The sequence below is a fragment of the Vombatus ursinus genome, unplaced genomic scaffold (genome assembly GCF_900497805.2).
Source record: "Vombatus ursinus unplaced genomic scaffold, bare-nosed wombat genome assembly UNPS02014781.1, whole genome shotgun sequence".
In the NCBI taxonomy this organism is placed as follows: Eukaryota; Metazoa; Chordata; class Mammalia; order Diprotodontia; family Vombatidae; genus Vombatus; species Vombatus ursinus.
In genome coordinates this window covers 8,617,891-8,762,069 of record NW_020954559.1, presented here as the reverse complement: position 1 = coordinate 8,762,069, position 144,179 = coordinate 8,617,891, and the positions used below count along the sequence as shown (strand labels likewise).

The 144,179-nt window shown below is 35.7% G+C and overlaps 1 pseudogene; it reads left to right on the top strand.

Moving 5' to 3' along the window:
* The first annotated feature begins 12,136 nt into the window (after positions 1-12,136).
* On the top strand, positions 12,137-14,820 carry LOC114046148 (annotated as a pseudogene).
* The last annotated feature ends 129,359 nt before the right edge of the window (positions 14,821-144,179 follow it).

Sequence of the window (144,179 nt, the reverse complement as noted above, 5' to 3'; positions counted from 1 at the left end):
TAATACTACGGGATAGTGGGAAATACCCCAAAGCAATTGTAAAGAAGTAAGACTAATCAATGATGTATGCCAAATGAATTCTAGACAATTCCATCTGCCAAATACAGTGAAGTAAGACAAAGTAAATATTTGTATGTGTAAAATAATCATCTGACTTTTTGAGCATAAGGAGTAAGTATATGGTGAATAGGGGCCCATGTATATCAGCAGAAACTTTTAAAATATTTAGAAATGAGTCATGTTTTTAGCTTGTCATCCTCATTGTAGTACACTAATTACTCTAAAATGTCCTGAATAAATTGTCACATCTAAGAAAATAAAAAAATTATCGAAAACATATATATCTTTTTCTCCTTAGAGTGTCTATTTTTGCTTTTAGGTTTGGTATTTTGTTGTAAAAATACACACACACACACACACACACACACATATAAAATCACTGGCTGTCACATTTAAATGACAAGGTCAGTGGAGAGGAGAAATAGGTACAACAATAATCTTTTTTAGAAAGAAATTGCAGAATTCGTATTCATAATGGTGAGTTTTAATCAAATAGCACAAAAAGATACAGGAGTACAAAGGACAGATGATGGCTAATGGAGAATTCCTCACTTCATTCTTCTCTGAAAAAATAATGGTGGTATTCATCATTTTTTATGTCAGAAATGAAAGAAATGAAATAAATGTGAGGCCTAATCTTCAATTCAAATAAATGAAAAGGAATGGACTGAGATTCACTTAGTGCCTTAAGGAAAAGTAAGAATGGGAATGAGGTTAATTATGAGGCTCTTAGAGACTCATGCTCACAAGTCAACTTGCAGGGATGAATAGCTCTGAAAGCATATGGTTTGTCAAAACTTTTTATAAAAGCTCAACTTTGTGCTCAGAGTTCATGGTCTAAATTGCAGAAGCGTGAATGTGACTCACATTTCATAAACAGTGTATGTAGTTTAGGTTAACTATTTTTGATATTTTTCACCATCTGTTTTCAATGCAAACAGGACAGAAAGGGCAAGTCATCTAAATCTGCTTTGCCTCAGTTTCTTCATCTATAAAGTGGGGATAATAATAGGACCCATCTCCCAGAGTTGTTGTGAGGATTAAATAAAATATTAAGCACTTGTCACATATCTCCAGGCCCTGTCTCCTGAAATGCAGACCTGAATCTTCAATTACCTATAGACTATCTCTAGAGTATCTCAAACTCTACATGTTCAAAAGTAATGGTTCCACCAAAATAAAATTGTTCCTCCTTCTTAGTTCATTATTTTTTGTTGATGGTACCACTGTTAACCTAGATACCTATTTTTAAAATGTGAGGCCTACCTTTGACTCCTCATTCTTCTGTGCCTTTCATACCTAATCAATTAATAGGTATTTATTAAGTAACCTACTGTGTGCCATGTACTATGCTAAATAAGTATTAGGGAGACAGAGAATCAGTTACCCACTCCTGCTGTTCATATCTAGAGGCATCTAGGTAGCACAGAGAATAGAACATTAGACTTGGAGGCAGGAAGACCTAAATTCAAATTTTTCCTCACACATATACTAGCTTTGTGACCCTGTAAGTCATTTAGCCTCTGTTTGCCTCCATTTCCTCAACTGTAAAAATGGAGATGATAATATCACCTACCCCTAAAAGAAAACTCCTTCTACCCAAGAAAACCAGCCACTGCTCTACAGCTTATAGTCTGAAAAAAGTACCTGGAAAACTAAAACGTTAAATGATTTGTCCAGAGTGGCCACTATGTATTAGGGATAGGAATTGCTAAGACTGCTTACTATTCATTGTATGAGGCTGTGTTTAGGCATGATTATAACAATTCATTAAGAAAATACCTGGGTAGCAGTGAGAAGGGTGGATAAGAGAAAGAATAGACCAGAATCAGGGAGACCAGTTTGTTGAATGGAATAGAACTGGATTGCTTTACTTTTGTGTATGAAGAACAATATATTAAAATGTGGTATCAGATTTGAATTCAGGTTTTCTTGATTCCAGGTCCCGTGCTCTACCTACTGAGCTATCTGGTTGCCTCTAAACATATCGTGAAGATAAATAAATCACATTATACTCCTACTTATCCCATAGAATATACCCCATCATGGAAAAAACTAGAATGCCCTATGCAGTCAGCTCAACCAAAGCTTCCTCACCTATGTGGAGTTTGACAGGCTTCTTTGTTTACTATTAACATATTTCAGTATTTGCCTTCCTTCTAATAATGCCGCTTTGAATACAAAATAAAATCTTTGATTTAGATTTGGAGTTAGAGGACCCGGATTTGATTCCCAGATCTAAATTAAGTAGATGACTTTGGTATCAGTTTACTCATCTGTAAAACTGGAATCCTCTCAAAAATATTTGTAAAGTTTAAATGTGATCAAGTATGTAAAGTACTGTGCAAATGTTAAATAATTATGGAAATATAAATTATTATTGTATTAAGTAACTATTTTCATATCATTATGGGATCTGCAAATGGGAATACTGAAGATGCCCATCATCAGTAAAATGGACTTTTAAAATCCATAAGAAACCTCTCTTCTCTTATTGAATGAAGCATTTATTAAGTACTTGCTTCATGACCAGTGAAAAACCAGTGGACTAGTATGGCCCCAGTCCTCATTTTGGCCTCTTGCTGGAATGATGCTGTTAGGGGTAAATTTCTTCTTTCTCTGCTCCTCATTCTTTCTTTCCTGCTCTACGTTCTTCCCTTCTTATTAGGTAATTTAGATAATACTCTTATTTTGCTGGTCCCAAAGATAACAGCAATCTCCCATTGGTATCATACTGGCTCTTTCCCTCAAATGATACATAAAGTTGAGCCCTGGGAGGCTCTGTAACTACTCCTATAGCGCTCTCCTCTCTCACTATCCTCCCACCCTACTGCTGTGGAACCTATCTCTAGGTCTCTGTTAGTGGCTGTACTTCTTTTGTGAGTAGCTCTTAAAGCTACCACTGTGTAGCAGGTGATTTTCATTTCAATTCGTTTGCACTACCTACTTTACACCAGTCATTGTGCTAAGTGATAAGATACAAATATAAAAAGCAATGCATTCTCTGCCTTCAAGGAGCTTATATCCTAATAGGAGAAGAAAACATATATAGGAGTATTTGGGTCAGGAAACCACAGCAAAGTCAGGAAAGTCATAAGAATAGGTGGGAAAGGAGGCAAGGGACATGGCATAATGATGATCTTTGAATAGCATTGTGATTAGTCTGTTTTGCCTTAATTATGATGAATACTTAACAGTAGTAGCAAATGAAGAGCAGGATTTAGCCAGAGTGCTATACAGGATGAGAAGGCCAGAACCCAGAAATATGACCTAAAGATGGCTAGGGATTAGTAGCATGGTGGGTCTGGCTCAGGCTAGTTCTGGTGCCTCTCATCAATCAAAAGTTCAGGCTAGAGCTGGAGTGCTAGTTTGGAGGTAGAGGTCTGAGCACAGGAGCACGGCATCAAGATGGCTAGGAAAGGTACCTTGCTACGTAGGCTCTTCACTGACTATCCTCCATTGACGATGGCAAACACTTTTGAGGAGTATGCATCTTCCAGTTCTATGCATACTTGTGAATCAAAATGTAGTTTTTAAAAAGTTATTACCATTGCTGCATCTGCCAAAGAATCTTTTTGGATCTTATTATGTGCAAAAGATAACTCTAGGAAAAAATGTTTATGTATACATAAATTTGTATGTATAAATATATATGTATACATACATACATAAATACATACATATACAGTCATCCTTCTACGTTCACAGGGCTTAGGGTTTCAGGACCCTTGTGCATTCCCAAAGAGAGTACATAGCCTGTAGTTCTTCAGCACACTGAAACATTTAACACAATTTTACTGTTTATAATAAATTTATGTATGGATTCTGTGATAGTAAATGACAAAATAGATTAGTAATATACAGTACTTATGACAATCATTTTTTTAGACTTTTCTTTCCATATGCATATCATCTGCTATTTTCTGCAGTACACCACAAATTTCCAAAAATTCCCATTTAATAATTATCGATGGCCAACCTGTGAATAATCAAAACTGTCAATGTAAAACCCACAAATGTCAAGGGTGCATAAGATGCTTTTTAAATTAAATCTGCATTATTAACCTTTTTTCCCCATTACTTTCTTAAGAGTTTACAATCAACAAAACAATGAACCAAGCCTTGATTTTTAGACTTTATCAATTTCTGAAGTGTAAATGCTCAGAGTGAAAAGAGTTGGCTCTAGCATACTACTGTAACTAAGGAATAGGTTCACTGTTTAGGCTAAATTGGAAGACAGGAAGAAAGCAGAATTACTAAATTCACTTCACTTTTCTGGGACTGTCTCCCCATCTCTAAAATAAAGGGGTTATACTAGATGATCTCTAAAGGTCCATTCCAGCTTTAAATCTATCATCTGATGCCTCTTTGTTTCTGTTTTCTTTAAGAGAAGAATAAGCAGACTTAAAAGAAAAATGGTTAAGAGAGAATTAAAGCTCAAGATAAATCAGAAACTAGAAAGAAAGTCCCTAATCTGCCTATTGCACCTGGTTCAGTCAATTGCATCCAAGGTTACTAAAAGAACTTGCCAATGAATTTAGAGGAATGGGAATATAACACTACCAAAGATAAGAAAATATACTGATTTTCAAAAGCAGTAGGAAGATAGATACCGTAAACTCTAGACTGGTGTGTTTGATGTTCATCTTTGGCAAATTTTTAGAACAGATTATTGAACACATTGTGAGCTCTTAGAAAAGAAAGGAGTGATTACTACATGCCAACATGAGTTCATTAAGAATAAGTCATTAAAGATTAACCTAATTTTATTTTTAACATGATTTTTCAAACAAATAGATGCCATCATAGTATTTACCAATGTCTCTCCCACATCATTTTGGCTCAAATGCAAAGACATGAGCAGACTGTTAGTACAATTAGGTAAATTTGAAATGGTTTAATATCTTCAGATATTTGAATGGATATGCTGTGGAAGGAGGATTAGATGTATTCTAATGACTTTTAAAGGGAGAAACTAGAACCAATGGTTAGAAGTTACCAGGCAGTAGTTACCAGTGAATATAAAGGAGAATTTAGCTTCCTGCAGTTTCTTCAAGTCACAGCTAAAGATCTAACTTCTGTTGCAGGAAGTCTTTCCCAGACTTCCTTAATCTTAGCATTCTTTCTCTGAGCCTATACCCAGTTTATCCTGTGTGTGCCTTGTTTGTACACAGCTGTCAGCATGTTATCTCCCCTATTGGACTGAGAGCTCCTTGAAAGGTGGGACTATCGTTAATTTTTTTTTTTGTATTTTCAGCACTTAGCACAATGCCTGATTCATAACAGGCACTTAATAAAATGCTTTTTGACTGATGAGAGCTTAATAACTGGAGAGATTCTTAGTGTATAAGAATTTCATCTGTCGATCATCAAATATTTGAGTACTTACTATGTGTCTGGGTTTGTGTTTCTGCTGAATGTGCAATGTCCATAGTGGATACTTATCAAATGTTTTTTGAATGAATGGGTATTAACTAGATTAAGTGGGATCAATGAAATAATGTAGATAAAAGTCATTGTAAGTATAAATGGGAGTCAGTGTTTTTATTTGTAAAAAGAGTAATATTAATTTTCTAAGGCATGCTGTGAATCAGTGCTTCCTTTTGGAAACATCTTAGCCAAGGCTGCAGAATAAAACTAGTTCAGGGTAGCATTATTATTTTTAAGGAGAAAGAATTTCCATAAGGAAAAGGTGACTATCTACCTTGAAAAGGGAAAAGAAAATAGAACTTCTAAAATAATTGGGATAAATAGAAAATGCCCATTGTATTTCCCCACCCCACCCCTTGAAACAACAAAATATACAATGGATACAGACCACATTTATATAAATTTACATAGCCTTGAAATTAATCCTGGGATTATTTTCCCATATGTATAAGGTTTAAAGAAAAATCAGATAAAAAACCTAATAGGTTCCAGGTAACAGACCTAAAATCAATTTAATAAATGTTTTCTCTATTGTTTGTTTAAGTATTTTTGTTTCATTTTGTTTTCATGGCAGAGAGAAGTAGGGTGAGGGGAGGATTCATCAAAATTCTAGTAAATAGGAAGGGTAAGTGTGTTTGCCTCAGGCAAATGCTTTTATTTCCTTAGTCTACTGATGCAGACAATTATTGGAAGGGAAGGCACAGAGGAGGGGATCATTGGTAAATATGGATGAGACTGATACCAAATTCTGTGGAAGAACTACTTTATTCATTGGATAAAAGAAACTCTTATAGTAAGCAACATATAGTTAACAGTACAAAACCTGAGAACTGTGAGGGACCAAAATGTCCTCAGGAAAAGAGATGCGTATCTGAAATACAGATTACATATTATGTACACACTTTATAGGCCCTAAAGTAATAACGAGCAGGTCTATAAATTCCATATTGTGGGGCTGAATTAAATAATAGGACAAAATTCTAGAAGGAATCTAGAAAGGTTCTAGAAAGAAATCTTTTCCCCAATTGTATCCTATTGCACTCATTAAGGAAGTATTACATTTGGATTTCCATTGTCATTGACACATTTCCTAGAATAAGGTCTGGGAAAGATGGATCATTATATTGCATATAGAAGGACTTTAGTTCCACAATCATGGTGCCTGTTTTATGAAAATTTCCCTTTTTATGAAATATTTAATCATTTAGATTACTTTTTCTAAATTCTTTCAGTATGCCCCCTCCAAAATCTGGTTCACCAAGTATCTCAAACAGTTTAGAGCTGTGTTAGAGCAGGAGATATTAGTTCTTTTAAATAGGGTTCTTTTTTGCAAAACAAGCCATAACTCTCCTTCCATATTGTATTGCTAAGGGGACTTTCTCAGCTAACTACATTACCCTGTTTTTCGTTCCCAAGGTATCATTAAAGCTAATGCTGACAAATGGTTATGGTAACTTGTTTTAACAATGAAATCAGTAATCCAGAAAAGACTTTCTTTGAAACTCCAAGCTCAAGACAATGTTATATTTCCTTAATTTTAAATGAGTCATATTGATCTATTTGCACAATCACATAGTCATAGAGAGAGCCAGTATAATGTAGTGGTTGGACAACAGGGCTTCAAGTCCCACTTTGGACACATACTTGTTGTATGATCCTAGCAATTCACTTAACCCTCTCATTGTTCTGGGCCAGCAGTTTCCAAACTTTTTGGTCTCAGGATTGCTTTATATTCTTAAAAATTATTGAGGATTCTGAAGGGTTTTTGCTTATGTGGGTAACATCTATCAATATTTACCCTATTTGAAATTAAAATATCTTAGTGCAATTATAAAAATATGTATGACCTTGCAGAAAAAAGACCATGAAAGGGTCTCCAGGACCTCTAGATGTCCTGTGGTCACACTTTAAGAACCAGCAATCTAGGCAGCTCTCTGAGACTGTAAATTATTGTCAGTCTTCAATGGCAGACTGAATTTCCTTAGCAGGAGATCCAATGAAATAATAACAATGAAATTATAATCATGCTTCCTGTCCTTATGCTGTGTAGATGTACTACTTTAAATCATATAGGGGAATTATGAAGCCAGAAACATTCCTTTCTAGAAGAAAAAAAGACAACTTATTTTCTTTTGTTATCTTTCAATTTCTAAAAATAGGTTGGAATTAAATGTCATGTACCTTAGGAATTCATTTTATAAATATAGTTGGTAACTAGGAAACTTACATTGTCATTATTTATGATCTAGGAATTTTTTCCATGGAAACTATGCTAAGGTCACAATTATCAAGCAGTAATAGGAGCTAAAAGATTATTTAGGAAGTCACCAGGAATAGTCTATTCACAGAAAGTGGCAAGATCTGATGTCTAAATCCAAATTAATGAGGTGAGATTTTAAGCACTCGAGTGCACACCTTCTGCACAGCTCCTGTTCTGTGCCATGGGCCCAGTCTTAAAATAAGGCAGGGAAACACGCTAGTGTGACAAATTCTTCCCTCTAAGGAACTTGGTGGCTCAGCATTCCTGAAGACGGAGGTACCATTTATAGTCCTTGTTCTTTCTCATGATATCATTTCACGGTTGGTTATGTTGGCACACAATCATCTAGTTCTCAAAGCACAAGATTCAGTTGTGAAACTGAAGGTAGATTCCTGAAACACACAAGTCAGCTCTAAGCTGCCCTGGATTGTCTCCCTAACTGATGCTTACCAGAGATTGGGATAGGACAAGAGGGTGGGGAAAGGCATCCCTGGAATTTGGGGATGGGGTGGGGGTGGGGCGTAGTGCTACCTTCACAAGGATGAACAACTTTTCATTTGTCTCCTAAGCATGAAAACCTTGAGTTTCTAGCCAGGTTATGCACAGGATGCCAGAACATTCAGGAAGCAAATATTAGTGTGGGCTTTGGAATAAACTGGGCCAACCATCTCCCTTAGCAAACTGCCTCAGAGAATTCTGAGAGGCAGTATAACACATGGAAAGATACTGGAAGATCTGAGTTCAAATCTGGCTTCCGAAACATATTGGATGTGTGACTTTGGGCAAGTTACCCCCTCCAAGCCTCGCCTTCCTTACCTGTCATATAGGAATAATAATACTTATAGATTTCCATTATAAGGTGATTGTGAGGATAAAAATACAAAATGTTTTTGAAAACACTTTGTAAGCTTTAATATGTTTTATAAATAATAATTATAGTGATTACTGATCTTTTCCAATCATTACTTGAGGAATTAAGGGGGAATCTTCTCAATCGCTATATTTCACTCAATAAATTCCTGAGATCACTTAAAAGAATAATAAGAAGGAATAGGACCATCTCCATGGTCCATAATTCTGACTCTATAGTCACAACACACATAAACTCTGTCAGTATCTGGAGCAAGAGAGTGACAGTATCAATTACAATAACCAGAGGCCAAATATTCAGAAAAGAGGAAATCATTTTGCCTTACTTAGTCCTCACTAAAGGGTTCCAGACTCCCTTTTCTTTTTTCTTTTTTTTTTTAGTCATTAAGGAATTTCCTTTTGTCACATATTATGAATAACAGGGAAAGTTTTAGGTGAAGATTTTTTTTTAAAAATAAAATATGTATTTTTAATTATAAAACATCAGAAATATAGATTTGGGAAAAAATTTAATTGTTCATAAATAACTTCTTTCAACTACTAAATTATATTCAAAGCAAATATTGTTCTGTAGTGACTGTCAAAACAGTTGGAGTCAAAGAAAAAGAATTCTATTTCTATTCAACTTTGGAAGAATTAGAATTCTATTCTAATTTGGAACTGAATTCAGATTGTCTTACCCCTCCCCCATCAATGATCTGGCAATGAAGACACATCCTTAGAGAATGTTTGAAATCCTGAAAAACCTCCTTAATTTTAATTAAAAATGGAGTAGAGAGAAAAATACACTCATGTCTGCCAAATTATGTGCCACAAAAAGTTAACAGGTACAGCAAAGGAACATGAACAATAGCAGAAAGATGCAATCATTTATAAAAGACTAATATTTAAGAATCATAAAAGTAATGAAACACATGGCCTTTAATGCACAAAGTATGTTTAACAACAAAATGAACTAGATATCTTATTCAAGGAAGTAAATGCAACCTAACCTCATCATTATCACTGAGATTTGGGAAAATGTGCCTCAAGAATACAGTTGGATGTAGTACCAAGATGGTACTATAGCTCTATCCCACCACTGAACTCCAAATAACCCACCCCTTTTACAGATTGTAAATATGATCCACATCACCTAGGAGATGAAATGAAAAAGCTTTGGGAAATAGGAATAAAAAGCCTCTAGTGTAAGACATCCCCTAAGAGGTGAAAGTGAAAGACTTTTAAATCTCTTGGAACTCCTCTAAGGGAGTAAAGTAAAACTGAAAGATTTCAGCATATAATTAAAAAATAACTGCAGGACGGGGAAACCAAACACTTTAGTATGAAGAAAAAGAAAGCCTACATGAAGTTGTCTATTGTTTTTAGAAAAAAAAGGGGGGTGGCAGTGGATTTTAGCTGGTTGTGGAAGAAAAAAACCTCAACTTAGTTAATGCAAATAAAAATTAAAATTCCCTCTTTTCTCCTACTCCCCTTCACTGAAGAGGTCTGAATTGGGTCTATGATACCAAAGAAGGCTAACCTTGAACTTTATTGAGGGATAATGAAAAGACCTCTTCTTCCTTTTTCTCCTCATCCAAAGGAAATGGCTTCAGCTAAGCCTAGTCACAAGAGAAGAGAACATTGGTGTCCATGGTGGAGTAAAAGTCATGGGTCAAAGCCTTAACCTGAAGAAAGAAAGAATCTGGCCTATAGAAAGACCCTCTAGGCAAGTGAAATTGAGGCAAATAAATTGATGTGATCATAAAAATAGTAAAGACATAGTTTAATTCCCAGGATCTAGCAATAAAAATGAGCAAAAAAAAAGAGGATTTTGTGATGCCAGGAATAACTAAGACAAATCCAAAAAAAAAAGAGTAACTTGAAAATGTCTATAATCCAAATCCAAATACACACACACACACACACACACACACACACACACACACACACACACACATCTTGCCTAGAAGAACAATTAGAATTCTTGGAAGAAATTATGCAAGAATTTTTAAAATTATGAAAGAAAAGTTAACTGTGGAAAAGACACTTAGAAAAAGAATCAGCATCTTAACAGAATAGGTATCAACCTTTACCCTAGTATGAAATCCCTAAAAAGCAAATAGAAATAATGACCCCAAGAGACACCAAGAATTCTTAAAATAAAGTTCAAAAAGTGAGAAAATAAAAAAGAGATTTAAGATATTTCATATCAGGGGCAGCTAGGTGGCACAGTGGATACAGCACCGGCCCTGAAGTCAGGAGGACCTGAGTTCAAATCCGACCTCAGACCAAACACTTGACATGTACTAGCTGTGAGACCTTGAGCAAGTCACTTAACCCCGATTGCCTCACCAAAAAACAAAAAACAAAAACAAAACAAACAAACAAAAAAGATATTTCATATCAAAAACAACTGACTTAGAAAACAGATCAAGGAATGATAACTTAAGAATCAATGAATAACTTAAATTCCATGGCCAAAAAAAAAAAAGAAACTGGATATAATATTCCAAGAAATCATTAAATTGCAAAGAAACTTGAGCATCCTCATTATAGCAAGAGATAAATATGAAAAAAGAAAGAATTCACTGATCACCTCCTAAAAAACACCTGCTGAAAACTACCAGACATGTCATTGCTAAAATTAAGAGCTTCCAGAATGAAACAGTGCCCCACCCCCCACTAAAAATTTGCAAGAAGCTGCAAATAATTCAAATATCAAGAAGCCATAATCAGGATTACACAAGATTTAGAATTTATCAATATAAAGGAACAGAGAACATGGAATAAGATATTCCAAAAAGCAAAAGATAAAGTTCTACAACAAAGTATAAGTTGCCCAGCAAAATTGAATATGATACTACAAGGGGGGAAATATATTTTCAATAGAGGAATTTCAAACGTTCCTGATAGAAAAGAACTTTGAAATACAAATCTGGGAGTCAAGAGCAAAATAACAAGGTAAATGCAAGTAAACAACCAAAATGTCTTTATAAAGATCAAATGTTTACATTCTACTTGGGCATAAAAGAGATGTTATTAAGGTTCTTCCAGTATCCTAAAGTTACAAAGACCATAAAATTAATCAATTAAAACAGAAGACTTATAAAAGTTTTGCTATGTATTGAAAAACGCTACAAGAAAAGTGAGAAGAGAAGAAAGTGAGGCTATAATATGGGCAGATGAGAGGAAAGATGGGGGACTTAGGTACACACATAATTGGATTGTTCAAGGATAACCAAATACAAACGTAGATAGTGTGGAAGGCAGCACTTGAACATAATTTTCATCTTACATGTACACTCATACACATACACACTACATTTGGTATAGTTATACATTCAACCCAACAGGGATATAGATGGTAGAGGAAGAGGAGAAAAGGATTAGATTTGGAGAGGGATTAGTCATAAACAGAACAAAATTTCATCTTTGAAAGAGCTTAAATAAAGAGGTTAGCAAGAAAAAAAAGAAAATGTAATAACTTGAAATAAATTGGCAATAAGAGATAAAGAAGAAAAGGTATGAGATAGCATGAAGGTAAATAAACAATTATGCATCATGACTGTGAATGTAAATAGGATGAACTAACCCATAAAACAGAAGAGGTTAGCAGAATGTATTATCAAGCAAAATTCAACGATATGCTGTTTCTCCCTAAAAAAGTACTTGAAGCGTAAAGACACATACAACTGAACATAAAAAAGTAGGAGTATAAATTATGATTTTAGACAAGACAATAGCAAAAATAGGCTTAATTAAAATAAAGAGGGAAACTACATTTTGCTGAAAAGTAACAGAAAATTAATTTATTTAAATACTTAACATATATGTAACCAAGGTATGCCTTCTAATACATATAAAGGAAGTATTGGATTCTAGAGAAAACACCAAGTTAATTACAAGAAGAAATAACAAATAAAACTGTAATAGTTATTTAGTAATTTAAAAAGTTTCTAAAGGAAAAAAATAAATTAATTTCAAGGTGAAATAGTAAATTGTATAAGTGGGAGGGCTCAACTTACCACTGTCAATTTTCAATAAATCTAAAAAAAAAGAAAGAAATTAAATACCTGATAGAATTTTTGAAACATTAGATATGATAGATCACTGATGACTTTTTAGCAGAAATAGTAAGGAGCATGTATATTTCTCAGCTGTGTGTGGCACCTTAATAAAAAAACTGATCATGTTTTAAGACATAAAAATCTCACAAATAAGCCTTCTCCAGCCACAAACCAGAGTAGTGACCTTAGTCCCTCCAGGGGCCATCGCAGCCATATTCCCCACACTGTTCAAGATCCTGTTCTTTTCCCCAAAATAGAGACCATAGTTCAATGCTACCCGTTCTTGTAGAGAGTACCCCAAATCTTTCTCCAGAAGGCTGGCAAATCTCCTCTTTCTACACCCAGAATTGCCCCCAAAATGATGGAAATTGGATCCAAACCTGCTTCTCTGGCTATGACCACTTCATCAACTCATTTCCAGCATATAAAAGAAACACCTCCAGCCAATGAGAAAGACAAAACTTTCAAAACTGGTCCAGCATGCTGATGCTTCTCAGCAGATCACTGGTGGATGCCAGCTTCCCTCTGGCCATCCAACCTCTGCCACAGGCTAGGTAACTGCTAGTAAATGCCCCTTCCTAGCATCTCAGATGAACCAAGGAACCAGCAACATCTTCTGGAAGGCCAGTTTAGGGCTTCAAGAGGATGTGCTGGAAATGCGGGCTGTAAGGAAAGAAGTTGCTCGAACTCCAATTAATCCCACTGTGATTAATCTCCAGACCGGTAGAGAAGACCCGAATGATTTGCTAAAGAATTTTCAGGATCTCATGCAAAAGCGAAGACTGGAAAGGGTATCCCATCTCCTTCAGTACAACTTGCCAAAATCTGTTTCCACTTTTCAGTATGATCGTTTCTTTGAGGAAAAAAAATTGATGAGGAAAAAAGTGATCATACTTATCAAAGTGTTTACAACCGTGAACCGGAAGGCACACATATTCCCAATGGCAGATGACTACATGGATTCTCTTGTTATTAAAAAGCAGGTGTCTGCCTGGGATAGCAACGACTACCTAGGGATGAGTCATCATCCGCAATGTGTCGGGCAGTCATGGAAACATTAAAACAACATGGTGCTGGAGCAAGTGGTACTAGAAATATTTCTGGAAATAGTAAGTTTAATGTTGATCTGGAACGAGAATTCTCTGACCTCCCCTGAAAAGATGCAGCATTACTGTTTTCATCCTGCTTTGTTGCTAATGACTCCACCTTCTTCACTTTGGCCAAGATGATGTCAGGCTGTGAAATTTATTCTGATTCTAGGAATCATGCCTCCATGATACAAGGAATTGTAATAGCAGAGTGCCAAAGTATATATTTCACCATAATTACATAAGCCACCCATCAGTCCCTAAAATTGTTGCATATGAAACTGTTCATTCAAGGGATGGAGCAGTATGTCCAGGGGAAGAACTGTGTGATGTGGCCCATGAATATGGACCAATTGCTTTTGTGGATGAAGTCCATGACCTGGAATTATATGGTGTTCGAAGAGGTGGGATAGGTGATCGAGATGGAATCATGCACAAAACTGCCATCATTTCTGGAACCCTTGGCAAAGCCTTTCGTTGTGTCGGGGGCTGCATCGCCAATGCACGTTCTTTAATAAACACCGTACGATCCTAAGTAGACTGGCTTATTTTCACAACCTCTCTCCTCTGCCCTCCTCCCCCACCACCATGCTTCTGGCTGTTGCCCTTGAATCAGTCTGCATCTTAAAGAGCTCTGAAGGTCGAGCCCTTCGCTGGCAGCCCCAGCTCAATGTCAAACTTATGAGACAGATGCTAATGGACGCCGGGCTCCCTGTGGTTCACTGCCCCAGTCACATCATTACAGTCCAGGTGGCAGATGCTGCTAAAAATACAGAGGTCTGTGATGAACTCATGAGCAAACATAATATCTACGTCCAAGCCATCAACTACCCCACGGTCCCCCGCGGAAAAGAGCTTCCACCATTGCGCTGACCCCTCACCACACTCCACAGATGATGAACTATTTCCTGGAGAACCTGCAGGATGCTTGGAATTTTTTCGGCCTGGATCTGAATCCTCACCCCTCGGCAGAGTGGAACAACACCTACAGTTTGAAGTCATGATTGCGAGAGAGAAGACTTAATTCCAGGGCATGAGCAAACTGGTTTCTGACAGTGCTTGAATCTGACCTCCATACCTCTACCTGATGTCACCCAGTCTCCTATCCATGTCATCTCTGTAGTCTTTATATATGAATTACCTTATTTTAATTTTAATCCATAGTAGAAATATAGTTCTGAAAATAAATTCCTATTAAAGCAAAAAAAATCTCACAATGCATAAAAGAAGTATGCTATACACTCATTGCTAACCGTAACATAATAAAATATATCAAAAAGTTGTTGAAAAATAATAAAATAAACTGAAAACTAAACTTAATCCTAAAGAATCAGTGGGTCAAAAAGTGAAATTAATTAATTTTTTAAAATATAAAATACTCAAATTAACAGAACAAGTAATACAGAATTTAAACAACCGTATTTCAGAAGAAGAAGCTGAACAAGTTATAATGAAATTCCAAAGGAAAAAAATACTCCAGAACAATATGGATTAACAAGTGCATTTTATTAAACATTCAAATAACAATTCCAATGTTATATAAACTGAAAAAAAATCACAAAAGAAAGCATCCTACCACATTCTTTCTAAGTCACAAATATGGTCTTGATGTCATTGCTGTCTTTTGTTTTCAAAGAGGACCAATGATATCACAGGGTGATGTCTTGACTCATGTATGAACTGATTTGAGTGAAGCAGAGTTGCAGAAAGTCTCACTCTCTCTTCCAGAGTAGTCAAAGTCCAGTGGCCAGACCAAAGTCAATGTGACTGGCAATGGTCCAGGATGCAGTAGATGACCTTGGTGTCTTAGATGTCCGACAAAGCTCTAAGTGTTCTGGAGCACCCTTTTCAACCACCTTCATGGATATTTGAACAAATTGTTCTCATCTGCCCATTCCACCATGGAAGTCTTCATATGCTTGGAATAGATGCTCCCCTAACTCACTGACAGATCCCATTGGTTACCCTCAACCTGGTTTAGCTCTTCTGCAAGATGGTTTACTGGGGTGTGGCTGCTATGCATGCTACAGCTTCTCAAAGCCACAGGTGGGAGTTGAGTGGCAGGTAGACAGCAAAGGTGGATAAGCAGTCCTGAAAAGGGCCCAGCAAGCTTTATACTAGAGGTGCTAGTCCTTCTTGACCATTCCATGTACTCCACGATATGTGGTACATGAACCAGGGAGAGTCAAAACAGAAAAAAAAACCCATAAACAAATATCTTTAATGAACATGGATGTAAATTTTTTAAATAAAATGTTAGCAAAGATAAAATAGAATTACAAATATTATACAATATGATCAGTTTGGATTTGTATCAATAATGTTGGGTTGCTTTAATATTAAGATGATGATATACTTAATTATTTATATTAGTAAAAATCAACAAAAGCACATGATTATATCAATAGATACAGAAAGTTTTTTGACAACATATAACATTTCTGTAAAATGTTACACATTATAGAAATAAATAGACCTTTCCTTAAAATCACAAATATATATCTAAATCTTAGATCTTAAAATCACAAATATATCTAAAATCAAGAGCTACCATTATGTGTAACATAAATAAACTACAATCCTTTCTGATAAAATCAGAAGTAAAACAAGAATATCCACTTCTATTTGACACAGTACTAGAAACGCTGATTATAACATAATGACAGGAAAAGGAAACTGAGGGAAAATCATAGATAAATAAGAAACAATTATCAATTTTTACAGATGATAAGATGATGTACTTAAAGAATCCTAGTTAACTAAAAACTAATTGAACAATATTGTCAGTAAACTTGCAGAATATAAAACAATTCCACACAAATCATCAGTATTTCTACAAAGTATTAATAAATACCAGAAGAAAGAGATAAAAAAGAGAAATTCTATTTAAAATTCCTATAGCATGTATAAAATATTTGGTAATCTTTGTGCCGAGAAACACATAAGAACTATATAAATACATCTACAAACCACTGTTTACAGAAATAAAGATAGATCTAAATAATTGTGAAATGTTAATTTGTTATAAAAGTTATGAGTTAATGTAAAAATGATAGTTTATATAAATTAATTTGCTAATTCAATGCCATACCAATCAAACTACCAAAGGAGTATTTTGTAATAACTAGAAAAAATAATGAAATAGAGAAGGAGGCAAAAAAGGTCAAGAATCTCAAGAGAAATAATGAAAAGAACTAGGGATAAAGGGAGACTAGCAGAGCCAGATTTCAAGCTATACTACAAAGCAGTAATTCTCAAAACAATTTGGTACTGGTTAAAAAAATAAAGAGATCAATTAATGGAACTGATTAGGTACAAAACATACAAAAGCAAATATATTTGGTGCCCAAATATTAGATAAGCACAAAGACTCCAGCTCCTGGGATAAGGATTCACTATTTGACAAAAACTTCTGGGAAAACTGAACAACAATGTAAAAGAAATTAGATTTAGAACAATACTACATACCTTATACCATAATAAGCTCCAAATGGATATGTAGCCTAGAGGGAAAAGGTCATCTCATAAACAAATTATAGAAACATGGAAAAAATATTTATCAGATCTATGAATAGAAGAAAAGTTCTTGATCAAATAAGGAATGGTAAAGAGCTAAGAAGATAAAATGGATAATTTTGATTATATAAAATTTAGAAAGTTTTTGAAAATTAAATCCAATAAAGCTGTTAGTAAAAGAGACACAATTAACTGTGGGAAAGTCTTTGCAGCAAATTTCTCTAATAAAGATCTCATTTCCAAGAGATGTAAAGAAACTGATTCAAATTTATAAGAATAAAAGATTTTCTCAAATTTATAAATGATCTAAGGATTTGAACAGGCAGTTCTGAAGAAACCCAGGCTATGTATAGCCATATATATTTGTAAATCATCCCAATTACTACTAATTAGAGAAATGCAAATTAGAGCATTTTGAAGATTCCACCTCACTGCCATCAAAATGACAAAGATGATAGATAGATAGATAGATAGATAGATAGATAGATAGATAGATAGATAGATAGATAGATAGATAGATAGATAGATAGATGGGAAGTAGACATTTAAAAAGGAGGGGCTTGGGAAAACAAGCAAATTGATGCAATACTGGTGGAACTGTGAGTGGGTACAAGCATTATGGATAGCAATTTGGAACTGCTTCTATATAGTTGGAATTACTGCTACTAAAAAGCTCCTACACTATTTAACAAACCCTTTGACCCAGCTAAATCACTATTGGCCTATATTCAAAAGTTATCAAACATATATATAAATATATATATATATATATATATATATACACACATACATGCACACATACACATGTGTGTGTTTAAAAAAATTCTTTTTGAGCTGGCAAATAAACTAGAATCAGAGGTATCTGGGCATTGTCTTATGTATACCCTAGATTTTTAGAAAGGAAATTTCATACAGTTCAGAGAAAAGATGGGTAGGATCCCATTGATTAAAATTCTACACATTGAAGTTGGCTAGAAGAAAGGCATGATGATTTCAAGAATGAATTTATGACCACAGGAACACAAACAATTACAATAAAGGAAAAAGAAACATCTACGTAAAGCAGGCAATTGTAAGACCAACTTAAATGGTAAAATATCTTGTACAAAAAGTAGAAACAAGGAAAAGAAATTGAAGATAAAAGAATCTATGGTCCTACAAGAAAACATGATCATAGGTAAGGATAGAAGACACTGAAGCAGTAGCAAGAAGATGGGAGGTAAATGACATCTAAACACTGTAGAGGAAAAGGAAGAAATACAAAAAGAATTGGTTGAAAGTAGATTTCCGCTCAAGACTTTTTCACAGACAACAGCTGAAGGCACTTCAGTTTGCATTGTATCTTTGACATCAATCAACAAAGGAAGAAACTTAGAAAATTAAGCAGGCTAGTGTCCTCTTGTGGACAAGGACCCCTATAAATCAAATTATGGTCAGAAGTTTCCAGTTTAGTTAAGAATTATACTTGACAGTTATCCACAAGAATGAGAGGAATGAGAACATTGTTTCTAGCACATTTGATGAACAAGAGAAGTTCTCTAGTGATCCAAAGGGAGCATCCTATGTTTGTTTGCTGATTTTTAAGGCCATATAGTATATCGGGAACAAGAAAGATGGCTTCCTGAAACTTGTCAAACCTGATGACTATTACTCACTACTGATGATTCATGTGGGAACAAATGTTACTGCCAGAAGAACTAGAAAGGAGAACTAGGAATTGTGAAGTCTTGGGCAAGAAACCAAACACTTTAGGGGCAAAGGTCATGTTTTCATTACTGTTGTTGTTCAAGAATACTGTTGAGTTCAAGAATACTGTTGAGTTCAAGAAATAGAAAAGAACTCCAGAAGTGAGCACCTGGTTTTAAAGAAAAATAGAACTTGAAAAATGGGATTTAGAGAAATGTCTGGGCCATAGTTTAAAGTATAGAAATCATGGGCTTTTGACCCAGGGATACAGGGAACATAACAACGATGGATAAAGGGAGATACAAAAAAAAATTATCCAGATATGCATGCCTAGACAAATACGAGATAGCGTAGTGTGTTCAAAGTAGAAAGATTAACAACAAAAAGACCCAGTAACTTGCAAAAGTTCATACTAAAGGAGGAAGCAAGTGATAAAACTCAAGGTCGATATACCAAAACACAGAGTTGAAGATAATAAACCATGTGAACTAGGGATAGTAAAGCAACTAGGCAAATGTTACCTCAAAGTCACCACTGTGGGATGAGATTCACGCCTACAACATGGCTATGGAAGCTTATAAACTCTAAATAACAGAAAGAGTAGTGGAGTACCATTATCTTCTGAGATAATACTCTTAAGTCATAAGATGGAGGGATTTTGGGTGATGATCAGTAAAGTGAGAAACAGAATCACATTTTTCACAATAGTACACTATAGATCACCTGGCCAGAAGAAAGAAACAGGTAAGGAGTACAGATAGTAGATTATTTATCTGTAATGGAAGCATTGTTGTGATAGAGGATTTCAAACATCTAGATATGCACTCAAGTACACTCTGGTGAAAGCAAGGCCACTGATAATTCTTATTCTTCAAGAGATGCAGTAAGTGATAATAGAAAGCTATTTTGGACTCAATTTTGAATAATAAGGAAGAAAAAATTGTTGAATTCAAGATTCTGGGAACCTTGTTAGGAAATTACTGTTTCATCTTTCATTAGTTTATGATAGAAGAGAAAAAAGTTGAACATATTCTGACATTCATATGGAAAGGAGAAATTTCTAAAGGTCCACAGAAAAGAGAGGCAAGACCCATTGTCTAAAATTCTACTTAGAAAGTCAGCCCAAAGGAAAAGAGAAACAACTAAGAACTAAATTCTGAAGACCCAAATAATTGTAATGAGGAAGAATGGAAAATTTGGCTAAAGAGATTAATGTGGATAATTATGAACTCATCAACTAACGAGTTAGAAAAAATAATACATGTAAAGAAGCTAGAAATGAGCAGGTAAATGAAGATGAATGTAAAATAATGTTAAAATCCGGGAAGTATAGTATAGGGAATAATTAATCTCAGAAAGATCTGAAGCTAGAAATAAATATTCAAATGGATCAATGTGGGAATTCCTTAAAATAATGTAGATTGCAACACAGTCATGCCTGCCATATTTATGTGACTCTTGTACATGTCATTCCAAAAGTTCAGCACAGGGAGTTCATCTGGTAGTCTTGAGGTATCCTCTACTTTCTCCCAGTATCACTGGGGTACCAGTAGAATATTCTGCCAAACTAAGACCATTCATTCTTGCCACATAACTGATTTATCTTTTCCATTATACAATTTTTAGATGGAATTCTTTACTCCTGTTCTTCAGAGTTCTTCACTGGCTACATATTGTAGCCTGCTCACATCCACTATTTGGTGCCTACATTGTCCTCTGGATGATAATCATCTTTAATATTTTGGAAATTGGCAGTTTATCAAGTTTTTTGAAAACAAAAGTGATCAATTCTTACTGAAATGATTTCTGAACTCTGGGCCTTTTCATTGTAGTGACTGTTTTGCATTAGTTATTGTACATAAGAAATGTTGTTGGCCAAAGATGATGCCTTTACTTTTGTCAATTTAGATTTTTTTTTAATTAACAACTTATTTAAGCAGTTCAGGTCAGAACTGATTTAATTGCTTGTAATGTTTTTATCTCATACTTAGCTTTTTTTCTGATTTGGTATTGATTTTAACATTCTCCACTAACTTGTCAATAATCTTACTACACAAAGATAGCTGATTTGAAAATAACATTCATATCAGTAATTATCAGAAAACAATTACTTGTCTTTTAAGATATAATCAATTTCTTTCTTTTTCTGTGCTGTGTCCAACATTTTATGACTCCCTTCATGAAGAAAGTATTTGTAGTATATAGATATGAGTATTCAAGCATTTCATGAGTTTAATTCCTTGATCTCCACTCATGTGTTCAACATAGTTTTCACAGTATTCACCTATGTCTAGATATGCATTACAATTACTGAGGATCAAAATTTTTGTTTATGTAGCTTGGTCTGGGTCATGCTTCCTGATGACTTCAGCCTATGCTAATCTCTCCTCTTTCTAAATCATTTATTATCTATGCGAAGTAGTCAGGCAATTCATCATATGTTGCTGTGTGTTTTTCTATGATTTTAATGCAATTTAGTTAACCATGCATTTGTCAAGTCCTGACTACACAAAACATTGTTAAAGAAGGGAAAATTATACAAAGATAAATGTCTCTCTGCCTTCAAGGATCTTGTGCTCTAGTAATGGAAAGAAAAAATTAGTACAAAACTGTAATACAAGATAGAATATGTTCACAGAAATAAAAAAACAGACCTTTTTGATCTGGCAAGACCATTTTCGAGAGAGTAAGACTTATAAACAAAGGGGTAAGTATAAACTTTTAAGCTTTAGGTTAAAAAAGTCAACATAAAAGGTATAACAGGATAAAGTATGGTTAGACAAGAGTTTGTGGGAGTGTTAATGAACTGCTGAATATGAGTCATTAAAGTACAATAGCAGTCAAAACACTAATATGATCTCAGGCTGAATTAAGATAGGGGTGTATGTTATAAAGAAATAAGGAGCTGAGAGTCACAATGTGCTCTGACCTGAGCAAATCACATCAGAAGAATTATGGTCATTTCTGAGCACCATATTTCAGCAAGGCCATTGGTGGTGAGCTGGAGGGTTTCCAAAGAATGGCATCTAGTATATTAAAGAAACTGGAGATCATGTCATATAGAAAACAAGTGAAGGAACTGTGGTTTTGTTTTTTTATTTTTAGATTGGAGAACAGAAGACTTAGAGGTGACAAGATGATTATCTTCAAATATTTTAGTAGCTACTATTTGAAAGACTGATTAAATTTGTTCTACTTGTATCAAAAGGCCAAAATAAGGAAGTTGTAAAGAGACAAATTTAGGCTTGAAATAAGGGAAACATTCTAACAATTAGATATATCCAAAAGTGTAATAGACTATATTGGGAGATAGCAGGTTCTCTCCTATTTGAGGTCTTCATGCAGTGACTAGTTGACCATTTGTTAGGTATGCTATACTGTTTCAGTCAGATTGAGACATATACCTCCTTTGTACTTGGAGGAACTCATTCTAAAATTCTATTATTCTATTAAATTTTTTTCTGAGAACACATAGAAGGGAAAATCTAATTTAATTGTTTCAAGTATGAATATATTAGCTCAACATGTAAATTATAAGATCTTTGAGATCAGCACAATGTCTCCATGTCTTTTCTCTCTCTTTTGACACTAAATGCACTGTTAGACTAATCTCATCAATGTGAATACTCCCTCCTGAATTATGGGTGGCAAACTTACGTAGGCATTCTCATCCTATGAGGCCTTTGTCCATGTTCACCCATCCTTTACACTGGGCTCTCTCTACTTGCAGAGATCTTCCCTCCAAATCTCTTGGTATTTGGTTGGTACAAATGCAACATGTGAATTGTAGATGTTATCCATGACTCTCAGTACATTTTTCTTTCCATTTATCATGTAGTTATTACCAATTGATCAAATATTTTTCCCTTTCTATGTCCCTCTTGACTTTTACATTTGCATTTGAAAGTTTATATTTACTTCTTTTCATCAGGAATGCTTGGAAACCTTTTATTTCATTAAAGGTCCATTCCCCACTCCACCCCCCTGTGGAATTATGCACAATTTTGTCAAGTAGATTATTCTTGATTGAAAGCCTTTAATTTTTGTGTTCTGAAATATTTTATCCTAAAATCTTGTCTGTTTTCCAGTTGCAGCTTTTAAATCTCATGTGAATCTTATGGTGGCTCTTTGTTACTTGAACTCTTTTTTCTTGATGCTGGGGGGAGGGTGCTACTTGTAGCATTTTTTCTTTGACCTGGATGCTATGGATTTTATCTACAATACTCATAGGGGCTTTAGTTTCATTTTTTTCAGGAGGTTATTGATTTTTTAATTTCTATTTTTATCTGAGCCATTTTCTTTTCTCTGTTCTTGAAATATGCTATCTTGGCTTTTGGTCTGATATTTTCTATGTCATTGCCTTCTGTTTGTCCAATTATAATTTTCAGCTCTTGGTTAAGCTTGACCACCTTCTGTTATAAACAACTAATTCTCCTCGATACTCTTTCCTCCTATTGTTCCAGTTAACATTGCATTTTGTATATATTGTTTAATTACTCCCAGGTACTCTTACAGAACATGGCTAGAATATTTTTTTCTCTCCTACTTACTTAGACTTGTGGAGCTACCGCATCTTGGGCTTCTCTCCATCCATTGCATTTTTTCATTTTGTTCAGCATTTTTTTTCACATTCCATCTCCAGGCTTAGTTTCTGTATTGGGGTTTTGTGTTTGTGTCAGACTTCTCGCTTTCATAATTTTGGATGACAAGGACAACTCCTACTTGGTTCTTGATATATATAGGCTAAGATTATGCCCCACCTTCTACAACGATGGCTGGTTTTGACTTCATCTCATGGTGTCTTGTTTTAAATTTTGGTCTTGGCTCCTTTTCTGCCTGCATAGTGCCAAACCTGGCTCCATTCCCTGATTAGAGCCTGATATGCCCCAGCTATATGTCATTGACCATACTGGTTGTGGGGCAGCTAAGTAACACAGTGGATAGAGCGCCGGGCCTAGAGTCAGGAAGACTAATCTCCCTGAGTTCAAATCTAATTTCAGACACTTACTAGATGTGTGACCCCAATCATGTCATTTAACCCTGTTTGCCACAGTTTCCTCATCTGTAAAATGACCAAGAGAAGGAAATAGCAAACCACTCCAGTATCTTGCTGAGAGAACCCTGAATGGGGTTGTACATGACTAAAACAACTGAACAACAAAAATTCTGGTATCGAGCTTCCTGCAAAACCTCAGGTACTTTGCTCCACAGGTGTTACCCTGTTCCTTTCCATACTATGACTTCTACTTTGACTTAGGTTTTGGCTGCCTAGGCTAACCAAGCGTGCTTCAAGCAAAACTCTTCAGGTTCCGGGTTAGGCTTGTTAAATTGGACTGGATTGGAATTGCTGTTTAATTTCCAGAATACAATCCAACCTACTCTTTTTCTCTTCTTCAATTCTGAGCCAGTTCCTTGTCCGTCTCTTGTATCAATCTAATTCATAAGTACTGATGGAATAATTTGATAGGTTCATCAAAGTCATTATTTAAAAATACTTGTTAAATTGCATATATGGTATATGATGCTAGATTTCAAAAAGACTGTTGAATAATGGTATTTATAATGCCTTCTCATACACTGCCAGGGACTTTTCCTATCATATTGGTGATTTTGATCCTTTCCAGTAGAGGTCAAATTTTTAAAAGCAATTGTCAAACTCTTCAATTAATATGGTAGAGTAAGAGGTATACTTGCTTTGAAGTTGGAAGATTTGTGTTCAAATTCTATCTCTGTCACTTACTACCTGCATGATCATATTCATTTCCCTGCTCTGACTCTCAATTACCTCATCTGTAAAATGAGAGGCATAGAACTGTGACTTCTAACACCCCTTCAAGCTCTATGTCTATGATCCTATGTACTTGAAATAGTCAAAGTTTATCAAAATGGATAACAATTTTCTACATATGCATGTCTTTTAATTTCTTCCAAATTGTTAAAACTAAAAAATTGGATTAGCTGTTGATGAATATTGCACAAATTTTGTAGCTTTGTACTCTTTTCAAAAATAATGGCAGAAAAAGAATGGGAAGAAGGGTCACTCTTCACTTAAGTGTGATCTCAAAAACCTTGTCATTAAGCATTGGTTAAGCTTTGACTAGTATAGCAACACGTAATCTTTATTTTAAAAAGTCATTTTGTATACAATTATAGCAAATTCCTGATTACCTAGTTCAGGAATTACCTAAATCCTTTAATTATCCTCCTTTTACCACTCTTACATGAGGAGAAGGGCATTCTTCCCTTCCCTGGGAGGAAAAAGGCTCACAAGATCACTTGAGGAAAACATTGTTGTTCAGTCATTATTCAGTTATGTCTGACTCTTTGTGACCCCATTTGGGGTTTTCTTGACAAAGATACTGGAGTATTTTGCCATTTCCTTCTCTAGCTCATTTTACAAATGAGGAATTGAGGCAAACAGGGTTAAGTGACTTGTCCAGGATCACATAGCTAATAGGTGTCCGAGCCTGGATTTGAATTCAGGAAGATGAGCCTTCTTGACTTGAGGCCCAGCACTCTATCTACTATGCCACCTAGCCTTCCATATAACAGATATCACTACAATTTTAAAGAGGTGAAATTGGTGTGGGTTTTGCAACGTAAAGCCTACATTGGCCTAAAATGGTTCATGTGCAAAAAGAGGGAAGCATATTTATAAGTTCATATTCACACATAATTTTTAAAAAAATGAACTAGGGACAGAGACTCTTTGGTAGTTTTATCTTCTGGAGCCGTACAGGGCACTGTATAAGAGAGCCCTTCCAGGTATTTTCAGATCATTTAGATGTGCGTGTCTGTATGTTTCAGTGTGCACATGTGTGTGTTCCCATGCATACCTGTGTGCTGAACTGAATTCATTTGTTTTGCTGAGCTGTTTCCCTACCCCACCCCACCCCCATGAATATAGATATAGAAACAAGAATATGTGTAAGATATTCGTGGGAAGTAAAGAAAAAACAATCCTCTGAAAAGAAAGATATGAGAAGGTACACATCTCTCAGAAACACTCTCCAAGCAAAAGACTTTGCTCAAACCATAGAAAATGAAAGTAATCCAATAGGGATAGCATGAGTGCCAGAAAAAAAAAAGCATGCACTTCACAAATAAAACTCGTTCTCTAATTAAACACACTGACAACCTATAACAGGTAAAACTACTCTAGAAATTAAACTCAATGTGGAGCTACAGTTCAGAGGCGCCTGACTGCCTTTATTTAATCAACTTATCTAATGAAACTAAAGAACTAGTAGAATATCAAGGTAATAGATACCCTGGTGGACAGCCAAGTAAGAAGACCTTTCTCTATGCCTTTGGGCAGGAAGCCCAGCTCCCTCTAGCAATAACCCTATTGGCCTTGTTTTTGCAGCCACCTCTTGTTTTTTGGGAAGGATAAATTAGCCACAGAAGATGTATATTCAAGGTCAATAGGAAAATAAGGGACAGCCATATTTGAACTTCACCTGGAATGTCATTAGCAACATTGGGAAGCAGCATGTTGCAATAGAAAGTGAACTGGTTTTGCTAGTCAAATAACCTGGGTTTGAATTCTGGTTCTGCCACTTACTACTGGAGTGACTTTGGCAACTTACAACCCTTTTAGGTCTCAGTTTCATCATCTGTAAAATAAGAGGGTTGGGCATGATGTCAATAAATCTATAATTCTATGATACATTTTAGAGAGCTTGTCTCACTGACAAGAAGGTGACCTTCTTTGGCGCTAGAGAGGCATTTTTCAAAATAATTGGGGTGGGTCACTTTAGGGCTAGAAATATGTTGAAAAGGCATAGATTCTCTTCTGTGGGTTTTGAGAGTACAGAATATCTTTAGTATAAAGCAAGATTGGGTAAATTTTGGAGTGAACTAGAGGAAATTAAATCTATTTTCATACTGAAATATATTTCACATAAGGGAGAAGTGTGGTATAGTTGAAAGAATGTTCTATTTGAAATCAGAGGATCTTTGTTCAAATCTGACTCGTGCCACAGGGAATTTGGACAATATTCTTTACATCCTTGGACTACATTTCTAAAATAAGGTGTTTGGACTAGATGACCCCTAAAGACTCTTTCAGCTCTTAATCTATGTTCCTGAAGGTTTTTTGATACCTACATAATTTTACATTTAGTATTACAGAAAGGGAATTATTCCCAGAATTGATGTTTTCTCACAGAACTACAATTCGTATCACATGGAAGAACAGAGTTCTACAGAAAGCTGTTGGGAAATGCCAATCTAGAGAATTCATTTATATGAATGCTATTCCACTAAAAATAGCACCTGACAGTGAGTATGCACAAAATGAGTTTGGCTATATTGACAGAACCATGTTTTGATTTAACATTCTTGAATAGCCAAAAAAAATGTCTACACAAAGGATTTTTTTTAATACCCAGACTTTCTAGACTATCTTTCTCATAGGTCTCTCATTAAAGTGGGAGTCAGATAATTTTCTTCTCATATATAATGACATCATCCTCGCATAATATCACTGACACATTGATTTTCAGAATAATCAGCATAATTCTCCACCCAGAGAAAAAAAAATACATGAGAAAGAACCCATTTTCCAATAGGTGCATTAAGTACTGGTGTCCCAATTGAGTTGACATCCAACCTTGGGGTGGCATAAAGCCAGAACACTATAGCAAATACCACCCTCATTTGCCTGTGTGGATCTTCTGTGGCTTGGACATCCAAGCCTTAGGAAGGTTAAATTATATGTTTGAGAGAAGTCTGCCATGAAATTGTGGTTAAGGTGGGAAAAGAATGGTGGGATGTCAAACTTCTTTATTTTAATCACTGTATAGACTATTCTTTCTCTCTGTAACTGGTAATAGATTTTAATCAAGCAATCAATTATCACTGACTGCCTTTGAGTTCTCCTCCTATTGAAGTGCTTATCAAACCCATCACAACCAAGCAACCTAACTATTATTAGCTCTAACTCAACTATCATTCGATATCTCAATATATCTTTCAGTGAACTCCAATGGAATTATTCCCAGAAAAACTGATTTAAACTGACATGGAGTGCTGGAGCTCTCTCCTGAAGATATATTTTTTATTCCCAGGTCACTGAAAGTCGATTCCAGTTTGGCTTATTATTTTATTGAATGCAGACTGGAATAAGGCCTTGCATGGTTGTCCAGACTTATTTCCAGTGGACACACAACAAGTGTCTCCTTAAGTGACAACCTTCACTGCACAACAGTCCAGGCAAGAGATGATGAGGGACAAAACTAGGTCATTTGTTGTGTGAGTAGAAAATGGAGATAGGTGAGTAGGATGCGGTAGAGGTGGCATTAACCAACATTGGAAAATGATAGGGATGGGAGAGTAGTCATTGAAAGGGAAGAGTCAAGGATTACTGTGATTTTACATTTACAAATCTTGGTGACTGGAAGGATGGTGGCACCCTCTACAGAATTAGGGAAGTTGGGAATAGAGTATGGCTTGGGAGGAAATTAGGACGAGTTCTGTTTTCAATACATTGAATTTGAGATGCCTCTATGAAATCCAAGTACAAATGTCAAATAGACAGTGGATGACATGGAATTGGAATGCACAAGGAGACTATGACTGGATTTAGAGATCTCAGAGGTATCTACTTGGAAATGAGAGTTCAACCTATAGAAGCTGAGGATATGATAAGGAGAGATTAAAAGGGAAAAAAGAAGAAAGCCTGAAAGAGAACCCAGGAAGTAAACGCACATATAAGGAGAAGGACACAGATGATCCAGCAAAGGAAACTGAAGAGAAAATTAGTGAGAGGAAAACCAAGAGAGCAGTGATGTGAAAATCCAGGAAGGAGAAAGTGGTAAAAACTGTCAAAGCTTTCTTTTCTTTCCTCTTTATGACTCACTAAAATTTGAATTCCCATTATTTTCTCTTTTATTTTGCTCATCCAACTTTCGTGTCTGCTTGGCACTCAACTCTCATTCTAAGAAATTGTAGCATGTGCAGCAGCCACACCCTGGTAAACTGTCTTGGTAGACAGGCTACACCAGGTAACCAATGGGCCTCAAACTCATTGGTGAGTTAGGGGAATGTCTATCCCAAACATGTAAAGACTTCTCCTGGCAGAATGGATAGATGAGAACAATTTGTTTCAACGGTCATGAAGGTAGCTGAAGCAGGTGCTGTAGAGTGCTTAGAACTTGATCAGACATTGAAGGCACCGAGGTCATCCACTGCATTCTGAGCCATCGCCAGTCATCTTGATTTTTGTCTTGCCACTGGATTTTGATGACTCTGGAAGAAAGAATGAGGCTGACAGCTTTGTGCAACTCTGACTCATTTAAGTCCAATTCACAAGCAAGTGAAGACATCTCCCCATGATGTCATTGGTCCTCTTTGAAAACAAAAAAAAAACAACAATTCTCATGAAGAGATGACCTTTTTCCTCTCCAAAGCCAACCCTTCTGCATGTACCTTTGATTCCACATTTTCTCATACACTCTTCAGCAGATTGGTACTACAATCATCCCCTTTCTCCCTCTAATCTGAAATCTTTTTCTATATATTGGCTCCTTTCTTTCTGTCTATGAACACACTCATCCTACACCTTATACTTCTCACTAGACTCTAACTTTTCCCAAATTATCAGTCTATATCTTGACTTTCTTGATCAGTCAAACTCCTAATAAAAGCCCATTGCAGAAACTTTCTCTTCTCAATACTTTGCAATCTGGATTCTGATTTCATCACTCACCTGAAATGGCTATCTCCAAAATCATTATCTATCTCTTAATTGATAAATCTGATGGTCTTATCTCAGTTTTTGTCCTTCTTGACCTTTCTGTAGAATTTAATATTGTTTTCTCTCTCTCTCTCTCTCTCTCTCTGTCTCTGTCTCTGTCTCTGTCTCTGTCTCTGTCTCTGTCTCTCTCTCTCTCCTTCTTCTTCTCTCTCTTTGTTCTCCTCTCCTTTTTGGGTTCCTTTGATGCAGCTCACTCTTGGTTTTCTTTCCTTTCTGATTTTACCTTCTCAGTGTCATTTGGTGTATTATCAACATCAAATGCCTATAAGCCTGTGAGGATACCCCAAGGTTTTGTACCTTTCTGCTTTTCTTCTCTCTATACTCACATTCTTTCTCAATGACCTCATCAGTTTTCATGGACTTAAGATTCATCTTTTACTTATAACTTCCATATCTATTTCTATATCTATCTAGCCATAGTCTATCCTGAGCTTCAATCCTTTACCAATCCTTTACCTTTACTTAACCTAAATATAATATAGAGATACCAAATTGAACATGTTCAAAACAGAATCAATTGTCTTTTCCCCCAAACTCAGCCTGTTACCAAATTTTCCATTTCTGTTGAGGGTACCACCATAAGAACATTCATTGGTTCACAACCTCAATTCCTTCCTGGATTCCTTACTTTTATTCATCCCACAATCAGTTGTAAGATCTTTTTTCTATGTTCTCATCTCTGTAGTCATAAAGACATCACTCTAGTTAAGTCTGTCATCACTGCTCATATGGACTATAATTGCCTCCTAACTGGTCTCCATTCTTTAGACCTTCTTCTGCTTTAATCCATTTTCTACACAACTACTAAAAAGATTTTCCTGTAACACATATTTGATCATGTTATTCCCTTACTCGCTAAAGTCCTATGGTGCCCTATTACCTCTTGACTCAAATATAAAATCCTTGATTTGTCATTTAAAGACTTCATAACCTAGCTTCAGTGCATACCACAGTGATGGCACATAGTAGGTACTTAAAATGTTGGTTGATTAATTGACTGAAATGTAACAAAGAGGTCTAGATCAATGAGGATTGAAAAAAGAGCCATGAGGTCTACATCATTGATAGCCTTGGAAAGATGAGTTTTGGTTGGAATATTTATTACAAAAGGTTGAGAAATAATGAGGAAAGGAAATGGAAATAATGAGCATAGACATCTTTGCCTAGAACTTTGGGATGTGAAGGTGAGACATACAGGAAATATAGGCTTGAGGGGATGGTAGAGATTAGCAAGCCCTCTTAAGGATGGCATATTTGTAGGCCCAAAAAGGTGAGGATAATTGTTGAAGCAAGCTTCTGGAGAACATGGAGGGAAGGAGATTAAGGCCAGAAGAAGAGCTGCCACTGTTGAACAGGATGGAAACCTTTTCACCAGAGCCTGGAACAGAAGAGAGGATAATAGTTTCAAAATGTAGAATAAGAGAAATAAAGAAGCTCAAGGCATATGGTCTCTACTTTCTCAGTTAAGTATGACGTGAGGTCCTCTGCTGAAAGGGATGGAGAGAAAGACATTGTGGGAACATTGAAGAGAACAGAAAAGGTTTGGAATAAATGCTGTTTCAAATAGAATGCAAATAGTCAATTAAGGAAGAGTAAAAAGATTGGCTTCCTTCAGTGAAGACCCTACTGCAATTTGTTAACATAAATTTATAGTCTTCAAAAGACTACTATATACTACAATACTACTATATACTATAATAAGAGCAGATGAAGAGTATTATGGAGATAATTAGGGCTTAGTAAAACATGAATGACCATGGGGCAAGGCATCAAGGGATTCTAGTGTAGAGGACAATATATAATTGAACTACTTAACTTGCATGTAAAGATTAGAAAGAGAAGTAAAATTAAGGCAGGGGTGATAGTTTAGGAGGACATTGAGGGATTGAAGATTGGAAGTCATGGTGAAGATGATTAGTTTTAGAAGAACTGAGGCACCAGAAAAGATGGAAAGACAGCAATTGTACTCAGATGTAAGACTTGTGTTTTGGATCATTGAAGTGGAAAACTCATGGTTGATGATAACATTAAGTACATAACCAACCATCCTGATAGGTGACGAAGATGGAGTAAAGGTGCAGATCATAGGATTTGAGGGGGTTGGTGAACTGAGATATACTCTAAGAGATATCAGAATTTGTTTTCAAGGTCACGGATATAGGAGAAGGGATTGGGACAGAAAAGAAAACATTGGGAACAGATACTGACCTTCTTAAGAGAAGAGACATAATGATCTGAAGTCTAGTACATAAGTGCCACCAGGGTCTGATTAGGATGATATATCTGGATGAAGTGAACCTCAAATTAGGAGAATTTCCTGAGTGAAATTTTCCTGAGTAGAGTGAAAGTCTGGAAGGGGCATTGGAGTGCAAAAAATATGTATATACTTCATGCTGGTTCAGAACTTCAGTAGGGTATGAAAGAAAGTGCATCCAGTATTGGAGAGGGGTGTTCATATATCTTAAACTCCCAGTGCTTCATTTTCTTCTCTATGAAATATAAGTAGAGAGGAAAGGAGTAGGGATTGTACTACATGGTATCTGAGGTCTCTTCAAGCTCTATATCTGTGATTATATAATCCCATGAGTATTTAAACTCCCTTCCAATAATTAATCTTCGAACAAGAATATTATTTCTCTTTTATACATTTGTGTTGGAGAAGTACTTTAGTGTAGTAGAAAGAGAAGCAGATTTGGAGTCAGGAGTCCTAGGATTGAATTTAGTCTCCATTTCCTATCAGCATGACCTTAGGTAAATCACTTAGCTTCTCTCAGCCTCATATGTTATAAAGGGAATAATGATATTTCCACAATACGCCACACAGGATTGATGTGAAGAAAAGGCATGGTAAACCTTAAAATGATATATAGATGTGAAATATTATCTACCTTAAGACTCTTATGATTGAACATGCCCCTATTTTATTTGTTTAAAAATGATATGATGCAAATGGTACCAGTACCAGAAGGTCACTTGAAACAGGTGATCTACTTGCTGAAATCCTTAGGGAAAAAGGCTCAACCAGACCTCCAGATTTCAGCTTTCATTTCATTTCAGGAATCCTAAAATTAATAACACAAGGAAGCATATATATATATATATATATATATATATATGTGTGTGTGTGTGTGTGTGTGTGTGTGTGTAAGTATGTATGTATGCATGTATACATGAATATGTGTATATTTTCTTTTTTAATCACTCAACTAACATTTATTAAGTGCCTACTGTATTTCAGGTACTGTGCTAGGCATTTTATTTTTTTAATTGATTAATTTATTTATTTTTAGTTTTCAACATTCACTTTTATAAGATTTTGAGTTCTAAATTTCCCCCTCCCCGCCCCACTCCCTAAGACAGAATGTAATTTGATATAGGCTATACATGTACAATCATACTAAACTATTTCCATATTAGTCACATTGTAAATAAGAATCATAACTAAAGAGAAAAACCTCAAGAAGGAAAACAAAAAGAGAGAAAGAGAGAAAATAGTATTTGATCTGCATTTAGACTCCATAGTTCCTTCTCTGGATGTGCATAGCATTTTTCATCATGAGTCTTTTGGGATTGTCTTAGATCCTTTCATTGCTGAGAAGAGCTAAGTCTATCAAAGTTGATCACATAATGTTGCTATTATTGTGTACAATGTTCTCCTGGTTCTGCTCACTTCACTCAGCATCACTTCATATAAGTCTTTCTAGGTTTTTCTGAAATCTGCCTGCTCATCACTTCTTATGGAACAACACTATTCCATTACATTCATATACCACAACTTGCTCAGTTATTCCTCAATTGATGAGTACCCCTTCAATTTCCAATTCTTGGCCACCACAAAAAGAGCTGCTATAAATATTTTTGTACATATGAGTCCTTTTCTCATTTTTATGATCTCTTTGGGATACAGACTTACAAGTGGTATTGCAGAATCAAAGGGTATGCACAGTTTTATAGCCCTTTGGGCATAGTTCCAAATTGCTCTCCAGAATGGTTGGATCATTTCACAACTCCACTAAAAATACATTAGTGTTCCAATTTTCCTACATTTTCTCCAACATTTATCATTTTCCTGTTCTGTCATGTTAGCCAATCTGATAGGTGTTATGTGGTAACTCAGAGTTGTTTTAATTTGCATTTCTTTAATCAGTAGTGAGTTAGAGCACTTTTTCATATGCCTATAGATAGCTTTAATTTCTTCATCTGAAAACTGCCTATTCATTTCCTTTGACCATTTGTCAATTCGAGAATGACTTATATTGTTATAAATTTGACTCAATTCACTATACATTTTAGAAAAGAAGCCTTTATCAGAGACACTGGTTGTAAAAATTCTTTCCCAATTTTCTGCTTCCCTTCTAATCTTTTTTGCATTGGCTTTGTTTGTGCAAAACCTTTTTAATTTAATGTAATCAAAATTATCCATTTTGCATTTCATAATGTTCTCTATCTCTTGTTTGGTCATAAAGTCTTCTCTTCTCCATAGATTTGCCAGGTAAACTATTCCTTGCTCTCTTAATTTGCTTATGCTATCACCCTTTATGTCTAAATCATGTACACATTTTGACCTTGTATTGCTATACAGTATGAAATGCTGGTCTATGCTTAATTTCTTTCATACTATTTTTCAGTTTTCCCAGCAGTTATTGTCAAATAGTGAGTTCTTATCCCATGCATACTTTCATAGCAAGAAGGTGTTATGTGAGGGAAGGGACCTCCGGGTTGTAGGTTGAAAAGTCTATTTACCTTGGACCTTGCTGCTATGAATACAAGTTGGCAAGAATAACTCCACTCGTCCATTTTCGGTGCTTAAACACCAAGGATCAAAGGGTCCTTACTAGTTAATCACAATAAATCTCCTGCCCATCTAGATAATGAAAGCAACATCATTGGATAAGCCTTTTAAAACTCAAATGGATAAAGTATTCAACAGCGTTCTGCAGGGAACAATCTTTACTGGTCTCTTTGGGGATGCATCAGAGGAGCTAATACATCTCTTCCATTTCTAATTTATATGATTCTAATTATGGAGTCATTTTCATCCCTCTGGTTATTCTCAGCTGCCAATGTGGACATGTTAGACTAGTGACCCAGGCATCACTTCATCCTCCCTGACAACTTCCTCCAGTGCCCTTTCTGGAACTTCAAGATCAATCTTTCTAGAATATTCATTGCAAATTACTAAAGCAGCATTGGACATTTACTAAAAATGCAAGGAATTCAAGGAAACTTTCCCCAGCACCCATACCCAGGGAATGTGTATAAAGCAACTTAATAAGGTTAAGCAGAACATACTCTTTGTCAAAATTAATAGAGGAGCAGTGTATAGATATTCACAAGAAAATTGCGAGATTGAATCTACTACCTTCGTTGGTTTTGATCAGATATGACATATTATATCCACATTAAATATTTATACAAAATATCCTTTATTATTGAAAGGAAAGATGGAGTGTTTCAGATGTGATAAAAATTTCAATAATCTTTCACCACACACTGGAATTCCGAAGAGTTCAAAATTCTCAAATAATAGTTTTAAAATGAACAATACTATACCTATTGAATGTTCTGTTTTGCCAACATGGACGCAGTGCTGAATGATAAGTCAAAAAGACCTAGGATTTCATTCCTCAGTTGCATACTATCTGTGAGACTCAGGATAAGTCACTTTGCCTCTCTGAGTCTCAGTTTCCTCTTCTGTAAAATAGAAATAATAACAGTACCTATCTCAATTTTGTTGTGAGGACAAAATTATATAATGTATATAAGGCTCTTTGCAAAGCCTAAAGCAACATATTAATGTCAGTTATTATCATCATAATTGTATCATTCTCATTAAAAAAAAATTGGAACAGATAGAAATGATCCTGGGATGAGCCACTGTACTGATTTTTTTTTAATACTTCATGTTCTATAGACTGTTTCACAGGTGGAAAAAATAATTGCTTTTTGTAACTGAATATAAATATTAGGATGCAACTTTATGCCCCAGAGGCTCATTGAAAACATCCTTGGTTTGGTTCCAGCAGTAGACAGAACAAAAAGTATGATATGCTTATCATCTGGTTCCAACATGATTTTTCCCTCTTCTTCTGGGTCTCTATATTTTGAAAGCATTTTTCTTTCATGTAGATTGGAGAATATGGATTTTGGATTTGACAACATGTATTAAATATTTTCTTCAAATTTTTGTGTATTGATATTATGTCTAGGTAGTTGGGGCAATAGTTCTACCTGTCTGATAATGGTCCAGTTACAGTACAGATTATTAGTTGAATTCTCAGTAATATGTTAAGATCTATATTTGTAGCATGGGGATTTGTCCTCTGTTAATTTATAATTGCTTCTTATGTGTAATCCTAACCACCAGGTCATATCTTGTTAGGTACTCAGTAAGTGCCAAATATTTTTTAGCCTATTGTGACATTATTTGCATCATTGTTTTTAACCATTCCCATGCATAATTCACATTGATAAATACATCCAGGCTCTTTAAGGTTACCCTATCTGTAATTTACGATAATGATGACCTAGTCCTGAATTACTATAATTAACTTCTTTGTTTCTCTCAACAATTATGCGTAACAGTGCATTTTTTCAATGTTTCTTTATTGAAATATTTCTGGTTGAGCTCATGTGGACCTCATCCATGGAAAGCCTTTTGGTTATATTCTTGGATTTCAACAATATAATAGGTTTGGTCAGAGGGCAAATCACTTTCACTTACATTTGAAAATCCAATAGCTTGTACATATTTTTAGTCATTATGATTGTTTGGTAAAGTAATTTCTGCTTATTCTAAAAATATTTCTGTAACTTTTATCCAGTTTATGATATTTTCTAAAAACATCTCTCTTTTCTTTTTGAAGCATTAACCTTTCCATAGCTGCCCTAGAAGGAGATATCAAGTGTTTCATTAATATTATACTGACTTTTGTTAAGATCCTTTTCGAATCTGTTATGGACCATTTTACAATTCCAAAAATGTATATTAAGACTGATGTTTCATATGTGTTAATTGCTTTAAATATTTTCTTCAAATTGAGCTTTGATTTCAAAAAGGGGAGAATTAATCAAGAAAATGACCAATATGGAAAACATAGTAAAATACTTTAAAACATTCTTCAAAGCAAAATAGCTGACTCACTTCAGTGGAAAATAGAATTAGACAGAAAGCAGACCAGCTGGAACTACAAGCTCAAAAAAATAATCACAGAATTACCCAAACTATTGGAAAACACCTATTTTTGCCCAAGGATCCCATCGATGCAGTCATTGAGTTTCACAATCGAGGAATCATACTTGAATGTTCCCTCTCTCACCCTTCATGACTTGCCAAGTCTTGCTGATTCTAACTCAATATCTTTCAGTCTGTCACCTCTCAGCTCACATTACAACCACCTCTATCCAGACCCTAATCTTTCTCACCATTTGCCATTGCAATGTCCCCTATCCTGCTTACATTCAGATGGTCCCTTCTTCAATTCATCTTCCACATATCTACCAAACCGATATTTTTAAATACAGAAATGGTCACCTAAATCTTCTATTTAAGAAACTTCAGTTGCTCCCCGTTTTCCCCAGGATAAAATACAAACTCCTCTATTTGACATTTGAAATCCTTCATAATCCGGCTCTAGCCTATTTTTCCAGTCAGATAACACATTATACCTATTTTATGTGCACCCTACAAATGAATAAATGAATGAATGAGGCATTTATTAAGCGATCATTATGTATAAAACACTGTGATAAATACTTGGATTACAAACAGAAAAATAAGATAGTTTGTGCTCTAAAAGAGTTTACATGCTAATGTGGGAGACAACATATAGGGAAGTTTTCGGCTGCAAGTAAGATGGAAAGATCCCATGGTCCTTAAGGTGCGGAGGCAAAGCAGATGCAAATGTTTCATAATTAATATCATTTTGACTAATTAAATATCAGTTTTGTTGTTGAATTACTTGATAGTGCCAAGGACATTGGTGGAAAGAACTTGCCTTTCTGGAATTTCAGTAGATTTGGTTACAGCACCTATAGGAAACACTGCCAGGCTTCATCTCCACAGAAGGTGCTTCCCAGGATGATTTTTGAGAGCCCTAGACTGAAAACATTACTATCCCCAAGTCTCTTGGGTTCAGAGTCCTGGACTGTTTCCATCAGTGTCTCAGGGAAGATTGTGGGCCAGGTGGTGGTATTGATTTCACTTGACTGGCACATACTACCTCCTGCCTCTCCCCCAAGGTCCCTTGTTGCTTCAGCAAAGCTGGCTTACCTGCTTTGTGGTTGGTAGCTGTTGGCAGTTGGTAGGGATGCCTGGCTCCTTCTCTATAGGACTTCTGCCCTGAACTACGGTTGTGGGGCTGGGGTGGAAACAAGACCAGTGGGTGAGAGGGTGGAGGATGCTGTCACAATTAGGATTCCTGTGCGGACCTACTCTAGATCCAAATTGTACTACTTGCTATTCCCCATAAACTACCTTCCAACTTATATCACCATGCTTTTCCCCAGGCTTCTCACATTCCTGGAATGCTATCCACTTTTTAGGATCCCAAGTTTGTTTGTTTTTTTTTTTCAAAAATCACATTAAATGTCAACTCCTCCAAGAGATCTTTCCAGATTTTCCCAAATTTTTATTACTTCCTCCAATCATTGTGAATTCATTGTGTGTGTGTGTGTGTGTGTGTGTGTGTGTGTGTACACATGCACATACTTATTTATGAACATGCCACACCATCCACAGTGAAATGTGAGTTTTTTAGGGAAGGTATTATTTCACTTTTAGATTTTATGTGTATTCCCAGAATAGAATTCAGCATGTGGCATAAAGCAGGTGTTTAATAAATGCTTATTGCTTCTTAAACTGATTGATTGAATTGACTGACCTAGAAGATATATCTTGGTGCAACAACCTTAGGATTACTTACATTTTAGTGAATGTGGAAAAATAAAATAAATTCAGGTAACTCAAAGCATTTTAAAGAAAATTATACAAAATTGGTAAATTATAACTGGAAATAATCCATAGAATTTACCCAAAAAGAAAACCTCAAAATTTTAGCATATATAGGCATATCACAGTCCATCTCCAGGCTTACAAAGATAAGGAAAAAAATACTTCAAGCTATCAGAAAAAGAAGTATAAAATCACTGACCTAAGAAATTTCACTTAGGCCACAGTATATTTTTCACAGAACACAAAGAAGATGAATAAGATGTTTACAAATGTAAGAATCACATGATATGAAATCAGAAATATCTACCTAACAAAAAAAAATCAATTATCTAGACAGGAGAGGGACTGGGGAGGGGGGGAGAGGGTGTTACAGAAATACAATACCACTTTAAAAAGTCTTCAAACAGCAAACAAATCTTCCCAGCCAAAAAGGTAACTATTTAAAACAACCAAGGTATAACAATTATTTAAATATTGGGAGCATTGTATTAGTTAAATAATTAAAGGTATACAAAGAGCATTTCAGAGAAAGAGAAGGAATTAATCTAGGGGAAAGCAAAAACAGCATCCCAAAGCAAAGTTTCTGTTATGCATAAAAGTTTAAGAAACACTCTGGACAAGGCATTTCTGGTTCTGTGATGAATCAGTGGGAAATACGTCCATGTGGGAAACTTCTGGCATGGAAACTGTCTCCATGCATGCAGATTAATAGCTTATCTGTATTTCATCTGATAGTCTTTAAAAAAAAATTACCTCTGGCACCTGAATGTTTTTTTTTGTTTTGTTTTGTTTTGTTATGTGTGTGTGTGTGTGTGTGTGTGTATGCATACACACATATATATGACAGGAGAACTTTGTTTAAAGTGGTTTTGTTCAGTTTGGAGTAATAGGAATAATGCAAAAGTAATTATTCTCTTCTAAGGCAATGATTAACGGACTTTTCTCTGTCCATACTCTTTGACCTTTCTGAAGCCTTTGCTACTTCAATGAGCTGCAGTGCTTGCTTATTACCTCAAGGATCACATATAATATCCTCTCTTTGCTGTTTAAAACTCTTACCTGGCTCCTTCCTACCTTTCCTAAATATCTTACAACTTGGGCACTTTGTATGCCTCCATTCGCTCTGCATCAGTGGTGTCAACCTCAAATAGAAATGTGGCCACTAAACCATACATTAAGATTCCTGTGGGCTACATATTGACCTAAGAAAACTACATATTAACATTATCTATGTTCTATTGTATTTGTGGCCCAGGTGTGTTTAACACCTGTCCATCTCTATGCCTTTGAACAGATTATACCCATGCTTGGAATATTCTGGATCCACTCTTTCACTTAGTTTCTCTGTTTTCCTTCAAAACTCAATTCAAGGAGCAGCTAGGTGGCACAGTGGGTAGAGCACTGGCCCTGAAGTCAGGAGGACTGAGTTCAAATCCAGCCTCAGACACACAACACTCACTAGCTGTGTGACTCTGGGCAAGTCACTTAATCCCAATTGCCTCACTTAAAAAAAAAAAGACTCAACTCAAACCCCATCCTCTGAAAGAGATCTTTCCCAACTCCCACCCCCCAACTACTAATTCCTTGCCCTCTCATTGTCTTCATCTACTCCATATATATCTTGTATGTACCTAGTTGTTTATATATTATCTCTTCTGTTCAAATGTATATCCTCCGTGAGGGTAACAATTGTGTTTTTGCCTTTCTTTGTATCCCTAGCACTTAGCACAGTCCCTATCACATATTAAGTACTTTTAAAATAATTGTTTACTGATTTATTAACAACAAATACTTGATAACAGCTATCATATTCCCCCTTTGTCTTTTCTCCAAATTATATAGTTCCCATTTCTTCAACTAGTATTTATACAGCAAGAACTGAGGCCCTTCACCATTCTAGTGGTCTAGCTCTGAATGTTCTACATGTAAACCTCTTTCCTAAAATGTAGTAACCCCAACATCCAAAACTGGCCTGACCAAGGCTGAGTTCAGTCAGACAATCACATTTCTCTAGCTCTGGAGCCTTACGAAGTCCAATATTGCATTAACCTTTCTGACTGTTGTATCATACTGTTCACTCCTATTGAACTTGCAGTCTGCTAAATCTCTAGACATTATTTTCAATGTCTCCCTAGCCATACTTTTCCTTAAATTTAAGAAGCTGATTTTTTTTGTAGCTCAAATGTTAGGTTCTATATTTGTTTTTATTACATTTAGCCATTACATTTATCCTAGTGTTCTAGTCAAGAAATTTTTGGATTATGACTGTCATCTATTGTGTTAACTGTGCCTACCAACTTTTTATCACCTGCAAATTTGATAAGCATGACATCAATGTTGCCATCTATGCCTTTAAGTCAAAATCACAGGCTTGCTGTGTTTAGCCAAAGATAGAAGGACCAGAAACAGTGGGTAAAGTTTTCAAAGAGGAAAATTTCAGCCTGATGTAAAGGAAAACTTCCTAGTAATTAGAGTTATTGCAAAGTAGGATGGGTTAACTTGAAAATTTGGGGATTCACTTTCATCAGAGGTCTTCATTTAGAGGCCATATAACTACTTAGCAGATATGATGCAGAAAGATTATTTGAAGAGCATAGGTTAGATTATTTTGGCTACTAAGATCTAATGTGAAAATTTTGTGATTGTGTGATTATCCAAGTCATTGATAAAAATGTTAAAGAGATCCCTAGGGCACTCCACCATAGACCTCTCTTTAATTGATAATGGATTATAGGTAACTACTTTATGACCAGCCATTAAAACAGCTCTTAATTCACTACTTTCTAGCACATTTCTCTTTTTTTTTTCTCCACAAGAATAGCTAACATCTCAAAAAAAAAATGAGGCTACATTGTATAACCTCTTTTTTATATTTCCAAGTTAGGAAAGCTCTTTATATTTATATTTATTTCTTATTTATATTTATTTTTTAAATAATATTTTATTTTTTCCTTAATTACATGTAAAGACAATTTTTAACATTAGCTTTTTAAAAAAATTTTGAATTCCAAATTTTCTTCCTCTGACCCTCAGGTCCCCCCTTCCTGAGACAGCAAGCAATTTGGTACAGGTTATACATGTTCAATCATGCAAAACATCATATCAGTCATGTTGTGAAAGAAGACACAGACTCAAAGGAAAAAAAAACATGAAAAAAATAAAGTGAAAAATAGTATACTTCAATCTGCTTTCAGACTCTATCAATTCCTTCTTTGGAGGCACATAGCATGTTTCATTATGAGTCCTTTGGAATTGTCTTAGTTTACTATATTGCTGAGAATAGTTAAGTCATTCATAGCTAATCATGTATTGCTGTTAGTGTTCTACTGGTTCTGCTCACTTCACTTTGCATCAGTTCATGTAAGTCTCTCCAGGTTTTTCTGAAATCAGCCTGCTCATCATTTCTTATAGCACAGTAGTATTCCATTACAATCATATACCACAACTTGTCCATCCATTCCCTAATTGATAGGCATCCCATCAATTTACATTTCTTTGCCACTACACAAAATGCCGCTATAAATATATTTTTCATACAAATAGGTCCTTTTCCTTTAAAAAAAATCTCTTTGGCCTACAGACCTAGTAGGGGGATTGCTGGATCAAAGGATATGCACAGTTTGCACATAGGGCATAACCTCTTTTTAATGAAGCCATGCTGGCTATCTGTAATCACCACATCTTCTTTCTAGATGTTTACTAACCATTTTTAATGGCAAAAGCATTCCTTCCAAAAACCAAGGAGGATCAAAAATCTGCCAGCTAGATAGACTGTAGCCATTTTCATCTGGGACATCTTCTGGGCAGGACCAATGTCCAGAATTGAAATTCTCCTTGCTTTCAGGAAAGAAAAGAAGCTTCCAGCTGTTGGCCCACTGCCCTCCTGAGAATAATGCTATAATATATTCCAGAATTTGACTGGCCTATAGATTATAAACTCTGTTTTCTTTGCCTTTTAGAAAATCAGGACATCTGCCTTTCTCCCATCTTATTGTTCTATTCCTTTTCTCCATGATTTTCAAAGGTCACTGAATAGCTCAGCAGTCATACCTTCCAATTCTGTCAGTATCCTAAGATGCAGTTTCATCACCTGGATCGGGTGGTAAACTTTTCAAGAGCAACTAGGTGTTCTCTGACTATATCCTCTGGGGTTCAAAAGACTTATCTTCGTCTTAACCCCTTATAGAAAATACAATATGATATATTTACAGACTGTAATAAAATAATTATTAAGTGATGGCACAATTGTTAAAAAAAGTGCAGAGGCAGTAAAGGAAATCCTTAAATAAACTATTAAATATGGCTGATTGAAAGAAATTATAAAAATGATAACTTTCCATCAAAGATAATAAAAGCACTGACGTTGCTGTTGTTCAGTTGTGTCTGACTCTTCATGACTCCATAAATCAACTGTCCATGGGGTTTTCTTAGCAAAGATACTGGAGTAATTTGCCATTTCCTTCTCCAGTTTTATGTAGGCAGGGGTTAAGTGACTTGCCTAGGCTCATACAATTATTAAGTGTCTTAGGTCAGATTTGAACTCTTGTCTTTATGACTCCAGTGTTCTATCGACTGTGCCACCTAGCTGCTCTGTAAAGCACTGATACCACATCTCACAATCTACAGAACGAAATCAAAGCTTTTCTCAGAAATAAAAACATAATCCTCTATGCCTATATAAATTAGAAAGAGAGAAATACGATTAATGAATTAAATCTGCCCTCAAAAAAACTTTAGGAAATCAACAAAACAGCCAGAAGAAAGCAGCAGAAAAGAAATAACCAAGATAAGAATAGAGATCAATATATTTGAAAATAAGAAAACAATTGAACCAATTAACAAATAAAAGTGCTAGTTTTTTCACCAAATGATTATCAAAATTGATAATTAACAAGATTAATTTTCAAAAAACTAAAAGAAACTCAAATCACCAAAATTCAAATTGGAAAGGAAAGATCACAATAAGGGCACAATCAATCAAGAAAATATCTGAGATTATTACACAAGATTCTAGCCAAATAAACATCTAAAGTTAAAAGAAGTAATTATTAATGAAAACATGAAATAGCAAAACTAATGATAACCCAAATAGTCTTTTTCAGAGAGAAAAATCATTAAATAGCTACTCTAAAAAGGCATGTGTTCCAGACAAAATCAAAAGAATTCTAAAAATATTTTAAATAACTAGTAATTCTTATATTACTTAGGCCATTACAAAATGTAAAAAAAAAAAAAAAAAAAAAAAGGACTGGCAACCTAACTCTTTCTACAATGTAAATATAGTATTAATCTCCAAACAAATCAAGGCAAACATGACAGAGAAAATTCTAGTCCAATATCACTAATGTGTGCTGACAGAAAATACTAAATAAAATACTGACAATGAGAATAACTAAATATATGAAAAACAATTACTTGTTATTACCTCCATAGGATTTACAAATAGAATGTAAAAGTGGTTTGAATGATGAAAACAAACAATATAATGCATTTTATTAATAAGAGTGAAAATGAAAACTATTTGATCATATTATTCAATGGAGAGAAAAACTCTGACAAAATATAACAATCATTTTTGAGTAGAAGAACCATGACTTAATTGGTGTGGGTGGGTATGGATGTCAATGTGGAACCACAAACTAAAGTTCTATAAATTAGAAAAACAATGGAGTCAGTCTTATTAAAAAGAGATGTTAAACAGTGATGTCCATTTTCTCAATTCTTATTTAACACTGGGAATGTTAGCAATATTAATGGGGCATACAAAAGAAAACAAAATAATAAGCTTGAGATCAAGGAAGTTCCGATAGCACTCTTTTATAGGAAAAAAATTCATATCTTGAAAAGACAAAAGTCACCAAATAATTAATGGGGATGAAGAATTTAATAAAAGAAGCTGGATATTTCAGTAAATTGCCTTCCTTGAGTGCAGAAATTGTGTCTTTTGATTGTGTATCTTGATCATATTTGGGAGATATGTTCTTCAATTGAATTGATATAAGCTAAAACCACAAACGTCATCTGTGGTTTTATATGTCACCTTAAAAAAAAACAAGAAACTAACAGAAAGTTAAATAATCTTTATAAAATAATAATGTTTCAAATATTTGAACATTAAATCTATCAAGATATAGGAAAGACCTATACAAAGAAAATTTCAAGATTATTTTGACAGAAATCAAGAAATGACTAAATTAAGTAGTATTTTCCTCAGGGCAAGATTGATCATATGTTAACATTTCCCAAACTGATGTATCAAATAAACACAATGCCAAAAAAAAATAACTCTAGCTTATTCATAGAATTAGATGTTGATCAGTGTTCACGGATAGACTCCATGTGCCCATAATACTTAGAGTCATGAAAGAGACTTGCTCAATGGGAAAATTTGATGAACTACATTTCCCAAAGCTTGTGCATGAAATCCATGGTGGCATCCTCAAGTATGTGGAGATTTCAAAAAGCTGGTGAATTTCAAAAGACAAAATGGTACAGGGCAGCTACAGTGATGAGAAACCAATATATCTCAGCTTATAGTACTGAGTTGTTCAGTGACCTCTACACTAAAACTAACAAAAAAAAAGTCAGCTGTGATCTTGCCAACCCACTCTAACCGCAGTGCTAACAAACCAGAGCTTCTACGTGTACCTCTGAGGTACATTTTTCTATCTCATTTCTGTGGATGAGCCGATGTGTCCTCTTCTCAGTGTACTAAAGAGACCTAGGTTCTGGTTGAAAGCAAAAGGTAGCACTCCCAGAAGGCATATTAGGGATGGAGCCAATTGAGAATGAGTGATTTGAGAATTTATTTATTCAATTACTTCTTATACCTTATTATTCTGTTTTATTAATTTTTTTTTTTGTTCATTGAATTCTTAGTTTATTTTCTCTGGCATTGTTTAAGGAGATATAATAATGCAAGCTCAGAATTAGAAATTAATAAAACAATTATCTTCTCTATTATAAACCTTGGTAGAGCTAAAGAGGGGAACACTTCAAGGGAGCCCAGGATTATATAAATTAATAACAAAATTCACATGGAAAAATAAACAGACAAAAATATCAAGAAGAATTATTAAAAAGACAATTAGCAAACAGTTATTAACATCAGCAGGTATCAAAAATAATTTATTATAAAATAATCATTATAAGAATTTCTTAGTATTGTAAAATGTTATTTGTCCTTCATTTTCAAAGATGATCAATGACATCATGGGGTGATGTTTTCACTAGTGCATGAATTGATTTAAATGAGTCAGAGTTGCACAAAGTCTTCAACCTCATTCTCTCTTCCAGTCATCAAAGTTCAGTGATAAGAAAAAAAATCAAGATGACTGGTGATGGCCCAGGAAGCAGTGGATGACCTTGGCCTCTTCAATGTCTGACCAAATTCTAAACACTCCACAGTGCCTGCTTCAGCTGCCTTCGTGGCCATTAGAACAAATTGGTCTTATCTGCCTACTCTTCTGGGGGAAGTCTTAATGTGCTTTGGGTAGACATAACCCTAATTCACAGATTCCCATCCATTAGATTCACCGTAATTTAGCCTGTCTGTCAAAAAGTTTACTGGGGTGTGGCTGCTGCACATGCTACAGCCTCTTGATGTCACAGGTGAGAGTCTAGTGCCAAGTACCAAAGGTGGATGAGTAGTTCTGAAAAGGGCTCAGCAAACCCTCACACCAGAGGTGATAGTTTTCCTTGAGCACCACACAGACCCCATTCAGCTCAATGCAATCTGATAAATAGAAGAACAAATAGTATTTGAAAAACTAATATCCAAAAAATGTCAGGAGGGGGAATAAAATCAATACTCAATAAAAAAAGATAGGAAAATTGGATGACTCCAAGGTCAAAAAAGAGTTTGGGTAAATAGCTCACACTATATACCACAATAAATTTAATTGTATCAGCAATAGTTTTTTTAATCTTTTTAAAACTGAGGTAGAACAAAATAATACATTTGTCTCTGCTCTGGAAAGGAACAACATAGTTCACCAATCAAGCACATGAAATAAATTTTTGGAGGAAAAAGTAATGATTTTAATGATAAAAAAATCATCATAAAAAGATTTTCCCAGCAAAAGCAATATCTTTACAATTAAAATAAAAGGAATAGTATGGCAAATATTTGAAGTAAATATACCAGATCTGATATCCAAAATCTTTTTTGAACTGATGCATAAATATTAATCTATTAATGCACAGTCTTTATAGGAAAAGAAGTCATAATTGTATCAGCAATTTACAAGAGGAAATATAAATGTTAATAACCACATAAAAATGTATACTCCCCAATAATGAAAAATGCAAATCAAGATAACTTTAAGATATGATTTTATATCCATTTTCCAAGAAAAATATGAAAAATAAGAATGCCCAATGTTGATAGGATTGAAGGAAAATAGACACTAAATTGTTGTTGAGATTGAAGACTAGGGCAAATACTTTAATGCACAATGAGTTATGAATCTGATAATATCTTTTGACTAAGTGATTCCATGGGACTTTATCTCAATTTATTCCATAGGGCATGATACATCAAAAGTAAAAAACAACAAAAAACAACACTACAACTTTTATTTGTAATAGCAAAAATTGGGAAGAAATAACATATTTGCCCAATAACTTGTTAATGTCTGAACATATATGAATGTGTATATACATACATACATACATATGTGTGTATATACATATATACACACATACATATAAAATCATGGGGATCTCCTTCCACTGAGAAGACCACAACTTAATAGATAGGGCTTGGGAATTACTTGAAGCTTAGTGATCTTAAGTAATCTGCCCAGAGTCAGAAATCAGATTTAAAGGGGGAATGTAAGACAAGGAGTTTGGGTCACTTAATATTCCAAATCTAGCATTCTATCCATCTTATTACACTGCCTCTTTGTTATATTAATGAATGGTAATATTATAGTTCCACAAAAGTTATAAATACGAAGCAGACAATGATCATACCTACATAAAGTCAGTAGAACAAGAAACGTCTGTTACTGACTGCAATTATCTACAAAATAAATATCTAAATATCTACAAAGAAAGAAAGAAGGAAAAGGAGACCAAAGTGGCAGTGTCAGACAGATACAGAAAGACACATAAAATATAAACATTTACTCACTTGTTTGTTATTTATTAATTATTTTACTTCTGCATTGCTGAAAGCTATGGGGTTTGGGTAAGATTTCACCCTTTCTTTTATATGATTTGCTGTTGTTGTTGCTACTGTTTTGTTGATGATGGTTGTTATTCAGTTTATTATATATAATATATAAAAATGTGTGTGCATATAAATATATGTATGTGTATATGTATGTGTATCTTTGGGTGGTATAGTGGATAGAGCACTGGGTTCAGACCTGAGTTAAAATCTGGCCTCAGATACTTACTAACTGTGTCACCCTGGGCAAGTCACTTACCCAGTTTGCCTCAGTTCCTAATCTGTAAAATGAGCTAGAGAAGGAAACAGCAAACCATTCCAGTATCTTTGCCAAGAAAACCCCAAATGGGATCATGAAGAGTCAGACATGATTGAAAATAACTGAACAACATAAGTATCTATGAATAAATGATTTAAGAGCTCATGGTCATATCATAGTGATCTATTAGTGGTATCAGACTTGCTGACCCCAAAGCTCCCAAGTGGAGCTGGAACCAGATTAAACTGTAATTGGGAAATGTTTAACACAATAAATAAGAATACAATACAGCACAGATAATGCTAATTTGTGATATTCTAAGTCAATATGCTGCCAACAAAGATCTGTTTCTATTTGAATTTGACTGCATTGCAGGGCTACTACATAAGTGAACTTTTATTACTAGGCTTTTTTTTTCATTATTCTTGAGGTCTCCAACTGGAAAGGAAAGGGAAAACGGAAGAAAGATGATCCTAGAGCATGGGTAATAATATTTAGGTTGTTAGAGACTTGTGTATCATGTAGATGAAGTGTTTTGAACTCAATGGTGTTTTGGATTTCAGAGGACCATAGGATTTGAAGTTGGAAGATAAGCCAGACCCACACACACTCACCCTCAGATGCTAAAGGATCCTATTGGCTTTTCCCTGAGCACTCTTTTCCTTTGAAGTGATCATTAGTTGCTCTGAATTGCAACAATATGACATTTACAGGACTCTCAAAATGCTAATATCTTTCTGTGGATAGTGGCACAGGACCCAGGGATGGAAACTTCTATATTCAGGTTATAGAAGCAGAGGTTCCTCCAGTCCAGTAGTAAAACCCATTCCTCATGTACCCAATACAAAATACACTTGGAAATTTCACACTCAGATGTCTTTTTTCTTGCACTCCACTCCCCAATTCTTCTTCTCGCTTTCCATGTGCTCAAACCAGTCCATGCTATGCTTTCCCCAACCCTGCTTTCTTATACTCTACCCTACCTCATTCATTTAAAGCATTCTAGGAACTCTCACAAATACACCTAGGTTCTAATTCACTAATTCTGTAACCATTTACAAGTATTCCAACATTCAATCACAAGGGTCAAAGGAAAGTATTGACATTTAAAAAAATAGCGTGGGAAGAAAATTGACAATGGCAGACAGCTGCTCCCACAATGCATCTTTCTCCACACAGCCGAACACTTTCTCCAGGGAGCCTCAAACTTACAAAATGGATCTAAGAGATCCTGTCATCCAACCACCTCAACAAATGAGGTAACTGAGGATCAGAGCAGAAGCAACAAGCTCAAGGTCATACAATGTGTGAAAGAGGCCAGATTTGAACCCAAGCCCTCTGGCTCTAAATCCAATGTCCATCCTGCTTCAGTCCAATGCCCACTTAGGAGTTTACAATCCCAAAAGGAAGTTTTTAATCCCAATTTACTTTTGTTTCTCATTATCCCATTTTACTATTTTTCTTCCTCTCTCTCCAGGGCTAGATCCCAGATTTCCTCATTTGTTTTTCTGCGTAAATTTAAAAGCGCAAGAGAGGAGGGAAAAAAAAGGCAGCCTTGGAAACCAAAACTAATCATACACTAATTTTTCAACTAATTTTTATTGTTTCCTTTTGCCCATTTTGATTTGGCTCTGATAAATCAGGGGAATAGCACATGAAATAATCTCATAGGATTCCCTTTGTATTCTTGCTTTTACCATTAAGGATTTAAAAAGTATGTGTCCTGAATAATCTAGCTGTGTTATGCAGCAATACATTTGAATCGGCATTTTCTGTGTAAAGTCTACATCAAATCAATGAAACAAACAAACAAGCAAAAAAGTCTTACAAAATATTTTAAATGTATTTTGAGTGTTCCTTGGCTAGTCAGTCCACAGAAAAGACTGTCTTGACAACAAAGGGCTGAATCAACATAGAACATGATTGGAATTATGCATGTCAATTATAATGAACCTCATTATACAAGGAAGCCTAATTCTATTATAAAGCACTGCAGTTTAAAATCTTATTGCTATTCAGCCCTGAACAATAACAAAAGGGGAAAAAACCCTCACCCTATGTCACAGGCAAACCTTTCTTTATTTTTAAATGCCCACAATTTTGATATTGTTTGTATATTCTCTCCAAAAGGAATTTTTTCCTTTCATTATCACTTCACTGAGCAGCATGTCTCCTGCTTTATCCATGTTTAGCTTGTCACTTTCACTTTCCTTAAGAAAAGCTAAAGCAAGAATATTATAACTCTTTTTGCTACTGAAAGAAAGACCAGAACAGAGCCACTCCCACATCATGGTATGGTATTATGCATATACACAATAAAGTGAATTTAACTTTCCATATAAGGCTCTAATTTTCACGAAGGGTGTTTATGTGGCCTTTGACAGAATTATAGTTGAGGGAACATTACTATATACAAGGCTATAGCTTGTGTGTCTGCATGGCTCCCATATTTAATAAGAGAATGTCAGTATCTAAACCTTTCTTTACAGGATTTTATTGCTCAACCATAAATATAGAGGTAAAATTCTGTTTTGTGCATCTACATTTTGAGGACTATTGGGACTGTTATTTTTAAGTACCAACCCATAAATTTCATTGTGTTGTATTAAATGTTTCATCATTTCTTCTGGGCTCAGGCTTTTGATAGGACCAATATCCAATAAATGCCCCTGAGACAAACCTTAGTAAGTGAGGTTGGCTTGCTGGAGGCATGTTAAGCCACAATATTTATTCATATGCATTAAAGTTCTTTTCCAAAGTCTCCTTATGGTTCAGGAGAAGACCTTGTATTTCCAAATGATATTCCAGTAGAGTATAAGTCCTGGCCAATTGTACCAACCTGGAAAAGCCCAGTAACTGATAAGCCTGGTATATCTTCCATCTGAGGACCAGCACCCATAAACTTAAAGAGGCCAGGCTCAAGGTTGACTGGATGGTGATCAGTCTTTCAGTCTTTACAACACATAAATATCATTTACTGAGACAGAGAGGGAGTAGAGATTTGTGATGGGTGTTTTGGAAGTGGAGTATTCACACCTATAAAACTGCAGATTCTTAAATTATCAGAGGTATGCAAAAAATTGTGGGAAGGGAATTTTTTAAAATTATTATATAATCCCTACCCCCAGAGACTTTAAGTCTAGTTAGGGAGGTAGAAAATAAACACATAAGAACAATATTGGGAATATGTACGTAACACAGGTTTTTAGCTAAACCTGGTTCATTTTGTGTGTTGCTACTTAGGATTTCTCGGGACTGCCAGAAAGAATGCTTGGAGAATGTTACCTGAGGACAGAGTTTGTGCTTGAGTTTTGGAGAGGAGAGACATTCTTTGTTTGAGGTGACATACTTGACAATAGATGCCCTTTTGGACCAAATACAGACACATGGTATGATGAAAAAGACTTTGGAAGCTTCAGACATGAAGGAGAAACTCAATATGGCTCCAATCTCCAAAACAATTTTCTCCTTTCCAAAACTCTCGTATCAACTCTGTCACTTATACAGGTCTACAGCCTTCGGCCAACTTTCTCTCCATCAATGCATAGACATATCTAAGAAGCAGCACAAAAAAATGTCCCAGGCTTGGTTGGAAATCCATGTTTATATCTACAAAACACCATACAAATAGCTGCAGAATAATATGAATGAATAAATAAATGCTATTGGAAAATAAAGCAAAGGAATGATCAAGATTTTGATCATCTTTCTAGTGGACATGAAGTTTTACCTGAGTTTAATGGAGGTAAGGACCATGAATTGGTGCTCAAATACAACTCAATATTCAAAGACTTTTTTTAAAGAGAAAAGTAAACTCTTATTTGGGTAAAGGTTAATATAAGCAAAGCAGAAAAGTTCTTAAAAATCTTAAAAATCACAAGTTCATAGCCTAGTGTTGAGTCTCTCTTTATCTAACAAGGCTTAACATAGGGATTTTGACCTAGAATTTCAGTTCCATTAAAAGAATAGAATGGGCCGCTAGATGGCGCTGTGGCTAAGCGCCAGCCTTGGAATCAGGAGCACCTGAGTTCAAATCTAATTTCAGACACATGACACTTACTAGCTGTGTGACCCTGGGCAAGTCAGTTAACCCTGATTGCCTTACCAAAAAGGAAAAAAAAAAAGCTTGGGGGGCAGCTAGGTGGCGCAATGGATAGAGCACCAACCCTGGAGTCAGGAGGACCTGAGTTCAAATGCGTCCTCAGACACATAATATTTCCTAGCTGTGTGACTATGGGCAAGTCATTCCAAATGCCCCACCAAAAAAAGAAGAAGAAGAAGGACAGAAAAGGAATTTCACTTTTCCAAGGGGAAAAAAATACCAGAGGGGGAGAGAGGTGAAGGTCTAAAGTGAGAGAGTATCACAGTTAAGTGAACATATATTTTGAAAAAAGTCCCATGAATGTCATAGCCAAAATCCAGAACCCATGCATCATAGAAAACATATTACCATCATCTAGAAGAAGCAGGGCCAAGTACCAAGAAATGACTCAAAATCACACAAGACCTGGGAGTTCCCATCATAAATGTAAAGAGAGTTTAGAATACAAAATGCTAAAAGGCAAATGTTATAGTCTTATAAGCAAGAATAATTTACCCTGAAAAGCCCAGTATTATCTTTCAAGGGAAAAAAAATGGATTTTTAAAGGAGTAGAGAAGTGGTGTCAAAACTCAAGTAGAAACAGAGATTACTAATCTGCATATAAAAATCCAAATAGAACACATAATGACTTAGTTTTTAAAATGTATTGTTATCTATGTCTTTCTGCATTTTTATTTATTTTATTAAATATTTCCCAATTAAATTTCAATGTGATTTGGCTGGACCTCAAGCAGTCTATGGGCCTCCCACTGGATACCTCTGGAATAGAGGAGATTTCAAGCATTTTTACTAAAAAGATCACAGCTGAGTAAGAATTTTGAAAGGCAATACATCAATAAAAAGTTAAAAAGATAAATGTATTTGAGCTACCACAGTGGATTTTATGACAACACAATGCTAAATTTCCAAGGGGGATGGGAAGAGAGAACAATCAAGTGCACCTTCAGAACTTTAGTATCTTCAAACTTTATTGTGATAATTAAATAAAAAAATATTGTGGGAAATTTATGCTGTTGTGAGAGTTTTTTAAAAGGTAAAGGAGAAGAGTAAAACACATGGAAAGGAGGATGAAGGGTATGGAGCTTGCCATTTCACCTAACTGAGGTATTTAAAACATGATGCAAACATGAAGGAAGGTGAATAAGCACCAGATGAATCTCATTCTTATCTGAAAAAGACAAAGGAATGCATACAAAACAAGAATTTGGTGTAGAAATACATCAAACTCAACTGGAAAGCAGTATGTGGGGGAGGGTTGAGGATGAGGACACGAGTTACAGTTAAAAAAGGCAGATAAAAGGGGTAGTTAGGTGGTGCAGTGGATAGAGCACCAGTCCTGAAATCAGGAGGACCTGAGTTCAAATCCAGCCTCAGACCAAAGGCTTAACACTAGCTATGTGACCCTGGGCAAGTCACTTAACCCCAATTGCCTAAAATATATTATATTTATATATATATGTATGTAAAAGGCAGATAAAAATGGAGAAGGAATAGTCGCCAAATAAACAAATTTATTTGTCTTGAAGTGGAGAAAGCATATAATCCAAGGGGTACCTATCAATTGGGGAATCATTGAAAAAAAGTGTATTTAATGTAAAGAAATATTATTTCTTAAGGAAGAATGAAAGACACAACCTCAGAAAAATAACATGGTAATGACCAACAACCTGAAGATATTTAAGAGCACCCATCAATGCAATAACCAAACATAACTCCAGTCAACCCTATGATGATGTACCTTTGGGATCTTATTGTTATTGTATAAATTGTTCTGCTCACTTCATGATGCACTAGTTAATATTACAAGGCTTTCTCTGAAATAATTTCTTTTATAATTTCAAATGAAATATATCAGTCATATTTAAATACAAGATTTGTTGACAGAGATAGAATGGATTCAAGGTGCAGAAAGACACACATTTTTTGCCATGGATGTTTTATTTTTTTTGACTCACTAGGTTTATGTGCTATAAGGTTCTCCCTCTCTTGGTTTTTAATTGAGGGGATTGAGGAGAAGGGAGGGATTAGTAATATGTATGCCCCCCACATTATTGAAATATCTCAAAAAATTAACAGAAAAAAATAGTAGTAGAAGACAAGCAGTATAGTTCTCAAAGTATACATGTAATTTAATAAAATGTAATGTGACATGATATAATGTAATGTAATATAATACTATGGTATCATAATTTAATATATTTTAAATGTTTTAAAGTAAGTGGCATGAAATGGAGATTCATAGTTTCACATATAATCCTCTTTTTGCTTTATATTGCATATGTGAAAAGGTTCTTTTGGTATGTTTAAGTTTAGAATACACACAGTCCCAAAAGAATTAGTGCACTTTTAAGCTTTAATAGCTTAAATAGCTAATTAATAATTCAATATTAAAAGTTGATAACATTAATTTGATAAATTAATATTAATTAAAATAATTATTATATTTTAGTAGTTACTTGAGCTATTAAAGCTTAAGAGTGCACTGACATTTGTAACACTCTGTATGTGAATATGTGTCTATATTGTATAAGTATATCTTGCGTGCATACATACATACATGTTTGTATATAAAATATGGATACATATATGCATATACACATTCCTACACCTATACATAAGCTTTAATAACTTAAGACTACAATAAGACTTCTAAGATACCTTATGTAATTGACTGGTTGTGATATATATATATCTATATATATATACATATATAAACACACATCCACACAGAAGAGCCATTCCCCAATATATAAGTGATGAATGCCTATTAGCAGAAAATTCTCAAAGGAAAAAATAAAAGCTATCAAAAATTTGAAAAATGCTTTAAATAATTAATAATAAGGGAAATTCAAATTTAAAAAACTACTCTGAGGGTCCACTTTATACCCAACAGAGTGGCAAAAATGGTAAAAAAATGAAAAATGACAATTGTTGTGAGTACTGAGGGAAAAGTGATATAATAATATGCTGATGTTGGAGCTATGGATAAGTATACAATTCTGGATAATTTTGAACTTATCCAAAAAGTCATTAAACAGCCCATCCACTTTGACCCAGTGATGCTAACATTAGGTCTACACACAAAGAAGACCAAAGAAAGAAAAAAAGAATTCATAGGTACAAAAATATTTATGGCAGCTCTTTTCGTGGTGCTAAAGAACTAGAAACTAAGAAGTGCTCATCAATTGGGAAATGGATGAAGAAATTGTGGTATATAAGTTTCATGGAATATTGTTGTGCTATAAATCAGTAATAGATAGAACCTGCATGTAAGGAGAAATCATTTGTGCCAAGGACAGCTGTCATTATGTGTGGGGCAAAGGGAGGCAGAATAAACATTTCTAGCCTCTTCAGCTCCTACCTTTCTGCAAAGGATACTTTTATTTCTTCCAGGAGGAGAAGCAAGACGTTGGGGCCAGAGGTCACCACTCTGCTCCCCTCAGAGAGATGACATACTGAGGTAGAACAGTATCTATCTGCACCCTTAAATATTGCTCATCCAGAGGATATGATCATGTTTGAGCTAACTCTTGATCACTTTGTTGTTTGGGGAGAAAGGAGGACCCCAAGCTCTATATCTAAGGCTTGATCCCTTTCCCACCTAATTCCTGTTCCACAATGAATACACACAGCAAATAGCAAGAAGCCATTTATCTGAATCATAGCAAAACTGAAATCAGAGAAGGTATACAAAGAAGAATATATACCAGACAATACATAGTGAAGAAGATCTCCCACTGAGTGTAAAATAATTCAGCTCAACCAAGAGAGAATGTCCTTGATCTCACCCAAAAGGGAAATTCTCCAAAGTCTTTAGAGTGGCAAGCTGGGAATAGGGACAAGATGGAAACCATCTTCTCTTTTCATGTCTTCCTAGAGTCTTTTCCTTCAGCAGCTTCAAATAGGGTTGACCTCTTCTATCTTCTCTCATGAAGATAGAAACTGATTTGAGGCTCATATTTGAAGAAGATTTCTGCTTGGAGAGTCCTGAAGGGGGTCTCTTACTTGAAGGGGCCCCAAAGGACAACCAGCTAAGAGCAAATGAAGCCCTTACCTGTCACTTATATTCTGCTCCACTCCTCACACAGGGGAGGGCCTTCATCTCCACCAAGAAGAGAGTCCCATACCAAAAGGCTTTAGAACAGGCATTACATAAGAAATGACAGAGACATTTTCTGAGAAAACTGGCAGAATCCATATGTATTGATGCAGAGTAAAGGAAGTAGAACCTGGAGAATAACATATCTAATAACAATAGCCTTGTAAAGAAAAGCAACTTTGAAAGACTTAAGAACTCTGATTCATGCAATAACCAGCCACAATTCCAAAATACCAATGATAAAACACATTACCTACCATCTAACAAAGAAATTATGAAGTCAGGGTGCAGAATAAGATACCAGTTTTCAGAAACGGTCAATGAAAGGAATTGTTCTACTTGAATATGCACATCTTGTACAAGAGATTTGTTTTTCTTTCTTTGAAACTTTTTTGGGGGGACAGAAAAAAGAGGGAAAAATAATAAAGTTAGCTAGCAAGCTATCAGAATGAAAAAAAGGAAGAAATGAGGGAAATTCAAGAATTTTTTTAATGCATAAAAGAAGACAGGATGGAGATCAGTTAAGAAACATAGACAAGCAAGATAGCATTGGAGATAACATTGAATTTATCTTATGCTTAAAGATAAAAACAAACTTTTCATAATACATATTATTTGCTTCATATAAGGTTTTCTTTTGTTCTTTCTATATGGAAATGTTCATCCTATTTGGTGTTAGTCAAGTTCACAGTTCAAAAAATAAAAGAAGTACAGTCTACCTTCTAAAAGTAAGGGTTTTCTGATCTGTCTACTTTTTAGTGCTTTCTCTTTCAAACTTCATGTAATGTTGCATATATTTGATTTTTTTCTTCTCACCACCAAAATGAAAAAAGTCTACTCACCCCAGTAAGCACCATGAGGGCAAGGATTGCTTAATTTTTGTCTTTATATAACCAGCTCTGAGCATGCTTCTTTACACATAGTAGGTGCTAATAAATTTGAATTCAATGGAAATTGAATATATCCAGATAATTTACCTAAGATTCACATTTTATCCAAAAATTTGGCATTGTAGATATGCTGTAAAAATCTACTAATCTATCAGTGGAATAAAAAATCAGCTCCCGCTGGAACATGATGCAGTGGAAAGAAACCTGGGATTTTGAAGAAGATTTGGACTTGAATCTCAGCTTTGTCAGTTACTTTGCAATTACATAATAAGACTTCAGACAACTCATATAATCTCTCAACTCCATAATTTTTATTGGTCTCTAAGACCTCTTCCATTTCTATGATCCTATAATCTATTTTGAGCAACCATCCATGCAATTATATGATATTTCAGCACTTCATCTTAATATTTTCCTTGACTCTTTATATATAGGAGTAAAAGCATCACAATACTCATCTGTTGAGTAGGATATCTTAATTCCAGTTTGCTTCCTACATTGATTTGGATATTATTTTGGGGAAGCAGCTGAACCATTTGTGGTACATACATGGGGGAAGGAGGGAAGGAAAAAAACAGAAAAAAAAGAAACTTACATGATAACTTTATTATATATTTAAAAGGATAACAAGATGTACATAACATTTGCAGTTTCATGGGCAATTATCTTTTTTATTATACTATGCTATGGGAATGCTTGTTTTATTCCATAAATTAAAAATAAAATAAATTTTAAAAAATAGCTTATCACTTAAATTTAAATTCTTGTCACTTAAAATAACTAGAAACTTTCCCAATCAAAATTAAAATAAAGTCCATTATGTAGAAAGTGTCCAAAAAGGCGAGATCATGTTAAGTTGATTCAGTTCAAGAAACTTTATATACATCAAATGCCTAGGCATCTAGGTAACACAGTGTATAATACTCTGGGCCCAGAGTTAGGAAGACAAGTTCAAATTTGGTCTCAGAAACTAACTGTGTGACCTTGGGCAAGTCATTTAATCTGTCTGCCTCAATTTCCTCAACTATTTCCTGGAATCGCTATGAAGATCAAATGATATAATATTTGTAGAGCGCATTACAAACGTTAAAGTATTATGTAAATACTAGCAATCATTAGTTACTTCTCAATTTTATGAAAAACAAACAAGAATAAATTTCAATATGCTTCACTAGATGAATTATCTCAATGATGCAGACATTTTCTCTACTGCTATGGATCATACCCAATTCTCAGCTTCTCATCCATTGTTCTTTTTGTCTTCATCTTTCCAAAAGTCCTCTATAGCTTAGCCACATAACATACATACTCAGGGCCTTCCTCTGGTTATACGGGGGCGGAGAGGAACTGAGAAGAAGAGAATATATTAAGTTACATATCCACTAGGGAAACAGTTTCCAAAATGAAATAGATCTGGCATTTGGGAATACATGAGTATATTAAAGCGGCGTCAATATACACAACCATTTCAAATGTTGTTGTTGTTTTTTTTTTTTCTTTAACTATACTGAATTAACAGATTGCTTGACTTGACTGGCAAATGTACCGAAAATGGTTAAACCAGTTCTTCATAGAGACCCAGACTGACTTTAAACTGATCCCAGAATCCAGGGAGGGGAAGAGAAAAACAAATAAGGAATTATATGCCTACAACAAAATCAGTTCCACCCACTCTTCTCATATTTTCATAACGTGTAGCACATGTGGTAAGGCATTTCCATTACAAATCAAAACACAACATTTCTTCAAGACCTACCTCTTGCAAAATGAGTTTTTTGTAGTAGATTTACAATTAGTTAAAAAAAAAACTAGACAAGAGTTTCCTTTGCCTAAAAACTTTTTAGAAAATCTAGAAAAAGGAGCTATAGAATTTATTCCATACACATATGTAAAGAAACTCCAATACCAAACCCTACCTCCTATAGTATAGAAACTGTTTGAGTTGAAAAGCTTTGTGCATTAATGAGAATGTCCAAGATTTCAACTTTCACTGAAATAATTAATTTTGTGAAATAGGTGATAGCTTTTATCTCTTGAGTTGACCCCTGAAGAGAAATACACTTGATTTGAACAAGAGTACTTCTCGTGCTATAACATTTCTTTCTTGGACTCCCAATGCACATCAACAGTATTTAACTGCGTAGTTACAGTGAGTGCATTTATATCTAGTACTAATTAGGGACTGTGGACTGCTGAGCTACAAATAACTTCTAAAGCTCTTTTAAATCAACAGTGCCTTTAAACTGGGCTTGCACTTCAAATGGATTGGCCTCACCGGCGTTCACTTCCCAACAAAGAATTTAGTTCATCACTTGCAAGCAAACTGTGCTTCACATACCGACAACTGCTTTAGCTGGAAGAGCATTTGCTGTCAGGCTGCAGCACTCTCTAGGAGGGGGACACAATAATGCTTTGCTCCTGGAATAATTGTTGCCAGAAGGCCCTTTGGAGTATGCAGCTGGAATGTGAATGTTCAAGAGGAATCCTCATGAAGGGCTGTAGGATGGTTAATTTCTTTTTTTCCTGGAGAATAATAATATCATCAAGAAAAACAAAAACAGTCTCTCCCTGTCTGGACAAAATGGTACTGTCCCAGACAGAAAGGTCCCCATAGGCCAGACTATTGTAGCATGTAGCACTACACTGCTGAGAGTTCCAAGATATGACCGTGACAGGAAGCAAAACAAGGAAATAACTGCAGTGTCCACATGACAATTAGCACAACATGGCTTTGGTTTGGCTTGGCTTGGCTTGACTAGCAGCTCCCAATGTGTATGCATGTCCTTGTGTGTTGGGGTGTATGTGTGTGTGTATGTCTTCCTATAGAGTGAGTATAGGAGAAAAAGAAAGTGATACTTCAGTCCCTACAGATTTTAAAGTGGCAAATGAAAAGAATAAATATGTACCAATCAAGGTTTCAAATAAGAAAGAAAATTCCAATTCTAATTTTTCTGTAGGATAATTTTTTTTAATCTCCTTATCCTAACTACACAGAAAACACATAAGGGTTTCTAAACTATTGTTTTCTACTGGGAAGAAAGGTTATTTGCAGATACATTTTCCCCCTTGTCAAATTTCACACTTTCCTCCTCATTTTTGAAGCCTATTATTTTCCTATGTAAATTGGTGTTTACTTGTTCCTTTTGTATTTTCCTGAATATTTAAGTACCTTTATGCATATTGCAATAACCAGTACTTCATGAACAGGTGGTATTTCTGTGGGAGCTAGGAGAATGGTTGTGTACATTTTATGGTGACCTCTTAGCCTTTAACTATTATATCCTTTTTTTTTTCCAAAAAAATCTGGGAAAAAAAAAGCCTGGTCTTTCTCTATTATTACTTCAAACAGTGAACTAAAATGTACCAGCTTTTGGACAAGTTGTGCCTTTACATAACTTTGTAGTAGCCATTACTTGGAATGATTAACAAGAGATACGAACAAAAGAAAACAAACACAACTTCTCCATTTTTTTTGGAATAAACTAATTAGAATAAGTAATTTAGGATTGATAGAAAATTTTTCTTTATACTATTGGTGGAAGTGACTAGGGCAAATACTTATGTCTGTACACAAGATTATTCTATTTATCTGTGACTCTCCATGAGATATTTTTTGAGATAATAGTGCTTTCTTAAGCCATTTAAAATTAATTTCATCTGCTTTAGTTTTTCAATAATAGAGCTTGGGGAGAATCCTAAAAATAATAGGTATTTAAAGAGCAATTGATATTTATGCATTTCTGTCATTGCATAGTTATTGTGAATGGCCCTGGAGGCAAATTTTCTTTGAGTCACTTAAGTTTTTATATAACTTTATTTCAAGGATAAAGAATAATCATATTGTTAAAAAAGGAGCAATTAAGTTATCAAAGCACAATCAGGGTACGGTTATACCAGGTTACAACTGGATGTGACCACAGTTCTACAGACTGCATTCTAGCTGGATTTCTGTAGGTCACTAGAAAAGCGATTCGCTATATCTTGTTCTTGACAGACAGGACTTCCTGTGTCCTAGGAATCATAAATCCAGGAGGGAATATACTGTCCTGGAGCTATAATTCAAAAGGGGTAGAATTCGTCTCAATTAAATATGAGTGACAGGATAAAGAAGCCCAATTCCTCCTCCCCTCGTGGAGAGTTGGGGAAGTTACATGTGGAGACGTAGTAGGGATTCTCTATCAGTTCAGAGTTACAATAATGTCCTAAAACCTTTCAGACACCTTTTTTCCAAAGCTGTCAAGTTTAGTCAGTGTCTACATACTAAAGGGAGTGTTTCTGGCCACAGGCTCCCCAACAACTTCATGTTCGTGGCCTACACTGCTGGTTCATCGGCTGGTCAGTTTGGTCCAATTCTCTAACCACATAATAGTCCTACAGAGGGAATGGGGAAGGTGACTACTCTGGCCCCTTTTCAATCACAAAGGCACCATGCTAGTCTAAGCCTGCATCACTCTTTGTCCTCACTACTCCAGTAGTCTTCTAATTAACATCCCTGCTAAAAGTCTCTCTGCTTTGTAATAAATTCTCCATATTCCACAGAGCTGCAAAGTAATTTTTCTGAGATATAGAGTCTGACCATTTTGCACCCTGTCCTCCTCCATACTATTGGCTTCTTGTTGATTCTAGGATACAATATAAACTCCTCTGTTTGGCATTTAAAGATCTTCACAACTTGGCCCCAAGTGACCTTTCAGTTTTGTTACACATTACTCACTTTCATGCATTATGGTAAAGACAGACTTGCTTTCTTGATTGTTTGTCCCACAGTACCTTCTATCTCCCGTTTCCATACCTTTTTGACTGTCCACCATATCTGGAATACCCTCCCTATCCACCTTTGCCTATTGAGATTCCCAAGGGTTACCTTTTACATAAGGCCTTTCCTGATCCCTTCAGCTCCTAACCTTGTTTCATCAAATTGAGCTATCTATTTTTGGTTTGTTTTTGTATCTATATATATTGGGCAGCTAAGTGGCACAGTGGATAGAATGCAGGGCCTGAAATTAGGAAGACACATCTTCCTGAATTCAAATCTGAGCTCAGACACTTATTAGCTGTATGACCCTGGGCAAGTCTCTTATCCCTAGTTGCCTCAGTTTCCTCATCTGTAAAATGAACAGGAGAAGGAAATGACAAGCCATTACAGTATCTTTGGCAGGAAAACCCCAAATGGAGTCACAAAGAGTTGGACATGACTGAAAAGACTGAACAATTATGAAAATGTACATGTTAGAATGTGAAGTCCTCACAAGCAGGGACTGTTTGGCTTTTGTCTTTGTGTGGCTAGCATCACAACGTATGGCAGTAGTAGGTGCATAATAAATGTTTGTTGATTGACCAATTGATTGATTCATCAGTGAAGGTTCCAAGTATCAACATAGTTTATGAGATGACTTCCTCTTGCTTTCTTAGTTGCTGCCCTGTGGTTCAGACTTCCTAGAAAACATACATAAAAATCCTCCTTTAAGTAAAACTTCCAAGGAGACCAAGATTCTGTAGCCAAGCCCTTTCAAAGCCCAAGGAAGTCTGACCTTCACTTTGCAGACAGGCAAATGCTTCTAAATGCCTCTTGTAGGCAGAATGATTACCTAGCACTGATAATTGCTGCTCTTCCTTTTCCTGAAATATTCCAGGTAATGCCACTTCTACCTGGTGGTAATTGTAGCACAGTTACTCACTGTACTGTTCTATTGCTTCCATGTTCTTTTCCATCCTGATTATGTTAACATAATGTTTTCTCACTTTGTTTTCTCCTATTCGTTTGTCACTGGGGAGCTCAATCCAAGGAGAAGCATCTGAGTAAACAGACTCGTACAGTTTTACCTGAAAATGATGTGACAAACAAGTGAAAGGAGAGGTAGCTTATATTTTGTTTCTTTTATGCCCACTGCCAGATTTCCCAATCTCTTATTTCTTGTTGATCCTGGATGCATGGACCCATGCTTATTTTCATGGTTGATATATGATCTAAAATATTCAGGGGAAAAAAAGGTTGAGGAATAAATCTTGGGAGTTGGGAGAAAGTAAAACCAAAATAAAACTATAAAAATAATGAAAACCCCCAAATAGTAGGTTTTCACTCCTCACAAATCATTGAAAGAGGTAATTGTGCTGAAATTGGTTTGCCCAAATGCTGGTTTGGAGGAGATGAAGCTTCCAAGTTTGAGAGGCTAAAAAAATCTATTTCTATGAATTTTGACATAAAAGAGTATAACATCTACATTTTTATGGAGCTTACAGAGTTAAAAGTAAGCTCTTTATCCAATTATCAATAGGACAAAAATATTCACAATAAAAATAATTTCCCATAGGCCACATGCCTATCTTTCTATATAATATCAGGCTTTCATTCATTCATGGTGCATCTAATGTTAGTTACAAACATGATTTAGTTTTTTTTATTTTCCTAATAACTCTAATAACCCATGAAAATGGAAATAAGATCTAAAAGCCTATACCAAAAAATGCTATTTTCTTCAAAATGTATGATAGTTTAAACAGAGGCTGATATTGACAGATAAAGGCAGTAATATTTCTAAAAGATGGCCATAACTTGGAGGTATGACAAAAAGGGGATAATTATGAAGATCTCAAATAAAGTACATTTTGGTTACCTTTTCCTTTAATTTGCAAAAAAGCATCATATTGTTCACCTCAGAAAGGCAGTATGACATAATGAGTACAATGCTGAACAAAGAGATGGATCTCAGTTTTTCCTAGTTGTTTAAAAGCTATGTGAATACTGGGCAAGTCACTTAACCTTTTCTGAGATCCAATAAGACAGGCATTCCTCACAGGATTGTGGTAAGCATCAAATAAACAAATTTATGTAATGTGCTCTATCAAGGTCAGCTATGATTATCACTAATACCCATCCCAATATTTGGGTATGTAATAACATGGCATTTAAATGAATAAGACAATCCATAATTTTTAATGAGCATTTATGAAGCACTAATTTTGTGCCAAGCACTAGGCACTTTAAAATATTATTTCATTTGAACCTCACAAAAACACTGGTAATTAGGTATTATTCTTTTACAGATTAGGAAACTCAGGAAGACAGAAATCAAATGACTTGCCCAGGTTCACACAGATAGTAAGTGTCTCTGGTCAAATTTGAACTTGGATCGTCTTGATTCCAAATCCAGGATTCCATCTAGCTGCCTAGTGTGGGTATTTCTTGTGCTAAGACATATGAACTTTCTAAGTCTCAGTAAATAGTTTTTTTTTTTTATTTTTGGCTTGGCAACCCAGGTTAAGTGAGATGCTCACAGTAACGCAGCTAGTAACGGTCAAGTGTCTGAGGCTGGATTTGAACTCAGGTCCTCCTGACTCCAAGGCAGGAGCTCTATCCACTGCACCACCTAGCTGCCCTGTTAGTACATGGTCTTTTATGAGATTCCATTCTTCCCAAAATTGATCACCTGATGGACAATCTTCTTGTGATGAAATAGAGTGTCCAAAACAGGAGTTTATCACCATATTATAATTTAGCATTGACTCAAAATTGATTATAGTCAGACTCAGATATTGAAGAAAGGAATAAGATAGCCTCTAAGGTTTCTTCTAGCTGAGATTTCTGAAACTTAAATCTTTTTTAGATATTAAAGAGACACACTATGGATAAATGTAAGTTATAGAAACAAGGAGGTGCTTTAGAAATGTCAGTAGCTTCATGTGAGAAATGAGAACTGCTATGAAGGATTGGTCTTTACCTAATGATATAAATTTAGTCACAGAGGTCTTTGATTCTAGAGCAGAATCAGCATATGGGGAAGGGAGGGAGAAAGAAAAGGTATGTCACACTGCACAAAATCGTCGAAGTGGAAGATTCCAAGAGAGGTCAGCTAGTGAGGCCACTCTAGCGATTCAGGTAGGATCACACCTAAACTCCAATAAACAAGTAAGATTCCTTCCTGTTTTAAAGCCTGTTCCTCCCTAATCCAAAATCTTTGGTCACTCACGTGGCTCACAACCCCAAGCCCCTCTTCTCTTTCAGTATTTAAAAGTATAAGACAATGGTTCATCACCAATTTCTATGTGTAAATTCCTCACATACTTAAAGGTTTGGATTTAATAAGCTTTTAACTTTTTCTTCATCAGGTTGGAGATCAATTCAGTTGGGATCTTCTGAATGTTTTCCAACCTTTTTTTTATGATTAATTTATTTGTTTTTAGTTTTCAACATTTACTTTCATAAGATTTTTAGTTTTAAATTTTCTACTCTTCCTACACCTCCCCCTCCCTCCCCCTACCCAATCAAGATGGCATGCAATCTGCTGTAGGCTCTATTTATACATTTATATTAAGCATATTTTCCCATTCGTCATGATGTAAAGAACAATTAGAACTAATGGGAGGAACTATGAGAATGAAGCAATAAAACAAAACAAAAAGGAAAAGGAGAGCAAATAGTATGCTTCCGTCTGCATTCATATTCCATAGTTCTTTCTCTGAATGTGGATAGCAATTTCCATCGTGAGTCTTTTGGACACTTGAATCATTTCACAACTCCACCAACAATGCATTAGTGTTCCAATTTTCCCACATCTTCTCCAACATTTATTATTGTCTTGTTTTGTCATATTGGCCAATCTGATAAATGTGATGCGGTACCTCAGAGTAATTTTGATTTGTGTTTCTCTAATCAATAGTGATTTAGAACTTTTTTCCTATGACTATAGATAGCTTTAGTTTCTTCCTCTGAAAACTGCTTCTTCATATCCTTTGACCATTTATCAATTGGGGAATGACTTGTATTCTTATAAATTTGACTCAATTCTCTATATATTTCAGAAATGAGGGCTTAATCAGAGACACTGGTTGTAAAAATTCTTTCCCCATTTTCTGCTTCCCTCCTAATCTTGGATGCATTGGCTTTGTTAGTGATTTCTTATCTCAGAAGTTGGAGTCTTTGGATTTATCAAATAGTAGATTAGTATAGTCATTAACTGTTGTGTCTTGCATACCTAACATATTCCATTGATCCACTACTTTGTTTCTTAGCCAGTACCAAGTAGTTTTGATGATTGCTGTTTTGTAATGCAATTTAAGATCTGGTACAGCTAAGCCACCTTCCTTTGCATTTCTTTTCATTAGTTCCCATGATATTCTGGACTTTTATCTTCTTCCAGATGAATTTTATTGTTTTTTTCTAGCTCTATAAAATAAAATATAAATTAATTTAGGAAGAATTGTCATTTTTATTATATGATCAACTAGTATTTTTCCAATTATTTTGATCTGACTTTATTTGTGTGAAAAGTGTTTTGTAATTGTGTTCATATAGTTCCTGGGTTTGTTTTAGCAGGTAGACACCCAAATATCTTATAACGTCTACAGTAATTTTAAATGGAATTTCTCTTTCTATCTCTTGCTGCTGGGCTTTGTTAGTAATATATAGAAATACCTATGATTTGTGTGGATTTATTTTATATCCTGCAACTTTGCTAAATTTGTTTATTATTTCAAGTAATTTTTACTTGATTCTCTAGGATCCTCTTAAATATACCATTATATCATCTGCAAAGGGTGATAGTTTTGTTATTTTTTAATCATCTTTTTGTTGTTGTTATTTAGTCATTTTTCACTCATGTCTGAGTCTTCGTGACACTATTTGGTTTTTTCTTGGCAAAGATACTGGAGTGGTTTCCCATTTCTTTCTCCAGGTCATTTTACAGATGGGGAAACTGAGGCAAACAGTGTTACATGACTTGCTTAGCTCCACAGAGCACTAAGTATCTGAGGCCAGGAAAATGAACCTTCCTCATTCTAGACCTGGCACTTTATGCACTATACCACATAGCTGCCCAGCATCTTTTAATCATCTTTATAGCTCTCTAAGTACTATCTAGGCTATCCAAATCTTGTTATTAATTATTGTTGGTTGCATACACTATTAATAATTGGCAAATAGGTGATACAGTAGCTAGATCCCTGTACCTGGAGTCAGAAAGATCTGAGTTCAAATTCAGCTTGAGAGCCTTAGTAGCTGTGTGACCCTGCTCAAGTCACTTAATCTCTGATCAGTAAACTGAGGAGAATAGCATCTATCTCCCAGGATTGTTGTGAATGTGAAATGAGATAATATTTAAAAAGTGATTTGCAAACCTTAAAGTACTATGTTAAATGTTAGCTATCATCATTAGCACATTTCCTACTTATTAATATTAAATTAACTCAAAAAGAAATATAGACAGCAAAATTGAACCCATTTCTCATCTTCTTGTTAAATATTCAACTCCAGATTTATAGACATGCCTGAGTGTACCTATGGTGGATGCTTGCATCCACATGAGGTTTAATATTATCTTTTCCTCAGAGACTGATCCACCATGCATTTAATTATCAGTAATTGTCTATCAGGTATCATGTTTTTGAAAAGTAAACATCAATAATTAGTAATTATGTAAGGGAATTTAAATTTTTTCTTTGTAGGGATATATTTGCATTAGTTTCTCCTGTGCCCAGGAGTAGAAATATTAGATAATGGATTTTTATTGATTTTAGCTGAATGTTGAAGATGTACGATATATATATTTCCATAACTGTGATGGTCATGAGCTTCAGAATATATTGATTGGATTGATGTAATGTGTTTGTGTGTTTAGAATATTAAGGTCCTATGAAGAAGTAATATAACCCAGCAGATGTGGCACATGCTGAATTGGAAAAACAAAGTGGTTTGGCTTTTATACCAGAGCTAACCCAGATTTATAATGTGGTCTAAAAGACCCCTGTTACATAAACCACTCATCTCACACACTGCAGCATCTCTCCATGCATCAGCACTATATAATGCAATTCCATGCAATAGTCTTAGCCTGCTTCCCTCCCCCCTTCTTCCATGAGTTATACTTGCTTTCTGAGTGTGTAGCGGGAGAAAGCTCTCTTTTTCCAGCAGTTAGTGAGGTGATACATTCTCATCAGTGTCACTTTCAGGAAAATTATACTTAAAGGTGAAGTGCCATGGAGATTCAGAAGGCTGAGTTGTATATGGGAATTTTTCCTGAGAAAGGTCTGAAAAGTTCATTGAAATGCAAATGGTGCTCCCTACAAATACAATGTGAATTTATTCATCAATGAGACAATTCTAGGTAGATAATTCAAGCCCAGAGGCTATCTTTATGGCTGAAATAACCAGACTACAGCATACTCAATTCAGTTATTGTCATTTTAATAAGTGAACCAGTGAATCATAGAGCAACATGGTGTATAGGGAATAAAGTTGGATTTGAGATCAGAGGACCTGGGTTCTAATTGTGTTGCTGAAACTTAATAGAAAATTCATTCAACCTCTCTTGATCTCCATTTTCTCATCCATAAAATGATGGAATTGGGCTAGATGAACAAAGGTCCAATGCAGCTCTTTTCTATGACATTACGGTCTTATAATCTGGGAGTTGAAAAGGAACTTAGAAGCTGCCTCCTCCAATTCCTACCTGAAGCAGGAATAACCTCTACCAAAGCTTAACAAATGGTCATTGTACACTTTGAAGGATAGAGAATTCCCTTCTGCAAGAGGAAATCCATTCCATTTTCATTCTTATCAGGTAAGTCTTCCTGGAGATTGAATCCAAGAAAGTACCAGACAAGGGAGGCCTTCATCTTTCCAGGGTAGCAAAAACTGATCAGCTCACATTTGTATGGTTGTGGAGGGGAAGACTCATAGCTAGCCTGAAGCCATTCTGATGGGGCTTCACCCAGAAGGCAGGATCTAATTGCCCTTGGGACTGACTAGGCAGAGGGTGCAGCAGGCCTTGCTGAAGTTGAAAAAACAATCCATTCTATCAAACTCATTCCCTTTAAGAATTTCCCCCTCTTCCTTGAAGATTGGTATCTATGAGCTGGCTACAGAGAGGATTCATCTTTAGGAGGTCAAATAAGAATAACTCCCTATCTCAGCCACCTAAAAAGAAATGGTGAGCATATCCCTTGGTGGAGTGGGGTGGGGTGTAGACAATATCTCAACAAATTTAACTGGTTCAGAATATGAACGTCTAAAGCATAAAGCCTTTCAAATCTGACTTTATCAGACCACACCCTCAGGTGAGATTGTCCCAGGGACTTCTCAGGTTTTTCTTTTTTTTTCTTCTTTTTTTTTTGATGAATAATTATATATTTAATCAAACTGAGACAGTCACCACAAGGGAAAAAAATAATTAATTTACCTCAACAATGGCCCCAGTAATGGACCTGAGGCAAGGCTCATCAACGTGGATAACAAAGTGCAGGAAGAAATTAATGTGTGAGAAAGAACAAGTGAAATGATAACACACTTCTATAATAAGATGTCTAAGCAAAATCCTAAAGGCTTTCTGCATTTTCTTTTTTTTTCTGCTCCAAATTTCTTTTTTTTATGACTTTGTTCTTTTATTAAGTCCAGGTGAGCTAGATTGCACAGTACTCAGGGAACTACCAGATGTGTGACTGTAGATTTCTTTTCTTTTCTTTTTAATAATTAATTAATTAATTTTTAGTTTTCAACATTCACTTCCAAAAGATTTTGATTTTTAGATTTTGCCCTCCTTTCTCTCCTTGCCCCTCCCCAAGATGGCAACCTGATATAGGCTCTACTTATACACTCATATTAAGCATATTTTCACATTAGTCATGATGTAAAGAAGAACTGGAACTGATAGGAGGAACCACAAAAAAGAAGAAACAAAAGAAAACAAAAGAAAAAGGAAGCAAATAGTACGCTTCCATCTGCATTCAGACTCCATAGTTCTTTCTCTGGATTTGGATAGCATCCTCAGGTTTTTCTTTGAAATTCTATTACAATCTCCTCAGTGGAGAGGATCTGCCCACAGGACAAGAAGTCACTGTCCTTCTTCTGTGAGTAGGAATAGGATAAGACTGGAGATAAGATAGAGAGCCTCAGTCTTTCTAACAACCAGTGGGAATTCCCCGCCTTTCCCCAACAACAACAACAACAACAACAACAACAAAAACAAAAACAAAAAAAATCCATTGGTCCTACCACATGGGGCCAGCCCATAGGCTTGTTGCTCACACCCAAACTTTGGTCAGGAACTTGTGCAGCTCAGACCTGAGGGTAGCAATCAGACTTTTCCCTAAATCAGCTTTCCTGTCCCTAGCATGACCAGTCCCTTAGATCCTAGAACAACACTTAAACCTCCAAGAAAATTGCAGAAGGATCCCTGATGACACAAACTCTTCCCAGACATTCCCAACAGAACTGTGCAGATCCCAGTCTAAAATGAGGTTTTAAATCAGGAAGTGTACTGGAAAGGAGGAGCAAACAAGCAATGACAAAAGAATCCTACCATAGATGACAGGGACACTCAAGACACAAACCCAGAAAAGGAAAATGACTCCAAAATATCAACAAACAAAGCATCAAAGAAAAATAGACCTTATATACAAATTCAGCTAGAATTCCTGGAAACATAAGAACAAGTGTTTCAAAAAGCTAAAATATTTTGAAAAATCAAATGATTATAGTGGGGAGAAATGAAAAGGAAATGAGCTATGAAAGAAAGCATTGGAATGAAAACGAAGACCTTGGCACAAGAGGTACAACACCTTATCCCAAACCCCAAACTGAAAATGAACCAAATGGAAGCTAACACTTCATGAGATAAGAACTATTAAATGAAAATCAAAACAAATTGTAAGGTATGTCATGGCAAAAAGAACTAACCTAAAAAAATATTGAAGAGAAATTATTTAAGAATCATTAAACCACCTGAAATTATGACTAAAATAGATTTTAAACATCATATTTCAAGAAATCCTGAAAGTTTCCAGATAGATCTCTTAGCACCAGAGGAAAACTATGTATATGTGTGTGTGTGTATATGAAAATACATTTGTATGTGCTACAAGCAGCCAGAGAGAAAGAATTCAAGTACTGAAGAGTAACAATTAGAATAATTTATAACTTAGCAATCAATTCCATGAAGAAGTATAGAGTTTGGAATGCAATATTCCAGAAAACAAAGAATATATGTTTATAACTAAGAAACCTTGACAAAACTGAAAATAATACTTTGGAGGAAAAAAAAAGATCTTTAATGAAATAGAGGCTTACCAAGAATTATTAATGAAAAAAATCAGAATTTCATAGAACCTTTCAAGTGCAAACACAAGAGAGAAACATAAAAAGGTAAACACAAGTAGGCAATCATAGGGGACTAAAAAAGAGATGAATTGTTTACATTCTAATTTGGTATGATGCATATGTCCCTTTAGAACTCTATCATCATCAGGGCTCATAGAAGGATTCTAATTAGACAGAAGGCTTGGGAGTAGTTCTGTTACGTGTGATATTCTTTTAAAAAAGAATGGAAAGAGAGGGAAAGACAAATATGCTGGGGAGGAAGAAGGAGAAGGATGGAGGAAATTATCTTAGGGGCAGCTAGGTGGCTCAGTGGATAGAGCACCAGCCCTGAAGTCAGGAGGACCTGAGTTCAAATCCAGCCTCAGATCAAACACTTGACATGTACTAGCCGTGTGACCCTAGGCAAGTCACTTAACCCCAATTGCCTAAAAAACAAAACAAAACAAAACAAAGAAATTATCTCACACCTGGGGTCTGCAAGTAGAACTCTGCACAACAAGGAGGAAGAGATGGGAACAGTGTACATTACCTAAATCTCACTCTCATGTGAACCTGTCAGAAGAGGGAAGAATACAAACACACACACACACACACACACACACAATATTTGCTACATCAGTACATTTTACTCCACAAGGTAACAGGAGGGAAAGGGGAGAAAGGAAGAAAAGAATAAGAGGGAGGGTAGATTAAAGGAGGAATTAGTCCTAAGTAAAACAAACTCCAATTCAGCATATACAAAACTATTTGTAGCAGTTTTATTTTTCCCCCATGGCAAAGAATTCGAATCTGAAACTGCTATTCATCAATAGGGAAGAACAAATTATGGTATAAAATTATGATATAGTACTCTTGTACTATAAGAAATGATGAAGGGATTGGTTTCAAAGAAACCTAGGAAGACTTTTATGATCTGACAGAAAGTAAAGTGAGCAATTCCAGGACAATTAAAATAATAATAACAAATTGTAAAAAAAAAATTTTTTGAGCGACTTAGGAGCTCTCTGATAAATGAAATGACCAAACATGATTCCAGAATGTCCATGATAAGATTTCCCTTGATAGAGAAGTGATGGACTCAGAGTATAGACTCAGACTTTTTTTGAGTGGGTGGGGTAGAGGAGGCATGGCCAATACAGCAATTTTTTTGTCTGACTACACATATTTGTAATGGGTTCAGATTTTCATTCCCCGGGGAGGAAGGGGGCAGAGGGGAAAGAGACAAGGTGGGTTTGTGTTGATTGAAAAAAATAAAATTGCTTTGCTCTTTCTGTCATAGGTTTAGATATGTTCTTATCTAGGTGTATGGGAATAAAATCAGGTATATTCTATTGCCTGCATGTTTTAGTCCATATTGTTTCCAAATGGTTATTTATGCTTTCTAAGAAAAGATAAAATGCTTTTCAAATACATTTCCTTCCTTCAACTACTTGGTCTCTATCCCGAACCTGTCATAGACATGGATCTTGAAAAGCTCTGTACTTATTTATAATGAAGAAAAGGATCACTAGATTAGAAACAATTCAACAAATTCAACTCAATCAATATTCTCTGCACTCTGCTAGCCACTGAAGGGGATCAAAAGATTAGATAAGTTATAGGCTTTGGCTTAGGGCACCTGGGTGACACAGTGAATAGAGTGCCAGGCCTGGAGTCAGGAAGACTCATCTTCGTGAGTTCAAATCCAGCCTCAGACACTTACTAGCTGTGTGACCCTGGACAAGTCACTTAACCGAGTTGCCTCATTTCCAAGTTTGCCTCATTTCCTCATCTGTAAAATGAGCTGGAGAAGGACATGACATGACCACTCCAGTATCTCTGCCAAGAAAAACCTGAATGGGGTCACAAAGAGGAGTACATGGCTGAAAATGACTGAACAACAAAAACAAAAACTTGGCCTCCTGGAGTTTATAGTCCAGTAAAGGACATAATTCATATAGAAAGAGCTATAATATAGAATAATATGGGATGATTGTATAAGATCTATGCTTAAAGAAGTTCCAAATGAGGGTCCTTGTTTCCACTGTGGCCTCCATATTAACACAGTGAAAAACATGAGAAGACACAGGACTGTTGTCAATGCCTATTGTCAACGGTGTGGGCAAGTCAGAATTTTGGATTTAGAGTCATTTAGTCCAAATCATTTATTTTACTGATGAATCAACCAAAACCCAAAGAGGCTGTTAGTTGCCCCATGTCATATAGTCAGCCAGTGACATAGTCAGGACTTGAGTCCACTACCCCTGGGTACTAGTCACATACTTTTTCACTAAATGATGCTCCTACGCACTAGAAAACATTTACTCCCCCTCTCTGCAGAGGACTCATTCCTGAGTCCATTACATACAGTTAATGGACAGCCAGGGGAAAAAAGTGTTGATTAGTCAAGCAAGGTCTTCTTTTAGATAAGGTTTTTTTTTTAGGAGTATCAGAAATATATAATAGCCAATTAATTTTCCCTTCAAAGCAACAATTTTTTGACTGATTATACTGTTTGACTAGATAAATCAGTTTCTTTTCTGTTTTCCAGCTTATTAAATCAAAAGACAATTATGATAATTCTGATAGTATTTAACAAGAATGAAATTTCAGTCAAGTTGTGTAAATAATGAAAGCATTTCTATTAAATTAAAATTTATGGTCATTAATTATAGAATCTAGAGGAAAACTTTCTAAGACATACCACCAAGGGTATGCTGGAGTTACCTTAAGCTAGTGATGGCTAAATTTTCAGTGTGAACACTTACATGTTGGCAATCAGCAAATGCTAAAAATCAGGGTGGGATTTATTGTTTTATTGATAGTCTAGACTTAAGAAAGTGATAGCAAAAATGTTAATAATGGTGATTAAACTTAAAAGTATCTTGTGGGTACATTTTTTTCTGGAAAACCAAATGTTAAATATTTAACAGTACAACCCTGAATAAAACTCAGACTAATGTTTTGAAATTAAACATATTCTCACATGACTTATGGACATGTGTTTTCTTTTATAATTTACATTTAGTATAATATACATTTAAAATATAAAGATAATAAGACAGCTAGGTGGCACAGTGGATAGAGTGCCAATCCTAGAGTCATGAGTATGCATCTTTCTGAGTTCAAATATGACCTCAGACACTTAGTAGCTGTGTGACTCTGGGCAAGTCGCTTAACCTTCTTTGCCTCAGTTTCTTTATTTGTAAAATGACCTGGGATAGGAAATGGTGAACCACTCCATCATCTTTGCCAAGAAAACCTCAAATGGGATCTTTAAGAAACAGACACAAATGAAAATAACAACAACAAATAATGATCACAGGAAAAGTCATATGCATGTATAGATGTGGTCATGTCTTCCCTCTACTCAGAATCTTTTAATGGCTCCCTATTGTTAACTGAATCAAAATAAAATTATTTAGTCTGATTTTCAAGGTCTTATAGGTTTTTTTTAATATTTCCGGTCAGCTTGCAAAAATCTGAAATTCACATTGAAAAGGGGGAATAGCTTCTCTCTGTTCCATTTCTCATTGTCTGATTATCAGTATGAAGCATTTTTTGCATGACTATTATCCTTTTTAATGATGGGGAAAAAAGTAAAGATCAGATCACTTTTATAGTTTGAAGTTCAGAATTTCAGATGTTTTGGGACAGTATTTTTGGTAGGATATTGTCAATTTCTTTAAGAAAACTTGGAAAGGGGCTTCTATCCCATTAGCTGGCATAACATTATAGATCTAGGCCAAAGATCAAGAGTTCTCCCTGGAGTTCTCTCTTCAGTGTACGTGCTCAATGTGCCATTCAAATAGGCCCATTGTTGTTCTTCCCTTTTTCTTTCTCAGAGAAAATGGTTTTGATCAGTTCAAATGACCACTCTTTCCTAAGTCACAAAGCTAGCAATATAGGTATAACTTTACCTTTGTTAATGCCATGAAAGTACCATACGCTCACCTAGACTTCAAGAAGAATTGGTCCTTGTGGATTTAGTTCAGACCAAAGATTAAAAAGAAAAATACCAGTTGGAGTCTTTCCCTCTCTCTTCCTTCCTTTTTAACATATTAGGACAAGAAAAATCAATAGTGTGGAGGGCAGGCAGTATGGAATTATAACTCTTCAGCCTCCTTTTACTGTATGCAAGATGAAATTTGACCTCTATACATCTACTCTGCAATTTCCCATGGTTAATCATTGATTCATTGTGTTGGGCACCTTCCCTACCCTGCTCACTGTGATCTCTATCTTTGGAACGGCTGTTGTTTTTTAACTAAGTTGGTTTAAGTGAATAATCGGAAAACGAATTGCTGGCTAATATTTTCTGAAGATGAACTGAAGATTAACTTCAGCATTCTAGGGCTGTGGTATGTAGGCATGATATACACAACATTTGTGCACATGTGGGTGTGAGTGGATATGCAGATGAACTCTAGTCCAGGATGCTTCAGGTGTATTAGGACCAATGTGAACCTGTCATCCTTTTAATAACAAGTGCACAGATCCTCTGTTCTTTGGCTGCAGCACTATTCTCTTGTATTGTTTATGTGCAATGTTAAAGTTGTTCTTTCTCAGAGATGAAGAACTATACCCACCCTTTCAGGTTTGGTTTTAGTATATCATTTATCTTTTTCCTCTACTTGTCACAGTTCTTTAGAGTGGTCACTTCTGTCTGTTATTTTTATCCACCTATCTCACATACTTAAACCCCGTGAAAGGCTTTGATGCTGGCAAACAATCTACTCCAGGCAACTTAACTTTGTGATGGAATGGATGGAAGCAGGGATCAGTCAGCTCTTATGGATAAAGCCCATGTGCTAACTACACTAGCCCAGTCATTTGGTCAGGTTTGTAGTTGATTCTGGTCACTGTAATTTATTCATAGAGTCTATTCTCTATTTAACAACTCTTTCTTCCCAATGATTCCATTCCAACTGATTAAATTCAAGAAAGAAATTTAGCAATGGTGAAGGCACTATGCTAGGTGAATAGCATACTAGGATGAGAAGTGACAAAGTCTGTGTCCTAAAAGAACTTACATTCTAATAAGGCACTTGCATGGATTCTGCTACAAGACAGATTGTGGCAAGAACAAAAAGAAGAACCAAAGTTACATCAACATTTTATATAATACTTTAAGATGAATAAAATGTTTTATATACATTAATAATAATGCAATATCTCATTTGGTCAACTCAGCAGCCTTGTCATTATTATTTCCTATTATCCAAGTGAAGATATTAAGGCTCAGAGAGATTTACTAATTTGCCAGTTTTCTGTAACTAGCAAAATTCTAAGACAAGATTTAAACCTAGTCTTTCTATGTACAAATCCAACACTCTGACCAAGAAGTTTGAAGATAGAGAAATCACTTTGACCTATACAGTCTGGGAGAAGTGTCAAAGAAGGTTTCCTGAGCAAAGTACTGAGCTTAGCTTTGACAGGATGAAAGAATTTTAACAAGCAGTGATGTGGAAGAAGTTTATAAGGAATGTCTGCACATTTCCCGACTAAATAAAGGTGGAGATTCAGTTGGACTGGAAGGTGGAGTGCACACTAGGGAGTAATGTGAAATAGGTCTTGAAAGGAAGACTGGAATCTGATTATAGAAAGTCTTAATTGACCGGTTTATATTTGTCCTATAGACATCGGGGAGCCATAGAAGGCTTTTGAGCAGGACAGTAATGTGGCCACATTCATCCAAAATGTTATTTTGATCAGGTGGATTATAGAGAGCACAGACTCAAAATGAGGAGAGTGGTTCATAAACTATTACAACAGTCCAGATGAGAAGAGATATGAGTCTGAATTAGGATAATAGCGGTGTGAGTGGAGGGGAGGGGATAGATGGGGTTAAAAATGCCTGACTCTAGAGTCTATTACCTCTAGAATCTAATATAAACTCCATTAGTCTGTGAGCACCTTGAGGTCAGGGATGGTTTCTTGCCCCTCTTTGTATCCCCAGGGCTTAGCACAGTGCCTGGCACATAATAGGTGCTTAATAAATGTTTATTGACTGACTGGCTTTGCTTGGTACTTAAAGACCTTCATAATGTGGCTGCAACATACTGAACATTAATTCCCTTCACATGTTTTATTGTTCATTCATCGTAGATTTCTTCTTCTTCCTCATACACAAGGCACTCTACTTTTTACCTCAGTGCCTTTGGACATTGCCCGTGCCTGGAACACACTCCTCTTCACCTCCTTTTAGAATCCCTAGCTTCCCTTAAGACTCAGTTCAAATAACACCTGCTAGAGAAGCCTGTCTTAGATCCCAGATGCTACTGTCTTTCTCCTCAAAATCACCTGTGATTTATTTTTCATATGTTCAGATATATCTAGAATACAAACTCCTTGTGGACAGGGTCTGCTTCACTTTTGTCTGTGTGCTACTTGACATCTAACACAGTACCTGGTATAGAATAGACACTTAATAAATGCTCACTAAATAGAAGCTAGGTGGACAGTGGATAGAGTGCCAGGCCTGGAATCAGGAGGACCTAAGTTCAAATCTGGACTCAGACACTTACTAGCTACGTGACCCCGGGCAAGTCACTTACCCTTGTTTGCCTCAGATTCCTGTAAAATGAGCTGGCAATGGAAATGGCAAATCCCACCCGTATCTTTGCCAAGAAAACCCCAAATGGGGTCACAGAGACTTGGATATGACTGAAATGTCTTAATAACAAAAATGATCATATATGTCTTTGAATAGTGAGAAGGGGAATTGTTAAATATGACCATGAGGATTCATAGAAATAGGAAAAGTAGGAGAACGGACAGGTTTATGTAGTATGATGATGAACACAGTCTTGGACATGTTGAGTTGGAGCTACCAAGGTGACATCTGGGTGAATATATTTAGCAGACAGTGGGGAACGTGGTATTGAATCCCAAAGGAGAGACTGGAGTTGCATATATAGTCTTGAGAGCCATCTGAACATATGGGATAGTTGAAGCCATGGAGTTAAGAGGCTGCCAAGGAGAGAAGGAAGATGAGGGCAGAGCCTTGGAGGATATCTACGCTTAGGGAACGGAGGAAGAAAATGAACTAGAGAAGGCTACCAAGAAACAGAGTGACAAGGCACAAGAACCAGAAGAGGAGAGTTTCATGGAGAGCAGAGAGGTCATTAAGAAAGAGGAGTATATTAAGAGTGCCAAATGCCAGAGAAAAATCCCAAGATGGCGATGATTCAGAAAGGATAATCATATTTCTCAACGAACATTTCATGGCTGACCTTGGTGAAGTGAAGAGGGCAAATGATAAGCTTGGTCACAGGGTTGTGTGTAATTAGGAAGTGGGAACAGCAAGTGTAGATTACCATTTCTAGAAATTCAGCAGTAAAGGGAAAGGAGAAACAAATATGGATGTTAGCTGCAATGGCTTATAGGTCCCGGGACAGATTTGTTTTTAGGACCGGACAAACCTGAGCATGTTTCCAGCTTTGGGAGAGAAAATATCAGCAGAAAGATGTGAAGATGAAGAGCACCAAACTACTGGAGACATTGTGCCAATGAATATAGTTCTGAGGAGGTGATCCAAAGTGGACAATCAGAATGTGAAAGGGATTTTATAAAATGCTAGATTTTTAATTTTTTATTTTCTAGGATTGGAATTTTTTGAATGCATGTCCTCAGAGATAAACACATAGTAGGTATTTAATAACGTTTGTTGAATTTATTTTGTTGGTTGAGAAGCATGTTATAAGTTTAATGTATATACCCTGTCATGTCAAATTGTCATTGAGAAGGATGAAACATGGAGACTTATTTAAACTTAAGAATTCTCTCTCTCTCTTTCCATATATATAATGCACGTATGTATGTATGTATACATACACATACATAAACATTTTGTTGTTGTTGTTGAGTCATTTCAATCATGTCCTACCCTTTGTGATCCTTTTTGGGGTTTTCTTGGTAAAGATACTGGAGTGGTTTGCCATTTCCCTCTCCCAGCTCATTTTACAGATGAGGAAACAGAGGTAAGTAGTGTCTTGCCCAGGGTCACACAGCTAGTAAGTGTCTGAGGCCACATTTGAACTCAGGAAGATAAGGCTTCCTGACACCATGCCCAGTATTCTATCCACTGTGCTACTTAACTGCCCCCATGGGATAATACAGTAAAGCACTTAGCACAGTTAATAAACATTAATTAAGTGGCTACTATTTGTCATACCCTATATTAAGCACTATGGAGACAAAACAAGGTAAAAGAGTCCCCATCTTGAAGGAGTTCAAAATCTAATGGGGCAGACAGCAAACAAATAAATACAAAACAAAACAAAACAAAACAAAACAAAACAAAACAAAAAAGCTCTATTTAGGAAATACATGAAATAATTTTTAAGAGAAGGCACTAGGGGGCAGCTAGGTGGTGCAGTGGATAGAGCACTGGTCCTGGATTCAGGAGGACCTGAGTTCAAATGTGACCTCAGACACATAACACTTACTAGCTGTGTGACCCTGGACAAATCACTTAACCCCATTGCCTAAATGCCCGCCCCCCCCTTCCAAAAAAAGAGAAGACACTAAAATTAAAAGGGATAAGGAAATGCTTCCTATGACATATAGTATTTAACTGGCACATAGTAGATGTTTAATAAATGCCTGTCCTTTCCCCCTTCACTAGGTCAGTGCTACTTCCACTTTGCCATCCTGTATTTCATTTCTATATACCACACATATACATAAACATTCATCAAAAGCATTCACTCATTTAGCAAACATTTAATGAAGGCTTCCCATGTGAAAAAAACAAAACAAAACAAAAGCCTGTGCCAGGTGTGTTAAGTGCACACCATGCTAAGTGCTGAGGAAGATAAAAAGATTAGATGTGACCTGGTACAAGTCCTGCTGAAACTTCCAATATAGCAGAAGATAAAGACAAAAACACACCCAACTATAATGGATAATATCACATGCAAGTGCCTTAGAGAATGGCAACAACAAGCACAACAAAACTGCTACGTTCGATCAGTATGGAGGACTTTGAATGCTGAGCATATTTTAATCCATTAATAATATTCTGGGAGTAGCTGCAGGCCTGCATCATTCGAGGCTGGTTGGAGGTGCCTGATGAAAAGTTTCTTGAAGAGTTGTTTACTTGTTTCCTTTGTTGCTGCTTGTAACATAGTTAGAAAGGGCAGTTTTGATGTTGCAAATTTCCTTGCTAAGAAAAACAACTCCTGATGAGGGAGGTATCAATATGAGCAACCGAAAGGTGCAATCTGTGTTCTCCGGAAAATATACTTTAGGGAAGAAGAGTAACATTTAGCCCACATTGCACTTTTGCAATCATGTAGAAATAACTGTAGGAGGCTAGTGGCTTTTTTTTTTTGCCTTTGCAATAATGTAGGTTTGAGAAATAAGCTTTGAGTAACAAATGATTTCACTTTGTCTGGTTAATTATTATTGGCGGTTTATTGATTGATATTGTGCCCCTCTGACTATCAGGAAGCTGAATAGAGAGAAAAAAAACAAAAAAACAAAAACAACTCCCTTACATTTTCTGGGAATTGATAGTGACCTGTACAATGAAATGTTTTAAGCTTAACCTTGGACTTACTAAGGAGTGAATGCATGCAGGTGATGTTCAGGTGTGTAGGCAGGCAGGCATTCCATGCATCAGGAGGTAAATGGGAGTTTGTTCTATATTTGGAAATAATACAAGATTCCAAAGGCAGCAGGCCCCATATGAGAAATAAACAGAAATTAAATTAGATAAATATGATGAAACTATTGAATGAATTATTTTACATTAAATGAATAGCTTACATCAAATCTTTGGGGTTCCAGGTTACCTTTCTATTTTGACGGTGATTGTATAATAAGGAATACTAGTCAGCTGGGTGCAAAGAACAGAGAAGAGAGGAGCCTGCTAGACAGTTACTAGAAAATGTTTCCAAATTGTATTTCTTTATTAAAGATATGTCATGGCCTTCCCCCCTCCAGGCTGTGGAGAGGTAACATTCTACTTTAGTTGTCACATCATTCACCATTTACTGTAGCTCAATGATAATTGATCCCAAAGCTGGAGAATTTTCCTCAACAGGATACAATCCATGGTTTGATTTTTTTTTAAAGTCAGATGAAATAAGTCTGGGAAAAAAATTTCTAGAAAGTGTTTCAGATGATAAGGCACCTTCCTAAAATATACCTGGATCAGAATTAAAGGTAACAGTGATCCAGAGTTCACTAGACAAGAGATGTGCAGTGTTCTAAGTAGACCTTCACATAACAGACATGATGCCTTGTGCAGGAGAGCAAGGACACCTACACCTTAAAAAGAGATGGACTAGTTATCTGGCAAAAGTCAGGGAAAAATGAGGGGTGAGATCTCTTGTATTACATTAATATCCACTAAATATTTTCAACTTCAGAAGATAGGCTTCAGGGCATTGAATGTCTTCTCTACAGACAATTTACCAAAAGAAATGGACAATGATAGCATTGAACAAAGAGTGTGGATGAGATGCAATTTGCATCCACTAAAGCGAAGACCCATACTAACAAAGCCATGAATCCAAAGAAGCGTTGAAGCTTAAATGATAGCATCCCTTAGAGATTATTCTAGTCTACTCCCTTGAGTGCATAGATAGGGAAACTGAGGCCCAGAGAGTTGAAATGCCTTGTCCACAGACACATAAGTAGTAAGAGTCAGAGCCAAGATTCCAACCAAGTCCTCCCATCCTAAATCCAGCATCTTTTCCACTGAAGCAGGCTTGCTCCTTAATGTAGCGTTTGTCAACATGTGCAAAGTGAAATGGAAATCTAAGGAAAATATCTAGATAACTAAGGCTTAAAATAAATCCCATAACATTTTTACTTAGAACAATTGGAACCTGTGGGGAGGAGGGAAACAGAGAGAGTAGACTGGGGTGAACCTTTCTTTTGCAGATTGTCATCTTAGATATCTGCTTCACTTTTTATAAGTTGACATCACTTAAGAAACTAATAATCTTTGTACAGTGATTGATTCCTTTCTAAATTGTGGTTTGTCCATCAGGTTGATATGCAATCCTTCCCTCCCCCCCAACATTTCCCCTCCAAAAAAGGAACATACTTTGTCATGTTAAAAAATTTAACCAAAAAAAAACAAATAAAAACAAAATTTAAAATAGTCGAGTTATGGAACAGGTAGGTAGAGCAGTGGATAGAGGGCCTGAAGTCAGGAATGCTCATCTTCCTGAGTTCAAACCTGGCCTTAGATACTTACTAACTATGGGCAAGTCACTTTGCCTCAGTTTCCTCATCTGTAAAATGAGCTGTAGAAGGAAATTACAAACCACTCCAGTATTTTTCCCAAGAAAACCCAAAATAGGGTCATGAACAGTTGGACATGACTGAAAAATGACTAAAACAATGTTCACTAGATTATAATTCATAGAATCTGAAATTTAGAATTGGGAGGGAACTTAGAAGTCATCTATCTAATTTTATAGATGAGGCATGTCAGGTACAGATATTTTAACCTTGGGGTTAAATCTGGGGGAATAGAGAAACATTTCATTCCACTCCTTTTTTTTTTTCTTAATCTGAGATAAATGAGACTTTAAGAATCCAATGTTGGATGCTACCTTACGTCTGGTATATAAGATGAAGACTAAATGTATGAGGACATGAGAAACAATATGGGGTAATGAATAGGGAACTGGTCTTAGAGTCAGAAAGACAAAGTTCAAGTCCTAATGTTTACACCTATGGGCTGTGTAACCTTGGGCAAGTCAATGGCCCATGCAACTCCTGAGCAAAAGATTATCTGGAATGATAGAGGGATTTTCCTCACAGGGAGTTTCCTGCAAGAGTGATACAGAATGCTATCTTTGCAGAAAGCACTGGTGATACATAGTGATCTGTAGAGCCAAGGACTTCCATTTAATAGAAACTTTGTTATAGGCAAATTCAATGGACCTGGGCTCTAGTTGTAGCAAATTAGCTCTGAAACCTTAGGCAAATCGTCTCATATTTCTAGGATCTAGCTCCTTCCTCGTGTGTAAAATGGAACATGCTATCTAGATACTATTTTAAACTCTTCTCAATTTATAAAATTTTTCAATTGAATCTATTTATTATCTCCATCAGTGAAGTGAAAAGCGTATGAGGGCAAGTGTGAGATCATAACCTCCAGAACATAATTTGGTCTAAGGCCAGCAACAGCAATAGCTAGCATTTATAGATCTGTTTAAGATTTGCCACGTATACTACTTGTATTACCTCACAACAACCTGGGGAAGAAGGAGATATTATTAGCCCCATTTTTCCATTGATGAAAGTAAGACAAGCTAAATGACTTGTGCAGGGTCACATAGCCAGTAAGCATCTGAGGAAGGATTTGAATTTAGTTTCCAAATTTAGTTCTCCAAATCTAGTATTCTATTCATTGTGCAATCTGCCAAGTAAGAGATGAGGTGATCTCTCTACAAACAATGCTCCCATTTCTGGCTGAGTCTTTAAGATGAAGGAGTCTCAGTAGGTAACCACTGACTATACCTGAGTGAAGTCACAGGGAAATCTTTGAGTGTTCCACGGTACTTTGAAGTGGGAAACCCTGTTTGGAGTAGATATGGTTGATTCATAGGCTATATGTGCTAACAGTAAGTTTTGGCTACTTTCTAAGATTTGCTCCTACCTCATTGATTTGACCAGAGGCTTTGGTATCCAACCATGTCAGAAGCAACTTTTCCCACTCAATCCGATCAGGATCCCAAAGAGACCTGAGTGAAAGAAAATTCAATTCATCATTGACCCTGTAAATAGGAAGGTTGGTGTTTCTTCATGGGGCCGTGGTCAACACAAATAAACCCCATCTCATCACTCTCATTAAAATAATTTTAAAAAAAAAGACCAAAGTAAGAAAGTCAGGAAAGTTACCAACCTTGAATGATAATGTTAAAAACATATCAACATTATGCAAAAATAATTTTCAGAGAGACAAGGAAGAAAAATAAAAGTTAAAGAGATTTTTGTAGATGGTTTTAAGTGCTTAAGGGTAATTGTTGGAGGCTTAACTCTGATCTGATAATTATATGGTAGGGGAAACCCTGGCAAAATTTTTGATTTGGTGAAACATTTTGAAACATTATTTAAAAGGAGGATATAAAGACCCAGCTCACACTATGAAAAGATACCTTTTCTGCCTAATTGCAGAAACACCTTCCAGCTCTGCACTTTTAATTTAGGTATATCTCAAATAGGAAAATGATATGATGTATTCTTATATTGCTGGAAGTCATTTTTTTCCTTTTAAATTCCAGAATTTCTCTACATTATCATAGTCTTCTGTATTCAGAGGAATGTAATGGAGCTTACCATGTGTAAAAAGCCTTGTAGCTCAAAAGACCAATACATAATCACTATTCTTATCCACACTTGTCTTGATTTACAGTTACTGCCTCTGTTTGCAAAACTTGCTTTAGCTTGAGATATTCCTCTATCTCACTATTCCAAAGGGACATGGAGAAGTGGTATGGATGAGACCATTCTAACTATCCTTTGGTAATGCAGATGTGAATCCCACACTGGCAATGGTAAACAAATGCCCTCAGCTGCTATACCTTCAGGTGAGACCATTAATACACGAAGCCTACATCACAGAGGCAACATTTATACCTAGGAAAGATAAATTGACTGGATGCACCTTTTTAAGCGGTCCCTTGTAATTTATCTTATGGTTCCTATTGCAATATTTTTAAATATTTTTTTTCATGATGCAAAGAATATTAGGCCAAGTCAAGGGACCTGAATTCTAGATCTGGACGTTCCAATAACTAGCTTTGTGCTTGAGCAAATTACTTCACCTCTCCGGACCTCAGTTTACTCACCAGTAAAATAAGGGGGTTTGGATTAGATGATATTTATGGTCTCTCCAAATAGAGATAACATGGCTATGCGGCACGGTGGATTGAGTGTACTGATCTTAGAGTTGGGCAGATCTACGTTTGAATCATTTCTGATACTTGACTGTGTAACCATTGAAAAGTAATTTAATATCTCTGATCTTTGATTTCCTTATCTGCAAAAATGGAGATTATATCTGATGTATCTACTTCACAGGTTCCTTGCAGCTCAAAAGAAATTACATATATATACAAAGTTCTTATAAGCCCTACCACATTATATAAATGACAGTTATTATTATCATGCATGAGTTTGTTTTAAAGTTATCTGCTCATGTGTTATACAACCCTACGAGACTCTAGCTCTCTGAGAACATGGACCATGTTTTATTTAAGTTATATCTTTCTCCTTACACTACGCACAATAGTCTCTTGAATTAGGTTTATGACAGGTATTATGCCCTAGAGTAGTTAATCTGCTATTGTTAGTAATAGTATTATTATTCTAGCACTAGCATTTCATAACTCTATGAAAAATAATATAGACTGAAAACTGAAATAGATATTAGGATTTATTGACTCCAAGGTAAAAAGGGATGGGGCATAATCAAAGTTTGACAGCATAAGAAATTAGATGGATAAACAGATCGATCAGTCTATGCCTATAGACGTCTATCTATTTATCTATCTATCTATCTATCTATCTAATCTGTTTATCATTATTAATTAAAGGACAATGGGGTGGTTAGTTTAGATAACAGCAAGGAAAACTCATATAAAACTCTGGAAGAGTAACCAAACTATGAATAAAGGTTTAGAGTACTATTGCAGAAGATAACTATTTTCCCAGCGGCTTTTGGCTCAAACTTGAAATTTTGAATTTTACTTCAGGGCTAAAGAAGTAAAGACACTCCCAGGGTGGTCAGCCACTCTTGAAACTAAGCATGTTCCTATAGCATCATGGGAAGTTACATAACCTGTTTATGTAGAAGTAGTTTAAGTATAAAGTTGGTAAATATAGGCTTCATTTTCCTCATCAGCAAAATATGAGGACTGAGCTACATGAACTCTATGGTCTAATCTATTCCCAAGATTCTAGGATTCCATAGCATTATTTTATCATGCTTTCCTAGTTGCTTCATTTATTTACTTTTTGTTTCCTTTTTTCTTCTGGTTTAGATTGATGCTACATGATGTGTATCAGACTGATATAAGGAAAGTCTTTGAGAGATGTATAACCAGGAAGGAAATGTCTATTCTGTCTGCCCTTAGTTCATGGTGGCACAATGTAGCCTCTGTGGAAAATTTCCCTATGGTAAATGGTAACTTTTCTTGGGAGTGCCTATTTTAACAGATCAACTCTTAAGTTTAACCGAAGAAGCAGGGATTTCTCCTCTGAAGATGACATCCTGTACATTCCCAGCCTTTCCATCATTCTCTTCTCCAATTGTATCCCTCCCCCATTGTACTTACTGCATTACAGTGTTGTAATGTATTCAAATGCATGGCTATTTTGACTACACTGTGAGGAAATACAAACTATAAACAAATAAAGCATATTATAGGTACACAGCATCTTACTCAATTAGCTTGGACAGGTTAAAAGCACTCCCTTTTCAGCTCCCTAGATACCAGGGAAATTCTGGTCAAAGATGCTACATTAATAGAATCATAGATTAGGATTGGAAGTGGTCTTAGAAATTGTCACCCAACCCCTTCATCTTACAAATGAGAAAACTGAGGCCCAGAAACATAAAGTCACAGGCAGTAAGCTCAGGCCCTTTTGTGTCTGAACCTCAGGTCCATTTATACATCTGCAGGTCAAAGTTGGTTTTCCTTGATGCCATCTCACCCTTCAATAGTCTTTGTCCCTTGCATTTTGCCCACAGAAATTTCTTGATGAATCTTTTCTTAAACACACCAGACATTGTTCAGCTCCTCTGAGCTGAGACTCTTATCATTATCATCTATGATATCCTAGGTTGCCTCTAGGCTTGTCTCTCATCTTTCTTCCTTTCTTCTGACCTAGTCTTTTTCTGGTGGGCTGATTCCCTAGTCCCTTCACTTTCAGCTATGTAATTCCACCCTGTTTTCTTATCCTTTCTTCTGTCTTTTTTTTAAGCCAAAAGACCTCCAAAAGCTCTATTTTTTTTTATCATCTTGATGCCCTTTTTACCCCCATTTGAATGGCACATAGTAATAATCTGCAAAGCAGCATTAGCTCTACTAAACACTCCAACACACACTCAGTCCTGGGATGTCCCAAAATTGTTCTTTTCCATAAAGCATATGAATACTTAACATGGGTGTTAAGATTTTATTATTTAGACGATTTTATTTTTTAAGGTGAACATTTATTGAGTACTCAATCATATTAGATATGATTTTACTTATCAAATTAAACTGAAACTATATTTAATTTTAAGAATTAACAACTATATTTAACTTTTAAAATACAAACAAAAATGAAAAGTGAAATATCATTTTAAAAGATATTAGGACATACCCAGGCACAGAGGGCTATGAATACTTAAACCTTCACAGTAGTTTCATCAGTTTGAGGTCCCTCCCCCCTTAAAAAATGAACCCCAGTAGTAAGCCTTTGCTAAGATTTTCAGTGCCAGTATATACTCTATGAAAGCAAGAAAACACACAAAAACAACCAACCAAAATGTATTCTGAAGCCTAAATTCCACACTGGATTTGAGATGTTCTCAAATAATCAGAAATATTCCTTGTGTTAATCCCTAACATAACTTGGAATCCTCTTTAGATCAAAAACAAAAACAAAAAATCTTTCTCATTAGAAATGAAATTCTGGTTTCATTAAACAAGAGAACCAAAATAAAGTGAGAAAACCTCTGTTCCTAAGATCTTCAAGAGGATCATAGCAAAACAAACAAAAAAACAAAAAAACAGGGATACAAATAATCATTGAGTAAACATAACCGGCATCCTGGAGAGAGCATATTATCTCCCCTAGTTTTTTGCTCACTCACATGTTTTCCTTCATTCCCAGAAGAATTGCTAAAACCAGTAATTAAGAACAATAAATACCACTGCTTTGCCTAGAGGGGAATCTGGGATTCAAGTTAAAATAATCTAAAATTTGAAATCTCTAATTAAAGGATACTATAATCTTACATTTCCCCAACCCTTTCTGTCATTGACTTTCTCTGATAGCCTGCATGTTGATTTCTCCATCTCAGTTAACCCATCTTGCACAAGTTTTCACAGGCCACAGTTGTGTCTCCATACTTAGTGTCTGAGACAATTATTTTGTTTTGTTTTGATTTTCAGGCCAGTTCTCTTCTTTTCTGCAAGTGTAATCAGGATAATAGGTCTTCCTGATGTCCAGTGATCTAAATTATTCCTAGACACAATCAAAAACACTTGAGAGTTTTGTGGTCCTGTGAACACCACAAATTGGCATGATTTCCCCCACTCATTACCTTATCGAATATGAAAGTTTCACAAGGATGTAAAACTCGATACAAATGAATAAAGCATTTTTACTATGTTTCCTCAAAACAAAACAAACAAAAGCAAGTGCATTTTAGAGAAATTAATCTTTAATAATATTTTTCAAAAGTTTAACATTTCCTTTAAAAGATTGTTTTTGTTAACATTAGGCAAGTGTAATCATTATTTTTTCTGACTGTGTTGTCCAAACAGGACTATCAAAATAGTCTAGTGGACTGAGCAATGATTTGGATTCACTTCCCAGGTCTGCCACTTACGTCCCTGGGACTAAGGTTTCTTGTCTATAAATTGAAGGGGTTGGACCAGATGACCTCATTCTCTGAATGTATGTTCCCAGCACCTAATCTATGGTTAGGTTTCTCATATAAGGAAGACCCTTTGGAAATTTGCTCCTTCTTCCTTTGTCCCTCCATTCCAATGATTCTCCAGGGAATATGCCTCCTGATATTTATAAATCCAGTGACAGGAAAGAACATTTTTCTCTGGGAACTCTGACTATACAATTTTGCATTACTGTGTTTCTTGATATCTTAGTTATGAGAAGCAACAAGAGGTCATGAAAAAAAAAATCACTGAACTAGAAATCAGGGGTCCTGAGTTCTAGTCTCAGCTCTACCAATAATGGTCTGGGTAATTTTGGACAGACTACTTAGCCTCTTTCTCTATACCTAATTTGCTTCATCTATAAAGTGAGAAAACGGGACAAGATCATTTCTAAGGTCCCTTTTGATCCTGAAGTTCATACTTTAAATGTGGATGAGACTATTACTATATAGATCCTTACTCCTTGTCAAGATATCATATCTCCCTGCCCCATATAAATCCAATTATATTCTAACAAGAAATGCACTCATTATGCCAGAAGAAAAACATAGAAAAATTTTTTTAATCACTATATATATTAATAGGACTAAATGTTGTTATTTCTTAGCTGTGGACAAATTTTTCCTGCCTCCCCATTCCCCACCCCATTCCATTTGTGGCTTCATCCAGAGGGATTTTACTTTCAAAGTCATCTTGAAAAACTTATTAACATTTGCAAAATGTTTTGAAAACACTGGGTGAAAGTAATAATTATTAATGACATAGATGTCCCTGAGGGCAATTATCTAATAAAAGGCCTGTTACATGTGTAAAGTAAAGGGGAAAAAATTAATGTCAAAAATTAAATCTGCCCAACCAGATGTTGACTTGCAGAGCGCAGTGTATTTACCATCCAGTTTGGATTTCTCTGCCAGGAGAATGGATGCTAATGTAGTAAGATGTTTTGGAATAGGATTTTTTTTAAGCCATTTGTATTTGTTTTTCTCTAAGCTGAAACACATTCTGTACAACTACAGTACTACTGGCTGGAAATGAAAACAACAGGTATAAATAATCTCATCCATCCTGGCTGCCTTTGTTTAGGGTTGTTTTCTTCTTGACAGTGTCTAAGCTTTATTTCCCCCTCCCCCCTTTAAATGCTCTGTTTATGATACAGGAGCCAATGGAAACAGGGACAAATTATGCTGAGGAGGTAAACAAGTTGTTTACAACACAGCAGGGCTCCAGGTATATTAACTGAAAGGCAATAAAAGCCTTGAGTCCTGAACTCCTGATAGGAGCACAGCTCCTGAAGCTGCTGAGTCCTGGCTCCAGAAATGTCTGAAGGGCTTCAATAACAGGAAGTCACGTGTGGTGTCATTATCAGCTGCAGAGAGAGACAGATGCACCCAGATCAATATCAGTGTCCAGTATCAAAGACGTATTGTTATCGCACTGAGCATTTTTAACTAGGGAGAACAACAAAACTTCTCTGTATGACAGAGACAGGCAAAAGCCGCCAATGTTAACCCTCCTCTCTCCTGTTTTTGTTGTTGTTCTTAAAGGGTCAGATAAATCGGGAGAAGGGATCTAAATTTTATGTTTAGGACGTTGATTTTGATTATTTTATCTAATTAAATTGGTAGTACTTATTGCTTTCGAGCTGAGAGACCCAGTAAATCAGCTAATGACAGTACTAACCTTCCTGACCCTTTCAAATCCTAAAGGACAGTGACCTGATTTATCTTCTCTATTTACAACAAAAGATGTTTGTCACCGCCCTACCTGTGGCTATTTGTGTAATTACAAATGCTCATTAACATTTTTTCCCCGAAAATAGAAAAGCAACTATTCTTCCAAATGGCCCCCAACTTGTTGGAATAGATAAAAGCTCCCAGTGGAGGGGTGGGTGGAAAGCATTAGTTGCCCACATGGTTGAAGAGAAATAGCAAATTGAAGCAATTTACTTCAATTGCTGGAAAATAAATAAAAAATACATAAAAGCAGGTCGTGGGTCTCCCCCCCAAAACACACACTTTGAATTCTCTGATTAATTGCCTTAGTGCACTTTCCACAATGTGCATTGAAACAGCTTTTGAGTTCTCATACCCCAACATTCCAGTGTGTTCCTATCCAACACCATACTCCATGAGTAGGATTAGACTTGTGCGCCCAAGAGCAAGGATATCTTCTCAAAGCCAGATACTTCCTTCTCTCTTGCTTTTTTTATTTTTTATTTTTCTTAAACATCTGAAGGCTCTTGGGGAACGCAGGCCCGTTAATGCTCACAACAGCCCGGAAGTCCAGTTGCAGGTAAGTTTCTTTCTATCCATATTAAGAACTAGAAAGAAAAGGAGATCAAATAAATTGCCAAAGGCCATCCAGAAAAACCAGGGCTTGTGGTTTGCTGATTCCCATTTTACAGTTCTCTCCATCAGACCACAAGTTGCAGCAAAAGGCCCATGGTCACAGCTAAATTAAATTCGGACTGAGGGCAGTTCATGAGGTAGCTAGTCATATGAAAACAGGCATATTTTTTTTTCCAGTGCAATCAGAAAATTTTTAATCCTTTACTCTGTGTTGCCTAATATGTATCTTTTCATTACCCACCTACACTGTTGATTTGTTTTGGTGAGAAGAAATTCAAAAGAGGAGGGGGAAAAGCTGCAGGAAACATTATGAGAATGAATACTCTGTGTACTGTGATAATAGCTCTCAGTACTATTCACCCAGTATTATCATGGTACACAGAGTGCTCATTATCATAATGTGTCCAGTTTTTAAAAAATTTTTGGTAAGAAAAAAACAAGACAGCAGTTTATTTAGTAAGCAGTAAAAAAAAAAAAATACATTCTTACTGACTTACTCTGAGCAGTTCAAGGTTTCCAACCTGAACTGGAAAACAGGCTGGCATCCACTTCCTGCTAATAAAGTCCCCAGTGCCTAAAGCATTAAACAGATAGACTCGGGATATAAATTTGAATAACATTGAAACAGGTTAAATATCTAAAACCATAGGATTAATCATTTTATAAAATTTAATAGCACTTATTTGGTATATAACAATTTTACATTCAGGCTTTTGCCTGCTAAATATGTTTCTTTAAGTTCAATACACCCATATTATGGAGTCTGGCATATGATACCAAAGGTTTCTGTCCCATGATGCTACTAAAAAAATCCATAGAACTATACTGAAGTAGCGCTTCCCTAGCAGTTCTATCCTGAGCAGTGAATTAGCAGAAACACATAAAGGAAATGATGTCTGGAAACTAAAGATGCTAAAAGTGGATTTAGGCACAGAAGCAAGGATACCAAGGCAGAAAACATGTTTTTCATCTTTTACAATTGAGTCTTTGTCAATATGAGAAGTTACTTTGTTTCACCTGAAAAATGGACAAGCTGTTTGGCCTTCAATGAAGTGGCAAAAGACTGAATATAAATTATGGTAATAGGATAAATGTTTCTTTCTGGGCTTCACTTGTCTTTCCTCCATATTTAGAAAAAGCCAAGATACTGTGTTATCACCAAGAGGAATGTGTGGGTCTATCATAAGCTTGTGTGCCTGTGGATAAATGATGAGGCTATGACTGAGGCAGCCATCAACCTTGGCATGTAGGAATTTCTTTTGGCTTAAATCTGTGCTTTGAGGTTTTATGATGTTTTAGAGAAGAACGTCCGTGTCTGCTCGGTCTAAGGAATGCCATGCTTACTGCACAACCCAGAGGTGGCATTACTGAACATTGTATACACACCAAATCCCACTGACAAGAGCCACGTACAGATATGTATTAGTCCTTTGAGTTGGGGTAGGGGGGGAAGCTCTGCAAGCCAAAAAGAAAGCCCCCTTCTCTATTTGCGTGTTCACCAATTTTCACAGGGCTCTCTGTCTGCGTGTTTAGGTGCTAGGAGGAGATACGGCCTCTGGAGCACAGATCTCTTCAAGTCATTAATGTGATACTCACATCCCCATGGGGAGCACCAAAAACTCTGCAAAATAAACAAGTAGTGGAAATAATGAATGAGAACACTTCAGGAAGCCAACAAAGCATGGCAACGGCTGCTTCTGTAGTAAACAAGGGCATATGCCATCCATGGCCACGCCTCCTTTGCCTGCTACAGTCACAGATTAGCTGGGCAGTTTTCAAGAAGATCCCTGGAATAAAAGAGATTTCCTGTTGGTAGGGTGCCTCTTTTTTAACCTGCTCCAGCTTGGGATTTGGAAGCTGGTGACCCACATGTCTAGAAGGGATTTTTTTTTCTATATTTTGCCACTTAGTCTGTGCTGTGGCTTTTTCTGGAAACATGTACTCCTCACATTGCTGTGTAGATGACAAGGAAGGAAAATCACTGGGCTAAGGCTGTTGTAAGAGACAGGATGCAGGGAAATCTGAAAAAAAGCATCTTTTAGGCTGTGTGTGTATATATATATGTATGTACACCATCTCTCTGATGTTGACACAGAACTGTTGTCAGTTACATACCAGGCCATGTACTTTGACTACTAATTTGCATTCTGATGACTGATCATTATTGTGGTAGTTTGTTTTAATAGATGGTTAGCTTATCTCATCACCCTGCAATTTTCTTCTATGGGCAGAGATAAACACACAAAAACTCACAGACCCTTGCTCATCATTTTTTTTTCCCTAATAAAAACTTGTTGCATGCATTAAACTACAAGAATGCTTTTGAATTTTAATTCTTTACAAAATCATCTGAAGCTATATTGATACCAGCAAAGTGAAGTGGGCAGCTGAGAAAGTATTTGGTTAATTCAATTAAAGATCATAATTAAGAAAGTTTTTTTCCAAAGCAAAAATTTTATTTGCTTATTTTACCTGAATAAGAGCTATGTATGTGCATACATATCTCTATTATGTGTGTATATAAAATCTTTCTCCCTATATATATACATATAAAATGTGTGTGTGTGTGTGTGTGTGTGTACATATTGTGTGTATAGTGCAAGTGTAATTAGTTCTACAGGGGCAACTAGATGGCGCAGTGATAGAGCACTGGGCCTGGAATCAGGAAGACCTTAGTTCAAATCTAGCCTCAGACACATACTAAATGTGTGATCCTGGGCAAGTTGCTTAACCCTGTTTGCCTCAGTTTCCTCATTTGGAAAACCAACTGGAGAAGGAAATAGCAAACCACTCCAGTATCTTTGCCAAAAAAAAAAAACAAAACCCAAATGAAGAGTCAGACACGACTGAAATGACTGAACAACAGCAACAAAATTAGCCCTGCAGAGCTAGAATTTGATCCCAAAGCTTGTGACTGCAGTCACAATGCACACGTTATGGAGTCAAATTCACCTTCCTCCATTTCCCTTACTCTGTAGTAAGTGTGCAGCTATAGACAGCGTTGGCTTATTCCAAGGGAATGTTGATGTCTTGTTGGTGGCATGTAGAGTACTGCAATAATTTGTGCTTTTTTGATAAAGTGAGGAGAAGCAGAAATGGTCTTTTACTACTTATGATTCTATTTGGTAAGTAGGCCTCAGGAGAATCTGCCTGTTCTGCTCCATGGAGGTGTTAATATCCTCCTGGCCATTTGTGTAAGTCCTAACGATATGTCAAGTGCAAGCTCAAGTCTTTATTTCTTTTGCTTCTCTTCCTCTTCTTCCTCCTCCTGTAGTCAGAGAGCCAGGCTATGTAAGTATGATCATATACATATAAATATACACATATATGTATGTGTTTATATAGAGGGATATGGATATATGCTCACTCTCCAATTAAATTGAGCTCCTTAAGGCCATGGGTTCTTAACTTGCCCCTCCTCTTTTCTAGTGTTTAGCACCTTATACCTAGTAATTTCTGTTTATTATTATAATCATCTATCTTTCAAGGTAAGACCATTGCTACAGTCACAGATCAGCTGGGCACCAACCTGAACAATTTTGGTGAAAATCCATAAAGTGTTTTGTAAATTTCATATGTGCTATGAGCCAATACCCTTGACTCTGAGTTTACCTGGGTCAACCTCCCACAACAACTACTTTTTTTTTTCCCACTCATTTTATTCTTGCCTTTTCCTTGGGATAGTATCAGAATATGGCTTAAATGTAGATCATATATAGGTTCTTACAGCTATGAATAAAAGGTTTTCCAGTTCCTGTGTAAGCACTCAAAGCCACAACATATATTAGGATAGCCTTTATTTCACCTCAAGGATAATACAGAAAATACATAAAAGACTCCCAGAAGCCTGTAGTCAATATAATTTACCGTCTCTCCAGTGAGTCTCATCTTCCCCCCACAAGGGTATTAGTTAGTCCCCCAGATTCATAGCCCTCCTCTATGGCTGGTTCTCCTTTCTGAAGAGAAGTGACCTTGTTGCTCCTGAAGAGGTAACCCTCTAGTGAGTCCCATGTTCACTCCAAGAATTCACTCAGTCCTCCAGGCTTATGTTACTAACCTAAGAACTTGAACTCTTCCCCAAATGGAAAAATGGACTTGTGATTGCTAGGGGGGCACCTCTTCCCCCACTTTCCCCCTTCACATCAGACATTCACTGTCCAAATAATACAAAGTAGTATAGGAAAACAAAGTCCAGGTCTTTAGCTCCCCTACATGATAGCTAAGCCCTTTGCTGCTTCTCCAGTTCAGGGCCAATGAATGTCTCCCTTTTCTCTCACTAGAAAGTTAAGACTCTGAACTACTAAATTTAGCATTGTTCTAGAGGTAGCTCAAAGTCTGGCTCTCTTTAGTTATTCTTCTTTCTGTAAAAATTCAGGATACCAGAACTCCCACAACTTGACTATATGAAAACATGACTCTTGCCTCTCCACAACTGGGTTCAGATATTCAGAGCCTAGTCACCCAGGTTCAGGAGCTCTCTTTCCTCCACTTCCCTAGATGCCACCATTTTTGGAGCTGAGAAGTTGACTAATTCTTTGGTTTCAGGAAGGGGTGGTGGTACTGGTGATATTGTATCATTGCATAGGTACCCTCTTAGGGATCAAAGCTCAGTTTCAGCACACTGATTTTTTACAAGTACTCAGCTTTCATTCTCATTTGTGCTCTCTCTTTCACTTTTTCTCTCCTTTTGCCTGTCTGTCTGTTGGTCTGTCTAGGGGAAAACAGGGCCTAATCACCCCTTAGTCTTTAAGACTCCTCTTTTCTACATGTGGCACAAAGGAGAAGCCCTAATCCAAAACAGAAGCAAATCTGTTCAGTATTGAAAATAATCAGAAAATGTCTTTAATCCACTGAGTATGGTGGAACTTGTCATGTCCACACTGCCTAAAAGTGTAGACACTGTCTACACCTTCTTGTAAACCAATCAAGATGAGCAGGGAAATCCCAGATCAGCTCTTTTCACTCAGAGTCCTTGTTGTTGTTTGTCCTTCATTCTCAAAGAGGACCATGATGTCAGGAAGGTGATGCCATGACTTTTTCAAATAAATTGATTTCAAGTGAGGGAGAGCTGTGCAAAGTCACCAGCCTCACTTTCTTCCTTTCTTCTGGAGCCATCTGAGTCCAGTGGCAAAATATAGATCAGAATGACTGGAGATGGCCCTGTGTGAGACTTTGCCCTTTTTAAGTTAGGGTCTTTACCAGGTCTCAGTTTGATTGAGGCAACACTCATTCAGTGATTAAAGCTAAGTAAGAAATGAGGCAAAGAATGGCCTCTTTTACCTACTAAATTTTTTTTAAAAAATCAATCTGGGAGGGGAAGAACCTTAGGGTTTCTGGCCAAAACATAGACAATTGCTATTTACACTCACTCTGAACCATCAGGGCCCAAGCAATGACCAAGTGAGGCTTGGGCTGGGACCTATTGTTGGCCAATCAATGAGAGCCAGAGCCATCTGAGTTTAAGGCATGGTCATTAAAAAAGAAAGCTAGCCCTCAAACCCCAAGATATCTTTTGAGGTTTCAGTAATCAAAATTTACATCCTTTTGACAGAGTACCCATGGGTAAGGGTATGGCACCCTAGTAGGAAGAAGGAAGGAAAGAAGGAAGGAAGGAAGGAAGGAAGGAAGGAAGGAAGGAAGGAAAGAAAGACCTATGAAAGGAAAGAAAGTACCTATGAAAAGGGGTCCTACTAAAGTTTAAGCATTTTTTATCTGTTTAGATTCCTCCACTAGATTCTCAGTCTTACAGTCTTTAACTTTTCTGTCCCTACAGCTTTGTTACAGGGACAAGTCTTTCTACACATCTCGTTTATTTTCTTCCAGGAACAATCCATCCAGTTGCCATACCCTGAAGGACTTAAACCTTTCATCTTTGAAACTTCTGGCCTGGGGCTGCATTGTCCTGTTTGGTGAGTGTCTCATGTGGCCCATTATATCTAGGCTAGCTTTAACTATTTTTTCACTTTACTCCCCTGCCATCTTCCCAACAGCTGGCTTTCCATTGAATATGTACTCCCTATGACTCCCAACCATCTTTTATTCTACCCCCATTTTCTAGGTGTGGATACATAAACAAATCAATACTGTCATTGCAACTTGGAAAGGATGTGTCAATCTACCCTATTACATATCCACTCACCATCATCGTAACTTTTTAAATAACCTTCCCTTGCTAGCACTTTCATATATCGTCTCCCTCAATTAGAACATAAGCTACTTGAGTTCAGTGACTGTATTACTTCTCTATTTGTATCCTCAGCACTTATCACAGTACTCATCAGTTAGTAAGAGCTAAATGGACGCTCTTTAATTCATTCATACCTGGTGGGCTATGTGGAGAATGACAGTATAGCTGACGGAGAGGTAGGAAAGGATACTCTTTTGTTTATAGGCGCCATTTTTGGCTTTGTGAATGAGTACTTGTCCTCCAAATGAGTTAGTCAGTGAACATTTCATTCTTCTGTAGAGATAAGGCTCTTGCTACTGCTCCAAAGAATCATTTAATTTGTAGCCAAGATTCTTGGAGTATAAAACCCCACACTGTTACTTGTTTCAGAATATGGCTTCTCCAAGGAAACCTAGGTTGATAAGGACTGAATTTTCCCATGACCACCTTGTTCATCCCAACAACAATAACCAGTTAACCTGTTGATTGCTGTACCATCAAATTTGGGGGGGAGTGAGGATAATGACAATCATGGTGATGGTAATCATAATGCTCATAATCATAGATCTAGAATTATAAGGGACCTGAGAGGCCATCTAATCTAATATCCTCATTTTATAGATGAATAAACTGAGACCCATGGGAGTTAAGTGACTTGTCTGTGATGATGGTTATAGTATGGGTTCACATGGATCCATTCAACCAAAGTGATCCCACATAATAGCATTGACTTAAGTCACAAAGGCTCATTGATATTGTGGTAAACTATAGCAGGAAAGTGGAATCACAGGTTTTGTCCTTAGCATAGCATTAAGACAACCCTTGGGAAATCAAACCTACTGAATTTTTCAGACACAGTTTAATTTGCCCAAAGCTGTTTAGATGTGGTATCAAAGAAGGACAAGTGTTGTCTGGTTTTAACTAGTTAACAAGGTTTGCTGTTTGGGGAATAGAGGAGTTATATATCATAATGTGTTTTAAGGTTTTATGTTTATCAATAATTGTTTCGTATCATCCCAGTTTTGTGTAGTCTTAGTCATTGTTCTAAAACAATGAGATAGCCCATAGTTATTTCAAGTGGACTGTGCTCATTAATAGGGAAAACAAATCAAAATAATCACTAAGACCAAAATTGCTTTACATGCTTAAGATTTTAGCAGCCCAGAGGTACGGTCTAGCATGTGAATCCTCCTCCCATCTCCAACTAAAATTATACCAAAAAGAAGAAATAAAAATTGGAAGGAACAAAATTAGAAGTTGCATTGCTTTTATGTTATTTCCTTATTTGGTTTTGTGAATCTTTTCTTCTATATTCATAAAGTATCTGAAGTGTGGGATACCATGTTGATTCCACCTTTATGATGCCAAACATCTGGATGAAAAATGAAAAAAAATTCCATATAATCCAGATGATTCCTACCATTCAAAGATTTGACACTGTGCAGAAAATATTTTGGTATGTTTTCACTTTCCATTTGATATTTTGTTCTTGTTTAGACACAGAAAAATTATGAATATGATCTTATGCAATCTCCCTGAAACAATGTATTTCAGTTCAATATCCCCAAAATCCAAAGAGGAGGGGAGAAGGAAGTATAACACTAATGAGTGTCACAATTAGAAGAGTATGTATTGGAAACCAACTCCCTGAGAGATTCACCTTCCTGAATACTGGCAGTGGAACAACATAATGAGATAGAATAAGAAATTAGGAATCAGCAGATGGGTACAGAAAATGCTTGAATATGGTAAGTGGGAAGGAAAAGAGCTAGAGATATTCTGTGGGTATGTCGTTATCCTTGAGGTCAAGCTATTTGAATGAGTGAGGAAAGATCCAAGGCTTTTTGCTGAGGCTGCCATATGTTGATCTGACATGACCAATGAAAGGTATGCTGCTTTCCTGGAGCATGTATCCAGGATGCTACAAAAAGCTTCCAAAGGCTCATCATATCTGATTACCACCATGAATTTCTACTGGTTCATAAGGTGATATACAACAGATATATAGGCAGAAGAAACCTAGAAAGGACCTCCATGGATTATTTCATCCCAGGTTAGGAAATTCAAAGACTTGGAGGCACAGGAGGTATTTTTATCACTGTTTCCAGCAGACAGTTACATTAGAAGATAAAACAGGCTCTCAAAACTGTCACCTAAAATGTAGGAGTAATGGATTCTTGGCCTGGGATGGAATGTATCTAATAATGAATATTTTCATATTATAAAAAAAGAGAAAATGTTTGCCTAGACACTTACTGATCAAATTAGGAGGGCTTCAAATTAAAAATGGAGGGAGCATGAAAAAGTCTAAATATTAACTTTTAAATCATATATCATGAAGCATGTTAATATTGAAAGAATGGCAATTAAGATATCTATTAATATATGGTAGAAAATAACTAAGAAGAAAAACAGATGTGATCATTATGGCCTTAGCTAATTATATACAAATGTATAGGTATATGGGTACTATACATAGCCACCTAACACAAGAATATAAGAATGTATTCATGAACAGCGCTGAGGCTTGGTAGGAGAGGATTCATGACCAGAGGACAACAATTATTCTAAAAGAACAAGTCAAATAAAGAGGACCATGAAGAAGTGCCATACATCAAGAAAACACGTACCTGTGTAGAAATTTATAAACCTTAAAAAGAGTAAGGGTAGTGAGAAATCTTTAGGTAAGGATATTAAAGAGAGAGAGAGAGAGAGAGAGAGAGAGAAAACAGTAGTGATATCATAGTCAGCATGTGACAGATGACCTAGTTGGTCCAGGAAAAAAAATAAAGATTATGATTTTCCTATGCATATCACTGAATTAACAGGGAAAGAGATTATTATTGCTGGAAATCTGATTGAGATTTCACTCTTTGTCTTCCAAGAAGTAAAGTAGTTCATTTGCCACATTGATAATTCCATCTTCCAAAAGAGAAATTGAGAAAGGGTTCTGACCAACATGAAGGACCTGATTGGTCAAATAGTAACACCAGAAACTTTTAGAAAAATTTAACACAGATTAACAATTCTGTGATAGAGTAGAAAGGAACTGGTGAGTAAAGTCTAGACTTTGGGGAAAAAACAAACAATTTTTTTTAACTGTAGAAAAAAGAGAGGAGGGATCTCATGGCCTTAGACTTTAAAAAAAGGAAATCAGTTCATTGATAATGGGAGTATCTCAAATAATTCTGATGAAATAGTCACAATATATACTAATAAGGAAGAAAAAACAAATGTCATTGTACGGGGAGTTCTATAATGGGATTTTTAAATTGTTATGCTCAAAAGGTCAGTCATATTCCATAGTGGATAAAGACTCATTCCCTTAGCCAGAAAGACCTGGTTTCAAGTCTAGTCTCAGACAAATATTGGATGTGTGATCCTGAAAATGTCATTCCAAACAGTTATTACTCTAGGCAATTGTTCAAGTTTATAAATTCCAAAGAAGGTACTACCCCACATTGATAGAATTCATTGAAAAAAAGCATGGTGTCCAGCCTGAGGAAGGTGCTAGCATTGTTTTGGTCAATCCATATCTGGGGGATGTCATTCTATTCTCTGCCCAAGAATTTAAGTACTATATTGACAAGCTGAAGCATATACAGAAGTGGGAGACAAGGATATTTGATACACTCTGATGTAGAAGAGGAATTAAATTTGAGTTCGGTGGTTAAGATTTCAGATCAATATAAAGAGGAATTTCATAACAATTAAAGCATCCAAAAATGGAATGGGCTGCTTAGGGCTGTCCTGAGTTCTCCAGTGGCTGAATGACAAGTTGGAAGGATGTTTTAGGTAGGATTTGTGTAGATAAGGGTTTCACTAGAGGATCTCTGATCAAACTTCCAAATCTGGGATTTTGTGAGTCTGCATTCTGTTGAAAAATCTTTAATGTACTCTAGTATAGTGGCAAGTTTTGGCGTATTCTGAATCCTGGACCCCGTTAGATAAAGCTTAATATATAGTACTAGAATATTTAACTACAGAATTAGAATTAAATATTTATTCTACCCCTTCTTAATCCCACTTGTATGTAAGGTAGTGTTTGTGATGTTTATTCATTTACCAACATCTGTTTCTTGGCATTAAAAGATCCTGTCTTTTTTTTTCTCCCAGGAAAATAACCTAGCCAAAGCAATATTTTAAAGATATGGATACTCAGAGTAGCTGCATCTCTCTCTTGATGCTAGAATAATATGGTTCTGGGCACAGAACCATAAATTTTTTTAGAATTATTTTTTAAATTATTTTAAAAGCTAAACATGTGTCTGTCACTTTAAATTTTACCTGTAGAAAGCAGACTTCAGGTCCTTTAAATTTCCGCTCATGGATAGACTCCAGTGAATCACTTAATCACTCTAAGTGGCTACTCTGTAATAGCTTCCTTACAGGCATCTGCTCACACTGTGTTCACAATGAAAAAGAAATCCAGGAACAAACTACTTCCAGTTTCAACTGGGTGACAGGTGTGAGTAGTGCTTTTATAAACTTTGTCATGGCTTTCAATTTCACTCAAGGCCTAAAAGATTCAGGAAATGTGTAGAGCCAAAAGGACCCTTTTCTTAATTGAGAGATGTAGCTCTTCATGGCTACATACTGGGTCTTGGGCTTATCCTTTGTTCTCACTAGTGAGTGGCCATTCTTCAAAGATCACTCACAAATGGAGAAAAGTGAGCAGTGCTTATGATTGCAGATGATAATCTCCTCTAAACTGAATTATTTAGGGTTGGAAAGAACCTTAGACTTCATGTAGTCCCACCTTTTCTTCCTTGAAATCTTCCTTAATGCCCCCATTTATAATGAACTACTCTTTCCAAACTTCCCACAGAATTTTATTTTTTAATTGAATTTAACTGATTTTTTTGGTAACATTTTAAGTTCCTGTCTCCCTTCTTCCCTCCCTCCCCACCCCACACTAGAAAAGGCTAGCATTTCACACACACTCACACACTCACACACACACACACACACACACGTATATATGTAAAACCATACTATACATACTTCCATTTATCAGTTCTTTTTCTGAAAGTGGATAGCATCTTCCTTTATGGGTCCTTTGAATTTGATTTGAGTAGTTGTAATACTAAAAAAAAAAAAAAAACCCTAGTCACAAATTTTTTTTCTAAAATCAACCTGCTCGTGATTTCTTATAGCACAGTAGAATCACAATCATATGGCACATCGTGTTTAGCCATTTCCTAAATGATAGGCATCCCCTCAATTTCCAAGTCTTCGCCACCAGAAGGAAAGCTGCTATAGTTTAGAACACATAGGTTCTTTTCCTTTTTTCCCTTATCACGTTGGGAAACAGGCCTAATAGTGGTACTGCTAGGTCAAAGGGTATACACAGTTTTATAATTCTTTAGGCATAATTCTAGATTGTTCTCCAAAATGGTTAGATCAGTTTACAGTTCCACCAACTGCAGTCCTTTATTTTGTAACTCTTCAATGGATTTATCATACCATGCTATGTATTATCCTTAACTGCATTTGTGTGTCTCCTGACTATAAGCTTCTTGAGAGCAGACACCTTGATGTAACTTTGTATCTTTCTCAGGACCTAGCATATGAGTCTGAATTCACACAATCCATGTTTAATAATATTGTTTTTGTTCTCTAACCCTAGTTAGTATCCCAAGACAAATGCCAAACACACCTCCAAGCATACCTCCCACGTAATGGGAGACAACACTTAGGGAACCCAAGTTCGGGAGTCGAGGTCTTGCTTTGTGACCTCACCCAACTCTCTTGATCTTCCTGCATTTCAGATCCCCATATGTATGCTGCAAATGTGAAAATCTGCCCTGTTTATTTCTTAGCTTTGTTGGGGGACTCAAAGGAGCTTGTGAATTGAAAAGTACTTCAGTGCCATGGAAATATAAAGCAACATTATTTTTATAATTTCTTTTTACACACAAAGCAATAGTTCACTAAGGACCAGCCTCAAAGCAAACCGTATTGGGTGGGGGAAGGGGGAAGAATCCAACATAACCAGTAAACACAGTTGCATAGACATACAAATAGATCCCTTTCCATTTGAAGGAAATTGAATAGAGAAAATGTGCTCCAAAAGAGATATTTGTTACTCAGTGTATTAAAGCAGATCATGACAAAGCACCTATTTAATAGAGTTTGTCCTTTAGCACAATGATGATTTCTAACCCTTGCTCCATATTACCTGAGTGTTTACAACTCAACTTTATCTTGATATAAAAAAATGGTAATATTTATATTAAAAAAATAAACACTGAACATGACATATAGCACTTGTAGGTGTGGGGAGGAGAGGAAATCATGGATAGTAGTTTGCACTCGGGAATAAACCTGGGGATATTAGGAAGTAAACCCTCAAATATTTTTATAAGAACCCCTTACAACAAGAGACCTATATAGGCTTTCAATCTCACTACATTCCCCTGAGAGCTTAGACTCCCTACTAATGGAAATAACCTTGGGGCAACTGGAAAGGTAATGAATGCCATTTTGTAAAAAGGTCAAACTCCAGGCCTTTTGGTCCTCTGTATTGTGACTTAGACTTCTCTGATGATTCTTCAGCTTTAAGGTCATGCAGACAAACTCTCTCTCTCTCTCTCTCTCTCTCTCTCTCTCTCTCTCTCTTTCTCTCCAAGAGACTGGTGAATAAATGAATTAATAAATGAATAATTTAAAAACATTTACCACATGATTAGTATGAGCCAGGAACCAAAGTGCTAGGGTTACAAATTCTGACATGTAAGAAAGCCTTCAAGAAACTTATATTCTAGTACAGGAAGGCAACAGATTGAGAGGAGTGGTGGCCAAGAAGAAGCGTCAAATTATTGATGTATCATTTTTAAGAATGATAGTATTGATTTGATTGCTATCCTCAGAGCTACAGTGGAAGGTGTAAGGGGTGAAATGGCAAGGAGTTGGTCACTATAAAATGAAAATTCACTAGAAGTCAGGGTTCCATTCAGGCCAGGAAAAATAAATGGTCAGTAATCAGAATCCAGTGTCTGAAGGGTCAGAGTCAGATTTCTCTGTGGAAGATGAGGAGACTGGAGTTCTGCCCCAAAACTTAATATCCCTTTCTAGAACGCTGTATTCCCAAATTCTCTTCTCTCTCCAAAAGACTTATGCTGTCCAGGAACTCCTCTGTCCTCATCTTTAGAGAAAATGGGTCCTAGTATCTTCAAACTTGGGGTTGTTGGAGTGGCAATTCTGAGCTTACAGGGTCAGAGAAATCTCTTTTCTTTCTTCACACTCTAGAAGGTTAGTAAGCTCATCTAGTTAATGACTGATTGATCCCTCATCACCTTTGTTTTACTTCACAGAGAATGCTGAAAATACATAAAGGACTCTTAGTATAATGCTATTCTTCCTCCAGAGTGCATCCTTTCCCCACAGCCCTAGAGTCCCCCAGACATAGAGGCAAACTTTTTGGTTTGTACTCCCTGCAGAAGGAAATCAAACTTGGCAAAAATGATATATCAATAGGTACCCCTATTTAGGAGATTATAATTCAGAAAAGAAATTATTTTATTTTTGGAACATTATTAAAATAAATTTGACTGGTAGAATTCTATTGGTCATGGGTCTAACTGCTACTTGTGGTTATAAGACTTAGAATAATGATGATTACCCTTTTTCAGTTTATTCACTAATATGCAAAGTTATCTATTCATCTATTTAGCAGGTACAACTTCAATGACACTTATGTGCATTGCACTGTCCTATGCGTTGAATGGGATACAAAAGAATCGTATATCATGAATTCTGCCCTTCAGAGCATACAATCTAAATGGGAAGACAAGATATATACATACATACATACATACATACATACATATATATGTATACACACACACACACACACACACACACAAAGCCTTAAATAACTGGTGAAGTAGATGACTAAATACCAAATGGTCAGAAATCCACTAGGTGTTCAGAGACAAGGAGGGGCAATCATAGGGGCTGGTATAGTTGAAGAAAGGCTTGGGAAATAAGTAGAAGTTAAATATTTATCATGGTTATAGTGAGATTTAAGTTAGCAAATATAAATTCATTTCCTGTAATGGACCGGGGAAAAAAATCATTATCATTGTTCTAGAATTTCTGTTGTCTGTAAAGTGCCTTATTGAAGATGCTGTGGTTGACTGGTGCAAACCTTATGCCTGGAAGACATGAAAAGAAAACTAGGTAATTAATGTCTAGCATCTGATCTGGATTCCTGATAGTCCATGTACCCAAGATTGTCTTATGACTTGTTTTATTGTCTTTTGTATTTGTTTTTAAATTCAGAATGCATAAGCTACTATTGTTGAGCACCTCCCATTCCCAGAAAAATGCCTCTTCTCCAAAATAAGCTAGTATCTAGAAATTCTAGTCTCTATTATCAAACTTTACTTAGCTATTCCAGCTTCCAGTGACTTATCTAGCTCTGAATACATGCTCACTGGTCCTTTGCTGTCTCAAACAACTATTATTTTTGAGTTTGAACTTTCTCCCTTCTCCTTCCCCTCCCTCTGGCATTTGCTGTCCTCCAATTCCCCCAACCCACTCTTTCTCATCTCACTATCCAGATGTTTTATGAGAAGGCAGCACCTACATTCCTCCAATACAACATTTTAGTCTCACTGCTGGCAAAATAATTTAGAAGGCAGAGAAAAAAGTTGTGTTTGTTTGTCTTAGCTTACTTCATAAATGGATTGTGATATATAGAAGGGGTAGGGGGAGGACTAAACTAGACCGTAAGTTCCTGGAAACTATATATCATTTCAGTAGACACTAAAATATCTATATGTATCAAGCAATTTGCTTTTATTGTTTAGTTATTTTTCAGTCATGTGTCACTCTTTGTGACCCTTTTTAGGGTTTTCTTGACAGAAATACTGGAGTGGTTTGCCATTTCCTTCTCCAGCTCATTTTACAGATGAAGAAACTGAGGCAAACAGGGTGAAGTGACTTGCCCAAGGTCACACTGCTAGTAAGTGTCCAAGACTGAATTTGAACTCAGGTTTTGCTTTCTCTAGACCTTGCACTTTATCTACTGTGCTACTTACCTGAGTGCTAAGCAATAGTCTTTTATAAAAATCTATCTGGTTCTTCCTACTGGAGTAGCTAGAGGAAAGAGCATGATTTCAAAATAACTCTCCATGGGCAGACAAATCAATCAACACAAAATTATAAAGCACCTACTTTGTGAAAAGGCACTATACTTTTCACTCTTGAGGATAAAAAGACATATAACATTTCTCCCTCAAAGAGTTTGCAATTTAGTTAGGGACCTTGTACACACAAAAAAGTAATTGCTATATGCAAGACTGCATGTGATAAATTTCTAAAAAATAATGGAAAAAAAAACTATTAACTAACTCAGAGGAAAGAATGGGGGAATCAAAATGATGCCACAGGTTAAACAATAGAACGTGGGGTGTTTTATGTGTAGAGCTGTGACTTGATAATTTTGAACCTTAGGCAAAAATGTAAAATTGCACATTGCATGTACACACACACACACACACACACTCATCCCACCAAATAGTGAAATGGTATCATACATAAATATTTTTATACATATTTTTCTGTGTCTCTTTCAGCATTGTTTGCCTGAAGCAATAACCTCCCTTGTTTCATCCCTGTTATGGTTCTGGTCCACAGAGAGGTATTAAGAGGAGCAATATGTTTCTAGTCATAAGTACAAGTTGGTGGCTTTTTAGACATTTGGTGTATATACAATGCAAAGGATATCCATTAAGATCCTCTAAAATAAATGTCAAGATTGATAGCTTCTTACCCTCAACACATACAACCACATACACATACACTTACACATACATATACATACACACACAAGCAGTGACTTTTATATATTCCAAGCATGATAACATTAGGAAGACAAGACAGTAAAATACATGATAATATACTGTTATGTGGGTGTGCTGCATGTTGAAAGGGTGATAAATGTTTTTATTCCTGTATGAAGATATATCTATTTAATACTTTGTGATGCTTGGGTTATTTCATTTATTTATTTTTATCAATTTTCTTCTTTTTTTAGTTGTTTCTAAGAATGACAAACTGATCATGGTTTAATAGAAACAGGGAATCTTGTACTATCATAGGTGTGACTTACGGAGTAATGAAGGTGGAGGGAGATGTCACATTTTGAGGAAGCACTCTGTTTTAGCGACTGCAGGCAATGAGCCAGCTTGATTGATGGATTATAGGGCACACATCAATTGTTACTACAGAACTGCTGCAGACATACATAATTTTCTGAGCTATTTAGGATTGTTAGTTGGTAATAAGTACCAAGGTGAGTGAACAGCATACAAAGTGCTAACCCAAAGAGAGGCAACTGGATGCCTTCCTGGCTCTTCTTTTCCTCTCCAAATCTTAGTTGTCCTTCAAGGTCCGGGATAAATTCTACCTACTCCTAAGAGATTCCATGACCACTGTAGTTCTGAGTTCTGTCATATTCTTGAACTTGCAGCATTAATTGTGGTTACCATTCATTTGCATGTTTGAGTTACTTATGTATGGTTCGTATATTTTTAAATAACTATTGTATTGATACTTCACTTTTTCAGTATTTTTGCCTATTTTCCCAGTATAATTCAATTCAATAAATAATTATCAAGTGTCTTCAGAGTATGGAGAACTATTCTATGTGATAAGGATAAATGAGAAAAAAACAAAGTAGCTCCTGTCCTCAAGGAGTTTACATTCTACCATGGGAAAGGAACATGTACACAAATAAGTAAATACGAATACGTGTAAAGATAATACAAAGTAATTTACAAGGTAGGGGAGTACTAGCGAGTGAGTGAAATAGGAAAGATCTCTTGAAAGGGATCCAACTTGAGACAAATCTCAAAGGCAGGTAGGGATTCCAAGAGGCTAAAACAAGGAGGATTGGAGAATAATCTGTACAAAGACACAGAGTTAGGAAATAGAATGCTTAGTTTGGAAAATGGTAGGTAAGCCAGTTTTACTACAGTGTAGGGTGAGTGAGGGCAAATATAAAATCAGATAGATGGTGACCACGTTGTCAAGAGCTTGACCCTTCCTCACCAAACACAGGTTATATAAAAGACCATCATAAAGAGCAAATAGCAAACCCATTTAATTAAGCAAGATAGGCAACTAAGTGGCAAAGTAAATAGAGTGCTAGATTTATAAGTTGTTGTTAAGTTGTTTTTCAGTCATGTTCAACTCTCTGTGACTCCATTTATTTTTTTTTTGTTTGCTTGTTTTTGTTTTTTTTTTTTTTGCAGAGATACCAGAACAGTTTGCCATATTCTTCTCCAGATCATTTTACAGATGAGGAAACTGAGGCAAACAGGGTTAAGTGCTGTGCCCAGAGTGACGTAGCTAATAAGTGTCTGAGGCCATATTTGAACTCAGGAAGATGAGTTTTCTTGACTCGAGGCCCAGGACTCTATCCACTGTGCCACGTAGCTCCCCAGATTTGTAAGACTTCCTCAGACATTTACTTAGCTGTGTGACATTGGGCAAGTCACTTAACTTTTAATTTTTCCCATCTGTAAAGTGGGGATAAGAACAACTATTTTACATAGTCTCAAATGAAATAATACATATAAAATGCATTGTAAACCGTAAAGCAGTTATGTAAATGTTAGCTATTATCCTTAATAATGAAATTGCAAATAGAAATTAAAGTTATAAAGATTAGAATATAACAGAAATTACAGAACAAATGAAATCACTAAATTGTGCATACCCTCTGACCTAGCAATACCACTAAGTTTCTACACCAAAGAGATCAAAGAGGAAAGGAAGTAATATATACAAAAATATTCAGAGCAGCTCTTTTTTTTGTGGTGGTAAAGAACTGAAAACTGAGAAGCTGCCCCACAATTTGGGGAATGACAACATTTATTTTGTTAAGGTTACATCAATAGGAATTGGAAACTGATTGGGTAAGTACCAAGCTAAGTTATTTATCAAAACAGGAAAGTTAGAAAATTAAGTCAGGTTATTGGATAGATGGGGGAGAGGAAGGGAGTGATGAATTCACCTTTGGATAAATTGAGTTTGAGAAACAAAAGGGACGTCTAAGTAGCGTGTCTATCAGAGAGTTGGATACATAGGGCTAAAGCTTTGGAATGAGGAGGTGGTTGGGATAATGATATGTGAGTAATTTGTGATCATTCATTTAAGTATTTATTTAGCACCTAATATGTATTAGGTACTGATATACAAAAATAAAACACTTCTTGCTATTCATGAGTTTACTTTCTCCTGAGGGAATCATCACATACATGGAACAGTTATATAGAAAATATATTCCAGTAGATATGAAGTCATTTCAGGACATGATACTAGTAAACTGGCAGGGGCAGAGATGAGGATAGTTGAAGAAAGTGGACTTTGAGTTGAATACTGAAGAAGCCTAGGGATTTTACTGGAGACAGTTGAGGAGGGAGGGCATCTCTATTCAGGAAACAGCCTATGTATAGGCATGGAAAAAAGAAATGGGCAATAGAATGGTGTCTAGGGAACACAACAAGTAGACCAGTTTGACTGGAGTGTAGAGTATGTAAAGATATGTGATGTGAAATAAAAGAAAACCAGTAAGTAGGCCAGAGCAAGATTGTCAAGGGCTTTTAAAAGAACAGAGAAATTTGTATTTCGTAATGGTGGCAAGAGAGAGCCACTATAGTTTCTTGAATACACAAATAATATAGGTAGGCTTAAATTTGAGGAATATTAACCTGGCAGTTGTGTGAAGAATGGATTGGATAGGGGAAAGATTAGAGTCTGGGAGACCAATTAGGTGGGTATAGCAACAATACAGATGAGAATTAACTACAGCCTCAATTGAAATGGTGGCTGTGTGCCTGGAAAGTAGGAGAGCATTCATCAGATGAACTTTACTCCTGTCGGAACTCCCATAATATCATGGAATATGACGAAGGAAGATTGAACTGTCATACACAAAGAGTTTAGTGTAAGAATATGTCAAATTCAAAAGGAAAATAATGGCAATAATGAAGGGTGATAGTACAGAGGAGGAGATAGTTATGAGGAAAACAAACTTATTGATCCTGAAGGAGAGATAGGAAAGGAGAGGGGAAGGAAGGGAAGGAGAGGAGAGGAGAGAAAAGGGGCATCCAAGGGAGTGTCCATCAATTATGAAATGACTGAGAAAATTTTGTGATATGAATACAATGGCATATTATTATGGAATAAGAAATGATTAGATGACTGTAGAGAATCCTGAGAAGTATGAACTAACAGAATGAAGTAAGCAGAAGCAAGAGAACATGGACAACAGTGTGAAAACAACCACCACCACAAGAATAACAATCACACCTCTGAAAGGTTTAAGAACTCTGATTAATCTTTTCCAGAGGACCTACGATGACACCTATTACGTGCCTTCTTACAGAGAGATAATGGGTTAAAAAACAGAAAGAAACATATTTTAGGATGTGGTCACACTTTAGATTTATTCTGTTTGACTATGCTTATTTGTTCTAAGGATTTTTTTCCCCTCTTTCTTTAATGATTGGAGGGGGAGCGTAGCAAAAAAGTGATGCTAAAAGACATAGAAGAGGGGAAAAAATGTTCAAAAGGAAGTGAAGACAGGTAATACAGTCTTTTTCTGTCTTGTTTATATGGAAAAGCTCTTTTCGGTGTGTTAGCTCAGAATAAAAATGACACTTAAAAAGGATATTCATTACAACCTTTTATTTTTACAGATAATAATAGTAATAATAGTAGTAAACATTTATTTATATGGAGGCAGCTAGGTGGCTCAGTGGATAGAGCACTCTGCTAGAATCAGGAAGACCTGAGTTCAAATCTGGCCTCAGACACTCCCTGGGTGACCCCAGGCAACTCACTTAAGCTCTTTTTACTTTAATTGACTTGAGAAAGAAATGGCAAACCACTTTTATATCTATGCCAAGAAAATCCCAGTATGGGGTCATGAAGAGTTAGATAGGACTGAATAACAAAAACATTTATGCAGTGCTTTAATATTTACAAAATGCTTTCTATTTATTATATTATTTGACCCTCACAAGAACCCTAAGATGTAGCTATTGTTATTATCCCCATTCTATGTCTTTATAAAAATTATTTGACTTTCCTAATCACATAGCTAATATATGTCTGAAACAGTAGCTGAACTCAGTTCTTTCTAATTATAATTTCAATACTTCATTCACTGTACCACACCGACTCAGAACAATAATGCAACTTAGTGTTTATACTGGTGCTAAATGGCAAAGCCTAGATATAAGCCCAAGATCTCTGTCTTCAAATCTAGTGCTCTTTCCACAGTAGTATAATGTTTTGCTTGGTTTTTGTCTGCAGGATAGAAAAGATAAATACATTTACATGTTGATAGGCTGAGAGAAATGAGTCAAGGAGAGTCTGAAGATGTAGGAGGGGGAAAAAAGGATTATAAATGATGTAAGCACCTGGAGGAGATTAGAAGGGATAGAACAAGAATATAGTTGTCAAGGATAGCCTTGAGAAGGGGAATGGCTTACTTTGTGCTCTGAAAATGGAGGGAAAGAAGAACAGGATGGAAGAAAACATAAAAAGATCAGAGGGGAAATGAAGGAACTCGCAAAAGATAGCTTCAATCTTCTCAGAAGAGTAGTCATCTGAGGGCAACCAGGTGGCACACTGGATAGAGCACCGGCCCTTGAGTCAGGAGGACCTGAGTTCAAATCCAGCCTCCGACACATAACACTTAGTAGCTGTGTGACCCTGGGTAAGTCACTTAACCCCATTGCCTGCCCACTCCCCCAAAAAAATCAGTCATCTGCTGAGAAAAAGCAGTGTAGGGATACAGCAGAAGGTCTGAAGATAAAAGAGGATATTTGGAGTAGCCACAGTGGGAAATGTGACAAGGACTCTCTCAGAGATGAACATGTATGTAGCTGTAAGTGGTAAAAAGATAGATGGTGTACATGTATATATTTATATGAATATATCTGTATCTATACCCATCTATCTATCTGTAGAGAGATACAGATACAGAGAGACAAAGTATTTATTAAATGCTAAATTAGTGCCAAGCACTGTGCTAAGCTAAGTGCTGAGGATACAAATGAAAGCAAAAAGAAAGACAATCTCTGCCGTCAAGGGACTTCTAATTTTGTTGTTGTTGTTCAGTCCTGTCTGACTCTCTGTAATCTTATTTGGAGTATTCTTTTTTCTTTTTAAATTTTTAAATTTATTTATTTATTTTTCATTTTCAACATTCACTTCCATAAGCTTTTGAGTTTTAAATTTTCTCCACCTCCCTTCCCTCCACTCTCCCCAAGACAGCATGCGATCTGATATAGGATTTACATATTCATTCTTATTAAACATTTTCACATTAGTCATGTTGTAAAGAAGAATTAGAATGAATGGGAGGAACCACAAGAAAGAAGAAACAAAATGAGGGAGGGAGAGAGAGAGAGAGAGAGAGAGAGGTGCAAATAGTATGCTTCAATCTGCATTGAGACTCAATAGCTCTTTCTCAGGATGTGAATAGCATTTTCCATCATGACTTTTGGAGTTAAGAGCTAAATCTATCAAAGTCAGTCATCACACAATGTGGCTGTTACTGTGTGCAATGTTCTCCTGGTTCTGCTCACTTCACTCAGCATCAATCCATGTAAGTCCTTCCAGTTTTTCTGAAGTTCACCTGTTCATCATTTCTTATAGCACAATAATATTCCATTCATATATCACAACTTGTTCAGCCATTCTCCAATTGATGGGCATCCCCTCAATTTTCAATTCTTTGCCACCACAAAAGAGCTGCTATAAATATTTTTGTACAAGTGGATCTTTTCCCCATTTTTATGATCTCTTTGGGATACAGTCCTAGAAGTGGTATTGCTGGGTCAAAGGGTATGCACATTTTTTAATAGCCCTTTAGGCATAGTTCAACATTTGGAGTATTCTTGGCTGAGATACTGGAGTGGTTTGCCATTTCCTTCTTCAACTCATTTTACAGATGAGGAAACTGAGGCAAACAGGATTAAGTGACTTGCTCAGGGTTACATAGCGAGCAAGTGTCTGAGGCTAGATCCGAACTCATGAAGATAGTGCTCTATCTACTTCTCTACCTAGATGCCCCTTCTAATAGAGGAAGACAAAACTTAAAATGGAACCAGAAGTGAGCACATGGCAGGCCTTTGTAAATAGGGTCAAGGCTGTTGAAATAGTGGAGAAGTCTGGAAAGTGAAATGAGCTGGAAATGAAGTAAGCATGGAAAGAACTCCTCCAATAATGGCTAAGTTGCCCAGAGATTCACCAGTTAAGAGAATGGGTCCCAGTGTAGTCATTGGACAATACTCCTAGTAGCTGAATAGAAAGGATTTGTAATGGACTCAATTAATATGTACTTCTTCAAAATGTCTTTTTTCAATTTCCTTCTGGGGTTAGGGCTTGAATTATCAGGTTAGGTGTCCTATTTTACCGATCCTTTTTATTTTTCCTCTTGTAGAGTAGCATGGCCTTCATATGTGATTTCTCCTGCAGTTTTGGCAACCGCCAACAAAATCTTGAGGCATTCGCCATTTCCCATAAGGACCACCAACTGAAGGGAAGAGATTCTGATAAATCTGAAAGATGCAGATAATTTTGATTACCAGAATGTTTGAGGTTAAGAAAGCCCTACATTTTCACACTCGCCTTATAATATTTGCTGAAATAATCTGGCTAGTTGTGTCTTGAAGAGCATTCCATCTGTAGTAGCCCCAAGCAGGCATTAGCGAAAGTGTCTCTAATAAAAAGTAAATTTAAGAACCACAGAACTATTTTTAAAATGAGGAATTACATAAAGTAGAAATGTTAGAAGGACCATGGAAATAATTGAATTTCTCCCTCTTTAGTTTCTTGACACCTCTTACGTTACGTAGTTATTTTATGTTTCCTCATTTATCTACATCTGTGTAGATGGAGCGATCTGGATATACCTGGATGCTATATAGATATAGATATATTAACCACCTTCTCGTTGCCAGCTAGGAAGCCATATTTCATAGCTCTAATATAATCAGAGGCTACAAAATTTAATCAGGGGTTACAATATTTCATGCCTGTGAGGCCATTACTTTGAAATATGGCTTTTTTAAGTACAAGAAAAGACCAGAACTTTCATAGGATTTTAAACCAGTATCACTGAGATACTCAAAATAACTCAGGTTAATCATGTGATATCTGGCTGAGATGATCAGAAATCCTGACTCTAACACTAGAACATTAGTATCTGACCAACAAGAAAATATAACACAAATTAATTTCATTTCAGTTTTTTCTCCAATAGATTACCAATTGACAAGGTACAAATACAAAGATAAAGCATGAAACCTATTATCCTTCCTTTGAAAAACAATTCTGAATATTCTCTGTGGCCCAGATACAAGTCATTATTTCTAGACAGAGCTTTAATTTCTGATGAAACCAAAGCAATCCAACATTCTAGTCTGGCAGCAGTAGTAGTAGTGGTAGTAATAGTGGTAGGAGTAGCAGTAGTAGCAGCTGCTGCTGATATTTATATAGTACTTTAAGATTTTTGGAAGCACTTTACATATATTATTATGTTATTCTCATAATAAGAAAGTAGGTTTGATATTTTAATATGCACTTATTACACACCTATTCTGTGCCTGGCACTGGGAATACAAAGGGAAAAAAGAAACAGTTCTAATCCTCAACAAGCATATATTGTATTGGGGGAGAAACCACATTGATATAAAAATTACATACAAATATATAGAGAAAGTATTTTTTCAGCGGGAGAGCACTTGGATTTATTTTGGAGGAATGGTCCCCATTTTACAAATGAAAAAAAGCTTCAGAGAAGTTGAGTAATTTGCCCATGGTCACACAGCTAGCAAATTCATGACTCCAAAGCCAATGCTCTTCATATTCTACACCTTGCTGCTTCTGCTATCTGTGTACTTCTGGGGACAAAGTATATATGGAACAGCCACAAAAATAATACTTCAAGTTCCATGATTTTAGAAAGGAGAACAAAATTTAGAGTTTAATTTTACATTACAATTTTTGATATATTGTCAGTAGTAGGGGAAGAAAATGTTTATTCTTTTGTAAGATTCAATGGGTAGCTAGGTGGCACAGTGGATAGATTACCTGGCCTGGTGTCAGGAAGACCTGAGTTCAAATATGGCCTCAGACACTTACTAGCTGTGTGACTCTGGGCAAATCATTTAACCCTGCTTACTTCAGTTTCCTCATCTGCGAAATGAGCTGCAGAAGAAAACGGCAAATCACTCCAGAATCTCTGCAAAGAAAACTCTAAATAGGGTCATGAAGAGTCAGACAAAACTGAACAACAACAAGATTCAACTCCTGCCTACTTTGAATAATTATCAGAATGTGGAGGTATTAAAATGAGTATATTATTGCAAAAAAAAATCCCACATACAAGAGACTAGTAAAAACAAACAAACAAACAAACAAACAATACAATGGTTTACTTGGAAAAGGAATGATTAAATCCACCCTGGGTTGGTTACCTGAGGAATCATAGTCCCCGAAAATTCATAGCAATTTAAAGCTTTTTTAAAAAATCAAATGCTATATTTTTTTTCAGTTTGGGTTATGAGATTTTTCATGCTGAAAAATTTAAAAGACTGCATGATCCATGTGAAATGAAAATGAGGGTGGAAAAGTAATTATTGCAGCTAATTGTTATAAGTGTAATAAATAAAGACCAGAACATTGAGTGGGAGAATAAGTGATTATGATAGGGAAGAGAGGAAGAAAAGAAAGGAGCTAAATAGGAAGAAAATTAATTGTGGAAGAGGGGTTCTTAACTTTTTGTGTCACGGACCCCTTTCACATTCTCTTGAAGCCTGTGGAATCCTTATCAGAATAATGTTTTAGAATTCATAAAATATCAAGGAATACAAAAGAAATCAATTATTTTGAAATACAATTATTTAAATGTTGAGGGAAAATAGCTCACAAACCCCACATTAAGAAACCCTGTGTAGAGGAAATATCAATAATGGCTTTCACTCATTCATTCATTTCTGTTGTTGTTCAACTGAGGTTAATTTTTATTTGACTGTTTTTGTTAATATTTGTTTTGTATATCATGGGAAACTGTTGTCTTTGGATGTTTTTTTTTAGATAATAGTTACTTATTTCCCACCTATAAATTCTACAATCAAACTGTGTGACCTTAACTAAATCCTTTACCTTCTCTGGACTTCAGTTTCTTCATCTGTAACATAAGAGGTTGGACTAGATAATCTCTTAGGTCCCTTCCTAATCTAACATTCTTTAACTCTATGATTTTTATGTATATACTAAAATTAACTTTCAGAAATCAGGACTGATCACATAACCCATATCCACCTCACTTAAAGTGTTTTTCACATTATCCTCAGCTTTTTCAGTCTGTCTTTTACCTTTCCACAACTTGCCTGTCTTCTTGATTTGATAGATTTTCCCCATTAACATCTGATGTTAATACTAAAATTGGGAAATTAAGGTACTATTCCCAGCAGGATCCATTAAAGCACAATGATTTTTTCTCATTCTTCACAAACTTGGACTAAATGCTAGGTCATTAATAAAGTAGAAGCAGGTAAAACCATGCTGGTATGAACAAACAAATAAACAAACAAATGAATAAATTAGTATATTGAAAAGTATATATGTATATATGTGTATATGTGTTACAATAAGCTATACAATGTAATACAATGCATACAATACAATAATTTATTCATGTGTACATATACTGAACACATATACACATTCGTGTGTGTGTTGTTACTGTTTTTCAGTTGTTCAGTTATATCTGACTCTTCATGACCCCATGAACCATAACATGCCAGTCCCTTCTATCATCCACTATCTCTCAAAGTCTGTCCAAGCTCATATTCATTGTTTCCATGACACTATCTCTCTCTCTCTCTCTCATCCTCCACCATCTCCTTTTCCTTTTGCCTTCAATCTTTCCCAGTATCAGGGTCTTTTCCAATGAGACATGCCTATCTTCTCATTATGTGGCCAAAGTATTTAAGCTTCAACTTCAGTATACATATATACATATGTGTATGTATATATGTATATTGTATATATATTTATGTACACATACAACTTCAGTATACATATACATATGAGTATGTATATTGTATATATACTCATGCACACACATATATACACATATGTGTATATAGCCATATGCATATTTTAAATGTGTATATATGTGTGTATGTATACTGTCCACAAGGGTACATTATCAAAGAATTCTATTAAACTTAGAAAACATATGGAAGGACATACTATTGAAAGCTATGTGAGAAAAACTTTTGCTTTGCATCATATTTTATTGTGAAGGTTATATCTACATTTCCAAGTAAGCTCTTCCAAATTCCTGAAAGTCAAATGCTTGAGGGATGGCTTTAGGGAGGAATATTGAAGGCAGGCCCCCATGAGAGTAGTATTTTTTGTTCCCCTATTACCATCCTTCTGTAAGATCTACTTGTCTGACTTTGGAATCAGATACTGCCCCGACACTGAGTAGGTGCTTAATAAATGCTCTTTGACTTGATTTGTTCACAAAACTGTCCAGCCAAATTCCCATAATACCAGGCCATTCAGCAGTATTTTCCAAGCTGTCAGACCACTGCTGTTGCTTCTCATTGTCTCAAAGAGCAGAAGGCACCAGTCTGGTAGCCCATGAGACACAATTGTCCTCTTGTTTCTTAGAAGGAGTACAAAAAGGGAAACATTCTTAATGTTATACTGTTAGAGCTAAAGATCAAAGGCCAACAAATATCCCCAGCAGGGAAATAGAGCTGACAAAATTATCACTTGTGCTTTTTTATGTATATCTTGCATAGGATTCTATTGGCAAGGCTATTGAATTGTTTGTCTCTGCGTGAACAATTTTTTTCTTCCTTTTTGGTTGCTTAATTTTGCTTCTTGAAACATTTTTTTTGTTTTATCAAACTATGTTGTACTGATACCATCGAAAGAAATTTTCATGATCCTGGCTACGCAGTGGGAAATGGGACTTGTGAAATACAGTTTTCTTTTACCCAGGACTGAAAAAGGGAAAGAACCTCTTTAAACAGTCAATTCCAGGAACAGAAGTATAACCAAGATATAATTTGGTGAATTTACTAATTATTTTTCTCCATGGTAAACATCTCTTAGGGTTTATTAGGCAAAGACATTGTGGACATTGTTGTATGATAAATGGAGGCAATAATAACAATTTTATCTCAAAAATTCAGTATTTCCAGAGGAAAAGCTAACTTTTTGATACTGAGCAATTATTTAAATTCATTTTTTTTACATCTGTACAATGAGCAACTTGGAGGAGAATCAGATGTCTCTCCCAAATCTAAAATTATTTGGTTCTGTGATCCAAAAATAATCTAATTTTAAAAAGGCAATGTTTCTCCTTCTTATCTCATGGACTTTGCCAAATTCTCCCCTGCTATACTTGTCATTTAAGCTTTCTGGTAAATCCGTATACTTTAATCAAGTGAGATTATCAAATGAGATAATATTTGTGTACCACCTGGCACACAGTAGGAGTGTAATAAATGTTTGTTCCCTTCCTCCCTCCCCCTTAAGCAGATGTATTCCAAGGAATTCACATTTCTGTAGGGGTTTTCTTTGATAATGACATTGACCTGGGAACGAGAAATTTAAGCCTGAGGTTGAATCCAAAGCTCACCTTTTATAGACGTCTGTAAAGTATTAGGTCTCTATAAGTGCGAAGAATAACTGTCTTTAAATAGCTGCTGATCTTCATATCATTAATTTCCTGTTCTGAAAACTGAAATGCCCTTTAATTATCCAGCTGTAGGAACACAGAAGATGGTACTAAATTTTGCTTAAGTACAGCCTATTGCCAAAACGGAAGCCAAAATATATAATTATGTTGGCATTAACATTCTATAGCTGTGTGATATCAGAGCTACACAATGGCTAGAACATTCTGTGAAGGGCAACGCTGTCTGGGTAATGTAGCAGAAACACTTATCTAATAGCATGCCCTCCCATGCCCTCTGTCAGAGTGCCAGCATATTAGTCCTATTATCAGTCTGCAAATACAGTAGGCTTCCACGTTACAATCACTGCCAAAAGAAACAGTCTTCCATGTTTCAGGAGCAAATGTCTGCACACGTAGATGAAAGTGAAGAATAATTAGATTACAGTGTTCAGAGCTGACCCCTATTCAAGAAAATAGTCCATCTTGCTCATTTACATTAATAAACATCCCACTATTTTTACCAAATATTGTACTAAGGGTGTGGGTCATGCTTTTTCCATAATAAATTCTAAGAAGACTCTTTAGACAAGGAGAAAGGGGGAAAAAAAACTACCATGACCCATTGCCTGTAACTGTTTAAAAGTGAGTTCATTTTATGACATGCATGATTTTTCTCTTCTAGTTATTATTTGAAAAATCACTGTATGTCTATAATAGGCCAATTTGGACATGAGAGGTCAGGAAAAAAAAATAAACATTTTCTGTCAGGAAGCTACTTAATGCATGTGTCACATTCCTTGCAAAGGAATTGTTTTATGTAGTTAGTCCTCCTTGGCTTTTTTTTTTCTTTTTTTTTTTTTAACCTCCTTTAACCTATGAAAGAGAGTGCTGCAAGCCTGGCAGCTTATAAGAAAAAAAAAATCTGAAATTACTATTAATGAGATTCATTATAATATATGCTCTTCCAGTAATGAATTTATAATTTCCTCTGTCAGTATTCCTATCAACCTAGTACGGAAGAAAACATCTGCTCTATAGTGTCCATGGAACTGCATTCATATTAGCTGATATAAGCAATCTATTATAAGACTTATCTTTTGGAGAAAAAAAAATCAATCTTTCCAGAGCAAGATAAAAGCTGGGGTGTTGACATCTTATGCATGTTTTTCTCAGATCTGACATTAAAATAATTGCAAGGAATTAAACCCTGGATTTTTTTTTAATCTAACACAAATTGCCTTATAACCCTCATGATTTCTTGATGTCAGTTAGGGGAAAAACAACAGCACACAAATGCACAGGGTAATTCCAGAGGAGGAAATGAAGCTCATTTGTGCACTGTATAATTCTACCAATTTCTCAGAGGCTTAAGAATCCCCTTATTCAAAGACACTCACTGCGCAGAGGAAGCTGTCATTGCGCTGTTTAGTTCTTCTCTAAGAAACAGGAAGATGATGATAAAATGTTGTTAGAATTATGCTTCTCTGTAGTGGATTCAATTGCCTACTTCTTTCTCAAAGTAAAAAAAAAAATTCCCTGAAGTCTGATGATTTGTCATTATTAAAATATGAAGAATTTAAAGGACTAGACTTTTACTAAAAACTTTAAGGGTGATAAAATGTTCTCAGCTTCTTAGTAATATTAACTTAGGTCTAAGGTCTTAGGAAAATTAATATGAATATTATTTCATTTTTATTTTTTCCTACCACTGTAGAGTCAAACATTTTCACACCTTTTCTTTTAAAAAAATTATTGAATTTGAAATGAAAGTAACATAGAGTTCATTCATACCACCAGGAATTTGTAATTTGCAAAATTACTTTCATTTCAACAACATTTATTAAGCATCTATTGTATTTAACTTGTAGTAGATTTTCTATGTATATGGATATAGATGTACATACACATACATACATGTACATATGGAAGCAGGATACCAATGGACTACCCAGGGTTTGTTGTACCATCCCAAAGTGGCAAGTTCTTCAGCACTGAGAAATGTGTCCCCCAAAATGACTGAAATTAAGACTTAGAACCCATTAGAAATCCTTCCAGAGCTATATCACCAGAAATGACAGAGTCTGGAATTATCCCTATGGATGCTTCATGGGATAGCCACTGTGACTAGTCTTTTTTCCATGAAAAGGAGAGCAAAATCATTCTCATCTGACCTGCCTTCACTGAGATTAAGACTTCATTAACTGCACTCTTTCTTTCCTCCAAACTTCTCACTATCATCACCTACTCTTTCTTTCCTTCTTTTCACTGAGGAAGAGACAGCCTTACTTTTCTCTAAGGACAATTTTTCTACAGTCCTTCCACTTGTGCCCTTGATCCTGTCCCCTTTTTCCTTTTCCAAGGCCTTGTTCCAGTCATTATCCCTTCCATCTCTTTCTTTTCCCTCCGATCCACAAATTCCTTTAAATCTATTTTTCCTCACAAAGATTGTAGAAAGAGTAGTTTGCATTGCCACCTCTACTTCTACCCTACTTATTCACTCTTTGATCTATTACAATATGGCTTCTCAAAATATTGTACTAAAATGCTCTCTCCCAGGTAATCAGTGACCTCTAACTGTCAAATCCAATAACCACTTCTTAATTTCATACTTCTTGTTGTTTCTTCAGCATTTGCCACAATTGACCACTCCCTCCTTTTGGGTACTCTATACCTTGTGATTCATCCTCATGCTGTCTCACTACTTCTAGTTAATATTCTTCACTGCTTTATTGTCGTCCCAGCTTCTAAATTATTCCATAACGCTCTACCCTGGGCATTCTTCCCTTTTCTTTCCATATTCTGTTCTTTGGCAATTTTATCCACTGTCATGCCTCCAAATATCAGCTCTTTGCTTTGTTTTCTATACTCTCATTTGTTGTTTTTACTTACTGCCATATCTTCAATGATCATATCTTTGCAATGAAGTCAAATCTGAATATACAGCCCAAATCTCATGCATAAATTCAAATCCCACTTCTTCAACTGCTTCATGTATTTTTTTTTGCCTTGACCTGTAATTTCACTTTTTTAAGCTAATTCCTAGGGAACCTATTACTCCCATCCTAGGTGTGGATAAAGTAGGAGAATGTTTACCTTTGAAATATTGGGGTAAATATTTGTATTTTTGTTTTTGCACTATCTTTGAACTAAATGTACCTTTATAAAAAGTTAAATGATGTTAAATGATTAAGCAGAACTGGGTTGCTGGGCACTAGGGTGCAAGGCCCTGACTAGTCACCCTGGCCAGTGTCTAACACTAGGAGAAATGTAGCTAGTGGAAGCTTGAATAGATGGCATTAGAGAAGAGAATCCAAACCCTGCTCGGCAGAATTAGGCAGCCTGGCTCTCAAAGAGGTGAGCCAAGGCAGACTGGCTAAAATAAAAACCTTGGGGCAGGGAAAGTTAAGGACTCTCAAAGCTTTTTTCTTTGAAAAGTTATTTTGTGAGATGACATCATTACAGACATTAAAGTTCATCTCAGTTGAAAAGCATTGGCAGGAAAGATGCCCATTGTTGATAGAGTTGCCACCTATGCCAAATTGACCTGGACTGACCAGATACTAAAGCAATGACAAGAGAGGAAATTAAAAGGAATTCTAGGAAAGGTAGCTATAACTCTTATCTTTTTTAATCTATCTTGTGACCTTAGAGGCTGATTGAGACAATGAAGAGTCCATAATGTCCTTTCTCTTTTCTCTTCTCTTCTTTTCTTTGTTTTCCTTCCTTATCTTACCTTTTCTTTCTTTTCTTTTTTTGGCTCTGATGGTTAACATTTTATTATTTTTATTATTTCATTATCAGGACTGCAAGGAAAAATATAATCACAAATATTCATCATTACTTGTAGGAATTTTTTTTTTAACAAAGCCAGTAATTTTTTGTCATGCTAATACATTCAATAAGACCCAAAGCAACAGGTTTTCAAGGGAATATGTGTTTTATTTGTTTGGTTGCCCAAACTCATGCCTTGGTGCTTCTACTACATAGAATCACTCAGAAAAGTGTCTACATTAGTTGCCCACTTCTTTAATGCAAGGCCTACATAAATAACTGATTAAATTGTGAAGATTTAGATTTATCTCTAAAGCATTTCATTTCAGGAAGACCCAGGTAACCAAGAACACCTCAACTGATTTCCTTTTTGACTTTATTTCTTCATCACTTTGCCACAGGGCTCTATTTTTCCAGGATTGAGTAGGAAAGCACAAGGAATGGTTAAAGTTTATATGAAGTGCATTATTCAATCTTCCATATTTAAGACCCTACTTTAATTGTTGCTTACCTTCATTAGACCTTCATTACTGTGCATCAGTGTAGTCCAGGCTCTGGTCAAAGGCTAGCTTCATAGTAGTTACTATTAATAATTGGATTAATAGCTATTCTAACTTCCATTTATGACTGAAGCCAGAATTGAAAGAGGAAGCAAGAAAGAGTTTTCCCTACCAAGAGACATGGGATTTTTGCAAGTCTCTGCAACTGATAGTCTCAGAGAGTTGCCTATCATTGAAATGCTAAGTAACTTGCCCAGGGTTGCACAACCAGTATATTTGCAAAAATCTGGAAAGGCTTGAACTTAAAGGTCTTCATGGCTTTAAGGCCAGATTTCTGTCTACTAAGATGATTAATGGTAAGGGGATAACAAACAAACAAACATAAAACTTTTCCTTCTGAGATTAATATTTCTATTTAGTTTCCTAAGTGCTCTGGGGATCAAGAAAAGTAATAAAGAAAAAAAAAAAGAAACAGAGAAACAGGACCAGCTCTAGGCAAAACGATGAGATAGGTAAAGGTTATCTTTAGTACACCACCCCCTTTTTTTTTAACAGCTCCCTCAAGTACCTAATAGCAATAGTAAGTTATATTTACATAATACTTTATGACATGATACTTTATGACAAAGCAGCTATTCCCATACATTATCTCATTTGATTCCCACAACTCAACATATGAGAAGTAGAAGTTACTTCCTGACCCCCAACTTACGCCCCCACTTGCATGGTTTCCTTCTGAAGTTGTGGGGTAACAGAGTAAAATCAGTTTTATCTATGTACATCAAGGAGTCTACATATCTCCAGATAAAAGGGAGGGGGGACGAAGCTTGCTGTACACCATAGGGCTGGTATCCCTTAGCATATTAACACAAGATATTTGTATTCATCAATAAGTTGAGCACCGTAAAATGCGATTGGACAAATGGCCCCCTAAGTGTCTCCAAATCTCCTTTCAAAATATAAATGGAGTAGGAGAAATGGAGTTCCCTAAAACACTGCACCAGTTGTGGAGGAGAGGTGTAAAATCTTAGACTCTTCTTGGCCAACTCAGGGAAGAATTTACCTGGTGCACAGACAGAGATGAGGAAGTATTCCATCTGCTACCTTTCTATTTTAACTAATTATTCTTTTAACAGATTTCCAATCATGTCTACGTTGCTGAAAGCCTAACAGTGCTGTTGTCAATCTATCAAATTTCAGTGTCCTAGGAAAAAGCTCTGATTCCCCTGTCCTAGTTAAAGCTCAATTTCCATTAATCTACTGTTTTTCCTCCTCACATTCCCTACTCCTCACAAAATGTTACTCAGTATTCTTATCAAGGCACCTTATACTGTGTGGCACAGTGGAGGGAGCACTGGGCTTAGAGTAAAGAAGACCTGAGCTCAAATCCAGATTCAGACACTTAGTAGTTGTGTGACCCTGGTAATTCACTTAATCTGTGTAGTCTCACAAAGAAGCATTCACCTGTAGGTACCGTGTTCCTTCTTCCCCCATAACTTCTGGTACCCAGAGGCTAAAGTCATTCTTTACTGAACCAGTCACACTTAATTGAATTTATCTTTAAAAGTTGGTGTGCACCACTTTTTCACAGTGCTTGTCTGATTGAATTTTGTTCTGTTTGCCTTAGACAACAAAAATAATACTTATAGGCTCTGGTGGAGGATTTAACAATTCACATGAAGTGACTAATAAAAATAAAATATTAGCCTAATATCTCTAAATGCCAGAACTTTTCCAGCTGTCTTAAAAATTAAAATGTGGTTATATTTGGTGAGTCTATGGAACACGGCCAATCTCATCTGATGTCAGAAGCTAAGCAAGATCAAGCCTGGTTAGTACTTGGAGCCCACCTGAAAATATTGGGTACTGTAGGCAAGACTTTAAAAATTAAAGCAGCTAGATTGCGTGGTGGATAGAATGTTGAGCCTAGAGTCAGGAAGATCTGAGTTCAAATGTGACCTCAGACGTTTCCTAGCAAATCACTTAACCTTTAGTTTCCTTAAGTCACCAGAGAAGAAAATAGCAAACTACACCAGTATCATTTCTAAGAAAGCCCCATATAGAGTCAGGAAGTGTTGGGCACGACTGAACAACAATAATATTTGGTAAATATAAACCTCAGTGGGAAAAACAATGGATCTGGAATCAAAAGACAGATTATTTCCCTGACCTTGGGCAAGTCACTGCCCCCTCTGTTCTCTCATCTCTAAACTGAGGAAGACTGGAGTAGATCTCCAAGAATCTTTTTAGCTCTAAATAAGCAAATGAAAGACATTCCTCTGTTCTTAGTCAAGAGGGACTTTTTGCATTTACAACAAATTCAACTTGCCTACTTCTGTTTCTCCAAGTATAGGGATGATTTTCAGAAGCATTGCTTTGACTGATTTACATACATCCTTTGTTTAGGGTCTCTAAACTTAGTTAAAAGAGATTCCCTCCTTTAGTTCCTCTGTATCCTTTCCTTATCAGTCACTTCTTTTATTCCTAAAAAAGAAACTAGTATCACTTCCTTTATGTGTTTGTAAAATGTTTCCTTTCAAGTATCTGAAGACTTAGCACATTGGAAAAGAAAGAAACCCTTTCAGAGCAAGTATCAGAGTGAATTGTAAAACTCTTCGGAGATTTGAATATGATACAGCTCATTAATTCTGGTAACATGAGGATTTCATTACATAATTTTACTTTAGTACTCAGTTGCAGTAGGATTGGAGGGGGAGGGGGAAAGGAGACCTTTATACTTACATAGATCTATCAGCTGTTTACCTAGCCATATTTTGTTTTCTATATTTGTATATATCAAGAGCCCCAACTCCCTCTGGAGCACACCCACACCCACACACACACACACACACACACACACACACGTTCCAATAAGTATTCTATATGCAAAAATCTTTATTTATATTAAGTTCGGTAATTTATTTTTATGCCATAACTAGAGAAAACCATATCCATATTCTTAGCAGAATCAATTTGCTTCAGAGATTCAAGTTGAATAAGATGGCAAAGGTATATATGGCTGCAGAGGAGCTGACATGAATCCCAGAGTTATTTCTAACACCATCTGAGGGGATTATGAAATATTATTCCTCCTTTAGGATATATTTTTTTTCTCTGATTTGGACCTGAGACCTTCTGGACATGTTTTTTTTTTTTTCCTATGAATAGATTAGCATGAAGCCTAGATATGGTTCGGAAGTCAAATTTTTGAAAACTTTTAGAGAGGGATTTGGTCTTTTGTAAAATGACTGACATGCCAGTAGAGTGCCTGGGTTCCCTCATCCATACCCAGGCCAACTTTGGTGTGTCATCTATTTGCTGTTCTCAAAGGTGCATGCAAAGCACCTATCACAGCATCTTTGAAATACTTGCTTGTATCAGTAAGGGTCAAATTCCAATACTTATATCTTGTTCCTACATCTTGATGAAGGAAACTACGGATTCTGATTTTAGAGGCATAAATAACAACTATAACAGCAGCAGCAGCAGCTTTATTCATTAAGTCCCTAGTCACTGAGAAAGAAAAGCATTGAAAAAAAATATATACAGACTTTGTCCACCACATGTCTGTTGAATGTCTGTCCTCTTTCCACTTTCATCCTTAACTATCTTCAGAGTGCTCTGGCTCTCACCTTTGACTCTTAGAATCCGCCAAATCCTTCAAAGCTTCACTTGACCATGAGGTCTTTTGTAACTATCTCCCTCAAGCAACTCCTTTTGCCTCCTCCCACATTGCCTTCAATTATGCATACATATACATATATATGTATATATATACATATATACATACATACAAACAAACATTTTGAATATACCTTTATGTATATATAGTTTCCCCCAATAGAAGGCAAGCTCTTTGAAAGGAGACAGTTGAATTTTTATATTTGTATGTCCAGTGCATGGAACACACTAAATACATGCTTGGTGATTGGTTGAATGCTTGATTAGCTGAATGTCTCACCAACTTTCCTATAAAATTATTTTTAATTCTATTAGTTGTTGCTTTTCTGTAAAGTACTACTGCTCCTTGTCTTCCATCAGCCACATCTCTAATATTTTATGAATGACTTTATATTCTTTACTGGTGCTTCTCTGACTGCCATATCAATCTGCTTGGAAAGGAGATGAAGTATTTGCTGGTTGAAATAGTTTCTAGGCTCTTTTGATTTCCTCTTTAATTTGTAATGGTTTGTAAATGGTGATAGTCTTTTTAGGGACTGTTCTTGTATCCTTTTCCCATTATTTGGCATCAATAGACAGGTCAGGTTGTAGTTGCCTCAATTACAAAGCATATCTTTCCATTGTTGTTGTTTTTCTTTTAATTTGTGCTGATTTTTATCTTTGTTCTAATAATTGAATGATCTGAACGTATGTAGATACATGATTTGGAAATGACTCCCAAACTGGTACCCAGGCATTTTTTGTCTATTAGAATATAATCAATTTCATTTTTGTAGTGTCATTGTTTTGTCTGTTGGTTGTGAGGTTTGTCTATCAGAATAATTGAACCAATTACACAGAACTAGGAGTATGCCCTCCATAAAGTATAAATTCAAAATGAGAGACCAAGATGGGTATAAAAGTCCATATGCAGTATGGATATGGAGGAATGGGGTCATAGTCCACTTACTATTGCAGGGTGAGTCATTTTTCATTAAGAACTGAATGTTCCAAAAAAAAGCCAGCCTTGATAATCTGCCATAGTAGACCAATCAGAAATGAGACAGGGACAGGGCACTAATAATTCTACCTCCCACAAAGTCCTATTTTAAGGTCTCCTGGTGGTAATGGATAAAATGTTCTTGAAGGCAATATCAACAGAGTGAAAATGGCAAAACTGAGATTCAAACCCAGATATCGACTTTAAATCCAACATTCTTTCCACAATATAATGCTACTTCCAACATTATGAAAAATTAACAAATGTCAAAAGAAAAAAAAATCAGAGTTACCCAATTGCTATTTTGATTCAATATCCTCCATAAAGGAAAAGGTTCTTTAAAAAGGATGGTTTAAGGAGCAGCTAGATGGCACAATGGATAGAGCTCCGGCCTTGGAGTCAGAAGGACCTGAGTTCAAATCCAGTCTCAGACACATAATACTCCCAATTGCCTCACCAAAAAAGCAAAAAAAAAAAAATGGTTGAAACAATATGCTTAACAAATAATTACAACCCAGATAGATGAAGACCAAGTAAAGGGATACCTACAAGAGTTCCAGTCTCCCTCCACCCCAGATAAATTAATTTTATCCCAAAGGACTGAAACATTTGCATATTGAAATGCAGATCTTCTGTATTCTTTGAGGAACTATAGAGAGTAAGAAAGGAGCCAGAAAATTGGGAAAAAAGCAGCTATTGTCTTGATTTTTTAAAAGTAAGGAAAATTTAGATTCCAGAAATTCCAGAGAGGTGAGATTGATATTAATACATACCAACATTCTAAAATGGATTACTTAACACATGTTTAATGGCATTCAATAAAGAAATGGTTGATCCCTAAGGGCCAATATGAGTTTACTAGGTAGAAATCATGCCAAACTAACTGAATTTCATTTTTTTTATATAGGCTTACTTGAGTACTATTTTGAGATAAACATGCAATACAGTAACTTACATGAAAAATCTTATCATATTCCTAGGGAATTAATGGAGTTGTGTGTTTTATACCATATCATAACTGATTCAATGCACAGCTTGGCTGAGCAGCTTTACCCAATGAATGCATATCATTGAGTTGATGTCAACCTTAAGAGTGATGTCTAATAGTATGCCACAGCCTTCTGAACATGGCCCAGTCCTGGTGAATGTTTTTAATAAACCAGTTGGATGAAGAGTAAGATGGCATACTTATTAAATTTGTTGGAAGTATATTAATATTTTATTAGATGACAGAATCAAGATTTCAAAAGATCTTGACATGGCATAACAATTGTAGAAACTAATAGAATAATAGACTGGAAAAGACCTTAGAGGCAATATTATTCAGATTCTTAAATGTATATGGACTCATAATCTGAGTTTTTCACTGCAGTGCTGCAAATATTAACCCATTCATGCTCAAGTTCTATCTTATTCTTGTCCATAGACTCTCATAAGTTTGTCACATGGGGTCTACCAAGATATGCTAAAGGCCTTTCTTGCTTTCTTTTTGATTTACCCTTTCATAAGGATATCAGGAGGAAACTGAATGTCTACCTATTGATATTCTTTGCCCTTGACACATGGCCAGTTCTTCTAATCCTAATGTATATTTCCTTGATACTTCTTTATTTGTCTTCTATATTCTTTGTCGACTATATGACACAGCCTGTTCATACTCACTATGTGTGTAATATTTAATTTCACTTTTAGTAAAGTGTTACATTCAATGTCTTTCTGCCATATAGCATCAGTGGTGGAATACTGTCATTAAAATGATGGTCCCTTGTTATGGGAGATGGGTAGAGTAATTAAAAAGACACTGCAATTTTCTAAAAGTAATCGAGCCTTTTATCTTCCTCCTGTTCAACTTTAGGCCCAGTTTATTTTCTATTTATATTGTCTAGGACAGATATACGCACTCATTGACAGATCCTATAGGCTATTTGTCCAACTCTATGTCATAATCTGGACAACAGACATTCATTATTAACTTGATCTTTCTTGTGTGGTTGCTCAAATCAACCTCTTTTGAGTGTTTTGGCTCTCTTCCAGGAAGCTTTGCAATGTTCTCAGGCCATATTCAATTAGAACATTGCCATCTGCAAACAGGAGCATTGGGAGGACCTCATGGTCCACAGTGAATCTCTCTTCAACTTGGACTCTGTGTTGGATATCCTCCATCAAAGTGGATTATAGACATCTTAACAAAATAAATAAAATAGAGATACTTCTGAACTTAGGTTTGAAAAATGAATTGTACAAATACAGGTTAAGATAAATATAAGCTTAAAAGAAATTTATATGGAAAAGAACTAGAGATTTACTGCAATCTTTGTATGAATCAACAGTACTAAAATGGTCAACAAAATTGCTGGTATATCTTAGGATGCCTTGAATCAAACATAATGTGTAGAAGTCAGAATACCACATCTAGAGTATCATACTCAATTTGGGTGCAACATTTAAAAGGAATCATTGATAAAGCTTAATAAATATTTGCTGATTGATTGCTATATTAGGAGAGCAGATAGCATGGTAAAGATTCTGTGTGAACCTGGAGCATTCTTTTTTTGGGGAGACAGAGGAAAGTGGTTTTGTTTTCTAAATTTATTTTTATTCAGAATATAATGTAACAAATATAAATAAAATGGTTGTTTCCACATATGTGGGTAGGAAAGACCAAAAAAAATAAGACTTTACCCAAAACTACTGATCTCTATTATTCACCACTTGCTCTTGTTTTATATTTATAATAAATTCAAATTATAGCTTTAAAGCCATCCTCCATACTTCTTTCTGGCCTCAGTCTCATCTTCATTCTGTCTCCATGCCACAATGACACTTGTTTCTTTTCTTTTTTTGGTTGCTTCCCTATCCCTATATCCTTTCACCCTCCCTTCCCATCTTGGAAAAAGGAAAAGAAAAACAAATACCTTCCATCAAAAATGCATAGTCAAGCAAAACAAATTCCCACATTAGCCATATCCAAAAATTCAACTTGAATTGAGTAGAATGTGCCTCTTTTGAAAGGAGAATTCTTAGTATCTTTAACTCCCTTCAAAGTTCAGCTTATATGTCATCTTCCACATGAAGCCTTCCCTAATTTCTCTGGAGTTTGTTTTTACTTCCAAAAATAACATAGTATTTATTTATTTATCTATTTGTTTTTACCTTGTCTATGTATGCATTGATTCTCTTAATAGAATGTAAACTCTTTCTGGGCAGGAAAATTTTTGTTTTTGTTTTCCCAGTGGCTAATACTTGAATTTGTTTTGAGCTAGAAATTTCCCTGAATAACTTGTAATGCCTTCTTAAATATCTCTCCATTTTTCTACAATAAAGTAATTTCTCTTTAATGAATTGAGTCTAACCTTTCATTGTGTCCTATTGGCATCTTACTTTCACAGACTTTGAAGGATTTCAGGTGGGAAGGGCACCAATTATACCTTTAAATCTTTTCTGGGATCTCTACTATTAAAACCTGGCTCCAGCGGTGAAGTCAAGATGACAAAGTAAAGTCAGCATTTTTGTCCAGCTCATCCAGCAGACTTCTTCCATGACAACTCAGAAAATGCACCAGACCAAATTCTGATCTTGATTGGGAAAAACACAAAAAAGTCACAATAAGTCATTTTTTTCCAGCCTAAGGCAGCTTAGGAAAACAGATTTCTGAACACTGGGGCAAGGGCTAGACAGCAGCACAGTACAGTGGCAGGTGCTGCAGAGGTAGGGACCATTCTAACATTCAGGGACTAGAAGAGCTCTAGGACTGAAATCAGAGCAAGAAACACAGGGGCAGAAAAATGTTCTAGGGGACCCTTTAACTAGTACTGGGGACTGGAACAGGTGCCTTGCAGCTTCATTATCCATTACCTAGTTCTAGGTCATAGTTCCAGGGTGGAGAGGAGTGGTCATGAGTTATCATGAGCAAGAGGAAGCTGAGTTGTGTACATGTTCCCAAAACTTAGTTGTGTGGCTCTGAGCCCAAGAGCAGAGGGGAAACTCAGTTCTAACCTTTAGCTTTGCACATAAACCTGTAGTGGAATGATCAGGTCAGGAACCAAAATCAAAAGGGAGTTAACAGTTCAATCACTCTGAACCTGCAGAAACTGCCAGTGGGCTAATAGTGACTGAGTTCAACATCAGTCAAATGAAACTCAACCACACATAATCCAAGACCTTAACCTAAGTCAGGAATTTAGAGAGCTCTGACCATAAAAGGAGTGAACAGACCTCTCCCCAGATCACACTAACTTGGAAACACTGAAAACTTTCAGGCCCCCAGACTGAGTTGTGGAGGCAGCAGAAAGACATGAAAAGTCAAGGAGCTTAGTCCAGAATTCCACCCCCCACATACACACACACACAAAGAAGGGAGCAAAGTCTACCACTATAAAGTCCAAAGTCCAGCAGTAGCTGATAAAATGAGAAAAGAGCTACCATGGTGATAGGGAAGCTTAAGATAGAAACACAGAAGACAATGACTTGAACATATCTACAAGCAAAGCCTCAAAGCAAAATGCAAATTGGAGAAAAGCCCAACAAAAATTAAGAAAAAGATCCACAAAAAGATCAAAATCAGTGATTTCAAAAACCAGATAAGGGTGGTAAAGGAATAAATGGTAAATTAGAACTTATGCAAGAAATGAGAGCTATGCAAGAAAGTTAAGAAAAGAAAAACGTCAGTGAATAACTGCTTAAAAACTAGAATCAGCAAAATAAAGCTAATGGCTCCATGGCACATCAAGAAATAATAGAACAAAATCAAAAAACTTAAAAAATAGCAGAAATATGAAATAGCACATAGGAAATACAACTGATCTGAAAAATAGAGTAAGGAGAGATAATAACTCTGAGTCGAGGGCTAGGAAGCATTCAGGAAGCATTGAACTATTTGAAAACTATGAAACACCCTCCCCTACCAATAAAAAACCTAAACATGATCTTTCAAGAAATTATAAAGGAAAACTCTTCAGATATGTTAGAACTAGAAGACAAAGTAGAAATTAAAAGAATTCACTAGTCAAATACTGAAAGAAATCCTCAAATGAAAATTCTCAGGAATATTATAACTAAAATCCAGAACTTCCAAGTCAAGGAGAAAATACTACAAGTAGCCAGAAGGAAAGAATTCAAGCATCGTGGCTCCAGAGTCAGGATCACACAAGATTTAGCAGTCACCAGGAAAGGAGGGCTTGGAATATGATATTCCAGAAAGCAAAGGAGCTAGGATTATAATTAAAAAAAAATAACAAAGAAAGCAAAATTGAATATGATCCTACAGGGGTGAAAATGGAAGTTTAATGAAATAGAAATCTTTCAAGCATTCTTGATGAAAGCCCAGAGCTGAATAGAAAATGTCGCATTCAAACACAGGACTCAAAAGGAACATAAAATGTTAAACATGAGTGAGAAAACATAAGGGACTAAACATGATTATAAACTGTTCACATTTTTATGTGGGAAGATGATACATGTACAAAATTTTGTCATCATAAGGGGTATTAGAGAAAGTCTACTTAAAGTGCCTGAGTGTGACTATCATATTGGGATGATCTCAAAAGAAGTATAGAAGAAAGAGAAAGAGAGTTGCAGTGGTAGAGGAGGAAGGGAGAAGAAGAATGAGGAAAATTCTCTCACATAAATGGTGCATACAAAGGTTTATACAGTGCAGGAGAAAATGGGGAGAGTATGCAACACTTGAACCTCATGCTCATCTGAATTGGCTCATGGAAGGAGGAATACACATGTATACACTGTTGGGTATAAAAATTCATCTTACCCATCAGGGAAATAGGAGGGGAAGGAGAGAGTAGATTAAAAAAGTCAATGGTAAGAAGCAAAAAAGACTTAAGGAGGGAACAGAGTTTTAAAAAGAGAAGTATAAGAAAATAGGATAGAGGGAAATACACAGCAATCATAATTGTGAATGTAAATGGAAGAGAGTAGATCAATGAATAATGCAACTAAAAAAAATTAAGAAAAAAACAACAAATTAACCCCCCCCCAATTAAACACTAAAATAGAAATCTGAAAATCAAAGGAGAGGTCAACAAAATTGAATGTGGGGGGAAAAAAACACTGAATTAATAAATAAAATTAGGAACTTTTAAAGAAACAACACAATAACAGCAAAATGGTGAACCAATGAAGAAAATTAAAAGCAATTATAAGCATTATTTTGCCCAGTTATATGCCAATAAAACTATCAACCTAAATGGAATAAATGAATATTTACAAAATATGAATTGCTTAGATTAATAGAACAGGAAATAGAATGCTTAAATAACCCTATGTTAGAAAAAGAAAGTGAACAATCCATAAATGAACTTCTTAAGTAAAAGTCCCTAGGAACAGATGGATTTACAAGGAAATTCTACCAAAAACTTAAAGAATTAATTCTAATACTACAAAAGTGTTTGAAAAAATAGGTAAAGAAAGACTCCTACCAGCTTCCTTCTATGACAAAAATATGATCTTGATACATAAAACAGAGAGAGTCAAAACAGAGAAAAAAAACTAGAGACCAATTTTCCTAATTATATTGATGCAAAAATTTTAAATCAAATATAAGGATATTATAACAATATATCAAGATCATACACCATGACTAGACTGAAGTTATACATAATATTTCATAAATTGATTTATTTATTCAATGCAATACCAAACTACCAAAAACTATAGAAATTCACTTAGAGGATCAAAAAGTTATGACAATCATGAGAATCAGTTTTTTTTTAAATGGGAATTCAGGGGTCCTAATAATGCCAGATCTCAAATTATGCTACAAAACTGTAATAATCAAAACAGTTTGGTACTGGGTAATATATAGAAAGGGTGATCAGTGGAATAGATGCTGTATACAATACACAGAAACAAATGAGCACAGTAACTTGGTGTTTGACAAACCCAAAGAGCCAAGGTATTGAAAACAATATTTGTCACTATTTGACAAAAAAGTATTGGGAAAATTTGAAAACCGTTTGTCAGGAGCTATGTATAGAAACATCTCATATCTACTATCATAAGTTCCAAATGACTGTGTGATTTATATGTAAAGGGTTATTTCATAAGAAAATTATTGGAGCAGGGAAGAAATTGCCCATCAGGTCTCTGGATAGGGGAAGAGTTCGTGACCATTAAGAAAAATTTATAGGGGGTAAAATGGACAATTTTTATTACATCAAATTAAAAAGTTATTGCACAGGGGCAGAGAGGTGGCACAGTGGACAGAGTTCTGGCCTTGGAGTCAGGATGACCTGAGCTCAAATCTAGTCTCTGACACTTAACGCTTACTAGCTGCATGACCCTGAGCAAGTCACTTAAGCCCCGATTGTCTCACAAAAAAAAAGCAAACAAAAAGAGTTATTGCACAAATGAAACCAAAGCAACTAAAAACAGAAGAAAAGCAGGAAACTGGGAGCATATCTTTGCAGCTAGTTTCTCTGATAAAGGTCATAATTCTCAAATATATAAGGAACTGAGTCAACTCAACAAGAACAAAAGCCATTCCCCAATTGACAAATGGTGAAAAGACTAGATAAGCAGTTTTAGAGGAAGAAATCAGAACTATGAATAGGTATATTAAAAATGCTCTAAATCACTAATAATTAGAGAAATACAAGTTAAAATAACTCTGACATACCTCCTTGCACCCATCAGATTGGCAGATGACAAAAAGGAAAAGTACAAATGCTGTTTTCCCACAGATACACTAATACATTATTGGTGGAGCTATGACCTAATTGAACCATTGTAGAAATCAGTTTGAAATCATGCTCATAAAGCTAGTGAACTGTGTACACTTGTTGATGAAAGAAAAATATTATTAGTCTATACTCTAAAAGGTCAAAGAAAGAGCAAAAGTACCCATACATACACAAATATTTATAGCATCTCTTTTTTTTTTTTTTGGCAGTGACAAAGAATTGGAAACTGAGTGGAAGCCTGCTAGTTGAGGAATTATGAACAAGTTATGGTACATAAATGTGATGGAATAAAAAATGTGCTACAGAAAATAATGAAGGGTTTCAGAAATACTTGGGAAGACATATAAACTGATGCAAAATGAAGTGAGTAGAACCAGGAGAACAATCTACACAGTCACATCAATATTGTAAAGATAATTACCTTTGGAAGATTTAGCAACTGTAATCAATATCATAACCCATCACAATTCCAAAGGACTCATGGTGAAACATGGTATCCACTTCCAGATAGAGAATAGATAGACTCAATGTGAAATTTAAATCATTTTTCTTTCTTTTTCTTTCCTTTTTCTTTTTGAATATATCTAATGTGTAAATGTTGACTATACATATTAGTAATGTGTGTTGTTTTCTTGCCTACCCCATGGATGGGATGGCACTGGAGAGGAGGAGAGAACTTGGAACTGAAAAAAGAAAAAAAAGTCTTTGTTCCTTAAAAAGATTTTAAATTGATAGTCTTCTTAAAATAAACTATATTTTCATTTATGATCACTTTATCTTATTTATTAATATAATATCTGTTTTTGATTATTGATATTATTCATAATAAATAAAAATTAAGACAAAAGAAGAATAAATCATGACTCCAGGCACAAACATGAAATAATTTATTTTTTCCTGAGCTTATGCCCCAAAGTCTAGAACCCTAGTGCCTCCCCTTTTTGTCAGATTCTTGGATTTGAAGACTCTTGGTATGTGGTAGATGTTGAAAAGTTTCTATATGAGGAACACGTGAAGAAACTGGAAATATTTAGAATGAGGAAAATAAGAATCTAAAGTTATTATTCATTTTAGTGAAGAAAAACTTGAAGCTGTTGCAATAAATTCAGAAACTAAGCAAGGATGTCCCGTCTCTTCACTACCATTTGACATAATGCTATAAACTATAGCTACCAAAAGAAAACAGGAGAAAGAATGAGAATAAACAACAGCAAGTAGGGAAGCAAAATTATCCCATCACAGGCAATATGACGTTGTTGTTAGGAGACTTTAGCAAATCAATTAAGAAACCATTTAAAATGAGTAACAATTTCAGCAAAGTACAAGATGCAAAATAAATCCTCATCTTAAAAGTCATTAATATTTCTGTGTATTATTAACAAAAATCAGCAGGAAAAGAAATGGAGAAATTCCATTTAAAATAAATACAAAATGTATGAAATGTCTGAAAGTTAATCTGTCCAAACAACATAAGATATAAATGCAACTGCAAAATAGACTTTAAGATTTAAGGAAAGCTTTAAATAATTTGAGAGATATTTAATGTTCATGGCTGGGCCATGCTGATGGATTAAATATGAACATACAGTCTCCAATTAATCTACAAATTTAGTTCAACATCAGCCAAATCACCAAACTACTTTCCAGAATTAAGCAATGTACTAAAAATTAATTTGGAGGAACAACAAATCAAGAATACCAAGAAAAAAAGCAATTGTCAAAGCATAGAATTCCCAGATACAAAATTAGATTTTAAAGTGGTAATTATCAAAACTATTTTGTAGTACTTCAAGAAATATAAAAGTAATTCAGTGGAACACATTAGATAAGCCAGACTTAAAGAAAGAAAAAAAAAGCAGCCCAGTGTTTCATAAGCACAAGGCCTCAAACTATTGGAGTAGGGACTTTTAGCTGACAATAACTACTGAGAAGAGTTTAAAGCAGTGTTCTTTGAAAATAGATTTAGACTACCAACTTAAGTTATATAACACAATAAATTAGAAATGGATAAGTAGTCTAAGCTGGAAACATTATATCATAAACACAGAAAATGGAGCATATCTTTTATATCTATGTCTAGAGGAAAACCTATAAATAGACAAGGAATAAATGTGATAAAGGATAAAAGACACAATTTTAATTAATTAAAATTAAATTAAAATGCTTCAATAATAATAATTAGTTTCATTTAAATGTCATCTTAATGTCTGAAAAATGCTTTAAATACATAATATCATAAAATTAATGCAGTTAAAATTGGAAAAGTAATGCCTGGGGGTAATTTTTTCATTAGGTCTCCCTGGTAAAAGTCTGACTCTAAAAGTTATAGGGAATTAAAAATAAATCTATAAGATGAAGAACATTCTTCTATAGATAAGTTATATGAAAAAATATTTCATGCAAATGCAACATCTTTGAGGTAGCACTTCACACTTATCAAATTGGAATGATGTTTCCAAAATGTAAACTGTCAATATTTATGGTGGTGTGTAAAGAAAGGCCTACTAATGCATTATTGGTGGAACTGTGAAGTAGTCCAACCATTCTTTAAAATTAATTGTAATTATATAAGAAGAATTACTAAATTGCTGATATCCTTTGATCCAATGATGCTGTTATTGGGTTTATATCCCAAGGAAGTCAATAGATTATCACAGTATAATAATTATCACACATAAAAAATATTGATAATACCATTATTTGCAGTAGCACAACGCTAAAAACAAATTATATATATGAGAATTGGGAAAGAATAAACAAAGTATGGCATATGGATATAATGTAAGTATAATACTATAATAATTATTATATGTTGTAATTATATCTTATAATTATTACAATTACTATACTATATAATACTGTGCCATGAATGAAAAATATTAAAAATTCATAAGGTGGGAAAGCCACATAACAAATATGGGAAGACATTTAAATGTGGGAAATAAACATGAAGAAATATGGAAAGATTTATAAAATGGTATAGAGTGAAGAAAACAAAACCAGGAACATATATGAAAACAACCTTAAAATACAACAGAAATAGGGGCAGCTAGGTGGTGCTGTGAATAGAGCTCTGGTCTTGGAGTCAGGAGGACCTGAGTTCAAACACTCAGACACTTAACACTTACTAGCTGTGTGACCCTGGGCAAGTTACTTAACCCCAATCGCTTCACCAAAAAGCAAAAAATAAATAAATAAATAAAGACCAACGTTGGTTCCAGATGATTGACATTAAAACATAGTCCCTTCCATTCTATTAATATGTGGTAAACTATAAAAATGGAAAGTTATCTGTTATGATAATCATTGCTAATTTAGATGATCTGCTTACTTTTTTAAGGTGGTAGGTGGCTGCTTATTGGAAAATAATTGGGGCAGCTAGATGACGCAGTGGATAAAGCACTGGCCCTGGAGTCAGGAGGACCTGAATTCAAATCTGGCCTCAGACACATAATACTCACTAGCTGTGTGACCCTGGGCAAGTCACTTAACTCCATTGCCTAGCAAAAAAAAGGGAAAAAAAAAGAAAAAGAAAAGAAAATCGTTGATGTATCAAAAGGAAATGTAGCAATAAAAGTGTTTTTAAAACACATGAAAGTCAACTATCTTCAAGTATTTGAAACCATATCATGTCAGATTGTTCAACTGTATATCTCTGGAGGAAAGATTTAGAATCTGTAGGTAAGAGTCATAGCAAGCAAACTTTGGATCAATTTAAAGACTACTTTCTCAGAATTAGAGGTGTTTGAAAATTGAATGGGCTGCCTTATGGATAATATCATTACTTGAGATGTCTGAATAGATTCTAAACACTTGTCTGTCTGAGATAGAGAAGCAATTTGGGGGGAGAGGGAACGGAAGAAACCCTCTAGAACTCAAGATATTCATCAATAAAATGAGAGGAATTTATTCTAGATGATCTCTAAGTGCATTCTAGCTCCAAAATATGTAATCTAATGAGAAACCATTCTTTTAGGTTATTGTTCTGTCTGATAACAATAATGATAACCTGAAAAGCCATTACATTTTGTAGTGATGTCTCATAGAATTGTACTTGGAAGCTAGAAGGGACCTTAGATATCTAGTCCAACCTCCTCATTTTATAGATGAATAAACTGAGGCTCAGGCAAGCACACTCTTGACCAAAATCATGTTTAGACGTGATGGGCTTTATGTCCCTCACTAAGAAGTAAGAGTGACCCTGAGTCCTCAAATGCAATGACAATGCTCTCAAGGCAAGATTCTTGACCAGACACCAGCAAGGAAACATGCTTATTATAGGGATATATCACAACAATGTAAACAAAACCAGTCAACAAGCATTTATTAAGTGCTTCCTATGTATACTGCTAAATGCTGGGGACAGAAAGAAAGGAAAAAGATAGTCTTTGCCCTTGAGGAATTCAAAGTCTAATGGGGGAGACAACATACAAAGAACCTCATGCAACAAGATCTATAATGACAAATGTTGTTCAGCCATATTATATTCCTCATGACCCCATTTTGGGGGAGTTTTCTTGGCAAAGATACTAGAGTAGTTTGTACTTCCTTCTCCAGCTCATTTTTACAAATGAAGAAACTGAGGTAAAGAGGGTTAAGTAATTTGGCCAGAGTCACACAATTAGTAAGTGACTGAGGTCGCATTTGAATTCAGGTCCTCCTGACTCCAGGCCCAGCACTCTATCCACTAAAGCACCTAGCTGCCCCATAAAGATAAATAGGAAATAACGAACAGAAGGAAAGCACTTAGAATTAAGAGGGATTGAAAAAGGCTTCCTGAAGGAGAGATTTTACTGCAGAAGCTGGAAGAGTCAGGATGTGGATATTGGGAAGAAGAGCATTCCAGGCATGGGAGACAGCAAGAGAAAATGTTGTAACAATAGAAGAATACCTTAGAAGTTCTCTTTTTAAGAGCCAAACAAAGTAATGGGATGGGTATTATAATACACCCCTAAGACACAATCTATATTATTTCATGGGAAATTTGGCCATCACATATTACAGTAACTGAGACTGAAACTTACAAAAAGACCAACATAAAAATAATTGTAGTTCATACACCAACAGTTGTTGCAGAGGATGAAGAAATAGAGAAATTCTACAAAGAATCCAGTAAAATACTCCAATTTAATTCATGCTTGGAAAATTAGTGACTGCATTGCAAAAGTGGGCATAGATGAGAATGGACGAAAATACCTTAAACAAGATGATTCGGTGATAAGGAATGAGAGATGAATACAGCAATGGTTCTCAAACTTTTTGGTCTGAGGATCCTTTTATACTTTTCAAAAATTATTGAGTATCTTGAAAAGTTTTACTTTGTATGGGGCATATATGTTGATATTTTTCATATTAGAAGTTTAAACTGATGAAATTTTAAACTATTTTATTAATTTATTTAAAGTAATAATGAACTTATTTATGTTTAATCCAAGTAACAAGTTTTTATGGGGAAAAACATATTTTCAAAAAAAATGGAAAGAATAGCATTGTTTTTATATTTTTACAAATCTCTTTGATGTCTAGTTTAATAAAACAAAGTTGGATTCTCATATCTACTTCCATATTCAATTTGTTGTGCATGTGTGTATAATGAAACTGGTAGTTGTACTGTATAATCTGAACCATATCAACAAACCCTTTATATTCTGTTACTTTAAAATTCATTTGTCTTCCTTCCACTTTGAATAGATGTTTTACCCATGCATGATTTTGTTACATCATGCATTGGTCATTGGAAAATTGGTTCACTGAATTATGCAGATCTTTTAAATGTTGAAGCATTTCATTATTCAATGTTTTAAAAATAACATTTATTAATGTTACCACTGATTTCATCAGAAAAGTCATTAAGTATTGAGAATCTGTCAAGTTCACAGTGGTGTATCCAAATTTTCCAAAATTCTAATTTTCAGTTGAAAACTCAAATCTTAATTTAGGAAACAAATACTAATCAGCTGTATTCCTTGAAGTGACAGGTTCATTTTGTTCATTTTTGGAAAAATGTCTTCCAAAAACCCAAGCCTAAGTAATCTGTCAGTTATTCTTTCAAGTAAAAATGGGATTCCATGAAGAAAGTGGCTAGTTCACAATTCAAACAATCATACAGGTGCTTTTACTTGCAACACCAATAATATTTCAGTATACAGCAGAGTTACATTGGCTATACTTCCCATTTTGTCCCACATAACGTTTTAAAAGATGTGTACTCAAGGGTCAATACTTTATCTGATCAATTGTTTATATTGCTTATCAAGGGCATTCTTAAGTGAATATACACATAGATGTATATGAATATATCTGTGTGTATATGTCTGCATATATATGTGTGTATATGTATATATCTGCATGCACATATGTGTGTGTATATATATATATATATGTGTGTGTGTGTGTGTGTATGTGTTGTTGCATGGTGGTAAAGAACTCAATGACTACTTGTAAAGTTTGGTGCCACTGTCTTAGTTCCTGTTAAGGTTTCAGCAGTTTCGCCCATCAGAGCAAATGTCAGCACTTTTGGTCCAGGATAAACCATGAGATTCAAAAAAGTTATTCAACAAAATATTTCAGTATCACCTGTGTCTGTTGCCAAATACTCACATAAAAGACCTTCCTTGATGATTAGTTGGTGCTACATCTGAACAAATACAAAATGAAATCACAAATTGAACCATGTTTATGGTTTTGTCGGTTTGTAAGGCAAAAATGCAATTCTGCAAATGAGAGATAAACTTAGTTTTCATCTTTGCATCAAAATCTTTAATTCACAGGTCATATAGCCTGTGTAAAACTCCACTGTATGTTCATGACAGAACAAGAGTAAAAATAGAAATAATATCTTAGTATTGTTATGAAAATAAGTACTGACCTTGAAGCCCCCTTGAAAGGGACTCAGGGATCACCAGTTGCCATGGACCACACTTGGAGAATTGCTGTACTATGATACACAGAAGTCTTATGCCTATAAAGCATGACTACTTTTCTTGAGACCAGAACCAAATGAGTCTTTACATGGTGAGTACTGAATAATACTATAAAAATAAAATTGTTCATATTTCAACAGACAGGAAATGATTAGCTACTGGTGCCAAAGTCATTCCTGAATCTGTGTACATCAGATCACCCACTTGATAGAGAAAAATACAGTGAGAGGTTATTAGAAGAGAATAGGCAGGGTTTTGTAAGCTTTATTCCACAGCAGAACACATCATTACCATCAGAGAATTGACTGAAATATATAAAGAATAAAAGACATCATTGTGCTTACTGTCTGCTTACTATAAAAAAGCATTAAATTCAGTGGAGCAAAGTGACATCTTAAAGCTTCTCCTCCCAATGGTTCCTCACATGAATATGTCAAAATAACAGAAGATTTCCTTGAAAGATGGAACAATAGATATAACCTTTTTAAAAATGGCCTTCTGATTGTTAGCATAAAACAGGGAGATGTATGCTTCCTAATGATATTCAACATTATTATAAAGGAGATCCAGCATAGACTCCAGGTTTTAGAGGAATTCCCTCTCCTGTTTACAAATGACATTGCCCTGGTTATATACAATATACTTTTAGAACATTGCACAGCTTCCTAAATAAGATCCATAGTCACTCTGAAGAATATCATTCAGATATACATCCAGTAAAAAAAAGTACAGGAAAAAATTCTTATTGTCTATGCCATGAGATACAGTAAAAAGAAAAAGCTACTGAGGATGACAGAACACTGGTTGTAGATTCAGAGGATCTATGCTCGAATCCCAGTTCTGTCATTTACTACTTATATGGCCTTGGGAAAGTGACTAGACCTCTGTTGGCCTCAGGTTCCTCATCTATAAAATGAAGGGGTTAAATTAGATAGCCTCTGAGGCCCCTTCCAGATCTTACTTTGGACTGAACCACTAATGGATAATGAATTGGGCCCAAAATTGAAAAGAAAATTTTCTATCTTGCCTTTGGGAAATGGTAAAGTTCTTGTAATGTTCCCAAGCTTCTCTCTGAAACAAAAGTCCATCTTTTTAATACCAACGTTTCCTCAGTGATAAGATATTGTTCTGAGTCATGGAACTGTGTGGACCCAAAAAGAATCATCCAAAAAGGAAACAGTTGTATGCATGGACTGTGTAAAAGATTGCAACACATTACATATAATGGAATTTGATATGCTGGACTGGTAGTACAGAAGAATGGCATATAGAATGTCATCACAGAGATATACAAGCCAAAAAGAAGATAGACTCGTCATGTGGTAAGACTGAAGGATAATCATTGGAAGGATTTTAATACATTGGGTATGCACATTATTTTTAAATTTTTACAAATGAAAAATCCAAGCATTAATAATATCAAATAATTTAATGTTCATTTTTTAGGATTCTCATCTTTTTACTTTGAATCTAAC